We start from the raw sequence: 125,732 nt of genomic DNA on the forward strand, positions 1-125,732 counted from the left end.
TCAAAGTGTTTATTCTTCGCATTACACTTATGCAGAAGATTGGTCGGTTTCGTAGGCATATTTCCAAAGGACCTGAGATTTGAAAATGCTAATAGGATTTCTTTAGCCACTTTCTGCTTTTGTTCAAGATTTGCTCTCTTTATGTTTATATCTTCAAACAACGGTTGCCTGAAATTCCCTAATCATTTATAAGTTGGTGAAAAAACTCTTTGCCATACCTGTTGTAACTTGTCTGAGTTGCAGCCTTAAATGTATAACAGTCCTTTGGGAGAACAGCGGGATTTTTCCAAGTTCTGAAAAGCACTGTGTGAAAACAACACCACTCCAACATCGCGCCTAGCCATGGTGCAATTTCCAGACTACAGGTTGACTCAAGCAGTGCCAAAACCTTGTGTTGTTGTCTCATTCTATCAGAGACTGTCCTGCCATTTCTTTGTCTCGTATGGGTTGCCTCGGCATTTCTCACCACAAACTTTAAAAAGCCTCTACCTATGACAATGGGCGACAAATTTAAAAGACGTTTAATTTCACCAAGACACACATATTTTTTGTTTTCCCTCACTGGAAGGCCAAGATAGCCCAGGGTGAGAAAAAAAAGTGTCTGTCTCTCCCTCTCCTGCTACTCCACAGCCCCCGTTGCTATGGCGACAGTGACGATCGATTAGATGCCATCTGATTCCAACCTCATAAAAAAACAGGCAGCAGATGGCAACCAGGCTGCAAGGTCTCTCTCAGGAGAGAGGAAATGGAGTGAGAGAAAGGAAGATAGCAAGACCAAGAAACAGAAACAAGCAAGCAGGGCTGCATATCGTTAGAAAGAAGCTGCTCTCTTCTGATTGCCCTGAAAAGCTATGAGGTGTTGGGAAAAAAAACTGGACGAGGCCACAATTTACTGCCACGCTCACACATAGAAGCAGTGGGCCGTAGCAGTATTTATACCGTTCATTTCCCAGACAGAGGCCTAGAAAAGTGCTGACCTTCCTGTGCAATTAACAAATGAAATGCCTCAGTAGTAGTTGTAGTTCATAGGTCTTCATTGCATGGATGATTAGGCCTTGATAATTTGTCTGTTTTTTAATATCAGTGGGTTCACTGAAGACTGAACAGAAACATATTTTGCCTAGTTATAGATTAATTATATATGTATACTGTTTAATTGGTTTGTTTGAATAATGTGATGTGTTCTCTTCATTTGACTCTGTATTTGTTCTAAAATTGATTCTTTTAAATCTTGTCCAAGTTGTTATTTAATGGTTGGATTATAACATTATCAATATTTGGTCATAGATCTTTCAAACAAAGTGAAAAAAGCAATTCTGCATATTTTAAATTCAAACAAAAAAAATAAAAAGGAGAGGAATTTTTGTTAAAAAAACCTGTACATTTTTACCTCTTATTGAGTGACACTGGGAGAGGGAGGGAGTCTTTCTGGGCTTCGTTCTGAAATGCCCAGAGGACACAGGCTTTGTAGAATGGGATGTCAGTTATATTTTGTTCACTCGAGCCACAGATGTACATATTCATCTAGTCAAAATTGTAGGTCGACTTTACTCAGTGTCAGTTCAAACATTTAATTTTCTCTACAGAGCCTGAAAAATTATTATTTGTCACTTTAATTGTAGGTTCGTACTAGTTTGTTCTCACAGAGTCAAAAATGATCTGAAGCCGAAATAGTCTCACAGTATGAGATAAATGTGAAGTTTTAGTTTATAACTGGTATTTTAAAATGATGAGCTTTTTTATTCTTTACATTAATTTCATTTATTGCTTAAAATGCTTATGTCCAACAATGTACATCAAAGCTTCGATAGGCATTCAACCCCCCCCCCCAAAAAAAAAACAAATATTGGAAAAGAAAACTTAATTCTCAGCTTCTACATCTTTAAAAGTTCTACATTCATTTTCCAGGACAGCTCCTTTACGGAAAGATCGTTGTAAGATGGGAAGTGGCTTCAACATTGTTTGAACAAATTACCACACTTCCATGTCAAACCCTGGTCAAAGTTCTTTCTCTTCAGTTTTCCTTATTTCACCGTATTTCTAGGAAACAAGAAGATTTTAATGAGAACTGTTATAAAAGATTGTTTTCAAAAATGCTTTGTTACATTGCAATAATATTGTTTTGCAAATGATTTTGCAATACAGAACAAATTCTACCAGCATTGGAATGAATAAAGAAAGGAATATTACAACTGTTTGCCAAATTCACAGAAAAATCGTTTCAGTTATCTGAACAAATAGAGCCGCAATATTTTTAACATGCAGCACACTGGGCAAGGAATTATCTGTAATATGTAGATATCTACTCTCTAACAGTATTCATTCTGGACCAATCACTGTTTAAACTGATTGCTCCAAGAGCAAATCTAGTTTTTGCTTTTTTTCTGAAAAATTGTACAAGCAAAAGGAAGAAGAGAGGAAAAGGGCAAAAAAGCAGAGAAAGAAAGAAAGGGGAAGGAAAGCTGATTACAGAAGCAGATGGCTCTCATGCATACAATCCCTTCGAGAGTCACTGATAGCAGGGACAACTTTCCACACCTTAGGTTATGTGCATTTTGGGGGGGGGGTGAATGATGTTTCGGGGGAAACTGAGGAAGACTGAGATCCAGAGCTTTGAGAGTGCATGTGGAGGAGGGAGGGCGACACGAGGGGTGGGGGGGTGGGGGTGGCAGTGGGACAGAGGGAACAGTCTCAGGGGTGCACAATCACAGACGACGGAGAGACTGGAAATGAAGGATTTAGGGTCCGTCCAGTAAGCATTATGCAGCAGATGGCAACCAGGCAGGCCTGGCCTTCCCAAGAGGATAAGGCAGGTCCACGGTTGTAGTTCTCCCCCCTTCTATTCCTGTATTTCTATATTTATTTATTATTATTTATGGGACAGTGCACCAGGCATCCAGTTGCAGGCAGCGGTCTCCTGTGATTCAGAGGCCTGTGAGGAGAGTGAGGCTCTCACCCCTGCGGTTGTCACCCAGGTGCTCAGTGCTGACTGGGTTCTGCTTGACAGATGACCTCGGAGCTCAGCTGCCTCCACACCTGAGCACAGCCAGAGCAGCCCGCGGTGACAGCCAAGACTGTATGACAGGGCTCACTCACCATGGACAGCAAAGACATCTGCAGGGACAATTACTGCCTTTCAAACAGCCACAGCACCTTGCAAATCTCGTTCTCTATGGTGCAAAATCTGCTACTCTCCCTGCTCAAACTGCAGCTGAATCTGAAAAATAACTGCTTGTACTAGTCAGTTGTTTTAAATCTCCCCTAATGTGCCTTCTTTAGGAAATGCCTTTGGTTTTTCCAAGGCCTCCTTCTGAGTTTTTTACGTGCTTCAAATGCCAAATCAATAGTTATTATACCCTGGAACATTTTGATGTACGCTTCATGCGGAATTCTGGGATATTGTATTTGTATAAATTGGCTCACTGTTAAGGCTGTTACTTTTGGAGTCTGACCTCTGTTACTTATGAGGTGAGAGAGAGATAACAATTAGAACTGAACTAGAGGATCACTAATAGGATACTAAATAAGATCCTAAGGAATAGTCAGTTAATTTAGAAAAGGTAAGTCTTCTTCAATGACAGTAAGTTAGTCACAAGAATAATGAAAACATATAAAGCATACAATATAGTGTATGTAGATTACTCTATGTGTATATATAGAAATGTATGTACTTGTATTGATAATTTGTTAATGGATATAAATATCCATGGATAGAACATTAAGTGTACAGGGGTAAATGTTCAAAGTGGGGGCAATGAAAGTCACAGACTGCCACAGGATCTGTACTAGGACGACTGCTCTTCCTAGATCTACATTCTCTTACAGTTAATAAACTAGTCATGTTTGCAGATGATTACAAAAATTTAAGACAAGAAAACCACCAGCCAGATGACATTTTATGTAGATAAGTGCAGGGTGTTGCATGCAGATATTGCTAGACCTAAGCACCTGGACAGACCTTACTGGGCCAAACAACAGGCCTGCGTCTGTTTGACCTGAACTCGATCAGGCAGCCCAGCCACACTGAGCTCAGCTCTAGCGCTCTAACACTGTCCAACAATTTACGCATCCCACAACATAAGATACATCCATCCATTTTTCTGACTGTTTTATCTAATACAGGACCCCAGGGGAGCCGGAGCATATCCTTGCAAGCAATGGGTACAAGGCCGGATACACCCTTGATGGGATGCCAGTCCATAGCAGGACACACAGACACACTCACACCAGGGCCAATTTCCCAGAAACCAATTTAACTAACAGCATGTTTTTGGACTATGGGAGGAAAACGGAGCGTTCAGAGGAAACCCACATGAACATGGGGAGAACATACAAACTTCATACAGGTAGCACTTCAGGTCTGAAATTAAACACAGAGCCCTGAGTTCTGTGAGGTGGCAATGCTAACCAGTGCTCCACTGTGCCACCCATGATACAAAATCTCATTTAAAAAATAAGATTTATTATTTAACTAGGATTATTTTAACTCATGCAGTATCTACAGTATTATTCCCCTCTCAGCCCAATCTCACTAGTGCTTATGTAACATTTAACATATGGGAGTATGATTTTCTCCTCTGGAGACATAAGCAAGTTTTTAAAGACTGTTTTGGTAGCCGTCATGTTATGAGATGAGAATAATAATCCCTTTGGGATCGACGGCTCAAAACCGCACATGCTTATTTGTTTTTTACCTAGAAGGCTCAAAGAGCCCTTGTGATCAAAGTTACACCTTTGTTCAATAGATGGCTCTCGCTAACGTATAGACCAGTATAGGCCAGATATGTTTGTAAGAGATTGAGTGTCACCTTAAGGGTGCTCCAGCCCTTTCACTTAAGACTTTATTCTGCGCACCTGATTCCTATTCCCAGCCCACCTTAAAAGCCAGGCGCTGATGCTCATCCAGGCTCTGCATCTGATTTCCGTATTGTGCGAGTCCGGGACCTGGAAGCGCCCGGTCCCGGTCCCGGTCCCGGTCCCGGTCCCGTTCCCTGTCCACCGGTTCCGACCCGGCCTCTGGTTTTAATTCCGCGTTTTGATGGATCTCCTGGTTTTGGACTTACCCTTGTGTTTTGGATACTCTCTAAGGATTACTCTTTTGGATTGTTCGCCTCGGCCACACCTCCCCCGTGCACCAGCACACCTTGGACACGCCCCCCTGTCTTCAGCCCCGTATTCCTGCATGACGTTTCCCCAGTGTTTCCCCACTTCTTCTGCTTGTGTCGTCCGCATAGGGTCCGGAAAGAACTGTTCGTTACATTGAGCTCGTGGGACAGTGCATAGTGCATCATGGAAACAGGCTGACACAGACAAATACCTGCACAGGCAGGCTGGGTTTTGCTTCTGTATTCCAGACATAACCTTAAACTAAAACATTTAGCCTGATGCAGCACAAGTAGCAGACAGGGTGTGAGAAATGCATTCATATTGGTTTAATACAGTTCACTGGTACTCCTGGTCAGACAAATTACTCATTACCTTTGGTAATGTTCTGTACCAAAATAAATGAGATACACAGTCTTTACAAAGACTTTTTAAACAATGTGTAGTAGCTTTCATTATAAAGGTCAATTGAAGAGATGGAAAAGAGTTGGAAATCCCACTCATTTGCTGTTTTCAATAACTACTACTATTAATGCTAACATCATATTATAGAAGACATCATCTATTTGTTTTATTTATTTTTTTTATCCTAAATTTGTTTTAGGATATTTACAATACATCTCCAATTTTGTCCATATTTGTATTATGAAAACAGATATTTCATTTTTAACAATCAATAGATTACTTTTCAATCCCTGGTGAGTTGTTCAGTACAGTGAAAAAATGATACAGGAAGTACACTGAATTCAGAGATATGTATTTCGATTGCGTAAAAAGTAAACATAAACAAATTCAAATGCATATAAATAACTTTTAAAATTATACGACCCACCCAACACAGTACATGCCACATTTTAGAAACCTCTTTGTTTCCTGCAAGCACTTCTTTTATTGACAACTGTCAATAAGCAAAAAGCCAAGTTCTTAAGTGGATATATGTGACATGAAAATGTACTGTATACTGATGCAGAAGTATGTAGATTTACTACAAATATTTTTTTTTCTATTGAAAACAACTCAAGTATTGAAACGTGTTTTTGGGGGCATATGGTCTATACTCTAAAACAAATATGAAGAACATGAGCATTTCTTTTACATGATTGTCCTCATTCTTTACAGTCTAGTACATTATGGCAACTGGGAATTTTGTTGTTTTTTAAAAGAGGTACATATCCTCTGCGTTACTGTTTTCTTTTTTGTAATTTGCCATCTCCTTCTGAACTTTCCAAACTACCCATAGACAATTGACAGCTTCCTTCCTCATACTTCCTGCAGAAGAAGGAAAATCCTAAACCCTAATGTTATTCTCAAACAGAGTTAAAATCCTTTCCTAACCTGAACCTTCTCAGCAAGAGGAGGCAAAAGGCAGCTGGCCCTCTTGCTCCCAACAGAATACAGCCACCCATCCATCCATTTTCTATCCAATTTAGCCAATACAGGGTTGTGGGGAAGGTGGAGCCTATTCCGGTAAGGATACACCTTGGATGGGACACCCGTCAGGGGCACACATAGACAAAAACACACACACACTCACACCACAGCCAATTCTCCCACAAGCAAATTAACCGACCAGTATGTGTTTGGCCTGCAGGAGGAAACTGGAGCCCCAGGGGGAGCCCACACAACTTGCAGCAAACAGAGATTCACCCCCTACAGTTGAATTCTTGTGAAGGTGTGCTGTTGTGCGTGTGTGTGCCCTGAAAATGCAAATGCATGCTGCACTCCTGGAGATGTCAAGTTATTAATATCACTAAAAGAGTTGTTGTGACTAAGATTAAATTCAGTGGTACCACTGCGTCCAGCGATCTAAGGATCTCATTCAGCCATTTCTTGATAGATGTCAGGGTATTAACTTCAACAACAAGCCTGCACAGCTTGTTCCAGACTACCCTTTGGGTAGACGAGACATCCTGATCTCACTCGCAAATACACTTATTTGTGCCGTCAGGTTCATGTTTCACTGTTCATGCTGAAGAAGTCTTGTTGACCTGTTGGGTTGACCTCAAAGTGCCCTTCTGGTTTACTAAAGGGATACCGTGAATACTTAGATAGGGTTCCCTTATAGTCTTCTGTGTTTGAGACTAAAGTGACTCAGTTCCATCAGCTTATCAGTGTAGGACATTCCCTGAAGCGCTTAAGTATCTAGTTGCAGACTGGTTACAGAACAACAATATATTTTCTGTAATGTAGTGAAGAGACACTTATACACACACATACAGACACTACAAGATGAATATTTTAATTTTAAAAATAATTTAAATATGTGTGAGTTTGTTCAGAGGTCTATACATTGCTTTTCCCAGGAAACACGGTCTTCTCTGTTACGCAAGACAGTAACTTAACTAATATATAGGAACCACTAGATCTGACCTCAGTCGTCAAGACAGTTAACAAAAGAAGACAAAAAATGGAAGGAAAAGGAAGAGTAGTACTGATGGCATGGCATGGCAAGGAACAGGGTCTGTCTCTGTGTGTGTTGGTTTTTCTGTGGGAGCCCACAGGCATGACTTAACAAAGTCCAGTGTGAATTACATCATTGTGCAGTGCTCTGACAGCCTGTGCCAGCTTGAACGACCCTTAAGGACTCCATTGGGCACTGACTGACTGAGGCACCACATGGACAAAGGGAGCAGATGTCTATTAACACCCTCACGTCTCTGAGCAGTTGCACCAAAGTGTTAGAGCTAATGTCAGTGCCCAATCATCAGCACAAAGGCAACGCGTGGAGAATTCTGCCCCAGGCTCGCTTTTTACATTTTGAATTAAACAAGTCCTCTTTTCCTTTTCCTTTTTTTTTTTTCCCGCAGCTTCATCCAGCCACAGAGTGCTGTGCCAGATGTCATCGGGATTTTGAAAATACATTTTGTGTCTCAGCTGTGTCCGAAACCTATTTTCATCCCAGAGTGGCCGAGGCCAAAGGAAATGAGAGTCAGCGCTTGCCAGCTTCAGCTGCATCACTTGATTTTCCTCTCAGTTCTGGATGTGGAGAAAACAAAGCCAAGAAACATCAACCTAGAAACAAAATGTAGCGCCAAGGAGCAAACTCACCACACAACATCAGACCACCCTTTTGACGGATGAAGTTAACAACGAATCCATCATTATTTAATTCTTCCCATTATTATTATTGTTGTTGTTGTTGTTGTTGTTGTTGTTGTTGTTGTTGTCCTGCCTGTCACTAATACTAACAATCATTCCACGAATGTGGCTCCTGTTACTGCTACACAGGCTTTGACAAACAAAAGTGTCTCCGTTTATGGAAAACGGATTTAGGCACGTTTTGCTTAACTAACTTAGAGTACTCTGAACAAGCTACTGTACAACAATAGAGGAAACACACGCAGCATATGTGTCTAAATACGGTGTGTTTAGATTTTCAGAAGAGTTTCGACAAAATTCCTCAGTAAAGATTCATTCTCATATTACAAGCTCTAGGCATTTGAGAAAATAGGAAATTGGGGAAAGGAAAGTTTACAGTTTAAGAACTGGTAATGAATAGAAAGATATGAGTACAGAAATGCTCAAATTGGGCAATGCAGTGGAATACCACAAATCTTCATATTTTTTATCAATCATCTAGAATCTTGTAAACTTGCCAAATCTATTACAAATATTACAAAGTTCAAGAATAGACAAGCACTTGGCGGATTTTTTTTATGGGTTGTAAGGATATGTAATTAGTGGAATGTTTAGCACTTTATTTGTACTAGATAGTTTCCCAAGAAGTACTGACCAGTACTATAGCATCTATAATTCATATACTGAAAGAATCACAAAGGCAGAACTACTGAAACATCGCTGTATTACCATAATTCTGAAGTGAAGAAAACTTTTTGTTTGAAACCCTGAAGCTAGCGATTTTAAGGATTACAGAGAAAAGCACAAAGAGCAAAAAGTTCTTTCACAAGCAAATCAAAATGTGAATAAGCATCTAGAATTTTAGGAATCACACCTGATTTCTCATTGCTGTTGCATGAGATGAGCCAAGATAGAATCTGTTCCAATGCACGTGGCCACGTATGTAAGAACAATGCCTGCCTCTCATCTCCTTCACTAATCCTGTCCTCCAAGAATGCCTTCCCTCTGCAGTGCGAGACCTGAGAGGCTTGTTAACTTGCACAGGAAGCAGTCCTTTCATTCCCGGAATCCCAGAGGGCTCTTTTTTTTTACCAACTCGCTTGGCCAACAGCGTCTAGCAGACAGGATTTTGAATCGTGTGGTCATCTGTGCTGCTCTCTGGCTCAGATCTGGCTGTTCAGTGTGTTGTACCCCTGGCAAAAGAAGAGGGAGTGCCAGGGGCCCCAATCACTAGCATCACATTGCCAACAAAGACGTGCGTTGGCGCTGTCTGGCTTGAGCATGTAATGAACTCATCAGCCAGATGGAAAAACTCCGCGAGACAGCTTTACAGGAATAGCAGTGGGTGCCATGTAGCACCAAGGGAGATGGTTCCAGATGCAGCTGGCATCTGCACTCATTCAAGTCACTAACTAACTAATCGTGCTGTACCACTATAGGGTATCTCTATGCAAGAGTGCTCTTTGTCATTTGTTTAGTGGTTAATCCAATTCTGGATACAATGCTTCCTCGACCATTGCTCACTCCTACATGCTAAAATTCTTGGTACAGTTTAGAAGTGCTGCTTCTGCCACTGGTTTGCACCAGTGAGTGCTATAGCCGTCATCTACTGCAGCTCGTCAGAAGATTCCCTTATGAAGCGGATATACACTGTTTCTTTGCAGGTGAAACGGACACATGGAGGGCGGATCAAGCTAGCAAACTGCTTAAAAAGAGCATTGCAACTATACACCATTATTAAAGGTCTTCTTAAATTTGGCAGATTTTTATAACATGGAGAGCTATAGCACAGGCTGAATTTGGAGTCCAACCATTATTGAACTTTGATGGCCACAAAAAAATATTTTTCGTATTCCTTTCCAACTGTGGTCGTACTTCTTATGTAAAACACATTGCCAACCAGAAATAGTGGCAGGCGTGCACTTTTTAAATTTGAATGACAAATACTTTGATGTATATTAAAGACTTCTGAATGGTTTGTAGAAGTTAATTTATTAATTCAACACACTCGGTATTAACAGTGTCGCGATTGTAATCCCTCCTTCTGAAGGGCGCTCCGGCTCTTTCACATTTTACCTGATCTCCTGCACCAGCCTCCTGTTCCAGTATCCCCTTTAAGAGCCAGATGCTCCCACTATTCCAGGCACAGCTATGGAACATGGACGTCCAGAAGCCCGCCTACCAGCGAATGCAGGTGAGGCTCAGTGGCATACAGTAGGCATCACAACGGCGTCCTGACCAGCTGGGTCCGGGGCTTGGAGCGCCTGGCCCCATTACCCTTCTTTATTCCCTAACCCTTCGCCGGATCCCGCTCAGGCTTTTAACTCTGTCTAATTGATGTCAAGGATGGACCACCCGGCTCAGCACACTTGCCTCCATAAGGATTTCTTTATGATCACCTTTCGGACATGTTTGCCTGGACCACGCCCCCTCGAGCACAGAGCACCTTCGTCACGCTCCCCTGTTCGTCTACCAGCCCAGATCCACGTCTGTTCACTCCCTTCCGGATTGTGCTGCCCGCATAGGGTCCTGCAAGACGCTTCGTGACAAACAGTTTTCAAGCTATAATGTCAACAGAAATGGAATTTTATTTTGAATGCAAAGAGACCACGTCTCCCACTCTGGACAGCACACAATCCTGGACATCTATGGGTACTGCGAAGGATTTCAGTATCTTTTCTCAGGGCCCCTCCTGTATTTAGACCAAAGGGATAGTGAAAACACATCAAAGCTGAAAACTCCTATAAATGCTGCAATGATAAGATACCTCACAAGGACAAATATATACAAAAATTAATTTATTTGGTTAATTAAATTTAGATTGATGGATAAAGAGATAGATCAATAAAAAGACACACAAACAATATTGGTGAAATAGGAAGATGTTTGAATGGGAAAATATCAAACTATATTTACACTAGGAACTCTACTTACTCTATTCTTGCATAATTCCAAAAAGGAGGGAGAAATTCCATTCCTGTAGTCCTTACTCTATATTCTTCCCACAAAAACATTGTAATATATATTGTTGTGCATAATAGGCTGGGCAATTACAGAGACATTGCAGTTCTATAATTGACAGAGACCACAGTTCATCTGCACATCTTTATGTATGGTATTGTGCCACAGAAGACCCCTGCTGGGGTTCCAGATGGCCACAAGGGTGAGTACAAGCAAATTCTCACATGGGACAATAGACACAGGGACTTCCATCTTCTGTTTAATGCCAGCAGTGTCAAGTCTATACTCATCTCCAAAAGAAAAAGAGAATACAAGAAACCTATACTGTAGTAAACAGGCTTATGTATCATAGAACTAAAATGTTACAAAACACACACTGAATTTGTAATATTAACAATTAAATATCTGCTGTTTTCCTAAATATTAAAACTGACAGCTTAAATTAGAAGTCCCTTTCACAAAGAATTGACATTAAACCTTAAACTCTCTTGACAAAAAGGTAAAAATAGTCTGAGCTATTATGATCTTTGATATGTATTCTATATGTTCAGGCATTTTTGCTGATTTTGCTTTGCGATATGCGTAGTTCCCTGTTTTGTTTTTTATCCATTCTTTTTCTAGCCACTTTATTCAACACAGAGCCATAGCCTATCCTGGCGAGCAGTTGGTGTAAGGCAAGATATACCCAGGACGAGAGGCCAGTCCATCAGAGGGCACACACATGCACACACTCACACCAGGGTCCTTTTTCCCAGAAGCCTATTAACCTACCAGCATATTTTAGGATTGTGGCAGACCACCTGGATATCTAGAGGAAACCCATGTGAACATGGGAAAAAAACATAAACTCAACACAGATAGTATCCAGGTCTAGAATTGAACTCAGGGCCCCAGTGCTACAGAGCAGCCATGCTAACTACTGAGCCACAATAGCACCATGCCTGTACTGTCTATCATTAATAAACATGTTTATATATGTAGCCTGAACAGAATCTGATAAATTAATGGAATTGCTTTTTAGGACATTCTTCATTCCCCAGTGTAACAATACAAACATTCCATTAGCTTCATTTGTTCTGAGGTTACATTTTAAAGCTTTTTTGCTTTATAGCAAAGTTTTCTGCACTTTATTCATTGTCTATTATCTTCTAAGACAAAATAAATCATTCATAAAACTGAATTCATGTATAAAAATGCATTTCCTTTCACTCTAATACCTTCTTACCGATTTGTCAACCTTAAGTTTTGAATTTTAGAAAGTGGAATAGCCTAAAGTAAGTTAGAAGAATTTAAAGTTAAAGAGTTAAAGAAGTTAAACATGCGTCAACCCACTGGGCTGTTTCAACATGTCAAGGTAAATAAATGCTTTTGTTTGAGCTATAAGGGATTTGTTCTGGGTTTCTGAAGTCCAGCATGTCTTTTGACAAGGTGAAAAATATGCCCCATTCCAGCACGTTTCACTAATGTTATATGTGAAAGAGGTCAGTAAATGCTCCAGCAGGTTTTAACTGTGACAAGCTGCTTGGGAGCAGGTAGCACAGAAGCTGAAGTATAAAGAAAAGGTAAGACTTGAAAACCTAAAGTTTAAGAGGAAAAGTTCATCAAAATCAATTATTTTGTCGTAAAAGGCACTGTACTCCTTCAGGTCCATAAGCATCCCATATATAAGGAAAGCTCTTTCATTTGGAAGGGATTAGGATGAAAAAGGACCATTGGAACTGTGGATCTATGCTTTGCTTAGTACAAGATAACAACACATCCACCACTGCAAATTCCCATCATTCATTACAAGCTTTTTCGAAAAAGTAGAAAGAATTGGTTAAGTGAGGAAATTACCAAGATACACAATGAAAGACAAGAGAAATGCCTGGAAGATCATCCAGTAACAATACCCTTATTATAGCTCACCATTGTGTTCCATTGTGCTCTCCTATTCGTTGAGGTAAACAGCATCCATGTTTCCCAGTGTTTGGAACACAGCAGCTTGGAAGAATTGATTGGGATTGATTTTTCATTTGGGAAAGCTAAGCAATACAATAAACCCTCTTTTCTTCCACCTTCACTTGGGGTTTTGTTTATGGGAAAGTGCCAATGCAGGTGTACAATATCAACAACTGCATTTCTTTTATGTGTATGATATGAAGGAAAATAGACATTAAAGTGGATATAATCTGTGAATTTGTGTATCCCATACGACTTTATGTCATTTAATTAAAATGATATTTTGTTAATAGTGAATTATTATAATCATTATTATTGTTACTGCTGCTGCTACTTCAATAACTATCGCCAACATCATTAATCTCTGAATGAAATTAAGCATTTCATTGCACTTGTACCTATGACAAACTGATCTGAATTAATCTCTTCTGTTGTGGAAAACCAATAATCTTCCTGGTTCTGAATAATTCGCCTACAAAAGGGGAAATACCGACATTCAAAGGTAAGGAAGTATTAATATTCTCTTTTTCACACAGCTATAGCAGGTAAGAATTATGTCTGACTCCCAAAGACACCTAGTAAGTAACAGCTATTGTGTAACACTTTCATTCTGCAGCTGTGAATTGTGAAATAGTGACAAGAGAGCATTATAATAGACATTTGTGGATCTTTTAACCCCAAGTAAGTAAGAACCAATGAATAACAATCACAAGTATTTTCTGTACAAATGAAAATACTACTTTCAATCACAATAAACCTGAATAAGGCCAATGAGAAAAGAACATAAAAATAGTTACAAATGTGAAGAAACCATTCTTCTCATCTGACTTGGTTAGTAGTTAGTAGTAAATTTATCCAGCGGTTCTTGGCCAAAGTATTACAGTATGTTCAACAACATGGCTGAGCAGCTCATTCATACTCCCACACTCTTTGGGTAAAGAAATACTTCATTGATCTCAGTCATAAGGCCTTTGGTGATCCATTCTTGGTGAATTTTATTGGAGATTTAGCCTTCAGAAGAGAGCATCTGCTTTTTAAATTTCTTTAGCATACAAATACCGTGGTGATCCTGCCTGAATCCGGTGGCTACATTTCCTGTTACGGCTGAAAGGCTGATTGGAATGAAAGCAGTCAGGGCCAAAAGCAGCTTTGTTTCTAGCACAAGATCGGAGGGTGTGCTGCTGGCCATAAGGCGTGACCTGCAATCATCTCATTGTTTTAATCAGCTCTTCAGTCCGCTCATTCCAGTTTCTGGTCACTGCTTGCAAGCTGGGCTTTACACTATGATGCTACCCTGAAAGAAGCCAGGTTCCAGTCACTGATGCCTACAGGATCACTGATGCATGCAGGACCTCTGGAGCTTCTCCCACCACAGTTGAGAACTCTTATTCCTGCAGCATCTCCTAGGAATTACCAGCTATTCATAGAAACTGGCTGCCTTCAGCCCTCAAGGAATGACTGACGTCATCACCACCTAGAAACACACCCCTGGATCTTTTTGTGTAAAAGAGGATGAGGATCCTTTCAGATAAGAAACCATGGAGCCAGACTTCAGTGTAAGAAACAAAATGACTGACAGGCGAAACACTAACAGGTGTTCATGAATGAAAAACCATAAAACCCTTCTCCTAAAATAGTCTTCAATACATCCATGCTCTGTCCTGAAAACAATGTCTAGCGTGAAATAATATGAAATTTCACCAATTCGTTTATACGTGATAATGTCTGATCATACGCCAGTGAGAGGAATGTTTAGGAAATGTGTAAAAAATGAAAAATGTGAACGTTTCAGCCTGTGATTGTTGCTCCATTGGGAATGGACTTCAATAAGTGATTTCTGTGAGAGGTGTACATACCATGCTAGTATAAACTGACTATGTAAAAAGGATGACTATGTAAAAAAGGAGAAAGAAGTCACAATAGGAGCAACAGAGATAGTGTCTTTATGTATAAAATACAAAGGTCTCTGTGTACATTTCCAGTGTTTGTGAAAGAGCATGATGCAGGACAGGGTTTCCTGGAGGTGGCCCACATGAGCCCAGCTTGAAATCTGCTGCTCTAGCTAAAAATGATTCAACAGCTTTTGTTGAGGGCTCAATTAGGTCAGAGATTTTCCACCAGTTGTCTGTCCAGGGGGTCTGCAGAAACAATGGCAAAGATTGAATTCCAAGTCTAGCAGTGTGCAAAACCAGCACTCTCGTGCTGTGAGTCTGGTCTAACCCAGTTTGGAACCCCAAAATCATTTTAATGTAATTCTGGCCAATCTGGAGTTGACAAATGCTTTTTTATTTCTGGGCTCATAGCGACAACTGTACCAGCAGGGAAGAAGAATCAGGTAGAAGAGCAGACAGGCTCCTCTGTACTGGCCACCCATCTTTTCACGCACTAAAAACTCTATATCACTGATAGAAGAAGAAGTGCCTCCCTCAGACAAGCCCAGGAAATAGTGAAAGGGCAGAGGGAGCAATAACTAATCCCAACTCTTCCCCCACAAGCACTCAGGCAACTGTTCACGTTCACCTAGTGACAACACCTCGATGTCTTGATCGTGGAGACATTCTGTTTCTAATATTGAAACAAAGTGGAAGAATAATTTTTACTCATCACAGGAGTCATATTTATCTGGTTTCCGAATTGCCTTTGTTGAAAGAGATTTCTTGAAAATATGCTCCCAAACTGAGGATATTGCAAACCCCAGACTGAAATGACTTAGAGCTTTGCTTGGACCACACAGACCAGCTGAGGGAATCTGTGATTCAGAGCACACCTTCCTGTAGTTTTCTTCATTACATTTTCTCCTGTGAACCCTGACAGACATAGCTATAGCTAACCTCTACATTTTAAAAAAGACTTGGCCTCAAGGCAGGGGTCTGAAATGCTGGGCCTAGAGAACCACAGCCATCCTGTTTTCATTCCACCTGAACTCTAAATGGCTTCCTTGGACAAATGATTTGGTTAATTGGTCCAAATTTATGCATTACACATCTCAACTCATTGCTTGTTACATAACCTTTCCATTAGAGCCTTCCATCTCCGATCAGATGAGTGCAGACAGAACATCTTTAGATTTCATTTTTAAACTGCTTTTTTGGAATTGATTTTACAGTGGAAAATAGAGGCGTAATGGCACTTCAACGTTCTTTCTATTTTTCAGGAATTAGCTTAATCGTTGTGTTCTCTTAGCACAATGGTCTTTAAAGCATTCACTTGCCTTTCAAAACCCGTATCCCAACTGATCTTCAGAAACATTTGGATTTGTACTTGAGCCGCTCATCAGAGGAAGCAAGAGAGGTAATGCCCCTTAAAACATTTCTCTAAAGGACATACCGTTTAATGCTTCTAAGTAATTAATGTCCTTGCAATTTATTCTGGGCACACAGCACACAAAGCCAGAAGTGGCTCGACATTTAGCAAGAGCTGTCATTCGCTGCTCTCACATACTTTAGCTCTTTAACTAATCAGATTGTTTCATGCTGTAAGTTACTAACAAAGCTAATTACAATTCTAAAAACATTGTAGAAAAAAAAACTCTTAACAATTGGCAGAAGCAGTATTCCCAATCTGGTTATTGTGTCTTGTCTGACACACTTTTGTTAGAAAAATTGGTTAAAAAATGTTGGAGTCTGCCTGCTAACTGCTGCAAGAATGTTCCCAGCTCTACATTGTCAATAAGGTCCAATGGTGGCGACACTCACAGCATAGTGAATTTACCTGTGTCATGGCTGTTCAATAAAATGGCAGTGTACCTGCTACAGAAAACATTTTGTTATTTACCTAATAATGACTTTATGAATATGTTGCAGTTGCAGTTGTGAGTTCCTGGAAAAACAAACTTCAAGAAAAACAAGCAATAAAAGCAAAAGTGGCCTTCTGTTTGTGGTGGAGATCGGCTGGTCAATTTGGGTTACCAGTCACCAGTGAATCTGTAGACTGGCTCAAGGGTGGATATCTCTCTTCAAACAAATGGCCAGTGCTACATAAAAGAAATATTGCAGCTCAAGAGATCTTCCAATGAATTACATGCGTCTTGAAATTGGTTATTCTTCACAGATGAAAAAACAAGCCATTTTGTTTCATTTTTATGAGTCATAATTCCAATCCAGTATGGTTTAATAGCTTTTAGACACATGACTCAACGGCATTCAGAAATTGTGCGTTTTTCTTTAAAATACATTTTGAACTTCTGAAACCAAAAGAAAGTCGATTCACATAGTGCGTACAATTATAGAATTTGGAGGCTTCTTAAATGAAAACAAAGTGAATCATGAAAGTACAGGCACATTGTTAGGTATATTGCTACCTTTCAAATTAAAACAAATCATAGCACAAAGTGAAATACAAATGACATTAAATGCCTTGGTCTGACATTGATTATGTTTTGTTGTGTACCAAAGGACATTAAACTACAGAAACAGTCTGTTCAATTGTTTTCCTGTTCTATATCACAGTCTTAAACACTACTTTCAGATTTTTATGCTTTTCCCAAACAAGCAGTATGAGGATTTTTATCTCTGAATGGTTTTTGAGTTTTAGAAATCTAAACGTTGTTCCTCAGGAAAACAAATGTCACACTGGATCGAGAGTTTAGTACATTTGGAGCAGATTCATCACATAAACATTTATCAAACTGCTGTTGCAGTCCATCAGCACAGTGCATCTGCCTGCTCGTTTGCATCCTTCCCCTTTGCCAGGCTTTGTAAGGCCCTCCTGCTGTATGGGCCAGCTGGCCATCATACACGGTGTACAGCTCGCCATTGTGCTCAATTCCGATAGTACACCCATTGACCCCCAGGTTCGAATATTCTCAGGACAAACAATATCCAGTCAGACTCACAGGGGATTTCTTTATGTTGCCATATGCTATTTTATTTTTATTTACTTTGAATTTTGTGGAGAGCAGGAGATTAATTTAAAATTCAGAAGCGAGAAGAACAAAAAAGATGGATGGGTGGATTTATATCAGAATTATTCAGTGGAAGATAAAAAAGATTGATATTAAATTGTCATATGAGAATTAAATGGACTCACTAAATGTGAGCCATAATGAATTATAGTTCTCTCGAATACAGAGAAATGTACATCCAAAACTATGACGATGTCTCTGGATGATACAATTTCCAATGAGGATATCATTGCACTTCTGTTGTTGAGGTTGAAAAGCTGACTGGTTTGAGGTTTGGGAAAAGTGCTTATATCTTCTCGGGAGTCTCTAAACCAGGAGTCCACTCCTCAAAGTCCTTCTGTCATCTCAAGTCATAATTTCACCTAACCTGATAATAGCAATATTGAACTCATTATGAGGATGTTTCAATAAAGAAAGTCTCATGACCTCTCATAGCTGAAAATGAGCTAAGAGTTTGAATATGAAAGAGTTCTGTAATAATTCATTACAAGCACACAGGAGCATGCAATAGCATCCTCACAAGGCAATCATTTAAATAGAAATGTATTTCAAACTAACAGAAGGCACCTCAGAAGTAGCACTCATTTGCAGACCTTCTCCTATTCTGGAGTGAGGTGGCTGGCACTGTGCAAACGTGAACAAACCCTGAAGCATGCGATTTGATTTTCGATATGATGGACAGAGGTGTACAGACTTTATGTCATGTCCCAGAAACAGTTCTTGGCCACGGTAGATTGACACAAATTTCTGTTATGCTGGAATTGTGCATTGGTGTCACAGTCAGATACATGCCTAAACATGTTTGCAGACTATGAGGAGAAGAGCTGTGCACCTTAGATTTATTACTGCTTACGCCTGTAGCTGTGTATGAATGAAGGCATTACCATGGGAGCTCGTTATCTTATTAATTAAAACTCCCATGTACTTACTTAATTAAACCAATATAACCCTATGCTCAGATTTGAACTTGCTGATACTTAAAGAGACATGTATAGGCTGACAGCCTGGAGCTGTGCATCTCTGATACGAAGGATATCAGGATGCTTTTGTAGGAGACAAGAGTGTTTCACATCTGTAGACAGCCAAGGAAGGTAACAGATATAGCAGAGATATAGCAGAGATGTCACTGTTCTCTGTGATGTGTCTGTTCTACTGGGTGCAGTGTTCCCCCCAGAAAAGCCACACACAACTCCTTTGCCTGTTGTGAACTCTGTGAGCCACACATGTGCGATGGTCTGGAAGGGTTGAGACACAGATTCCCTGCAGGTTTCACCTTTACATCAGCTCGACTGGTTTATGAGTCCCTTCACTGTGCGAGTCAGGTAGGAACAAACATCACTTGGGTGCTTCATTTGTCCGCAGTCCAATGTATTGTAGGGTCAAGATTTGTGAGGCTTGTGTTTGAAGAGTGGTGTTACAAGAATAAAACAAGGATTCAATTGTGTGCGAGTGACAGTTGGAGAGAATAGAAAGAGTGACTAAGAGTGAAAGAAGATCCATACTTTAAACTCCCCATTTATAATTGGGATTAAATATGTTTTCCCAGTTGAAAAGAAATAAAGCCTGTTACAAGAAAGCAGTTTTAAGGGATTTAAATGTCACAATATTTTACTCAGTGTGAAAAGAAGGGATTGAGTGAACTCTGGGAATCTCGCTTTTTGGGACTGAAACAGATGATGAAGTACAGACTGTAAGCCAGTGTGCAATAAAGTAACACTTCAATTCAGCAAGTACAGTACCTAATTTTTCCCCCTGACATAATGATAGTTTCCCTGCAAACTTCCTCACATCACCAGTATTTATTAAACACTAGTAAAGAAATCTGCATGAGAGTGCACATCTCGTCCCTGAAAACTGACAGGGCTGTAACACACATTACTTTTGCAGACTCACACGAAAAAGGAAACATTTGAATCCTAGTTGCGAAATAAAGCATATGTCACAATATTAAAATATGCAAATCCACTGAAATAGATTTTTCTCATTTTCTAATATTCCGGCATGCACTGCCAAATCGATAAAAAGGCATCTACTCACTAATGCATATCCTGCAAAGCTTACTCTACCATCTCCCGGGCTTTGGAGTAGAACATATTTCAGTATAAATATGGATTTATTTTCTAATTTGCAGAGATAGGAGAGCAATACAGGTGCACTACAGGTGAATTTGTGCACTACGGATAATATAAGGGGGGCCACAGCCATAGACTACAGGAAACACGGCATTATCTGGTTTATTAATTAAGCAACTGCCTATTTCTATGGCATTGTCAGTACAGAAGGCACATTTAGAATAAGCCCATGTGCAATTAACATGTTTGTACCAACATTTTAAGCCTGCTCTGCCTACGTCTTGTCACAAATAACAGAAGGACAGTCTGGCACGTGCGGGACACCCTGCCAATAAAGACGTTCTGTTAGGACTCCCCAGGTAAGCATCTCAGGTCTGTTGCACATGGCCTTTAAATTGATTTTGGATCACTGTGTGCACAGTCACTGAAAGCTAGCTCCAGATTGGATCCCCTCCAAAATGACAATGTTGTGCTGGGAATAGCTTGATGCAGAAAGCCAGATATAGTGTGATTTAGTTAGGTGGGACTTAGAGAATAAGTGCAATTGGACCTACTGTACTATAAATTATGGATTATTTTAATTTGCATATGTTCCATTTTCAAATTCCTTATTGGATGTCTGCAAAGAGGCATCAGAAGTGATAATACATCTCTCTTGCTCATCTAGACAAGGTTAAATGTGCAGATGCTTCATGCTTTTGAAGGTTTATAATGCCAAAGCTATAACGCATATGCTAGCAGATTTAACCAGGCATACTAAAAGGATCATGTGAAGCACGTTCCCAGATTTAAGAGTTTTTGCCCTATGGGAGGCCCTTCTCATGCAATTAGTATTGCAGTTTTTATTGTAACCTTACAGAGCTGTCAGGTGTGTCAGTTTGCCTGCAGACGTGCCTACAAACAGAACATTTCTCTTCAGCATTTCACAACATTTGTGAAGCCGATTTATAGTAGTGAATAAAATGGTTTCCCGTCCCCCTAGTGGTAACATTTATGAACATCCGCAGACTCCTTTCACAGTGGCACGTTAAGCAAATGAAAAAACATGGATATTTTTTAAGATAAATGGATATGTACAAATAGACAAAGGTATGGATAGATATAGCGAGAAAATTCTGAAAACGCCATAAAAACATGCAATAATTTGAAAGAACACCTGTTTATGAATCTCATATGTGACAAAAGATCTCATAAACTCTGTAACTCTACTGTACATACCACCTCAGTCAAAGCAGGAATGCACTTATTTATTGTGTGTACGAAATCAGCAATCTCAGTTCATGGAATTACAGCCCATTCTGGCACATATTCTGCACAAGGGAGTCCCAGTAACCAGACACTGTTGCTCACATTAGTTCATAACATAACTCACACATGCTCCAAGACGTCAGTGTCCATTGAGTGGCCAGATCCCAGCAGAGCTGATGCCCTCTTTCTGGCACAGGGCAGCTGAAGGATCACAGCTGGTGACTGAGTATGTGCAGATTGCATCCTCAGCCAACAGACATATTTGCATCTTTGTGTTATTTAAGCTCTAGAACTCCGAACGCATCATATCAGAGAGTAGATTTCTTAATGTTTCCTTATTTTTGTTTTTCCATACAATAGAAATCTGTCACTTTTCCTGTTAACCATCTGCTTGCCAAGCTGTCAATGAGTTAGCATATCCAGCCTATTAAAACAGACTGATGACATGCAGCTCAGTGGGCTTGTGCCAAACAAGGTGAAAAAGCCCTTACCCTTGAACAGTTGGATCTTGTTTCCCCTCATATGCCTTTCTGCAAATGTCTGACATGAAGATCAGTCAGCTTTATTACCAACTGATCCTTTACCTGAAAAAGTACATTGATGCCTGTTTCTGAACTGTTTTTTTTTTCTGTAATAATAGGAACTAAGACTTCAAGTTATGACTGCTGATGCTTAAGTACAGTATGTGTCACACAGAAATTGGAATTCAAGCAGTTAGGATTTTTTTATTTGAAAAGTAATCCATTTAGAATATAATTTATAAGAATTACCAATCATTTATTTGTATTTAGTTGGGCAGCACAGTGGTGCAGTGAATTTGCTGGTCTCCTTGGAGGGTTAACTGTATGGAGTTTGCATGTTCTCCCTAGGTTTTCTCCATAGTCCTAAGACATACTAGTAGGTTATTTGGCTATTGGCAAAACTGGCACAGTGGTTTGCGTGTGTGCATGTATTTGTGTGCTCTCTGATGGACTAGGGTCCTGTTTATCCCATCTGTATTGGATAAAGCAGTTAGAAAATTGATAAATTGTTTATTGCATTGACTTCTTTTTCTCTATATGTGTCCATAATGTTAACCACTCTCCAGGTGACCAGCTACCTTATACAGACAAGCACTCAAACCATTGCAATGACAGACCAGTTTTGGTTGAGTTGGAACTCACTGGGCCAATATAAACACTATGCTTTAAATGACCGTACCTTAATTGTTGTGTTTGTATATAATAAGGTGAGTTAATGTGTGTATATATGTAGGCCTACATTTACACATACAGTACCCTTCAACAATGGTGTGACAGTAAAGTAAAAGCTTATATTTTTCCATTACTGTAAAGCAATTTGTACTTGTCAACATGATGTTAATACAAAATATACAGTAAGTACAATACATTATACATTTAATTTTAGGCTAATTTCATGCATAAATTTCATTATATTAAAACAAAACAAATTTTTTGTTCAACCCAGTGGTTTGGCGTAACTGTAAGTATCGGGACAAATTCACTTAAAATGGAATTCTGATTGTTAAAGTCAGTATTTGGTTAGATATCCCTTTGAGGCAATCATTACATGGAATCTGTGATGTAATCACCTCACCAAAGTCTTTGTGCCATCATTCTGAAATCTTTACGTGAACTTTGCTGTGTGAGATTTCTTCGATAGTTGGGAGTGTTCTGATTTCAAGTTTTTCTTCAGCGTGTAAAATGCTGCTCATTTGGATTTTAAATCAGAGACTAACGTGGACAGTCTTAAGATTTTTCTCCTTTCTTCCCCTGATGAAATCCTTGATGGCTTTGGTTGTGTTTTGAGCAGTTGTCATGCTGCAAGATGAAGCGACATCTATTAGGTACTATTAAACATTTTCTTTTACATAAGCAGACAGGATGTTGCTGTAAACGTCAGAACTCACTATGCTGAGATCAATAGTTACCTCATCCATAGAAATGAGGGAGCCAGCTCCGGCGGTGGCCATGTATCGTTGGCGTTCTTCCGTTTTCAGGGTCTGTTAAAAGACCATCACCAGGCTTTGAATGTACCCTATGACGAATCCGTTTCTGTTGGTACTAACATCTCTTAAAAATGAAACCCTGACAATTGTTAAATACACTAAGCCGCCTTTAGCGGAACATCAAAGCTGCTGAGTGTGCTGCATCATCAATCCCTCAAGCGTAGCTCACAGTTGAAGCTGATCATTAATCCAAGAGCCTGTTTAACTCGCATTGTAGTTTCTCAATTTGGCCCAGAGTGGATTTCTCTGTGGTTAATTCGCGCTAGACAAATGTTGTGTACAAAAATCCGAAATATTATATTTGAAATTAAAATAAGAAAAAAAAACCCAGGCAGTGGAGAAACTTTGACTAGTGAGCTAGCGTCATATGTTTGACCGTTATTTACTGGAGGAAGGATAGTTGAAATGATACAAATAATACGACGCATTTTAGCTCATACGTAGATACAGATGTGGAGACCTATAGTAAAATTATGTAATGCACAGCAGACTTTGAAAATTCATTTTTGGAAAAGAAAACGGACAATCTATGAGACTTCATTAGGCTACAACTAATATTTTATCAGTTCTCCCGCTGTGAAACTTAATGACTTTGACTCCTTCTTGAATATTATTAGCGTTGTTGCATCCTTTCCATTCTACTTTTTAAACTTTTGCACGAGTTCAGATTCGAAAGAAATTGTCATCTCAAACGAAATTGTTTAATGTAAACATCATTGATTTTTGTGGCTTTCAGTTGAGTCGCTAGTTAATGACACGCAAGGGTCTCGCAAGGCTTTTTTTAACCCTGCTGATTTACCTGTTTGCGGTTCTATTCCTCTATTATTTTCTAAATTTGATATCAGTTCCTTCTGTTTTCTTTCTTAGGCGTGTTGAGATTGCGCTCTCCAAAAAGAGGTGCTCGTAAAAATGGAGAAGAAAGTAGGATTTTCTCAGTGCGCAGTAGGAGATCTGCGGCTGAGCTTTAGCCTTGTTTCAATCCCTTGTTACTCTCCTGACGCCACATAGAGGAAGAGCGGATCGGTGTCAATAAATTGCTGCAATTAAGAAACGATTATATATTATTTTTCTTATTTCCACACTCCTGAACCGTGAAATTATGAATGCGGCTTTTGAAGTGTTTTTCCTATGTTGCGTCATAAATTCTCTGCTTTCGACATGCTGTAAAATAAAAAAAAAACGTTGAACTTGAAAATCGTCGTAATTTCAGATAAATCGCACTTTCTGAATCGGATATTTATATTTTATAACATAACTAAGGGAAGGTTCATATAAACAAGAGAAGGCAATTCGGTACACCTAGCAATTGGTTGCCAGTTGAAGCAAGATGTTCATTGTGTCCAGCACTAATGATGATGAGTACTGCCCATTTGATTGATATTATTCTGAGAAGAAAACTGGAAAATAAACTGCACTTACGTGTTTCTGTTCCTGCTTTTGACTCTGCAATGTCTCGACATAAGCCTTTACTCATGAAGGACTTGATGCAAGGTCGCTGTTATCCACACTTTTTAAAAGAATATCGATTAACATAAAAAGATATATTTCGAATTGATGAGCGTCGGAGAGTTTAAGGGTTATATGTGTGCTGTGCATGTCTAGACCATTCTTTCTTAACTTCAGGGTTTCAAGAAAATGATGGTGATCCCATCTTGGCGAGATACTGGTTCAGCTTGTTCCGTGGACTACTGCAATAAGCAATAAGCGGACTCTCAAGGCACTCTTCAACTCTGCGGCCAGTCCGAATCCCCACCTATTGCTGCGCCGCAGGAGGTATCTTACACTGGGCACAGGTGAGACCGGGCTGAGCTGAGTGGTCCTTTCGCACCACTCTCTAAATCTTGGGCTTTCACATGTAGTCTCAAGCCTTGATCCCAACCACCAGCTCCCACTCAACAACTTTCCCTTTTTTAATTCTCACGGCCTCGCAGTTCCGCTTTTCAGCTGCTCTGTGTTTTGCGTACCAACCAGAGGTTTAACCTTTTTCTCGCCTTTCGCTTCTTAATTCCCCCGCCTTCACAGCTTAGGCGGCTACCAATTGTAACACTCCAGAATGGTGGTCTTTTAAAAGAAAGGCGATGTGAGAAAGTTACTTCCTGCTGTAGTCCTAAGAGTAACGTTAGCAAATTGGGCACAGAATTCAATGATGTTTTCTTCGCGGCGACAATGAAACAATGGAGTTTAATGTTTGAAGTTTAAAATGTATATTGTAGCTGTATATGAAGCGTAATAGTGGTATCCTAGGCCTAAGTCAATTAAGGTTTTACTCAATTAAACAGTGCCCTCACTGATCAGTCGGGCAGCGTCGAAACGATAATATTGGTGTTATTCGTATTATTATCATGAACATGTCCGTGTTTTCTATGGGAAGTGGGAATACGATGAAATGTTCTGGATTGAGGAAAGTCTCACACTGTGACAGATGTCAGACCCAATTAAGAGACTATCTGTGTCCAGCCCTTTCTACCCAATAGGATTTCTCATTAAATACCAATTTATTAAAAAAATCCATCCCCTTCACAGTCCTTATCAGTTACACCATCTCTGGGCTCACTCCATTGGTGCCGAGAGGGAGGGGTGGGGGAAACAAGGGTGGAAGAGAGAGAGACAATACGATTCCACAAAATTATTCCGGTGCACCGTCACTCCAGCATCGCTTAATAAGGAGCATCATTTTAATCTCCTGTCTCATACCTTCTACAAACCGAGCTCGACAGCACAGGAGGGATTTTTTTTCCGTTTCTACTGCAGAGGTGCCTTTGGTTCCGCGTCGTTGATGACTATTTTTCGCCAGAAGACGGGAAGAAATCTCGGCACTTTCCCCAGACCTTATCAGCACAGCCATCTCTATTGTTTGGGGTCACAAGACAAGAGCCACCACTTGGGCAAGATTGTTATCTTCAAACACAGAGTCAGTTGCAGCTTTCAGATTAGAGGAGACCCCCTTTGTTACATGTCAAAAATATTTAGGAACACATACGTGCATTCAGAATAAAATCAACAGTTCGGGTTTAAGATAAAGCAATATTACCGTTTTAGGCCTTAAATTGTAGTTTTAATTTTGCAGCGATTGACGAAAGGCGATGCCCAGGATGGGAGATGATGTTTTATTGTAACAGAAACCAAAGCAAGTCCTTCTGCTGATTTTCAACCCTGTTGTGGGAATACCCTTACAGAGAAACATCAAGGACCTACAATTTTAAAAGTTGTTCAAAAGTGTAAGAAGGTAAGTTCAATGTATTCAGCAATTGCAGCAGAATGTAATGTCTTTAATGACGAAATTTGTTGGAGATTTCTTTTAAGTTATATATTGTCTTTATGTCAGTGACAAACTGCTAAATAATTGCGTAAAATATATCCTGAAAAAGTTAAACAAAATAGAATGTTTGATGACGCCCTCAGATGTAATTCCTTTGGCATTAAACTTTGATTTATAATTTTAGAATCCAGATATATAATCGGGTGTAATTGTTAGCTACATCGCCTTAAGTCGTGATAGCCAGGTTTCTTTGTTTTCGCACTATTGCTCAGTGCAACAGATTGATCTCGGGCATGTCTTTTGTATTTTCTAGTCGCATATTTTCGTGATGAGAGCTGTGGTGTCAGACTGGGAGCCTGCTAGATTTGTTCATCTCACGTGTGACAGATGGTGGCATTATCAGTATGCATTCATTATTTAGTATTTTATGGGTTTCTGAAAATAATAAAAGCCACTATTCCATAGGGGTATTTATAGTGACATATCACTACGTCTAAATTTAGTTGGATTCCATAAAACACTTTTTGCAGTGCAAAAGTAAATATCCTTAGCCTATCGCTTTATCTACGCATTCGGTTATTTTGCTTCTTTTGACTTGTTTGGCGTGAAAAACCCGAGAGTTTTTAAAGCTATTTTTTTTTTCGTTTTCTGTATAAACTGAGAGGTCGGTTGCTGTGTTCGCAAAGTACATTTTCGCATTTGAAACATCCCTCTCACGTCGCTCTCCCTCGTATTTTTCATTTGCTAAATTACATTAAAGTAGTGATGTTGACATTTCTATTCAAACCTGTTCTAGCATGATGTTAGTAAATATTGGCTTTACCAATAGCTGTTGTGTTGCCGAAAGGAGTATGGGTATAAAATGCTTAATTGAAAAATGCATTACATGTTATGTCATCCAATAATAATCTAAAACACATTTTTCATAATTTGTTAATCTAAATATCAATTTTCTTAAATAAAAGAAATACGTGTAGCTTGTTATCAACGCGAGTATTAACAGTTGCAAATCTAAATTTACGTAGCCTTTGTGTGATATTATGATATCATATGATTGCATTGATCTGGGCCCTGAGTTCGAGAACACTTCCACTGTCTTATTGAACGAATTTGACGCTATGTTTCAGTCTCTGGGCTGATATTGCCTATCCGCATCAGTTTATAAGATAGGCCTATATGAAACAGACATCTGCTATTCCAGTTGTTTCACAATAAAGGAAGCACGTCATAAATTGCAATATGAGCTGCCAGGCGCATGTGAGCCTTGGGCTGTATTCAATAAAATGTTTTTTTTTTCCTTTCAGTTATTCTTTCTCACTATAAAGCAAAAGAAAACTGAAGATGATGCTGAGCCCTGACCAACCCGACTCCGACCATCCGTGGGCTCAGTCCGATGCTGAATCGGTACTAAACGATATGAAAGTCGGGTGCGTTTCCGACGAGCCCGGAGAAGGGGACGGAAAGACTAGAGCGCTGGCCCCCCAAACCTTAAGCCGGGAGGAGAAGCGCAGGAGGCGGCGAGCGACAGCAAAGTACCGCTCGGCACACGCCACAAGAGAGAGGATCCGGGTCGAAGCTTTTAACGTGGCTTTTGCTGAACTGAGAAAGTTACTCCCCACACTGCCCCCGGATAAGAAGCTGTCCAAGATTGAAATTCTAAGGTTAGCAATTTGCTACATCTCTTATCTGAACCATGTACTGGACGTTTAGTGACTTTATGAATTTTACTTTTGAAAAAGCGGAATACGAAGAAGAAAGAAAAATCAAAGTACATTTGGCTCCCGCGGGATGGAAATGTGGAAGAAAAGAACAACTTCACCGGTATTGTAACTTCAGTATTTTCGTTTAAGAAACAGCGGCAGTGTTTACAGAGAAATTAGAAAGGAAGGCGCGCTGCTGTTGTCGACTCCAAGCCCAAATTCTCCGGCAAAGCAAAAGCAGAATTTCCCAGTATATGAAAAAGAACCGATACCTGTAAACACAATCTGTTGTTAAACTAGCGAAACAAGAATGCAATAATTTAGGGGATACGAAAGATCTCTAGACAGGGTCTTGGATACATTCTTTCACAAATTCATCTAGAACTTGTCCCAGATATTTGTAACGTTTTTGACTTTAGTTACGAAAAGTCCATTCGGAGTGGTAAATTTCAAAAGATGGACACGATTTAGACGAAAGAGGGGAAATAGCTGCTTAATAATATGTAGTTACGATTTCCTAAAAGAGGAAAAATAAATGAAAATATTTAAGTGCCACTTCTTCTTAAAATACATCAGAATTGTGACCTTAATATTTATTTATTATCTTTGCTTCTAGATTTATATTATTTATTTATATTGCTGTTTTTATTTTATTTTTTTACAGTCCGTGTCTTTTGTATGACCCGTTGTTTACATTTAAATGTGTATGTATAATTATCTATATTTTAGTCTGTGTTTTTGGAGTATAAAAGTGATATTTTTGCTCTCCTATTGCACTTGTCAGTGGTTATTTTTATGTTGAAAGTATGTTGTAAATTGAATCGTATGTCAATGTTTTTTTGGGGTTTTCATCTGTCCATGGCAACGATAAGCACTTCTATCTGGGTAGAACCCTTAGATAACTTGTTGATATCAACATTGTTTAAACGTAGCTTTTTTTCTGAAAAACGTCTTAAGGGGATGGCTGCTTGGAATTTAATATTACACAAAACTCATTGGTCCCAAAAGGCAATAAAAATGAAGTCTTTCTCCATTCACAATTGTCATGCACAAGACTGAGATTTGGATCTTATGAGTCCGACAAACACGGCTGGAGCTTTCAGTTCAGTTTTGAAAGTCTTGGGATATAGCTCCCTCGACCAAGGTTAAATTCCAGGTTGCCTTTCCTTTGCTGCGACCAAAAATAGGAATTTTCGATTAAGTCTGTGGGTTGTTTTTTTAGTTTGTTTTTAATTACGTGTGAGTGTCTCTGCTGTGAACCTCTTTAATACAATAACTGATTTTATAGTGAGGAAAAACGACATATCTGCTATCCAAAGATTTTTGTCTTTCAGGGTTTTTATCGTGTCTTCGTTGCTTTATAGCACATATTTTGTAGTGAAGTAGCTATAATAAGCTGGTTTCTAACGAACACAGTTTTTCATATCTTAATGGTGAGCTGTTTTGAAAATAAATATCTAAAAAAGTAATTGTCTGTTTTTTGTATTAATTTCTGTATCTTAATAAGCTATCGTCCTTTTACAGTTACTACAGAGAGATGGTCTAATCCACACATGGCATGCAGGGAAGACAAAATATACAATTCGCTCTTCAGTCAATCTGACAGTTTTAAGAGGTTACAGCCTCATTCATTCGTTTTAGAAATACAGGCAAAATCTTAATTCACTTATGACAGTTTAATTAAAACAAATTATTTGTGATTCAGTGCTTAGAGTATCCTTTCTCTGATTCCTTTTCCTTATTGTTGTTGTTGTTGTTGTTGTTGTTGTTGTTGTTGTCAATTGTATCATATACTGTAGTTTTGAGACAACTATGAAACACGTGCTTTCAGATACTTTTAGATTTATATTTTAAACAAGCTGTACTGCAATACCAATCTCGCAGATTAAAGAGTTAAATCGAGTCCAGGGCTGCGTCCTATAGCCAGATCTGTGGAACTACTTTAATTCAATTTTGTAACTTTAGTTTACTGGATTTACAGTCGTTAAAAATACTAAATTCAAATACTGTATAACTGAATTTTTTTCCTATGATAGGTGTCTTACACGGCAATGGATTTATGAAAAAAGATATAGGTTTTCCGGTTATTGACGGCTGTTTTTTTAAATGGGATGCGTTTCATCTCGTTTAAATAATTACAAAGGGTGTGAAAATCAAGTACTCAGAAGTTATTCCGGCGCGTACGGGTGAATATCTTTTTGTCGAAAGGCATGGAAATGATGGTCACTGTGAATGAGTGATTTCGGTATGCGTGTGTCTGCTACTCTTCCCCTTTGGATGAAACGTGCTCTCCCCAGAGAGGGGGCAGGTGTTACTCCAGACGAGCCAAGACAACCACATTACTGGCCGTCTGTCACCTCCCGTGGGAAAAAAAAAAGAGAAGGAAATTTATAAGCAAGAATGGCAGTCGTGCAATATTACCGAGTATAACAGGGAAAAGGCTGGACCTGAAGTAACACGTCCCTGTGACCATTTAAAATATAAAATTAATTTACCGAAGCTGGAACTCTCTGGTTGCCTGCGCAATTACTGTACGTATTCGAAAGCCAACGAAGGTCCCTTATGTTTCCAGTGCACAACAAAGAGGAATGATTAAAGTTTAAATCACAATAAACCGTCCTTAAATAAACGTCCTTAGCCCATAAATATGTTTCTATCGCAAACAAGTCGTCGTTTGTTTACCCTGAAGCGACAGTAACACATTTTGGAAAGAGATGTTTGACAGCCATGTATGTAGAAAATTAAGATTGTGTTAAAACAAGTTCTGCTGACCTGTTACTATCCGTGAGATGAAAGGGAGAAGTTCCATACAGAACCACTACACCAAAAACCCTACTACTAAATCTCCAGAATGTTGAGGCCTCTGTCATAATAATTTGCAATAATAATGGTTACTCTTAATCGGGCTGTATGCTAATAATAATGGACGACCTCTCTTATTTGGTTGTAAATAGATGATTTGTTCGAGTGTCTCACCCAAGCGTTTTTTTTTTGTTTGTTTTCAGGTTTCCAGGAAATCAACTTCAAAATCGTTGCTTGACAGTTTGTCCCAGATATGCGACAGTCTTGTAGCTTCCTGTTGTGTCCTTGCATAACATAACAACAACAGTAAAGATGATGATGACGACGTTTTTATTTAGGAATACTTTCTAATCAATTTAAAGTGCGTATGTATTGTTTCTGTTGAATATAAAGAAGGCTATTGAGTTAATTTTCTCAAGACCCTTCACGATTTTACTCAAGTCTCTCTTTTACTGCCTCTGCTAGAAACAGAAGATAGCCAGTTCCTTTAACCTGTGTGTGACACTGAGAATGTTTTTCTTGTTTGTATTGCAACCGCGTTCCATTCACGGCGAGAACCAAATCAAGTACGTTTTAACTACTGCATTGAATAAACGTCAGATTGCATCTCCCGGTTCGCACTCCTCAGTCTTCGTCGTACAGTATCTAGTAACTAATCTAATGTCAACTAATCACTTTCCCAAACTGTCTAGTTCTGGACAGAGGATGTGTCAACATAAACTCTTATGTTTCTTACGGAAGTTTCCTCCTCAAGTTTAACACCCTAAATGTACAGAAGAGATTTTTTTTCTATTGTTCTTGTTTTCATTTCATTTCATCGTTGGCGTTTATTTCTTTTACGATTATTCATGCTCCTTTTCACTATATGTTCGGTTTTTATTTTTAAATGAGCCACGTGCAGTGCGAACACATGACTTCTACAGAAAGTTAAACATTGTCCTCAAAACCGTCTATCTTGATTAAGAGGATTCAGACTAGTGTGGTAATATGGACAGGATTTCAAATCAATGACAAGAGCTACCTCCAGTTTACGGTATCTGTGATGTTCGTGTTGGATTGTGACGGTTTTTGTATAACACTTGCGTTGGAATAGCTGGAAAATATTTTACTTGTGGTGGTTTGAGGGGCTGAAGAGAGATACCGTTCTTTTAATTAAGACATTGTTAATTAATAACGTCTACTTTATATATGATGTAAAATAGCAACACAGGGCCGTCTGTTCAACATTCCTCATTCAGTGCTATGCCATTTTTCAGTTTTGTACTCCACATGACCTAAATCCATACATACTCCTACTGATTTTCCAAAACATGCCATCAGAGTTCTCTCTTGGTAGATTTATATCTAACCCATGGTTCATACAACGCTGACAAAAGTTTACTCTGGAACAAAAATCTTCAAATGGCATACCTAATTTGTTTTTAAATGTAAATAATCTGTATGTAAATCTCCTCTCATATCAACATACTTTAAAACAGATTTTCCTTTCATTTAAGTGTGGTCTTGCCCCCTGTCATATAAATGACAAAATACGTGTCGGCCTATTTGACTCTCGGAGTAACAAGCATATATAAGTTGAGGTCAAACTCACCCTTCGTGTGAAACGAAGGAGGCACTGCGCCCACTGCCCGATGCTGCACATATGTACCCGTTCAAAGCACTCTAGCAATGCTTATGTTGGGAATCTCCCAGAGAAAACCGGAGTGGCACAACGTTGGTGATACAGTACACGCATTGTGACTTCGCTTTCCTATAGACAGTGGGAAGAAGATAGCCTACGTAAAAAAATCAATAAATCAATCCATTTGCCAGTGGTAAATTTAACACACCGCCCTCTTCAAGAGTAACGCCCATTAATTTTGCAGATACACCACTTAAATATTTTAAGAAGAGTAATTAATCCAACGCCACAATCCTCAAGAAAAAATTACGTGTTCGTTGCAGTTTCAGTTTAGAAAAATAATCTCAGAATGAATCATAAAAATAAGATGCACTTATTGTAAATATTAAACCTTCGGGTTAGGCATTTATATTACTGACCGCTGGTTAGTTTTGGACTCCTAATAATTGGAATGAGTGTTTCCCTACTAATTCATCTCAGCAGCGAAAAGGTAACATACCCATCTGGTCCCGTTTCATGATTGAAGTGATTTGAAAAACATTTAATCATTCGAGGTCTCGGGTATCCAATTGCCATTACTTAATTATTCTTTTGCTGTTATGCATCACATTATTTTTTGCAAAATCAACTTGACATTTCGGAGCTAATTTGAATGTATTTTATTAAGCAGAAACTGCGTTTTCTCGCTTGGGTATGGGGCTGCTTTCTCCAATGCGAAGACAAAACGTGCACAGAAACACTCCGTTTAACGCTCCTATCTGGGTCTGTTGTCCCCGAATAAAACTAATGATGCCCTTATGAAAGATTCATGAGAAAATAGGAATCAAGTCACGATGACATCTTCAGAAACAGTTCGCTCAGGTACACCACACAGCCTAGACGAGTTTTGAACTGATTGTTTTTGGTTTCCCTCTGCGGTGTGGTCCGCTGAACTGTAGTTTAAATTTTTGACTCCTCTGAATCTTCCAATTAAATCTGCCCCATTCTCGCCTAGATTTAATCTGAATGTATGTGTGAGGCTAAAATGCAGCAATGATTCGCTCCGAAACTGTCTTCGGTGGTAGGTGGTATCACTTTTGGTCTGATCTCTTGTTTGCTTCGTTTTTATCTAGGTCTTTTTCTATATAAAAGAACGTTTTTGTATAAATGCTAGAAAAAAAATACAAGTAGGATATACAATATAAACATGCACTGAGCCAAAACACACAGACATATCAGTAATTGACTTGTTATTATTAAATACTGATTTAGATTTAAGTGGAATTTCTGGTCCTAAACTGCAGAAAATATACATATTATTAAACTTTTTCCTCCAGTATAATTACAGGGGTAACACAACTCAATTATGATAAAAAAAATTATACAGTGTATACATAATAAATTAATCTTTGTCTATTAGCAGTGCTGGAGACGAATAAGGTTTTCTTGAAAGCAGAATAATTACATGCTTAAAAAACACAATAACTCTTTTATTAGGGTTTAATTTAGTGTACAGCACTATCTTGCGCTAAGACAGCAGGGCAGGCGAACTACCAGCTTGTTAGGCTTCTCTGATATTTAAAAATTGAGAATGAAAAGCAATATCGCGAAAGACATTCTTTGCGTGTGCATTGGTTAAGAATACATGATTCAGCACAGCATTTCATAGAGTTTTTCAAATACTGATAATGTAAAATGGCGGTATCTTTTGAAATATTTAAAAGTAGTTGATATACTTGTACGTCAGCTGTGATGTTTTAATTCTAAATATGTAAACATCCAGAAGTTAATTCCACGCTGAAATTAGAGAGAAAGGAAAGGAACACAATGTTTCGGGTTTTTAAGATTTCGTTAGGTGGTTGTCTTCATATTACGAATGAGCCGAAAAGTTATTTCTTGTTTCTTTCTACACTGCGGAGTGTAATTAACTTCGGATTGTTGCTTTGCAGCTCATATGCTGACGCAGCTCTCCACTCTCGAACCCATTCTAAATATTGTTTTTAATGCCACCAAAAACAAGCCATAAACACGTGCTATTCTGAATTTACAGCAAAGTATTCGGGAATCCGTGCCACAGGGACAGTACGGTATAAAAGGAAGGCAAGTAACTTTGAGAATAAATGAGTCTTTACTCATTTACACATTTAGTGATGTGACATAAATTTAATATCCATGTAATTTTATGCACATGCATGACTGTGTTTCAAATGCAATTTCCATCTGATTTATTAGAAACGACTTCTGTTACTAAACTTATTTGACCTTTTTAAAGAGACAGCCAATGGCAGGAGTACTTGCAGGTGCACACGCGCAGCACACCACGGGTTCTCCGCTTATCGGTGAGATGTGCGTGCTGTATCGTCTGAGATTCCGCGTCAAGAAAACAGAATGAAGTGTTACTTTGAAATCCTCACATTTTGCAATTACATTTGCCTGTAAACCAATCTCATTTATCACGTTTAGTAATATATCGTTCTAAAATTGTGAGGTGTAGTTCTAAGTGTATAACTGCAGTTTTGTGACCGTATTGTTGCTTCATTTCAAGAAGTACAGTATGTGAGTAGTTTACATTGGCCGCATATTTCTAAGCAAGCTTGAAGTGTTCTTTTTTGTTTGAATCATTCTGTTGACCATGTGTTCCCAGTGTTCGCAATTCCTTTCGTTTTCGTTTTTTAAAAAGTTTAAAACACAAAAATTGTGAGATTAAACAATAAATATACTATTAGGTCCAGACCTCTTAGCTGAAATTCTTGTTGAAATGGCTGCAATGTCATATTGCCCAAGTGGAAAAAGCAATAGAAAATCTTGCAGGAGAGAGACATACAATGTTATCTGTAACAAGGTCAACATTGTATTTAGGAGAGAAATATGAATGGCACGAACCCCTTTAATTAGAAGAGTGCATCAAAGAGCAATTATTTATGGAGAAGAAAAAATGTAATGTTAAAATGTTTATCAATACACACCTTGGCATGGCACTGAACCCAGAAGTAGACCTGTTTTGAGATGGGTTGTTAAAAATGAAAGTATGTATTCATTCGATTCTGAAAGTTGTTGTATGTCCACTGCCCTGATTCTCAAAGTGCCATTTTCTAGCACACTGGAGAAAGGGGTTCGGTGGAAGGGGTTTCTCTAGAAGCACTGACTGTTTCCCTCAGTCCCCTTCATCAACAGCCTCTCTCCTCTCCTTTGATGGCTTTGGGTGCCACACCCCCACTTGGGCCAGGCCCCACTCCCATTACATGGAACTGCGCAAGGGAGGAAGGGTCCCACTGACTCCTGAGAAGGCAACGCAGAGGCTCCAAAATTTGAACTCCAAAATTCTCATTCTTGGCAACCATTAAAAACCCTTCACTATCGCTATAAGCGTAATCTCAGCACAATACTAGAATAGACAGACCTAATGAATTAGGGTTTATCTCAAGCAGAGTCCTTTACTGACCCTCCATAGCTCTTTTCCCTCAGGACCAGAATGTCCAAACCACTGCCCCATCCAGGATCACCATGCAGCAGGATATCACTTAATAAACATTTGAGTGCTTGACCAATGAGGATCCCATTGTGCTGTTCAGGAGAGTAGGGGTCCTGGCTAAATTTCACTCTAGGTTTATACAGTCTGGTCTTCCTCAAGTTTCCTGTTACTTCAATTACCTCATTCAAATCCTCCTGATCTGCTGATGCAGAATAGTCATTATGTGTCACCCAAGGTATTTATTGCACCGAATCCTCCACTGATTTCATTTCTCGGGGTCCCTTGGTGTGAAACATAGCCTACCCTCCCTGACACTCTGTGCCTGTGGCTGAAAGGTTGCTGGTTCAAATCCTACGGCTGGCAGAGGAATCCTACTCCAGTGGGCCCTTGAGCAAGGCCCTTAACCCCAGCTGCTCTAGGGGTGTTGTATAAATGGCTGATCCTGTGCTATGACCTTAAGCTTCTCTCTCCCCATCTGTGTGTCTCATAGAGAGCAAGCTGGGGTACTTGAAAAGACAAATTCCTAATGCAAGAAGTCTTATCTTATATCTCACTTTAGACAGCAGTCCTGCCAATAACACCTCATCAGTTGGCTCTGTTAGATCATGTGTTGAGAAGCAACTTCAGCCTGCTTTTCTCTCCCATCACCTCAACCTTGTTCACTGCAGTCATGGTTCCGGTTTGTCCACTTTCCCAAAGAGCTCTCAACCCCCTTATTCCGTCTTATCTCTGCCATCTATTATTGCCTTTGTGATGTCACTGCTCCTGTTGATTGTGTATTGATTTTATAGTAATCATCCTTGCTTTGGCACTCTCCTTGTCCACCATTGTTATCCCTCACTGATGAATGCTCAGTGCTCAGAAGGTTTTTCATGGTTGGATTTCCCTTCAGAGAATGAAAGATTACAGGTTCACCCGATAAAAAGCTTCAAGCAAAGTTTGAGACTCACGAATCTGGGGCCTTCTGGCTTGAATTGTCCTGTAACTGCTGGGATTTCTTTTTCAAAATGGTAGACAGAGTAAGTCTTTGGGGTTAATGAATATAAGTGGGCCTTATGCAGGACAAGGTTTGGATCAGGTATTGTACGGCCTTGTTCATGTAAAAAGTGCCATACAGTCAGTGAGAATACATAACATACAGATACACACATACTGTAGGAGATAAAAATCCACCCCTTGAGGCTGCCACTGTTCCTACTTCCCATGCCCGGACAATCAGCTGTCCACCTCATTGGCCACACTGCTGTTGTTCTGCTCAACAGAGAAGTTGTAAATAGCTGCAAACAGCAAACTGTAGGCCTTAGAAAAGGTAATATTTCAAATGACTGAATTCAATCTCCATAATTATAATAGCAGACCAAGGGAAAAGCAAAGGAAAATGCTATAAACATTCTATGTAGTGTGGTAAGATTCATAAGGATTTTAGAAGAAGCATTCTGTCACGGACGTCCAAAGGGACAAACCGTGGGGAGCAGGAGAGCGGAAAAAGACCCATATTCGTAGCGGCGAGACGGGAAAAAGGCCCGGGCTCATAGTGCAAAGAGTTCAGGAATGCCGTATAGAAACCTATGCCCTCAGGGAGCGGACGTGGGGCGCCCTGGTGCTAGGCGGGTCTCAGGACATCCGAACTTCAATGCTGAGCGAGGACAGAGTGCAAGACCCGGAAATATATAGCCCAAGGGAAAGAGAGGGACAGGAAGGACAGCAGACCGGAAACTAGGGACAGGACAGAGAAGGAGCGCCCTCTGGCTGCAGAGGGCGAGACACATTTTACTTGACATTTTGGACAACTGTTTTCATTTTAAAATTATGGAGCTTAAACTATAGTTTTAAGTAGTGCACTGATTTTTATCATTCACTGCTACAAAGACATTTTGTGCACTACATGTTCACTAGTTGTTAAAATGCTGAGATATTTGTTTTGGCTTAAACATCAAATAAATCTCCAATCCCCACTGCCAATGCATAGCATTTAACTTGATATTCCCAGATTTCCACAAGGAAATATATACACCTCATACCTCATATGGTTGCAAGTCATGGTTACTCTGAGTGGGTGGAATTTTTGACAGCTGATGAATTACGACCATTCATTTTCAACAGCAACTTTACAATTTGCACCTCTTCAGTAGGTTCTAGTGGGAAGGAGACAGCTCCATTGACGTCCTTTAATCTCGTTTGTTTCAAAAGATACTTCTTTTTCTTAGACGTGACCTCCTCAAGGTCTCTTTGGTGACAGGTTGTCTTCAGTCTTCATTAGTCTTTATCTTTACATCTGGGAAAACTGTTTGTTTCTGGTTCTGCACTGGCTTGGTGGGGGAACCTTCATTAGAAAGATTCCAGATGATGCCATGAATGTACGTGAGAAGGAATGACATCACAATCTGTCACCGTCATTTTGCGATCTCCTCCATATTTTCTTTGCTCATACTACGCATTTTCTGTTGTGTTTGTTTTTCCTTCACTGCTTTTGTTAAAATAAAATTCCTTTAAACAATTAGTTAAATCCTGGAATACGTGGTTCTAAAGTTCTTTGTCATTATTTTTACGTCTTTTAATCATATCCCTGTTTTTCAGTCACCTGTGAAAAATCAAATAAATCTAATAGTTATAGTAATGATTCCTGTAATTACATTTCCGTAGCACTTTCAGGGCAATTACAACACAGGCAAATGACAAGCATCCATTATAATATTTATTGAACGTTTTCCTCGAAGCCCTGAAATGCGCACCGTGGGACACTCATGCAGTGCAGACTCCAGCGTATTAAATTGAGCAGCTGTAATATGGTGCTAAGATGTCTGTGACACCATGCCAAACACAACAGGAAGCAGACACAAATGCAGTCGTGTGCGGTAGCTTGACCTTCTGCATCATGCAGGGCCTGATGCACATGCTCCTGTAGGAGCACATACATTGCATGTATATACTGTATGGGGGGCTCATGTTTCCACAAAACCCTCAGAAGCATGAGAGGGAAGCTGGGTAATTCCACTGTCAGTACCACACAAGGTCAATGGGCTGATGGCCTCTTCTCATTTGTAACTTTTTTGATGTTCTCTCAGGATGTTCTCTTTTCTGGATGCAGGATGGTTCTGTACACACCAGCTCCAGTCCTGAGGATGTATTGGAACAGCTGGCTGCTTTTCTGACAATCATGGAAGACCTGCTAGACTGTGATCTGTTTGGCTACTTTTGGTACAGTATATATCAATAAGAACGGGATGTTTTCAACAGAAAACAAAGGCGTTGAGGCTGTGGAGCAAACTATAATACAACCAATATAGTATTAATCTAATTACTGAGTTTAAAGCTGAGGGACTGTATAAAGTCATAATATTCCCAGAGTTGTAACTGAAAGACAGCTATGCTCCAAAGCTCTGGTATTCTATTCCTAAGGATATCAGCAAGTCACTTTACCTGAGCTCTTTCAAATCTCGACTTGAAACCTTCTTCTTTAGAAGGGCCTTTATTTAACTGGTTCTGAGTCTGCCCCTTTGCTTTTCCTTTTGTATTCCAAACCCTCACTGTAACTGTTTAAATCTGCTACCTCCTCTTATTGTGTATCTGTTTTTTATATTTTTATATTTTTTCTGTAAAGAGCTTTTAAGAGCAATATAACAAGTTTTGTATCATTATTATTATTATTATTAGGACACTTTACTGTTTGTTCTTATGAAAATCTTTGTAAGCCATCATAGCATCCTGCAAATATAAATGACATTTCCTAAAGGCATTTTCCTGGCCTGGCTGCTACACTCCTGGTCTGCACTGCTAGTGACCCTGCCTCTGTGACAAGAGGGTGATAAAGCTCTTATTGACTGAGGATACTTTATCGCCTTCTTCTACATGCTGTGTTAAAAATACACAAAAAAGGCATACAGACATCATTTAGACCATGGAAAATGCCATATACTGTACACCAAATACAGTAATCCCTCAATTTATGAATTTGCTCATTTGTTAAAAATTGCTCATAAAGTGAAAATGTGTAAATAAAAAACACAATTCACATGTTCAATGCTCTAGTGTGTACAGTATATGGACCCTGCAAGCACCCCAAACACTATCCATACATTAGAATAGGACACAGCTGTACTGTAAATACCCAGCGTTGTTTTAGCCTCAAAACAATTTTTTTAAATATCAATAAACCTAACCACATATACAAAGCAGTAAACAAGCACTGTATACATATAACTAGTCAGTTCTATTATAACCAGTGGACAACCAACCCCCCATTGACTTTGTTTATGATTTATAAAAGAAAGAACAATTATCTCATCTTTCAAACTTCGATCACTTGAAGTAATAATCCATTTAATTAAAATTTTTCTACTTTCTGGTACATGGTTATTGCTTTTAATGCTTTCTCTACATTACCCTGAGAGTTTTCCACATCTTTTGGACCAATGATGGATATTGATTGCATACACAATGAAGAGAGCACAAGCACACTGCAACACAATGAGCACAATGTAAACAAGTCTAAACTGGGACAAAGTCCTACAAAGCTGGGCGCCTCTTCCGAGAGTCACTGCCTCAGCACGTATTCCTCCATGTAATTCACTGCCTATGAAGAGGTTTGAATTCATTGTAGTGAAAAATGTTGATCATAGGGTGAAAAATAAGTATGTATTACTGGCTCAGTTGTAGTGAAATTTCGTAAACCGGGAGTTTGTGAGTCGAGGGATGACTGTAGAAGCTTAATTTTTCTCTTATGTGTTTGTGGTATTTCTCTTTATTTTCTGAAGTACTGTATGTTTTAACATGCCTGCTCTCAGTATTGCTTAGGAGACAGTATGGCTCAGCATGAGTGAAAAGGGCCATATTGCTTCGTCTTTCACCAAGGATTATGTAACAGCAAACAAGTGACCATATGCCATGATGCATACAAAGGGGGCTGGATTATTATTTGACTACGTTCTCTTTATGATTGTGGAAAAGGGCGAGCTGGATATAAGTCAAACTCTTGTTGTTTTTTATTCGAAGTCCTTTTTGTTTCTTTTGTAAAACAGCCATATGTTTACTTGATTGCAATATAAATTAGTGCTGATATGTTTTTTATTATTATTTCTGTTCTACAGAGTTCTCTTCTGTCTCTCTGTTCAGTTCGCTCTGAGTCTTGAAGGGCTTGTGTGCTTTAAAAGCAGATCCATGTGTTGTAATGTAGCCCCAGGATGGCTTGTATTATTCCTGGCCACTTCACCAGCAGGGACCCAGCTTTCTCTGGCTCACAGTCCTTTGTCTGGAACAGATGGAAATGGGCAGAAAAGGAAAAAAGGAGTCAGTCTGCTCTCATTAACTCTCAAACTGAACCGACACAAACCTCACAATACCGCAGCACAGGATACTGTCATCCATTCAAACTGAGACCATCTGCACCCATGGCAGAGTAGACAAGAAATTATAGGCATGTATGTATACATATATAATATAGACAGTGCGCTAATGCAATCTCCCTCTTAGCTTTGTCTTTATTTGTCTACATTAAATTACTGGAAGTCAACATTGTTGGAAACAGTTAATTTTATATGAAGGGTTTAATTTAACCTGTATTAAATTATAATTGCAAAAGAAAAGGAAAAAAACACTCACCTATGATAAAATGCAATGGACTTTTGAACAGACAGAACACTGCTTAAAAGCCCGTAATGCTTTTCATTACCTGGGCAGGAAGCTTAGAAGAATAATTCCATATTTAGGCAAAAATACCTTTCCAAGCAAAGAGGGTCTGTGGTTTTAGTTTTGATTCAAACCAATATGTTTTGTGTACAACTTTCATCACATTGAGGTTTTTTTGTTTTAAATGAGCCACAATATTGAGATATATATATATATTTCCTGATTTTCCATTGGGAGAGATTCATCAATCTCTGGACACAAAAATTCAATGATTTCACAAACCACCCAGCAGATTCAATGGGGACCATCTGCACAGAGACTGCATTAAATAAATTTGAGAGCTGATAAACAGGGCGAGATGGAGCTTGTTGCTGATGCACGTGTGCGTGTTCTTAGCACCTTTGCTGCACTATAATTGGGTTTGATTTTTTTATTACTTTACAGTGATTTATTCAGTGCCCTATTCCAAAGCAGTTTTATGATGTAGGTTCAATGCATTCTTAGAGAACACATCCTTGTAATGAAATTAAAGACAATGTTTTCCCCTCAATATTGCTATGAAAGTGTTAGCAAGAGTAATGTCATGTCAAACTGTTAGACTATTAAGATTAACATTAAATTTTTTGTCCCTATTACTCTAATTATTATTTTAGCAGCAGGTGTAGTAATTCTTGAACTGATATGCATACTTTAGACGGATAGATATTTGCTTGTATAAAAAGTAAATAAAAAAAATGTATCTGCAAATACAAAAGTCAGAAAAGCAGACCTGGTATTCTATGAAACATTTGTCATTTGGAATCTGCTACCCTATCTGCTTTCAGACACCAATCAAGATGTCACAATTAGTTCCATTGTTTTTATAGTTTGTGGCTCCAGTGCTTAATATGAAACATGCAAAATATGGCAAAATATCAGAGTGTACAGCATTGAACATGTGGACCATTCTCAGGATTAAAAGGATAATGTGGTTTTACACACAATTCTGCAGGCTTACAAGCCAGAAACAGAACAGTTTCCAAGTGAATGAAAAGTTCATAATGCCGGCTGTTAAATATCTTGGTTCTGTCATTGAACTGGCCTTGCTTCACTTCTTCTCTGATTGAAAAACATTTAACAAGCCAATAACTAAGACTAACCTGATTGTGTTTTAACCAGCACATCTCATGTCAACACGACAACGTCCTGAAGCACACAGCCCAGTTGAAAACGGACTTTTTGAGGAGAAAAAGGATTCTGACAGCAGACTGGCCATCACAATCACAGGCTCATCACAACCATCTGACATGAACCTCACTGAGATCCTGCGGCTGGATCTGATGGGAGACTCAGCTGTCAGGACTTGTCATCTTGTTTGCATTAAAGAACTGGGGTTTTTTTTTTTTTTACTGCATCAAAGGCCGACAGCTCATTTAAAGTGTAAAACCTCTTTGTCCAGGAATGGCATCAATTTTGCCATATAGTTCTATTAGAAAATTATTCCATACAAATGTAGGAGGGAGAAGACTGCAGTCTTTGCAGGTGAGGGAGTGTAGAATATGTAGCTTGTCATGGAAACAATTAGAAAAAATCAGAATAAGACATTTTGATATCCATGTGTGTTGCCGGATTGCATTCTACTTCAAAATCAATCAAAGATGCCCTGTCAGGTTCAAATTTATCAACAATCCAAAGTGGAATCCTAGGCCTTTCTATACAGAAAAACTGATTTAATGGCTACTTAAACTCAATTTTGAGAACTTTATTTTAAGAGCTTCAGTGAACCAGCAGTCTGATTTTTTGTGCTTGATTTATATTCTGTATAGATGTGTATCGCTAATCCTAAGCAGTACAAAAATGTGTGCTGTACTTGCTCTGTTCACACCATTCTTAAGGAATGTAACAGCAGGTACAAGGCTCACGATCTCTTTGGCTTACATAGTATGCAAACAGGTGAAGTGAGGACAAGGTGTTTCTGAGTGATGTGTAATATTCCAAACACATTGATTATAGGATGAATGACACTCTGAGAGGATAAAGAAACAAAAGCACAAACAAATTCAAACATGTGAAGTTGTGGAGCTACACGAAATGGAAGACTGAGGAGCAGCGCTAACCTGGAGGACAAGTTTCCCTTTCATTTTAAGACACAGACAGAAACGTTCTCTGTTTTAAATTAGTTCATGGGTTTCGGCACACAGACAGGCCAAATGGCCTGCTTTTGGTTTGTAACCTGACCCTAATAGCAGTTCTATTGTTAAATACTTGCATTAGGAGTAAGTAAGTTTATAAGTATGAAGAATAATGGAATAATGAGGTGAATAATGGAAGCTCTGTCCTCAGTCTAAAACTCCCCAGGCTTAAAATATGGACATACTGTAGAAGAAAGGGTTTGAATATCAATGGTGATGAAATGATACAATATATCAATAGAATGGCATGTTGCCTTGGCCTTATATCAGCAACACTTCTATCTATTGTAGAATTTAGATCCAGACACACCAGCCCTCTGGGACCATTAGTGGACCCTGGTCTATGGAAAACTGCATCTTCAAAATGCCTTGTGATTTTGTTCTGCACTCCGGCCACTCTGAGAGTAAGTGGATCCTGTACTGGGTATGAATGTTCTTCAGTTTACTTTCTATGCCTATCACTCCTTTTCATTTAAAACTGTTTCCAACACCTGGTCTGAGGAATAAAAAGACACCACACCACTGATCACCTGAACAAGGCTCTGTGCTCAGCACGCCGTTTCACATCGTGTTCAGGGAAACAAGTGTTTTCCCAGTATAACATTCATCTGGTCTTGCAAGCCCCCTGCTCAGAGCTTTACAGTCAGGACGGTTTGCCCCGGCAATGCAATGAAGCGCTTACAATCAGCTGCCGGGTGAATTAAATCCCACCCCAATGTCAAAAGGCCACAATGAACCAAAACAGCAAACACTCCAGTAAAATGTGGCATTTAAAAGCAGCTTCTTATCTTCCCAGTTGTCTCTTGTGGCAGGCAGTTCCGTTTAAGAAACCTGTTATACATGTAAGCCTACCACCTTCTTAATGTCAGTCTTGGAATACAGGCACAGATATATTTTTACATTTTTGTCTGATCAGAATACCACATTAGACGGAACACGCAGCTCATCGAGCTGCAGACATTATAGGCCCAAATCGTGTCCACTTATTGCTTTATTTCTGTTGTTGTTTTTGGCAAAAGTTTGAATTATAGAGGATTTATTCTATGCTCTCGAAAAGTAAGTAAGCATGTAAGTAATTTGCGATTTGTGCATTAGAGTCATTAATGTTCAATTTACGGGCAGCGGTGGAAGAGGTCGTTTTGAGTTTTAAAATGTCTCCAATGATGTGCTAAGGTACTAAGAGGAATGCGCAAATTAGAACACCAAAATGTTTAAATGAATTATTTATTTATGAACAAGTTTACTTTTCATGGGGGAACTAGATACAGCTATATTGAGGAAGCAGCTCTTTACACAGAAAGGAATCTTGATTAGGGATCCTGGTCAAGCACAGAAGTTTGTGGTACGATATCCTTTCATTTTCGGAGCACTATCATCTACCTCGATAAACTCTTTCGCTGGACGGGAATAACGTGGGATAGATGCAGACCCAGATTTCTGTTTGCTTTATCAACAAAACCAGCACACTCTTTTCCAAAAACGTCTCCGTATTTTGCCGCAGCTTGTTATACTGAGTATTTTTGAATATTTTGAATTGATTGCGTGTCATATTGACGTTAATAATGAAATGAGATAGACCTTTAACCTTTTCTGCCTGTTTCCATGAATTTGCAGTTATTGTGACACTTCACGTGCATAAAAAGTGAAAGCGCATTTCATTTTATACTCGCATTTTGTTTTGTGCTTTATGTTACAATAAACCCAAGACATACAATATTTAAATATATTTTTTACAATATTTTCACACCTACTGTAAATAAAAATTAAATCAAATTATTTCATGAATTTCATATGTGTATAGTGGTGCCAAGAATCTACGAAATGAAAGCGTAATCTTTCTTAGTCTGAACTGAGAAACATCTTAATTTTACCCTTGAGGGAAACTCACGCAACTCGGTGAGCGCCATGGTGTATTGTCGCCCTCTGCTGACTATCTTAAGTAAATAAACGTACAGAACATTCCGTTTTAATTAACTTTTATACGATATTCACACTACAGTGGGGTTTTATAACTTTTCACTGAAGCGCTGTTCAGATTCTCACTTGGGAAATCGGTACGTTCCACAGTTTAACGGTGTTACCTGAGAATAAAGTGAGAGAAGCTTCAAATTTTTCAAGACACTGGAGCTTAGGTATGCAATATCCATTCCTTTTTCTACAAGTAAATTATTTTAATTTAAATAAGAAAAGCATACATTATATATTTATTTAAATTGAGCTAGTCTTCTGTGTTATGTGCCTTTATTGCAAGGTTACCGCGAACATTGACAAAATCTCTAAGACTAAAATCTATATCGTGTCATCTCCGTCTACGTGAAAGACGTTGAAATATTTTTGGGGCAAACGTTTTACAAATCCTCAAAAGATCCTGCGGGACTAATTTCCCGGAAACTAACAGGGCAGGGAAATTAAGGGAGTCTCTCAAGAAGTAAATGAGCTACGAGCAAAAGTACTTAAACCCCCATATCCTGCTGTTGTGTAGGCTGTTTAATAATAATAATAATAATAATAATAATAATAATAATAATAATAATAATAATTGCTTACACTTATATAGCGCTTTTCTGGACACTCCACTCAAAGCGCTTTACAGGTAATGGGGACTCCCCTCTACCACCACCAATGTGCAGCATCCACCTGGATGATGCGACGGCAACCTGTCAGGATCATGCTACTGTCAGTGGGGGAATGAGATACTCTTGACAAACAGACGTTCTCTAAATAAAGTTATTTAAAATAAATCCAGTGTCATCTTTTAAAGCTAGTGTGACAAATACTTCTATATTACATTTTTTCTTATGTCGTGCCAATTTTGGTACTGTACAAACAGAATGAGTTCTTGAGAAGCAAGTCAATTGTTTGGTGGTTGATAAGAAATGGCAGACTGTGACCTCAAGGTGGCGCAAGAGCGTACATAAATTGATGGTAGTGTTGCAACACAGCAGCTCTATCACAGTGGCATGCCTCTGCAAGCTTTGTGAAAGCAGAGACTGAACTATGGAACGTAATTCATGGTCAACATTGTTAAGATGTACTGGTGGTCCCCTTTAAGAGAGGCCTGCACAGTCCAATGCTCAGATTTTCCATAGCAACGTCAGTATTATTCCTCCCTCTTCGATTAACTCCTCAAGCATACAGTAGGAAGTCTGGAAAGGGTGAACTCCTTTCAACTGCTCCATGTCTCTCCATTACAATAATCACAGCCCTGTCCCTTTTACACAGAGATCTTGTGAGCATAATCATTCACTGCCTGCTACCCAATTTCAATTAGGACTGATCACCTTCCATAATGCGACACTGGGACCTTATAAATTGGATACCAAAATATTCTACCCAAGTGATTTTGTGCTGCAAATCACCTGGTATTTTTTTTACAAATCACATTTTCTTAATCGTCAGCCTGATTAATAGAGGAGCCCTTAGGACCTGCAATGTCTAGATTCTCTACAATCCCCTTTTTACATTCAGTTATCTTGAAGTCAAAAGTATAATTTATCAAATGCAGATGTTTGTATCTTCCAGCAGTGCTCCTTAAATATCACACACTTCAAAACTATAGCTAAAAAGGGTGTGCACATTCAGATAAATAAGCCTAACAAGAGCAACTTCTTTCTGTAAACAGAGAACAAGAGTGGCCAATGTATTGCTGCCACTCTGATGTCTCTGTGTTGTCTGAGGATGTCTCATTCAGCACTTTAAATACACAAGGCTAGATTCTCATGGTGAGTGTGCACAGACGTGTTTGCTGAAGACTCCTCAGTATGGTGTTATTCTGAGAGCAACAGACAGACATCTTGCTTTGAAAGCACCAGACAGGCACGTGGGATTAAGATAAATGCGTATTTACATTCCAGTTAAAGTGTCTCTTGCAGGGTCCAGTGAATCATTTGTTATTTATAACCATCTAAATCAAAGCAATCTGCTATGTCTCTATAAAGCTTACCTGGCTGCCTGAAATTAAACATAATTTTAGTTTTCATTCTCAATGAAAGAAAAAAAAAATGTGGCAAATTATCTTTCCTAACTACAGGCCCCTTCAGTCCTCTTTATGAAAAAGCGAGACAGGAGTTTTGTTTTCTGAGGTTTCTGTGACGATGTTTCATTAATTCTCCGTGGCAGCCAAAAAACAGATTTTTTGAAAAAAAAAATCTGAAATGCTTTTTAGTGACGGTCAGACTGGAGAAGATTAAAAGAGGGGTTCTGAAAACAAACAGCACACCTGCGTTTGAACTGAAACCCCAGTGTGACCACGGTGTAGCTGAGCACGAATGAAGCCCGCTGAAGTTTTGTCTGCTCCAGATACATATGAAGGTGGTTTGAAAACCTCTGAGAGTTTCATTTTCTGGTCTGGAAGGCCTGCATGTGCATCGACATGCAGCTGTCCCAAACAAACATTACAGATCCCCGTGTAGCTGGCTGGGAAACGGTGCCAGAGCAGACCTGTTCACAGGTTTTGCACTGGGAAAAATCATGGGCCTTCAATCACAAGGGCACAAGGGCAGCAGAGGTAGACATAGACAGCAATGTACTGTAACAATGAAAGACTGAGGTTCCTTTGGATTTGATAACTGGACAGTTAGTGTGATGCAGAATACTTCGAACTACCAACATTGAACTAATGGTAGAAATATTTTTAAAGGGGCAGCTGTGCTATGAGATCATATATAAAGAAACTAAAAAAAAAAACAGAAACTCAAGGTTGTGGAAGTATAGAAAAACAAGTATTATCCTTGAAATAAGGATAGTTAAATTACTCCCAGGAGAAAATATTCTGTGGCTTTGATACACTCCTTCTTATGGAAAACGGGCTTCCATACCTTCTTAACCAACCCCAGAACAAATTGTCCTGTTTGGGAAGATGTGAAAGCAGATTTGGGGGGTAGGGGGCACGTAGGTTCTATTTATTTCCCACGCAGACTTGGTTGATAATGTCACAGATTTTCTTAATCAGTTAAAAGGGAGCGCCTGTCTTAGTGGATTCATGTGCTACCAGCGGAGGAGCTGAGCAAGCACGTGAAGACAGCACACAAGATTCCTGAAGTGGCAGGCAGAAAATAAACACATTTCTATGTCTGGAGATACTTCAGGCCCCATGAAAAAGCACCCACTCTACTTGAAATGAAGAACTTTGTATGCTTGGCAGGACTTGTGTTCGTCAGAGCTCTGTTTGTTCTGTGTGCTGTATATGGTAGGGCTCTTTGTGTTCAGAAGGTCTCTGTCTGTTTAAAAGGGACTTGTACGAACAGTTTCTGAAACACGTGTTTCATGTTCTGTAGGTTAGTTTTAATATCAGTGCTCTAGTTCCTCTAGCTCTAGGCATGCAATATGGCTTATATTGGACAAGTGTTCCCACTCTGTCAGCAACTAGGGTTCACGTGGGTGGTGCCCTGCACACTTTGGAATGAGAGCTGTAAATGAGTCTCACTGAATGGGCAAAAGAATCTGTCACACAAGAGCAAGGACATAGACCTTCCAATTCTGGCTGTGTCTCCCATGAGAGGTTTCCCTTCAACGCCCCAGTGTTACGCACCCCAGGGTCTGGCAGGACATAACCGTCAAGCTGAAAGGTGTCTTAAAAACTGAGTAGCATGCATTTGTGGCACAATCAGCATCTCGATAACCTTACAGTTCACCCCCTGAAGCTGTGTCACAGCCTCCATGAATTTGCTCTTCTAATCAGTAAGCTTGGAGTGTTCAACAAAAAAATGGTTTTATAAACAAGGGCCTATGCAAAAAAATCTAATTATCTGTGGCGACAGTATGTGTTTTTAAGTTATTTATAGTCTACTATCTTATAATGAAGCAGTGGTCGGGGTTCTGATCTTATAACTGGAAGGCTGTGAGTTCAAATCCCAGGTGAGACAGTGCATTGCTGTACCCCTGGGCAATGTAATGTACCTGACTGTTGCGGTAAAAAACACCACTGTATTAATGAGTGGAAATATAAGTCACTTTGGATAGACACATGAGGCAACTAAAATTGTAGTCTATCTTACATGGATAGAAATGTATTACAGGCATGAGATACTAAAGATGCAGGGAACAGTAGTTCTCCAGTTGCCTTTCTTAGATAATATTTACAAAGAGGATAAATTGCAAATGAGATTATTCAGTAGTTAAGTGAAGAAAAGGGGTGGAATTCAAATATTCCTGCTCATTTCTTCCTGAAGTTTCAAACTAACTTGCCTTGTGTAGGAGCGACCTGCCAGTGGGTGGGATTAAGGAGTCTGGTGACAACCGAAGGTGTGTCTAAGTTTGGGAAACTCTGCGCTTCAGAAGAGATCCTGCATGGCCCGGAAAGGAGGAAGGAACAGATTAATTTGGGGTTGCAGTACTGTTTTATAACAAGCTGCCAGTGTACATACTGATCATCCAAATCCGTGCAATCTGACAAGTATTTTTTCCCTCTTTGCTTTAGACTGTTCACTGGCTGCTCTCATCCAGATTCAAGGTTCTATGTAACCCCCTCTACTACCCTATCCTTACCAGTGTTCTACACTCTGCACAACCCTGTACAACCCTGTACTTACCCTGCTCTTACCAGTACCATCCTACACTTACCCCTACCTAAGCTTACCCGTGCTCTATCGCCTCCACTACCCTGTTCTCTACACCCTGACCACTCCACCACTCTACTTTCACAGGTGCTGTAACGAAAGCATTCTTTCAGAACCCTATGCAGACGACACGATCCGGGGTAGATTGAGGAAAATCACTGGGGAAAAGCATGCGCGAGTCGGGAATGAAAACAGGGGGCGTGTCCATGGTGCACTGGTGTTCAGGGGAGGTGTGGCCGAGGCAAGCAATCCAGAAGTAAATCCAAGGGAGAATTCAAGAGGAGGCAAAAGTCCAAAGCTGGGCGGTCCAGCCAAGACAAACGGGGTTAAAAACAGGAACCGGGTCGGGACCGGCACGGGAACGGGATCAGGAACAGGAACAGGAACTAAAAACTTGACGGGACCAGGTGCTTCCAGGTCCTGGACTCGCCTGGTATGGAAACCAATGCAGAGCCCAGAATAGAGTGAGCGCCTGGCTTTTAAGGAGAACTGAAAAGAGGGTTGGAACAGGGAGCAGGTGTAGAGAACAAGGAAGGGCTGGAGCATCCTTAAGAGGAGGGGTTAACGAACGTGACATGTGCCCTGCTCTCTCCACTACTCTCAACTGCCTCCATATGGTATTTTTTTCTGCTGACAAAGTGGCCCTACCTGCCTTTCATTCTCCTGGTACTCCTGTGTCTGCTCATTCACCTCCTCTGTCCTAGGCAGTGGGGCCAGATTCCTGTAAGTGTCAGGACAGCAAAGTCGGCACCAACTCTCACCAGCAACCAAAACCATCAACAGAAACAGCACGACACTCCAACACCAGCTCTAAAAGTCAAGTGGATCAGAATAACATTTTATTGAATTCTTTAAGATGTTGCATCAGAAACAGTCAAGCTTATTTTATTTGTATTATTCATTTTAATATGATAATAATTTGTATTACGAATATTAATAAAAGAAAGGAGAAGAATTTTACATTGTAAAGGTGAAATAAAATTATTATCCTTCACACAAAGCAACCAAAGTGCCCCACACTTCAGTTGCACAAAAACAGAAACAACATCATGGTGTATTTCATGCATTAGCAGAAGTGCAGGAGAAAAACAGCAGATCTGCAAGGTGCTCAGTGTCAACAGAGACTGGATATTTAACAAAGAGGTGCTGAACAACAAGCGGGAAGAAACAAGGAGACAGAAAAGAATAAGATAGAGGGCAGACTGCAAATAACATGCAAGTTTGTCATGCTTCAATTAACAGAGTGTGTTTCTTGTGAGGCAAGTTTAAGAAACTTTCAAAAGTCCGAGAGATGTTTCTTGCTGCCCAGTTCATGAGTTGAGTCTCTCCTTAGAAAAATCCTGGCAGTGATTTAGGATTTCGTCTTACAAAGGTTAAATGAAGATTTCCCAGAAGACATCCATCTTGGCAATTCTGACTGAATTATGTTTAGCATCGTTGTTGGTGCAAAAAAGTCATTTGGAGTAACTTCATAAAAATCTTCATTCCTAGTGCTGTGCACTGTTCCGCGGAGGGCCCTGTGGGTTTTATCTACTTTTTCAATCTTCACAAGGCTAAAAACGTTAAAGTCTGACACAGCGGCTTATTACTGTGTCTCGTTCTCAGCAGTCCAGACTTCTTCCCCTGATACACTCAGCAGCTGTGACTCTATTTCAGCATGAAATCAAACCTTCTTCCCTGGCTTCTCTTTCCTTATCTCTCAAACTACTGGTAACTGGGAAACTTTCCAGCAGCTACGAGATACTTGGCATCCTTGAGCCACTTCAGTTCTCAGTCTTTGAGGTTTTTGTGCTAAATCAGTCACGTGCAAGGCCTTGTGTGGATGGTTTTCTTTCATGATTCTACTTTTTGTCTTGCGGTCTACAGCTTTGCTCTCATTGAAGAGTCGTTCATTTCTCACGACACCAAAAGGCTCCAATCATTTTATGCGATTTGTTTGTATTCCTGTTTGGTTTTCATAGTCGTGATCGTTCATTAATGGGAAACCACAAAATCTCTAGCTGGTGTGTTCTTATTCGTTTCCTGACAGATTGTGTGCTTCAATGAATATAACAATATACTTAGTTCTGCTATGGTAAAATCGGATTATGAAGTGGTGAAGTATAAAGCATGGACAATATCAAAACTATCTTGTAAGTATACTCTATATCATTGTTTATAATTTGTATAATACACAAATGTAATTTCTGAGACATGTATAAGCAACTGCTGCTGGGAAAGTGATAATAAATTAGTTTTAGAGTGGCTTGCAATTTTAAATAATTACATGGCACACAAATTAAGCCTTTCTCTGTTTTATATCACTGCACTCCTAGCAAACACAAGATACTATAATCCAAACAGACACTGTTATTAAAAAAAAACTACTGGAGAACTTTGAGTACTTACAGTACGTTATCAAAATGGAAGATCCAGTTAAGTCTGAGGCCTGTGTAAAATATGACCCATCACAGGCAGCCTCATCTATCAAAAACTGTCTGAAAAAGGTAAAATGTTTCCTATAAAGCAGGAACCGTATTGGACAGATTGAAAGACCTGCATGCTTTATTCACTCTGTCAGTTTGCTAAGCGAGTAGTCTGTCACCCAGCCCTTTTCTTTGTAATTCTTTGGCTATCAGTTTTATTGGAGAGATGGACTCCTTCTAGATAAGAGCTGTTTTCAGCCAAGGTCAATGAAAGGCCGGTCTATTCATCACAATTTAATAATGTTGCTGGAAACAACTGGGGCAGTTTATAACTAACTGAAGAAGATTATGTATATAAATGACATATAAAACAAATACTTTTCCTCTATCACATCACCTTGAAATGTAATTACCATGCAACATTTATATTGTATGAGCCCCCCTCCTGACAGGAATGTTCTCGGTTTGCATTCCACACTAGTGCTGATGGCCCTTCAAAGTGCTGGCATATCGCTCTGCTGCTCAGAGGAAATTGCTGCTGAACTTGATGGCATTGGTGCTTCAAAACTACAGACAGGCTACAACTACTGATGTCTTAAAGAGATGAGGCTTATTTACCCAAAATGGAAACTCTTCAGCTGAAAATCATACTTTACTAGATTTAAAACCTTATTGGGACCCCTGAGTGCTATCTGAGCCCTGTGATTGTGGGATCCAGCCTGGGTCACGTCCGCGATTGGAATTTCATGAGTGCTGTTATAACACAATAAGTGACTATTCTAAAAAAAAGATATATTTAAAGTAGTTTGAATAGATCAGCTCTGCCTCGATGTTGTGCTTGCTTTGCTAATGAAACGGGTCATGCAGATAATGACAGAATCTTTTGTCAGGGTACCAACTCACTTACAAATCCTACAGAATGCACTTAATATTACTTGTGACTTAATTCATATTAAATTAGGAGCCAAATTTCTAAATTTTTCAGTATGTATAGATACATTACTAAAACTTTTTGGAAGCACAATGCATATTACTAGACATACAGTAAAGAAATTTAAAAACTAATAATTTAGGTACTAGCATACACTATGTAACAGAATAAACATAAAGGAAAAAAATGCAAATACACAATAAATTTAACGACATATCCAGCATATATATAATATTTCTAAAAATGTAATTGCAGAAACTGGTATTTTGCACAGATAGAAGAATTTACATTTTCACAGTTTATTCAATTAGATTTAGCCAGCAGCCATATCACCCTGCAACTCACAACTAGCAGCCCACTGAAACTAAGCAGGTGTGAGCCTGGTCAGTACCTGGATGAGAGACCTCATGGGAAAAACTAAGGTTGCTGCTGGAAGAGGTGTTAGTGGGGCCAGCAGGGGGTGCTCACCCTACAGTCCATGTGGGTCCTAATATATAGTGATTGGGACACAATACTGTAAACAGGTGCCGTCCTTCAGATGAGACGTAAAACCGAGGTCCTGACTCTCTGTGATCATTAAAAATCCCGGGGTGTTTCTTGAAAAGAGTAGGGGTGTAACCCTGGTGTCTTGGCCAAATTTCCCATTGGCCCTTACCATGACCTCCTAATTATCCCCATCTATGAATTGGCTTCATTACCCTGCTTTGACACTGACTGTTGTCGATTCTACGATGATTCAGCAAGTCACCATAGCATCACATACATATGTTTAATACTTCACATGACATTTATATCTGTAAGCTAAAGTAATTGCATGACTGACATGAAGTGTGACGATATCTTTTTTCCTACGGCTTATCAGAATTTAAAAAATATATATGTTTTCAATTGTATTTCAGATTTTCAAAAGTATTGAAGGGTTTTAACATATCATAACATTTTGTATTATAAAGACAATAAGAGTAAAATATGTATTGTCGCGAGGTGCAATGCATTGGACTTTCGTAGTAGCAGTATTTAGTGAACGTGTAGAAGCACTAATTGCTACTGTCCTTCATTCCAGTAGCATCATCCCAAGTGTATCGCATCCACCACAGAAGCGCATCTCCTCCTCACCTTGATGGTTTTGTAAGTGGTTAATCTGTCTCGTCTAAATCGCCAGCAAGCTTCTATCTACTACAATTTCCGTAATTGAACAGACGTCTAACTGTGTGGATTGAGAAGTATCGGATCAGAAGAACGATAGCTATTTAGATAAAACGTGTAAAAGTTGGTAGTATTTGAATGTGTGGAGCGATTAAAGACGTGTGCACAACCTGTCTCCCCCTAGCGCCCAGACGGCACACTGTAGCGCTTTTCCCTTGCAGTGCTGCCCCCTACTATTCCCGGCGAAAACCCATCGCCTCGGTTTCTATCCGGGTTAGTCTGTGTCCTGTACGCTCAGCTGCTTTATAGATTTTACAACGGGTACAACCGTGGGAATGATATCCTTTTAACCAAGGTGAGTTTCTTTTTCTTGTCATTAACTCGACTGCTCACAGGTGCATTTGTGGGGAGCAGTCCGGAAAGTGAGGGGGGGTATTTCCACTCCTTCTGCGGTCCAGCGTGAGGTACAGAGTAAAGTTGCATAGCTCTGGTTGATTTTTTCTCTCCCACCAAGATGGGCTAGTCCGTTGGGTTTCTACTGGTTTCGCTATAACAGGAAAAACCTACTCGTGTAAGGTGGTGATAGTGTGAGGCTTAATATCTTTTCTCCCTGTGTTCGTGGGTCTGCAAGTCTTCACGGCACGACCGTACAGCAGTGCCGTACGTTAGTGTAGGGACATCCCTAGTGTAAGGTCCATTATTATTAAAAAAGGGGAGCAACATTTTCTCTCCGCGTTGGATACCTTAATTTTTACTGGCTCTGTTGTTCTCCTGCTGTCTTGCTGTTGATTGTGGATTTTAGCGACATATACGTCCTCGGGTTGTGGCAGCAGGTTACGGCATGCATTGCTCTAGTCCAGCACTGCCCAGCCTGCGCAAACGTTTCCAGTCAGACGCACCAGATATCAGCGTGCGGTCGAGTCCAGTGCGATACCGACAGGTCGGCTGTTGTCGACAGTTTGGTTTTAAGTCCTTTTTCGGTTTGCACTGGCTGTTTCCCCTGTCGCCCGGACCTACAGAGGCTGGCTTCCCAGCCAAGGCCCGGCAGAGCCAGGGAGTTTCCTGTTCGACTGCGCCATTTGGGATGTGGTACAGGTAGGAAATCATTAAAAAAAAAAAATTAAATATCTGTGATTGGACAGTGAGCTGAAGGCAATCCAGCTATTCTTGTGAAGCTTCCTAAATTCTGGATCTTAACTATTATCCCTAGGTGTATTTCTCAACTAAGGACGGAACAAAAAGTTTCATTATTTTTATTACATTAACTTACTGCAAAACTTTCCAGCCCACTTTTTTTTGTAACACTGAACGCCTGAAGCGTGTCCTTAGTTATCTAATAGTGCGTTACTGTTGAAGAAGTTTTCATTGAACAGTTACGGCTCGGGCGGAAGTGCCGTGATATCACCGGGCGTCAGTCTCCCAAGTCTTATTCCCGAGTGTCCCGGTGTGGGATTTGAACATTGCTGAGTACGAGGGGTTCGGGCTGTGCGAGTCTTCTGCGTGCCGTCAGCCCCGGGCAGCCGGGCACACTACGCTCCCTCTCTCGCTTTGTCGCTGCGCACCGGAGGGCTGGTGGCGATTTCCAAAACGCATCGGACTGAACACGCTGGGCAGCGGCCCCAGTGGACAACTCGCAAGTAGTAAGACAGCTGGAGACCCGTTTCTTTCTCTCCTCCGTTCTGTCAGTTGAATGAGATGGGAGTGTTTTTGCCCATTCCTACTGAAGCATTTAGGGATGAAAGTCATTTCATGGGTTATTGATTATTGCTGTCATTACTTTTGTGTGCTCTGTATACGTAGTTATGTTGGTTTTCGTTTTGGCAGAATTGAAGCAAGGGAACTGTACGGTGTTTCAGTTGAGGCGATTTTATTTGCAAGTTGAGTTTTGAATATTTAAATATGTTTGGCACGTTGCAATTATCATTCACTCGTATTCGACTCAGGTTCGTCTCCAGCAGAGCGGTTTTAACTGATGCTGACCCTGTTTTACACTTCTACTCACTGCTGTTATACAGTAGGACGTCTGCATCCGATTAAGGTCCATACCAATGAACTGACTCCTGGATGAGTCCTTAAATGTTTAACGAGGTGCAGAAAATCGCTTTGATAATGACTGGCTGCAGAAAGACTTGAAAGAGGTGCAGTGGAGGTGGGAGTGTGACTCCCCTAGTCTGAAATACCCCATCGAAGAGTTCTGAGCATTGAACACTCCTGGACTCTAGTGCACCCTGGTCCAGGCGATCCCTAGTCCATTAATACAGGACTCCTGTTTCCAAAGACTAGCAGCTCCTGTACATTAATAGATTCACTAGGCAAGTGGTCTGTTTGGTTACCAGGACTCTATTTTGGGATCTGAAGGATGCTCAAATTTGGATCCCAGATTATCTCGGATTTATGTAATTTCACATCCTCTCCTGAATTAGTCACAGGGAATTTGTCCCTGATCTGGAACTGTTGCTTCAGTGCTGACATCTCCATTTGTTAGACAGGGGCTCTTCCAGACCAGGGTTGGACACCCCTGCTCTACTGTTGTATTTGCAGAATTGTCTTCATGGCAAGTGTATTTACTCCTGGAACAGTGAATAAATAGGGATTTGCAAATCATAAAGTTTGATTTTTCCCCTATATATATGTGTGTGTGTGAATGATTGTGCTTTTCCAGCCCCAGTTTTCAAGCAGTGTTGCAGTAAAGAGAATGCAGTTGCACCAAGAGTCCACTGTAAAACTAATTTCACACACATGCAGTTTTTCACATCAGATCATTGTATCTTATTCATTAGAGGAGATTCAGGATTGTACATTGTAGCTTCCTAATAACATGGTGTGATATAGAGGTATATCACATCATGTAGGTTGTCACATTTAATCTAAATATAATTTGCAAAGCCTATTTCCCTACACACCATAAAGGCAACATTTGCAAATCTGTTTAAAAATAGTTAAGGCCCAGAGTTGGTTCCAGGACCTGGGATACGGAAAAGCTTTTAAACACCAGTCTCTGGACGTCTGCCTTGTATGTACCTAATAATTGTGCATCCAATATATTGTATTATGAACATCTGAAGGTACCCTGAGGTCCTCGCTACCTCTGCCTGTGAATCTTTGCTTTTATAAATCCTGTCGGGCTCAGAAAGAATAAAGCACAGCATAAGCTTCACTCTGCAAGGCCTGGATCTGACCGTCACTCCAGCTCGCAGGCAGCAGCTGGAATGCTGAAGTTCACAAGGCCTTTCGGGCACCTTTTGACCTTAATTGCCGTGTTGAAATGAACTCATAAACCTGTCGTTTTTAAACCCCAGTTTGACAAGCTTTAGTGATATTAAGCAACTGAGCTGTGAAGTGTTGAGATTTGCAAAGCAAATGTATTGTTGACCCAAAAAACACTGTTAAATGCAAAATAAGCATTTAACAGTGTTAAACGCTTTTAAGGGGGATACAGTAGAGGGAAGGGGTTCTTTTAACTTTGTGTTTTATTTTATTACGTTTAAAAGAAAAAAAATAAGTTGTGGTAATTCGAGCAGTTTGCTGTCAGGACAGTTTGAAACTGATTTGGAAAGAGATTAAAGAAACACAACTCTTTAAAAGCACCACTGAGTTTGCACTGTGTTACAACGACTCTCAGTAGGTCTTTATTTCTCCCCTTTGCTGAAGCAGAGGGCAAAAATGTTTTTGTAACAACACTCACATGCTGTCATGGAACGAGACATTCATTTGCACGAAAACATTGTCTGCATCCTGTCCTAATAAATAATTCAACACTGTCATTTCTTTTCCTTTTATCTTGATCAGGCAGCTCGGTTTACCATATTAGAAACTGCGATATCGTAGGTAATATCCTCCCGGGGGTTGTAACATTTTCCCTCTTTCCTAAGTGCTCAGTAGTGTTTTCTCACATCTCGCAGTGCAGCGAAGCAGGTGTGGAAGACGTGAAAAGTGCTCCTGCTCACTTCTTGAGCACGTCCAGGCCATTGGAGGCAGCAGTGTGAGTCAGTTCCCTGAATAATTCTGAATAAATCCACCAAACAACAAAACAAAGTTTAATCACATCCCTGATTCCAAGTCTTTTCCACATGGGCTTTGCATGGAGTTTCTGTTTATCCCCTTTTTGGGGGGGTAATAACTATTTGAGGGATGCAGACTTGAGCCCAAATTAGTTTGAAAAGGTCTTTGTAATTAGAAGAATGCAAACCCATCAGAACCTTCAGTGGCATAATTTCACATAATCTAAAATCGTTCTTCTGAGCTTTTCAACAGCTGGCCCCTGAAGCCCGAGTCAGAGACCTGTTTCTTGTGAACAGTAGGGCACTGCATAGCCCAGCTGCTGGGAAATTTTTCTGTTTCAGGGACGCTGTCAGGCACAGATTCTTCAATTACCTCCGCATGCATGCCAAAACCCTCGTCTGTCTCTTGAGACCCTTCTCTAAGTACGTGACAAAACATCGTGCTTTTTAATACTCATGCTGGCTGGATCGTCGGTGTGCCAGTGGAATTCCTGCCTCTCGTGATGTGAAACTTTATAGGGTGCTGACTTTGCAGAAAATGTACCAAACCTGGACAAAACTGAATTTTCTGAACACAAAAAAAGTTTTTATCTTTGGAGCTTGTTTAGTTATGGCTCTAATTTATTTTGCACTGCTATATATAAAAATGCTACAATTTTTGGAGATGCTTGTTGAGCTTTGTCTGTGATCAAAAGCTGCTGGTTTTGAATTTATCCCTACATTGCACGTGTCTGTTTTTGTCGCAGTGGGAATAACTGCATGGGTGATGCGTTGATTTAGCCAGCTGAATGTCAAGCTTGGTCAAAATCAAGAAAGACAGATGCAGAAAGGAATCTATATGCCCCACTTATCAAGAGAGCAATGCCTTCTTGTCATTGGTATGTTGGAGCAACATGTCAGGTGGACTCAACAGCAGTGGAGCCAGAGGTTTGTGTCGACCTCTCTGATGGATATCAGCGAGTGGGGTGCAGGCTTGCAGAATGATACGCTAATTATCGGGGACCAACTGATGTGAAGGTCTGAAGGCGATGGTCTGGCAAGAGTATCTAGTTGCTACAGGGCTGCAGTTGTATTGATTGATGGCAGCCTGGCTGCACAGCACTACATTGATCATGTCCTGGTATCTCACCTGCTGCTCTTCTTGTGGACAAACTCCTGATGCGGCAGCATTCTAGCAGGAAAATGCATGTCTTCTTTCCACTCGTGTGACAACACCAAGATGAAAAAGTGCTAGAAAAACACTGAGCATGTGTATGAGTGGGAACAACATGTGTCCACTGGGGCTCAGAGACCAGAGAACAGGCACGTACTTGTCCAGGCTGACCAAGAGTAATAAGACAGAATCCCACAAGATAGCATCGGTATCCTGGTACAAAGCATTCCTCACAGATGTACTACTTGTTTTGCTTCCAGCGGTGACCACATGTGACTTTTCACTCTAATAACAAATGGTAATGAGCATAATGAGTGCATGCCTGTTCAATAAAATGTCGGTGCTTCTGCTGGAGAAAAGATGTTCCTGATAAAGCTTGTAAATTTATCTTTTGTAAATTTTCCTTATACAGGTTGAAAACACTAGTAGACAGGTATTGTTAACTCCTGATTGTGTCCAACATGCCTGAGACATTGGCAGTTTGCAGAGAGTGCTGCCTACACCACCACGTTCTGTAGTGCATAAAATTAACCTTTAAAAAACTGAGAGATTTAGCAGATTTTGTGCTGCTCTGTTTGAAAGGCTGTTTTAAAAACGGAGAAGCACAGGTTAAAAATATGGTGTTGTTTTCCAAGGTCAGACATTTGGTGTTGAACGAGTATGTTTCAGAATTTTTTGGAGATGCTGAAAAAGCTTTCATAACAGAGAAAGGCACAGATTTATTTCTTTATTTTATTTTAGTAAATGTAGTACTAAATAACATGTTTATAACAGGTGTGAGGGTGTGCTGAAGAAGGCTCCACGGCCGAAACGTGTTTTCTTTCTTCTCTTTTCAGCATGGAATAAACCTATTGCTTGTTCCTTTACAGCTACCCACCTGAATGTTAAGGTTAGCGTAATTTAAGCTTTTTCACTTAATTGAAACCTAATTAAACCTCTTAATTAAGTCTGTGAAGACCAGTGGCCCAAACCCACAGGCATCTTGGTAGTGAACGAATTTTAGGCTGCATTGATCCATAGATTTGTTCAAAAGAAACCAAAACGTCTTGCTAGTTGTGGAGTTGTAGGAGTACTTACATCTTAAGATAATTAGCATTAATTGCTATCCTTCATGCCAGATGAAAGGGAATTGAGCAGTTGTGTGATGACCTCCTGAGGTATTGTTTTTGGGTGGTCCCTCTGGGACAGAGATTACACTGCTAATAAAGGGTATCTGGACTGAGGGTTAATGACTCATCTACCCACTCTTAACAGAAGAGACTGCTGTGTTTGACAAACTGGTTAAAAGAAATAATGGGTATAGCAGAGCCAGGCTCAGCTTGGTAACCCATTGCCAGCTAAGAGCTTAAACCCTTCTTTCTGCCTGGCATGAACCTGCCTAAATTTGTAGATGATTTCCTCCCTGGAGTCTCAAATGAGTTGAAAATAGAGAAGCTCTGGAGAGAGATAGGATGAGGAGAATTTCTAGATTTTTGCTAGAGGGGTACCACTTTTTTGCCAGATTTTCTCAACAACAGATTTTAAGTGTGAGTACAGCCTTATGTTTAGCGTAAACAAGGGTCTTCCACAAAATAGTGTGTCAGAATGGGAATTGAAGACCCTCTGCCAAATGCATCAGATCTCCAGTTCACCTGGCCAGCCCAGGTCTAGGCCCAGACAAGAGGCTCATTAACGGAGTAGTTGCTCTGAATGCTGCAGGGGCTGGGATTGATCATCCTGTCATTCCTGCTGCATTGCCTCAGTTTTCCCGAGGTGGCCAGGAAGCAGGAGCACACTGTCTCTTTCTGGCTCGGGCAGTGGAAAATGAACGGTGAAATGGTGAACGCCCATTGGTGCTTTTATGGCCGTGCCCAGCTATGAGAAAAGGGCATATCAAGTAGGTTTGCTCTCCTGGGCATCAGCTTATCTGAAGGAATTTGCCTAGCACTGTTGTTATCACCCTTAACAGTTCATGCCTTCCCAACATCACCAGTGCCAGCCCTGTCCCTGAATCGGACCCTGCGCCAGCAGAGTTGTGTGATGGCCTGGGAAGAGTTTCTGCTGGCTGTGGTATTATTTTGTCATGCTTTTGCGTCTTATTTGCAAATTACGTCCCCGGTTTTAACAAGGGGCATTTCCTTCTTTCCAGTGCTCTGAGGCTCCTTCCACGGTTTCAGTACCCTCTCACCACCAGTTTTATAGGGCACTTAATTGGATAATTTTCTCCTTTTTTGAAAGAATTTTTTTTCTAGGTTATACTATATCTGTATCTGCTCTGTTTCCAGTACGGTTGTGCTGACTTAAGCAGCTTAAAATAAACATAAAATATCACAGGTCTACCTTTTTTCACATCCCGTGCTAGTTTTTACTGCGACTAGAAAGCCCTGATTAATATTAGATGGTATACTTAAATAAAATTGAAGGTGGAGAAAGCTCGTGAGAAGGAAAGTTGAGCCCAACGCTGGCGTTTGTTGCCAGGCGTGTGCTTCAAGTTGCTTTGCATAACTTGTTAGAGCTTCTTACTTTACTCCAGCAGACTTCTCTGGTGTTCTGTGTCTGGGCCACAAAGCACTCCTCAATGACATGCCATGAATTTAAAGCAAAGTACATTTCAGTTGGTTTCTAACTGGGTGAAGTGCGGGTTATTACAGTGGCTTGGTTGATACTTCATCAACAAAACCTTAAAGAAGTGACACAGCAGATAATTCGTCCACGAGGTGATTCCTCATTGCATATCCAATTGCACGGGGTACCCTTCCTGAATGCCCATGAACCAATGTGGGAAATTGACAAAAATGATAGTCCATGCATTCCATGATATGTAACATCACTATTCCAGAAGGAGACTTAGAGCGTAGAATGATCCTCAAACAGTGTTTTCTGCTTAGACAGAAATGAAATTAAACCGCTTCTCTTTGAAGGAAACTTTGTTAAAGACGGTAGTAGCCCTATTCCTTGGGGAAACGTATTGCTGCTTCAGTAGATATACTGCAGAGATTTCACTTTTCCCATTAATAATTCCTTACCTTTCACTTTTTGAAGTTTAATGCTTTGGGTTTTGTTGAGGGGGGGTGGAAAGAGTCCTTAATCTTGGTTAATTAAGCTTTAAAAGAGTAATTTAAAATTATGATTTGGATAATATTAGAAGCAAACGTGACTAAGGTAATTGCAGATGAGATAGGTCAGCCTGAATCCGCTAGCGCTTGTGAATAAGGTTTCCATGTCTTCCTTGTTGAAACTAGGAACTTCAATAACAGCAACAGAAGGATTGGTTGCCAAGAAACTGCAGCAGTGTGTACACTTTTCAAGTTTAGTCATTGTCCCTTTCAGTCTGCATATTTTCTATTGCAGAAACCTGCTGGTGGTTACAAGTGAAACATTATTCATGTTTTTTTTTAATTTATTTTGCATATTTAACAGTTAGGGAGTAGTGTTTCACAGGGGCCCTGTCCCTGTTACTCTTGGGTCTTGCTTTCTGCTCATTCACGCAGTATATATAAGGGAGTACTGGGAATTCAAAGATGAAATGGGTTTAGAGATGTAGGCCTGAAAATTTTGTTTGGGTGATTCTCTCAAGAAGGCCTTGCTGCCGGCTAAGGAGATTTGTATATGCATTCACATTGAGTAGCATATATCCTGTTTCGGGGGTTACCTTGGCAACGCATACATGTAAAACCCAGAGATAAAACTCCCTCTATGCCTACTACTAAAAAATGTAATGGGAAACTTTTAGCTCAGGCTTTAGGCATAACCAAATGCATCTTCCAGGACTGTACACTGAGCTGTTATAAGTTGATTTTCTTTTGTGTTTGAATTGAGTGTTATTCTTACTTTAGAAGACTCAGCCGGGCTGTGTTTTGAAAAGAAAAACAGATCGATTTGGCCTGTGAGCCTCCAGTGGTTTTCTGTGGTTGAAGAACTGAGGTTCTTGTCTGTAGACAAACGACCCACTGCAGAAATGAACTTTCCTTATACAAACCAGAGGTGTAGTTGGGAGAAGGGAGGATCATAAGGTTGTCCGAAGAAATTCAACCCCTCACTCCCAAATCCTTATGGAAAATGCAATGAAGGTTTTTGTGGAGGCGGGCAGTAAGGACTAAAACTACTACCCACAACCAGCAAGTGTACTACAGCAAATAGGCACCCAGTGGGGAGAGGGGGCTGTTGGCACTTCAGAACCTGTACTATAATGGTAATAGACAGATCTCTAACTCCTCGCTTGTTTTAGCTATTACAGCAATCTGGTGTACATTAAACAAGTAATCGTCCACCTGTGTGCTGGTGCCATTGTTAGGGGCACGTCTCTGCATGCCCCTAGTGAAAGGGCTTCAGACACCATTCCTCTAGCTGCAATGCTCAGGTGCCCTGCTCTGACTCTGAAAGAACTCGCAATCTGTGAGAGTTTGTGGGTTTCTTTCCCTTATCTGTATCTGTAGTGATTTCAAACTTAAATGCTTGTATTATATACAGTTTTGATCATCACACTGCAGAAAGTATATTGGTGCTCCTTTATTAGTCCAGAAAAGAGCAGCCAGGTACATTTTTGGACTCAAGGGATTGTCCTACACTGACAGGCTGAAGGAACCAAACCTTTTCAGACTTGAGAAGAGTGTGAGGAAGCCTGATCCAAGAAATCAGAACTCTCAGCAGGCTTGACTGAGTTAATCCAGAGGACTCCTTTAGAATCAACAGAGAAGCATGATTGAGAGGAACAAATGGAAGCTGTGTGGAAGTACATTTAAAACCAAGAACAGGAGGCACTTCTGTACACAGAGAGTTGTGGAAGGATGTAATAGGTTACCCAGCCATACTGTTGAAGCCGGTAATCTCGACTTTTTCAAGTAACAGCTAGATGAGATCCTTGCATCAATTAACTACCAGATACCAAACGGGTTTTGTGAGCTGACTGGGTTTGTCTCGTTTCTAACCATTCTCATGCATCTCCTCAGTGCCTTATCAGCAGCGTACAGTAGTTGTTCATTTCACGGTCACCTTGAAGTGCCTTAGGGCAGTTTAAAAAAACGGGGAAGTATCATTTTGGCATAACATTGTTTTAGCAGGACCTAAGTCTCACTTTAGATCTAGCCGGTGAAAAGCCTTTTTTCCCTGGAGCTTTCAGTGGACGTATGCTGAGCTTCAGGACATCTAAATATAACCGCTACAGTTGGAAGCCTGCACACCATTTTCAATTGAATTTCAACTTGGAGAAGTAGCCCCAGTGTCTGGATTAAAACTGATACCAACAGGCAACAGCAAACACTTCCCTTCCTTCATCAATACAGTTGACAACTAGATAAAGACAAAATGATTTTCCCCGAATGTCTTATTTTTGTTGAAAAGTATTATGAATATTATTTTCATGATCCATATGAGTGACTCTTGTTACCCAGAAATGTGCACAGAATGAACAAGCAAACGCCTAAAAGATCTAACTACATGTTTGTGTTAAAGGGGTGCAGTTTAATTAGAAGGGAGAGTGAAGACAAAGTGTTAAATGACCCAGTCACTGGTCTCGGACAGTGGGAACATAGGCTGAAGTCTTTCAGAGCACCAGTACTTGCTCTCCAAACTGTGGCAGTTCAAGAGAGAACTTGATCTTACTGCTTCTTTCTTACTGCCCAACCTCAACTTCACACACTGTTTGGAGCTTGGGCTGAAACTGTGAGGGGTCTACTCTGTTCACAGTGGTTAGCTTCAATGAGAGCACACAGTAATTATCCGCTATAACTGGGCTCTTCAGTCTTCTATTTCAAGTGATTTGTGCGACAAAATTGTTTTTTCACATTAACCAGAAGTAATTAATTTGACTCTTGTGGTAGCACAGGTGCACACAGTGGTCACAGATTGAACAGAGCTGTAATCTCCTAGCAGGTTCTGTGGAATCTGTGACTGTGGTTTAACACATTTGCAGGAACAAGACACGGGCGTTTGTGGCACTTTCCCGTTGACTTATATCGCTGAAGGATCACTTGCTTGTTCTGCTGGCTTGTCCAGCTCTTTTTATGTGAAATTTCAGTTGTCCTTGGGCACACATCCCGCACAATGCGATGAAACCACAGCCTTTACCAAAGCAGAGGGTGCATTTCTGCTGGCGTTTCGCTGCCAGATAAAGGTTACCACTGAGCAGAGGCCATATCATGTAGGTGCCTGACAAACTAATAATCCCTGACTACCATGTCAGCTTCAGTTGCACTCAAAGTTCCCTGTCTGTGTGAGGAGTATGAATATTTCAGATGATAACTAGGCCTTGCTTTTCAACCCCTACCCACGATTTTCGCTGTATAGGACTGCATGAGAAGTAGTTGACCCCCATGGGCTGCTTAGCAGCTGATGCAATCCTGGTCTGTTCCCGTTCTCTGAATCTGCAGCAGGCTTGTCAGACATACTGTAGATGCTCCTCTTCTGTTAGCAGCAGTTCTGTGCCTGTTTTGCTCTCTTTAGATTTAGGTCTTTATTAAAAGAGTCCCATTAAGATTGGCATCTGGTAACAGGTCTCTGCTTAATTCCTTGTTTGCTTTTCCTGCCGAAAGAAGGAAGGGGTGCTACAATTTAGCATTGGGAGTTTACTTTGCTTCTTACTCTATCTAGAGACACTAGTAGAAAACTGGGACACAGTGGGCACTTGGCAGTTGTGCCTGAAGTTACAGGACACCGCTTCAGCTCCGGCTGCAGTCTTCAGACTTGCGTGGTTTTCCAATCCCATTGGAAATTGGTCATGCCATTTGTCCTCTCTGAAGCACTGTATGTTACAATGTTTAAAGGTCATGGTAGAAGTGTAACTCGGGCATGCTGCCCATGTTGTGTACACATTGCAGATATTGTTGCTATAAAACAGCAACAAACACTCTTGAATTTGGAGGTTCAAAAATCCAGTTTGAGGCACTTCAATCTCTAAACAATATTTAAGCATCTGTTGCTCTCTGCACATTGTTTACTGGTCGTTTACATAAATTGATCTTTAATGTGGCACTGATACATTCACTCCTAAAATTCTTTTTTTTGTGTGATTGAAATGATTAAAAGTGCATTTCCTTAAGCCTATGTTAATATTTAAGGTAGAACACAATGCAGAAAGAATAGTAGTTTTAAGCTTTTACTATTACAAATTCTGTAAAAGTTGTGGTTCAGTTTATTTTGTTTAATGTCATTCAGTGGGTCACACCTCAAGACAAGAAAATGGACCTGTTTTCATATAAAGCAAAATGTGCTGAGAGAGGAATGCATGCAAGAGCAAAACACAAGTGCATAAAATCAGAAGCAGAAAAGAAGGATTTGAGCCACTGGATTAACATAATTCTGCTCAGGCTTCTGTCATCTTTTAATTCCAGTGGCTGGAATTATTATTAAACAGCATTATGATATTTGCATAATCTCTTAATGTTGTAAAAGCAGGAGACTCATTGATGTCCTTGTACACTGAACAGTGCAGTGACTGCACACAAGATCTAGCTTGAATACCTACAACAAAAAATAGGTTGCATTTTTGGGACACCTTGGTAAAGTGTTTTGATTACTTTTTCAGCAAATAATTATAGTGGTGCCAAGCAATCACTGCTTAGCACCTGACATTTCTTTTAATAAACTAATTATTTTTTAAGCTTTGACAGAATACTGCATTGAACAAATACAGAACAAAATGATATGAAAACTCAGAAAATCAGGTTTTGTATATTAAGAAAATGCCTCTTTCCGGGCTGACGGAGGTAAACTTCACTGTGCTACGGCAAAAACTATGTCTTCTAGTAATCCCAGTTTCTATACTGTAAATTAGTGTATCCTTGTGTGAATCGGAGGGGTCTCTGTTCCCATCCAGCTCCATAAGATAGACTTTTTGGCTGCAGTATCTCCTACTAAGAAAGGATGTTATATGTGATAGGATTGACCGAAGTCTAGGGATCGTTACAGAGCAGCACCAGTCTGTGGCTCATTGGTATGGTCACATACATGGGTCACAGGCTGATGCAGTAATACACTGCTTCTATCAGGGCTCTTCAGCCTGCAGCCCTTCCAGTCCATTACATTGCAGTATTATGCTACAACCAGCTTTTCCATTCTTTAACTCGGATTAAGCATGATGATAGTAACGAGTCGCTGGTTACTGAATGTCCCTAAGTATAGCAGTGCAGTGGATGAGAAGGTCCGCAGATTGAGTAACCGTGGCGTGAACCTGAAAGAACATTTCCATACACAGTATACCCTATTAGCACATGTTAATCGGTGCTGATCACACTCTGAGCCCATCTGGGACAGAGACGGTCAGAAACAATCCCACCAGAAACCATCTAGTCACAGTCTGTATCCAAGTGGTGTGAGTATGTTTCCGTTTAGCTGGATAATCATTTGCAGACACACAATCACAATTTAACAATACAAGCAGTCGATAGCTAGTGCATTCTAGTGCCCTTTTTCCGGATGCATTAAAGCTGATTTGTGATCTCTGTGAAAAGAACAAAATTTAAAATGGGATTTTTAGGTGTTTTTAACTTCGTTTTTACAACAGTTATAGGTTTTAGCCGTCTCCTCTTGAAAGATACACGATTTCTTTTTCGAGATCTGTTCAAATGAGAAGCGAAATCAGTCAAAGAGCATTTAGTTAGCTCCCACAGAGAACGAGGGTTCATTTCACGAGTGCTGTTTGTCTCCAAGGAGTCTTCTAAGCTCTCGGTCTTATATTTTAGGACCTTCCCATTTTTGAGGAGAAAAGGCTTTGATTCCATTCAGCATTTAGGAAAAGTAATTTCTTTGACTGAGTTGAAGGCATTTAATTCTGTGAAAGAATTTGACTGACGTGCTTTAAATCCGGGAATTTCGTGCATTCGAGGCTAGGCTAAATACAGTAATGCAGTCTGTCCTCTTCAGGAATGAAAGTGTATCTCTATTATTCTTTCCCTCTCATCCTGCCAAGACCCATCTTAATTTCATAGACTGTTCCGAGATCATGGGCATCCCTCTCAGCCAGCCAGAGTTGAGGAATGCGTCTTGTTTTGGCTCAGGTATCTGGAGATGAACAGAAGACTACAGATGGGAAAGGAAGCCCCTGTAAGAGGTGTCCCTGACAGTGTACCTTGTTATCTGCACTTTTAGGCCTTTTTGGTGCCTCCGAGTCTGTATTACACATCTGCTGTCGATCGTGCTGTTGCTACCTCGCTGTGCCCTCGATCTCGGCTTGCCTGTGTTGAGCCACCACTTTCAGGTCCAGTCAGCTATTATTATGCAGCCGCGCGCTCAGGAAACTTTGAAGGATTCTAGCTTCAAGGCGAAACAGCAGCACGAGACAACAGAGGTTGCATGGAAGGTGCCGCCTTCACTTGCACAGAAGGTTCAAAAGCTGATGCTTCCCGGGGGGTTTGGATCCTGCTGTGAATGAGAAAGCACAGTCATGCTGTTTTTCGTCATGCAAAACATGTCACTACACTTCCCGAGTGCTGGTTCTTTATCAGCTCTTACCGACTGAGCTAAAGACAAAGGATAATGTCATTGTTGCGTTCCTCATAGTGTCTGCTGAGAAAGTTCCCTGTGTCTGTTATTTTGGTGGCTATTCAGCGTCAATCAAGTATTCTCCCAGTGGTCTGAAGGACCTCAGCTTGCAGTGAAAGGAATGACAATGGAAAGGAAATGAACCTGAAAATGAGCTCTCAATTCTTTATTTAGCCTAAATCTGATTTATTTGGTAACGTCACGTGAAACATGACATTCAGCGTTATGGATTAAGTTGCTCAATGTTGTGATCTCGCATTTCATGGGAGAAACAGAGCTGGCTCTGACCATGTCAGGAATTCTTTTGAAGTTAACTTCTGAAATCCTCATCAGTAGGATTAATAAGAGGGAATAGCCTATTAACTAAAAGAAAAGAAATAGATTTTGTAGGTTGCCTTTCGATTGGTTAAAATGTTTTGAAGTTTTTTTTTTAATGCACTGGGACATGTTTTGTTGTATCCCTGTACTAATGTATTGCATCTTTCCGCAGGTTGATGTTTAATTTTAAGGAGCCCCCAGGCTGTTTTCAAGATAGACCCCCGACAGTACGCAGCCTCGAACCTTCTGACTGAGCGCGACTGTGTGGACAAGATCGCTCACAAGCTCCCGCTGTGTCTGCCCAGCGCCAAGATCAGCAACCTGCAGAAGTCCCTCAGCCAGTCTGTGGGGCAGGATTCTGTCGCCATGGATACCGAGTCCACCTACTCTGGGTATTCCTACTACTCGGGCCGGTCCAGGGGTTCCCACCGACACGGGTAAGGAGTCTTCTGCCCCACGGCTCCAGGGACACAAAAATGGCTTCCATTCCTTTTCTGTGGTGCTGTTTGTAATTTGTCTGTCATTAGCAGCATTTAGACTGGGTGACGGGCAGAGGAAAAATGGGGCAGGTGGTGAAGTATTAGCCTGACTTTTCATTTCTTCCCCTGAGCGGTTTTGAGGTACAAACATACGGAATGCTTTCAGACGTTTCTTACAGAAGATCTTGTTTCCATCCTCCCCACGAGTCACCCTAGGGCAGAGCTCTGAACCAGCTTATTTGAAACCCTACCTAGCTCTCCGCGGCCACAAATCTTCAGTGTGTTTCCTCTAATCCATGTGGTCGCATTCTGTACTCCGACCGCGCCATGTACTCTGAGGCCTGACCTGGTGAAAAGCAACAGTTGCTGTCGTTCGTTTATCTGCTCTGACCTCGTCCCCTCTTGTCACCGGGACAGAACTAAAGGGAGGGAGGGGGGAGCAGGGGGCTTGGGTGTACCAGCACTTCCATTTCCCTGAGCTTCTACCCCACTTGTCATTTTTATAGGAAGGAATGTGCCCTACTAAGCTAGTCTGAACTGTTCTGTGAAGACGCCGTGCTTCAAATTACACGACGAGCCCTGGCAGGGGTTTAAAGTCATAACCGACCTAACAAAACGGACAAAAGGGGTCCTCTCATTTGGAACTGTTCGTAGCCGTTGTCTGCCAAAGTATTTGCATTGCAAAGGCAGACTAAGGGCACAATGCAAAGAATAATGGAGTGGTATTAAAACGAGGAAAGTGATTGGTTTAATGCACAAGAACACAGGGCTCACTCTGGATGCTCTGACACTACTCGTATGGAATTGGAGTGGGAATTGCTACTAAATGCCGAGTTTGTGGTGGGTGCTAACCAGGAAAGGCCCTTTGCCTTGCAGTGTGATTCCAGCAAAGCACTCCCATCCATCCAGAATACGAGATCTTCTAGACGCACGGATAGTACGTGGAACCTTTGGAAGGCTGTAAGGAAGGCAATCATAGTAAACTATTCCCCCACATACTTCTGTGCTCTGTCTGGAGAAGTAGCTACTAAGTTGGTAAGATGTTATAATCAAGCTGGGAACCTGTGTTTGAAGCATATGTGCCCAGTTTCAATTTAAGATGAGTCTGTAATGCCGTTGCTAATGGGGGACAGGCCTAGCCCAGTCACCACCTGCTTAAGACCTGGAGGTCAAGTTTAATCTGTACCAGTCAGCAAATGGTTGGCTTGGTGCGGCATCTGGGAGTTTGGTTGGATTGAAAATTGCTATTAACTGCTGCACAGCAGATGAAAGTGTGAAGCTCTTGTGTTCATGCTTATCTCTCCCAGTAGAAGTAATTTCATGGACGCCGGAGGTTGCGTCAGTCCTGTTATCGTGGTTTCTTTGCTTATTTTGTTTCTTGAGAATATCCGCCTGGTAGATTACTTCCTCACCTAATGTGGATCCTCTCTGATGCTTAAAATCTACATTTCTCCTTCTGTTTTTGGAACAATGTGGTTCTTCCATCCTGGTTTTAAAAGCATCCTTGATCAGGAGAAATATTAGGTATTAGGTATTAGGAAGTATTAGGAGAAATTGCACTGCCCAATTTGAAAAGTAAAAGCAGTAGGCTGATCCCACCTGTGTGGCCAAGAAGGGCTTCAGTAAACTCCAGGTGTGAGGTTTTTAGTTCTTTAGCGACAGACTTCCATGTGCAAACATAGTTTGTGAATGTAAAACACCCACATTATATCAGAAACATTTTTCCCAACACCTGCTGTTTTGTTTCTTTGTAGCCGTTCAGACTTTACAGCAGGGCATGGTGACTTGTGCAATCACAGTGGGCACATTTCTCCCCTCTGATTAATCATAGCATTCTGATTGTAGGTGCAATTATAGGATTTATTCTGAGCAAACAGTTAGGGTAGATTCTGCTCAGAGGATGTTGGCAGTGACATGTCTCTCTAAGCTTATGTCAATATCTGTCAAGCTCCATCTCCCCACACTCCACAAGCATAGAAAGAAAATATTTCTGTTCCCGGGTTTGACTTCTCATCTGGTCTTTCCTTGAAGTCAGCGTTGTTAGTCCTTGTGGAGATCACTAGTAAGTTCTTTAATGTTGTTTCTCACCAGTCACTACATGACTACATTTTTTAGTTTTCGTGCCAAATTGGGCTCCCTGGCTGCTATTCTAATTACCTTGTAGGATAAAAAATAGCACAAAAGATTTCTTAGTGTGAAAAAAAATCTGCTTTACCTAAATCTGCTTTACTTGAATAATCTCTTAACTAAATAATCTCTTAAATTGGATCCTTTGAAGATGTTTATTGAAAATGATGTTCGGTTGTTTCACCAATGAAGAGGATATGTCAATGTGGGTTTTAAAGCAGTCTTAAACCCCTTTATTCTAATTGATTTCTTAAATACTTCTAATCGCATCTCTGCAAGATGGTTTGTGTCATTTGGGTTGTCTGCTTTTTGGTCTGTGTTTTTCTTTTATATAGGCTTTTTAATTGATGACATAAGCGATTTATAAACCTAATGCGAAATAAGGCGTATTTCTGGTGTACTAAGGGGTTTCATGTAGGGGATGTTAAAGTCAGTATTCTACTCGGTAGCTAAAAGTACATGCGTGTACCCCAGGTACACAGCCCCTGTTCTGTTTCAGAAGTGTCTGAGTGCTGTCAAGATGGCTAGCTTGGAGGTCCTCTGCGGTTTAATGCCTGTCTGCTCTCCAGTGACGCTCTGTGCAGTTATTACTGAGACCTGCATTAGTCCTTTACTCAGTGCCACAGCATTGCTGTTTGCACTGTGGACCTGGCCTGCAGTATAAAACCCACATGTCCTGACCTCTGATGTTTCAGAGGGCAGCTGTTTGTAACACTACTACAAGGATCACAGGAGATTTCTATTGACTAGCAGTCAGCAATTCCAGAATTGTTCTTTACAAATAATAATCACGGCTTTTTTTTCGTTAAATGTTTAATTTGTCCAAACCAATTATCCGACAGCAGTGTGAAAGACTGCCTTCACCCCTGTCCCCGTCCCCGTCCCAGAATAATAATAATATCCAGATTATGCACAGGAAAGCACATGTGTAATTTAATTTTCATCTACTGCCCCAGTTCTGTTCTGTGTGCAGCTCTGCCAGGTCTGTGATTGTAAGGAATTAAGGCATGGGCCTTGTGATCAGGATTCAGGCGACAGCCGGGCACCTCGGAGCTCTCCCCTTGAAGGTTTCAGTAAACAGGTGCGAGAAATGTCTGCTGTCAGTGCCTGCGGACTCAGGTGGGACTAACTGCTGCTGTCACAGTGGGGAGAATGTCAACCCTTTGATCAAACACAACAGGGTGATTTGAAATTTAAAAGCTGTGGCACTCTTGAGAATACGAAGTCTGCCTGTCTTGCTTTGCAGGGCTGAAAAATTAAATTTCTCTTAACTTTGCACTTTTATCATCTGTACACTCAGCTCAATTTAAATTCAATTTGAGTAGGTTTTTGGACCAAAAGCGTGTTTCTTGACAAGACGAGAACCGCTTCCACTGAATAGGGAATTATTTTGTGGTTTGAAAACAGGTCATGGCTTTAATGGAAACGGCAATACAACTGTGGATTTGCCTTTTTTTTAAAGTTGAATATAGATTTCGTCTTGCAGTGGGGGCTATCATGAAAGAAGGTTACTGAACAGAGCTCACTTACATGGCAGTAAAAAAACAACAACAATTGGATAGTTCTGGAATTTGTGTAGCTGTGGAAAAAAGTGAAGAAATGAGGGAGATTTGCAGTGTTTCCCTTCCACAGAGCACATACATAGGCCGGGCAATGCAAATAAAATCTGTTATCCTGCAGTTAACACCCTGTGAAATCCATGGGTGAAGTGGAAGACCCTGACTAAAGTGATTTTCAGTGTGTAACCTTGAGATGTCAGTAAGGCACTGAGACTGATCCTAAACGATTAATTCAGTAATCAAAGTACCAACTGCTGACTGTTTATAAAGCACCCCCTAATTATGTGGGATTGTTATGACCAATTAGGAGTACTTGCTTATAGTATGTTATAGATGTTCAGGCACATAGTGAAAATACAGGGTTTAAGCTAAAGGAAGTTAGGTTAATATTGTCTACAATCTGTCTACATGATGCAGGGCAGCTTAGGATTGGATCAAAGAAAAGCAACAAGGTAAATACACAGACTTTAGCCCAGCCATCTGGAGGAACTTTAGCCTCGAAAAGAGGGCACTATAATTGGACTAGCGGTATTTTCACCTATTTTATGTTCCTACTCATGCGCAAACACAGCCTGAAATCTGATTAAACAAATGGACCCTGTTCTCCAGATGCTACCTTTGTTTTAATCAATTCAGACTGAATGCTGCTCCATTTTGCACACTTCAATCAACCTTATAATATTGCTTCATCCTTTGCTCACAAGACTCATTTAATTGGAAATGTAATTTTAATACAACTGTTGGGCAAAGCCTGTTGCTTTGTGCACAGCAGCACACATTTTTAGTGTGCAGCTTGGCAGGAGGGTCTGACAAAGAGAAACCACAGACCTGGAAACACCTAGACTCCCGTGCACTGCTGTCTGTGCCAACTGGCAATGAGAAAGTGAGGTGGGATTTAATAAAAACAGTTTTTCACTTCATTTATCACTATGTGGCACAAAATCCTTTGCTTACATTTTAGGACCTATTAATCCATGGTGGAGCCTGCCAGGTAGAACTGCATTTACCCCTCAGTATGTTGTTAACCGGTCTGTAACGGCACGGACTCTTTGTTTAGGTGGAGACCGAAAATAAATAAACAAGTGAATGAAGTTGTAGCACATTCATATTACCTTATAGATTTTTTGTAATAAAACACATTACTGAATGGTAAATAGTAGGGATATCTTCCTTTTGCAAAAATGGGTCTATTTTTCTAGGGGAGAGAGTAATAATCATCAATATTCTCCAAACTAGGTAATCTGTTTTTGTTCAACCACACTGTTCATTATAACAAACCTTATTGAAACAAAAATAAAAACACAGATTTATGTTTATGTGGGTGGAAGAATCTGAGAAAAATGCAGAACTTGACTCTGGCCCTTGGTAGTCTGCTTGTGTTCTCATCATCTAGACGTGCTTTGTGCGGTTTTCGTTCTTCAAAGAATGCAGTTACCTACACCAGCCCTGGCAAAAACAGAATTTAAATTCCACCAAAGGCACCTGGAGGAGATGTTCACATGTAAAGGATCACAAATACTCCTGCAGGTCAGAAAAACAGTGCCTTGAGCTGTCTGCTTCAGATTGTAGTCAGTCATGAGATCATAAGAAAGGTAATTAATGAGAGGAAGCTAGCAGCCCGTTTGGCTCAGTAGGCTGAGTAGATAATTGATAATTGAGAAAGGATCTCATTCAGCTGTTTCTTGGAAAAAACCCAGGATATCAGCTTCAACACATGACTGGGTCACTTCTTCAATACTTCCACAACTCACTTATGTTAAGAAGTGCCTCTTGTTCTCAGTTTTAAATGCGCTTCCACATAAAGTAGTTTCTACTTGTGTCCTCTGGTTGGTGTTTATGTATTACTTCTTAAGAACTGAGCTTAATTTTGTCAATTCCTCTATGGACTTTGAATCCTTAAATCAGGTCCCCTTGTAGTCTTCTCTGTTCAAGGCTGAAAAGGTTCAGTTCCTTCAGCCTATCAGTGTAGGAAATACAGTTCAGAAAATGTTTTGGTAATTAAGTCTACAAATTATCAAGGCTGCACATATAAAGAGGTACTGCAGACCCTGCTTGTAAGGGACTAGGTCTCGGACATTTGTGTTGTCATCTTAAGCTTGTCAGGGAGATTTTTTAGTGAGAGCCCAGAGCAGGTCCACTCGCCACCTTCAAAGAGGGGAGTAAGAGATTTAAATCCTGTTCGAGGGTGGTGACCAAAACCACAAGCCACAAGCTGGCAGCTGTGCCCCCCCCAGCACATTTGCTTTCCTCGCAAGACCTTCACTCCACAGAAAGTAGTAATTGAGATTTGCCAGCTGACCTTGGTGGCGTAATGCCCTGTGGTGCCCACTGTCGGCTGGTGGCATTACTCTGATTGGAGCAAGGGAGCTCCAACCAGCAGCGTTCCTCCTGTTTTCTCAATGGCGACTCTTAATAAATGAGAATGCTATACTATGGCCCACTAGAAAGCAAAGGGCGACGGGTTTCTGACACTGAATGCTGTAACCTGTCTTTTCCAACAGCATTTCTGGACTGTGTGATTTAAAAAATGGTGACACCTGAAAAATCGACAAGAAACGTCCCCAAGGCTGTCGATCCCATTTGAATCGGTGAACTGCTCATCTGTGCAGAAGGAAACAGCAGCAACAACATCAACAACAATTTATCCTGTGTCCAGAATAACTCAGTTTTTGAAGCTGAAGGTGAATGAATGTTTCAGTTCAATGTCAGTCTTTCCTGAAGATGTCATTTTGTAACGGTTCAAGTAGGCAGCTGTGTCAGCGTGCATAGGCTGCAAAGGAACAAGTAAAGGTTTATTCCATGCTGAAAAGAAAAGAGACACTTTTTCGTCTGTGGAGCCTTCAAAGGTGGTGTTAAACCTGTGGACGGCTCCACAGTTGTTGTTGTGTTTCTTTTTAGCATGGAATAAACCTTTACTTGTCATTTTATAACACTTATGTTTCCAGGGACTCCGAAAATATTAACAAAGAAATGTTTATACTGAATCCTTAAACAGCTCAATAAAACATGAAAAAGGGTGTGACTGAGACAGATCTTAAGCACATATGGAAGAACCAGCTAATGCATTTTTGTGTCACTTTGATGAATAGTCTTTAAGTATTTTTGTTATTGTTATTATATGTCCAACCCATACAAAATCAAACACTGCTTTGTCTCGCCATTGCAAGTTAAAAGATGAAATATTTTTTGTTTCCTTGTGTCCGATAATGTCCTTGTGCTTTGCGAGATTAAGACATTGGTGGTGTGATGTTGGTCCTTTTATTCACACACCTCATTGCAGAAGTGAGGCTATAGCCTCCTCTTCCCTTCCACACTGATTTACTTGTCCCTGGACTGTGTTGAAACCAGAAATCCGGAGAGGAAAGGATTCGTATTGTGCATGCTTCAACAACATGTTTAGTATTGGGTTTACTGAACACCCAGAATAGGTTTTATAAACCTATGAGATAAAGCTGACAAATGAAAAGCCTTAGTAAGATTTAAAGAGAAAGTGTTCTGTATCTCCTGCAAATTAAGAGTTTGAGTGAAGGTATGCTTGTACTTAAGGAAACAAGATGTTATTTATGGACTCCAAACAAAAAATTATTATATCAAATCAGATGGTTTTGATAATTTGATCAAGCAGTCTTCTGCTATGGGCATTAGGGAACCTGCTTGATACATCTCTAGTCCCAGAAATATAGTGCATAAAGACATTGGTGCATCACAGGCTTCAACCCTTTAAATTTCCTTGGGCAGTATGAAATTGCCATCTCTGATCATTGTGAAAGATAATGTTTATATTTACACTGTATGGCACTGTGTTGAGTAACTGTTTTTGGGTTGTATGACACCAGCTTTTGTGGATACTTTCCCAAACTATTTTCAAATTCAAGAAAATATCTTACAATAGTCAGGTGAATCAAGAATTGGCCTGTAGAAGAAAACAGATTTTTTTTAATTTTATTGCTAAAAATAAAAGGATATGATTATTAAAGGGCAGCACAGTGGCATAGAGGTTCAGTTCTAGACCTGGAGTGCTGTCTGCGTCGAGTTGGTATGTTCTCCCTGTTTTTTGTCATGGGATTCCTCCAGGTATCCAAAAACATACTGGTATATTAATTGTCTTCTGGGAAAATTGGCCCTAGTGTGAGTGTGTCCGTGTCAGTTTGTCGGTGGACTGGTTTCCCGTTCAGGGTGTAGTACTGCCTTGCTCCTCCACCTGAATTGGAAGAAGCAGTTAGAAGATGCATGGATGGAAGATTATTAACAGATGCTAATGACCACATTGTTCCACACCCGTGCTGATTAAGCTTTCAAAAGACTGTAGGAGGCACTGCAGTGAATAGCCTGACAACAGGAGTTTTGGTCATTTGAAACCTTTTTAATATTAATACCAGGGCGTGGAGTTTCAAGAACAGACTTTACGAATACACTGGAAACCCACTTCAGGGGCCTGTGTGAGACAAGAGCCCAAAATGAGGAGAGACTTGGGTAAATTTACCAAACAAGCTGCAAGGGAAGACTGGGCTCCTCCTGTCCCTTCTCATCTTCTCTTAAGGACCGATGGCACATGTTCTGGATGTCTGAACCAAATCCGTGCAGGACTTTTTTCGAATGCGTTTAACTAAAGGGCGTGCTCTTCCTGTGCCGCGACGAATTCTTCATGTCGGTGCTGTGGTACACAGTCCCGCCAATTCAAACTACTGCACCATTCTGACTGGAGCACGATTCCAACCAGCGCACAAGAAGCAGATGTCTTCGGGTAATAAGTCTAGGTGGTGCGTTAGCTAGCAGATCCACGTGTTTCAGACAGAGGTCAACCGTGAAATGTTGCGCTGAGGGACATTTGCATTTACGAATTGCTTAACCATAATTGCATCCAGGCAATATCCAGGGGTTGTTTCCTGAACTGGTGACCCTTCTTCAAGAATGTATTTGTCAGTTACAGAGATGTGGTGGAACGAATAATTAAGGTGAGACTCTGGCATGTGCGGCATGCGAGGTAGAGCAGCTTCATCCGTGGTTCTCCTGATCTTAAAACCAGTTGAACTGTTTGTGGGTTTCAGGAGGTGTTTACTTAAGGGATTCCATGCTATTAACCAGATGGTAGTTTTTCAGGTCGTTTTTTCTCTCTTTCGTGACCCGAGGGCGAATTTGTGTTTTTCAGAGAGAGGAGTCGAGAGCGACACAAATCCCGCAGTAAAGACAGTCGCTCAGAGAAGTCCGTCACCATCAAAGCCCCGCCCGCAGAGCCGCTTCTTGGGGATGAGTCCACACGCGGGGAGGAAGTTCAGGTGAGTCGGACGGCACTTCCCAGTGTTATTGATATCATTATTGTTATTTCACAACAGAACTTTGGAATTTTTCCCCCCAAAATTCAAATGGTTTGCTTGCCCTTTTTGTGAAAAGGGGCACCTAGCAGTATTCACAAATTTAGTTATTCTTTGAAATTCCGTTTACAGTGAGTGTTAATTTGAGTTTATCCTGTAGCGCTGTCTGTGATGTTTCTTGAGTTCAGCATTTTGGGAGGAGGTATTCGTTCTGCACTGGATATTTAAGTTAAAACTTGCTGGACTAGACTGAATGTGGCAGGAACGTATTTTAAACTAAATTGGCTAAAACACCGCTTGGCCCTCTTGACATCCTAGGATTTCATACGTTTAACACCTAGTTTTGGCTTGCTTGCTTGTCAGAAGGGTTGATGGTAGACTGCTTCTTTGTTACACTGCAATCTTTGAAATGGCTTGATCACAGCACCAAAAGTTACGGACTGTTATGGAAAGTTATGGAATATTGCTTCAGCATGTAGAGCAGCAGTTAAGCACCATGCAGAGCACCTAGGAATGGGACGCAGGCATGCGCCCTGCCCACACAGAATTTCCTCTGTACTGGCAGTGAGTAATTTCCATTTTCATATATGCATCAGTAAATTTTCATGGAAATCGGAATCGTTGAATTTATGGTGGTTTTATGTTAATGTAAATTTGCGCGAAAAGTACGGTGTTGAGTAACACAGGGAGAGTCTGTAAATGATGAATAGATATTCTAATGGTCAGCCTTTATTAGTCCACTGCTGGATGAAGCCCTTCAGTTCTCTTCCATGGTCCACATGTTGCTGCAAACTCATTGACCTCCAGTCTGACTTCCAGGCCCTCCTGGTGTTTTCTCCCTTTGAATCCTGTTTACTAGTGCCCTCAGATTAACCCATGCTTATCACTAGGTTTCAAGCCTACTGAACATATTTATATATAACAACAATGAGTGCTTATCGATATTTATTTATACACACGGAACACACTAACTGGCCAAAACATGACATACCCCAAGACAGTAAAAAATGAGCAATCTCTCATTTAGTAACCAGTTTATAGTCGTTTGAAAGTGTGACCGAGACTTCTATCTCTCTTTGCGGCTGGAGTGATCCTCAATCTTGTAGCAAACTGCTGGAACTATTTGATTTTGTGCAGTTCATTCACATACACCGCTACCCACATCGTAAGAGGACACATCAGTCTGCCAGAGGGAATCGAGTGGGCTGCAGATATGCGCCATATCCAGCCCAAGCTGTTCCGGCCGCACTCTCAAAGCCCAGATAGCCACTCTCTGGAAAGTCCCCTGTGTTTTGTCCAGCAAGTGTCTTAGGATCATTAAAGCAATAGACCACCAAACAGCCATGGGACTGTTCACTCAGTACAGAGCTTGACGACTCAGTTCTCAGTTGGAACTCTTGATGTGCTTAGATAGAAATTTTGCAGCTGTAAATAGATTTCTCTGCGCGCGTTTTTCCCCAACCAGGATCCCAAAGCCATGGCAACATTAAAACGGTTACTGGGGTCATGGATTTTTGGATACAAGCAGGCAGCTTTCATGTGGACTGGTCAGCTGCCTGCTGTATGATCATAGCTACTCTCCATGAAATTATATGTGTATGTTTGTCTTGGAATCAGATTAAAAGATATTGAGGGTGATTTAAACTTCCATATGGATTCATTTTAATGGGTGTTGTTTAACAGTAGCAGACTAGGGACTGTGAAGACTGCTGAGTCTGAGCCACATGAGGTCAGGTTTCAAACAGGATCTGCCGCAGCCTGCACTAGCTGGCACCTCTGGGCTGGGTCTTGAAGTCCAGCAACTCTGTTTTACTTGTGCTTACATCCAGAATGGATAACCTGAACTAGGTCAGGTAACTGAGCTCCACTGAGGGCCCTGAAACAACTGCGCATACTGCTAGTTTGGCATTCAGAATGGCATGATGGGCTGTAGAAGAGCACATCACTCAGGGAAACTGCTCGGTTTTACAGGACAAGGGGCAGTGGTCTTATCCTTCAGGAGCAGATTGGATGCCAGAGCAGCTGCTGCGTGGTGCTGACAGGTCTAGATTGATTTGGCTTGATGGCGATGATGCGTTTCCCTTTTCAGGGTAGAGGTCTGGGGAGTTGGGACTAGCTCTGATATTCCCTTAAGGTGTGCTACAGCTAACGTCCATTTTGGAGTCGAATGTGTTTTAAGATGTGATCTGTGGACTGACAGATTCAGATTGTCAGACTAGTGTGGGGGTGAAAGAGTAGACCGACTCTGTTGTGAAGCCTAGAGCAGTACAAATACAGGATTATTTAAAACTTGACACCCAGAAAACTAGTTTTATTTCTGCGGTAGAGTTAGCTGCTCTTCAGTTGGGGAAAAATAATGTCAGTAGTACGATAGTGTTCACCCCAACAAATGTGACAGTGCTGTTTCACCATCATATATTATAGTTTTGTATTGACAGCACATTTGGCTGGGATTTTATTGTATTATTTGGTAGTCTGCAAGGAAAGGAGTCTCTGGGTATCTGAAACTGAATACTCTTTAGTTTTCTGGGACATTCAGAATTCTCTTTCCCTTTGAATACTGGAACACCACCTTGTTCTACATTACAGAGAGTGTTGCATCAGGAGAGGTCACAAATGCCTTTAACAGTAGCAAAAAAATGCAGTTGTTTTTAAATGTTTGCTTAACCAATTAAGTGTCAGGTGAAATAAATAAAATGATCAGTTCCAGTGGGCTTATCCGATTTAACCCTAACTCTCATCTGACATGTCTTCTGGAAGACTAGGCATAAAAAAAAGAGTGCAGTGCCTGATGCTTTCCCCCAACAAAATGTCAAAGTACAAGTAGCTGAAATGCTGAACAGTTGAACGGTGTTGTAAACTGTGCTGAATGGTTTAAATTAAGGGGAAGGATTCTAACCAGTTGGTTAAACTGTGTTATAATTTGCAACACATAGCTTACACTGGACTTCAGGTAATGGGTCTTCATTTCATATAAAAATGTTTTTGAGATAAACTTGATAATCCTGGTGAAGTTTGGCAAGTAGACGTTAACCAACTAGACACATTTCTCAATGCTTTTCATTGCAGCTAAGAGACTCAATTGGCTATCGTCAACGGAAGTGCTTTCCCCTGATTAGCTTCTTCCCTCTCTAATATGCAAACAGTGCATGTCTTCTGCTGGTCCTGAAGAGATTCATCAGTATCTACCAGGTTATTTTAGAGTCATTAGGGTTGGAACTAAAGGGGAACTGTCCCGTCAGTAGTTAAACAGATTGATTGTGATTTTGTGACTCTGCCCAGTGAAAACCTGCTGCCAGGTCTGGAATTTGCCATCAGTGGGTCAGAACCTCGATGTAACGAAGCCCTGGATCAGTAACTGGTTTGGTGAAGTCATTTCCTGCAGAGTCCGGATGAAATACAGGAAGACCCTCTGGCTGTCCGAGTCTAGTTGTGGAAATCGCAGCGCCAGCTTGTCATCATCTCATTAACACCTAGTGTCCTAAGGAAGGTCACTTTTTATCATGACGTTCCCATGACAGAGTGACAGTTAAATAGTGTCAAGAGATCTTTAGACTTCAACCAAAGGAACAGGCCTTTTTTTAACAGTGATCTACTGTAAAAGAAATCATCTTGGTTTGGCATTGCTTTTAGACTTAGTCCTGTGATCTTTAGTTCTACCCTATAGGCCCAACACCAGTGCTTCCTGAGCCCTAAGAACATATCCATGGTACAGAGGTATACATCTCCTGCTCTGATAAATAATGACGTGGCTTCATTAATGCCGCAGTGCACCGGAAATGTCTCAACAGCCTTATGAATAGAGAAAGATTTGACTTACACTTCTAATGGAGTCAGAAGAGTGTCATGTCATAGGAGTGCACCACTGACTAGGCTTGCCCCTGCTCAGGTCCTGATATCTGATGAAAAGTTCCCCATACTTCTGCGGTTTTCAGGCCAAATTCTGGATCATCCCTATTTTAATACTAGGTGGATCTCACAGTGGGGTGGTATTATTCTTTTTGTCATTGGAAGGCCCACCCTTTAGACCTCACTGCAACATTGGGTCTGCAGCTTCGTTAGCAGGGAGGGGACTTCCTTCATATCTGACATGTGGAGACAGTGCCCAGATTTATCATTTCTGTTCGTCTGTATGTTGAAAATGCCCAGTCCTCGTTCCAGCAGACTTCATCTGCACAAATTCAGATAAAGGGGAACTGCATTTCCCATTTCCAGACTGGTTACTTAATCTCGGTAACAAAATAAATTCATTGACGTTGCAGAAAAAATTGACACATTTTGAATTAAGCACGAAATTGTGAACTCTGCGAAGGTACTGTAAGTCGTCATGTTGTCGCAAAACTCACATTTGAGTTCTCACAAATTGCAACATAATTGCCCTTCCTGCTCACTAGCCACCGTAATGACTAATGTAGTGTCATATACAAGTGAACAAGTGCATGTTGTGCAGCAGACGTTTCACTGCAGAAATGTTCCAACGTGATCTGCATGCAGAGTTAACAAGTAGAATTTGTCGGCAAAACCACCTTATAATGGATTGCAATATTTCTATTGGATTAAAAGAGATGCATTCACAAGCCTGCTTCTTTACAATGTAATAAGGCCGCAACACGCCACCGGACATTTTATTGCCTCATTCTGAATCTCAGAATATTCTTGAATCTCAGAATATGGTGTTGCTCATACAGTACCTGGAAATTTCCTCTGTTTCGTGATGTAAATTGGAGGTTTTACAAATTACTGTGTACATTTTACTTTATTGTGGTTTAAAGTGGACTCATCAATGCTGCTTCTTTCTAACCCCAAAATGTTACACAAACAGTATTGCAGTTCGCTTTTAAGGTAAGACACCAATAAAGTAAGAATATAGCATGTGTTTTTTGGTTGTCAAAAGCTGTGAATAGTGTGAGTTTTTTTTTTCTGGTCAATTGGTAGTATTGTATTGTTGGGAAACAGCCTTTGTGGGGCATGAGGCATAAAGAAAGAGTCAGACCACAGCTCTGTGGGAGCCTGAATCTCCACATTGTGCAGGTCTGACAGGGGCACGCAGAGAGCTGGTATGTTACAGAGTGCAGATGGGGGTGAACGTGCTTGGGGGTCTCTTACAAAGTTTACACTAAGTGTTACTGACGAGAGGAAACGATTAGGTTGGCCGAACTGGTTTGGAAATTAGTAGCTGATTGATCCCAGGATCGCGTCCAGCCATTTTTTGAAAGAAGTCAGGGCTTCACCTTTGACAAAATATCAAAACGTCAAAATGTACTACATTTATATAGCACTTTTTATCCCAAAGAACCTCAGAGCTTTACAAACAGGTGGGGACCCACTTCATCCCTCACTGAGGAGCAGCCCCACTGCACAGCACATCCAGCGGAGGAGTGAGAATTCACTTCTCTAATGGAATCGAGGAGGGACATTTTATATATAGAATAACAATAATAAATATTCAAAAAGTGCTTGCCAGGGGTCCAGTTAATTTTCGTTTCACGTTTTGAGAAAATGACTCCCAATTTGATTGAAATATAAATTCCACTTGGTGATCTTAAGTCTTAAGTCATTTAGTGAGCATGATAGCGCTTGTGCAACAGGGACAGAAAGAGGGCAGTTCCCAAGGGTGCACATGGTGAGAAGAGGGCGTTACTGATGTGTATTATGTCGAACTAGGGTGATGGAAATATCTCCATAGCGCTTTTCTAGGTTTTGTTCATTATATCCACTTCAGAGCCGACATACACATCTGTTCTATTAATGGACTGTTGGCCTTGAGACGTGATCTTTCAGGCTTGGAGCAGTTGACATACTGTAGGCCTTTTTACCTGATTTCAGTTTTGGACTGTTTAGTTTTAAAGAAATAAAAACCCGTACACTGAATTACAGCTGTACAAATTGGTCGGCATGCTGTACCTCAGACTTGTCGGTACCAGATGAGCTCCTGTGTAGCTGCCTTGGCTGGCTCTTTGACATTGCATGCTACAGACTGTAGTACTGTGTCCTGCGGAAATTAGCGTCGCTCAAAATGTTTCAGTGTCAGCTGTACACTGTTGTTGTATAATGTATTAAGTTTATATTAGAAGGACATTTTTAAGCAAGTGTCATAACATTTGAATTCTGTGTTCTTAAGAGGTGTGGAAATGGGACAAAGCAATTTGACTCAAAGCACATTTTGTACGTTTTTGAGCGATTCAGACCATTTCCCTTTGATGTAATGTGTTATATCACTCGTCTGCAGTGTTTTTCTGCTGCAAGAAAACAGCTGCAAAGTTTACATTTCCATTTGTATCTTTAAGCCAAACCAAAATGTCACTGCCCTCATCCATCCATTTTCTAGCTATTTTATCTAGTTGAGGGTCGTTAGGGAACCAGAGCCTATCTCAACAAGCAACAGGTGCATGGTAGGACACACCCTGGACGGGATTCCAGTCCACCTCAGGGCACACAATGACAGCGACACACTCACAACGGGGCCAGTTTACCCAGAAGCCAGTTCACCTACCGGTTTGCCTTTGGACTGTCGGAGGAAATCGTAGCCCCTGGAGAAACCCTCTCTAACACGGAGAGAACATACAGACTCCACACAGACAGCACCCCAAGTGCAGAAATGAACCCAGGGCCGTAGCACTGGCTTCATGTTGTATCCCATTTTATTTTTTTAAAATGATCCCCCTTTTCAAGTTTGATTTTTAGTGGACAGTTCCTTTTTCCTCCACAATATCACCATGTGCAAAATAGTGTTGCAGTTCTCTTTTAAGGCAAGACACCAATAATGTAAGAATATAACGTGTTTTTTGGTTGTCAAAAGCTGTGAATAGTGTGAGTTTCTTTTTTTTTCCGGTCAATTGGTAGTATCGTATTGTTAGGAAACAGCCTTTGTGGGGCATGAGGCGTAAAGCAAGATGCAGACCTCTGTGGGAGCCTGAATCTCCACATTGTGCAGGTCTGACAGGGACACGCAGAGAGCTGGTGTATTACAGAGTGCAGATGGGGGTGAACGTGCTTGGGGGTCTCTTAACCTGACAGGGCTCTGTACAAAGCTTACACTAAGTGTTACTGACGAGAGGAAACGATTAGGTTGGCCAAACTGGTTTGGAAATTAGTAGCTGATTGATCCCAGGATCAGGAATCTGGACAAGGCCTTTTCAGCAGTTGTGAACACCTACTGTACCTAACAAGACCTCGGCTTTCTTTCCCTGTCACCTGTGTCTCCTCAGGGAGGGCCTGTGCAGTAGGAAGAGACACTGGCCGGGCTTCCAGCTTTCAGACTCCAGCTCTAAGAGTGCCGTGGTCAAGGGATGGATTTGACAGGCCGTAAAGCAGCTGGTTCCTGCTTAGCCCTCCTTTCTCTGTTAACTTCGTGCTGTGCAGATTTGCTCAACATTAGGCCACTGTGTGAAATACTGGCTTATTGACGAGCCTGCAGCTTGGCAAACCAACAAGAGAGGCGGCAGTTGGCAGAGGCTTAATGATGAGCCCAGTGGCTTGTCGGAGTTGTGCTCTTGTGTTTGATGGAAAACTTTTCAGCTGTATGTTAAGTTTTAATGCCTGGCAAATGGGTGCTCACGCTCCAGTGCAGTGGAGCTACTGTCTAGTGTAGGTGTTAGCAACAACATATACAGTACTGTTTGTGTCACTGGTGAGATACTTTCACTGCGATCGAGGCATGAAAAGCCATGCGTGTGTTTTAGCAATGCTAAAATGGGTGACAGACATTTCATTTCAATCACTCCTGCCTTCGTTAACTGCACTCCGCAGGGTGGAGACCTTTTGTAACTGATACCCAGTGAATCAGTGCTCTTAAAGGCCTAGATCAGATGTGTTAGGTTTGTGCTGTACAGCCCTTTATTGTTGTAATCACTGTTTTTTTTGTCACTTAATCTCTTTGGATTTCACACCATTCCTGAGTGCCAGAAGTATTCTTCCTGTGATATTTGGGCCCGCCCTGCTGCAGGGTGACTCATGGGCTGTGTGTTTGAACTGGCTGACTCCCGCGCATTGTGGTAACTTTAACCCTGCTGTTGAAAGGGGTGTTTGTTACATGACAATTTGGGTGCCTTTTATGGAGGTTTTACAATTGGTTATGCACTCCTTGCCTTTGAGAGAAAGGCCTCTTTCATACAACACTTTGAGAAAATCTCTTATTTTGTTATACTGTATATTTTCAACACCTGTTTGTAATTTGTCTTCATTGTTCCTGTCTCCATATAAGGCCTGTAGCTGATTTTTTACATGGGTAGCGGTCACATCTTTTTTTGCAAAACAAAAGAATAGAGGCAGTTTTTTTTTAAATATGTTGGTTATAAAACCCTCTACTATCTCTCTTATAACATTTTGCAGCAGGAGTGTGGTGCAGTGGTTGGACTCTGGTCATGTAACTAGAATGTGAGTTTGAATCCCAGTTGAGAGACTGCTGTAGTGCCTTGAGCAGGCTTCTTCCCTCAGATATGTAAATGCGTGCAAATGTAAGTCAGTTTTGCTCAAAGCCTCAGCTAAATCCATTCATCACAATAATGAGTGGAATAAATAACCCAGGCTGTACCTCTGCAGACACAGAATTTCAAGGTCTGAATCCCCGAGCACAGTTTTCTGCAAAAGCTGAAATTGTCAGGAGCGATTTCATGAGCACAGTGTTCTGTCCTGTTCTCAAAGAGCAGACATGACAGCTCACCACTGTCGGCAAGAAGATCCGTTTAGCTGTGTGAACAGCCTGTGGTAGCACAGCCCCAAAATGGAACATGAAAGGTTCATTCTGGCATCCAGTCAGCATGTGGCACTGTGTAGAGGTGGCTGGGCCCAAACCCACCAGCTCCGGGTCTTGCTTGCTCTGGCCACACTCTGACATTGGCTTTGGGAATGTGGAAGTCATGCTTTTCGTACTGAGTGGCAGCGCGTTTCTTCACAAGCAGCACCGGGTGAAATGTTATTGAAAGTAGACAAACTACCGATAGCAAATGTTGGATAGTCTATGGAAGTCGAATTTTGATGACAAAAATTAGACCGTGATTCTAGGTTAGGGGTTACTGAAACTGGCACCTTTAGTGTTCAGTGATTAATTTTGGAAAGATTTTATTTATTTCACAGATATCCTATTACTGCGGTGTGGAAACTTGTAAGTTGAAAATGTTTATTGGTGAAGGCTGGAATTAGTGACCTGTACCACAAGTCGTGTAATCTGTGCTTTTATTCACTATCTAGGCTATCATTTACCACCTCTGTACATTCCATTGTACTGAGCTCTGACCCTGTATACGGAGGTTACCTCCAGTTCACTAAATCATTCTCATGCATAGTTTGGTCTCTTTTATCTTTACCAAGTAAAAGACCCTTCTTATAATTTTATATGGAAGTAGTTTTGAGCATCTAGTGGAGGCTGTCAAGGTGTATTTTAGAGAAACCAGTCTAAGGGTTTGCTTATTCTTTTAAAAAAGTTTTGAAAGCAATAATAGTTGCTTGATACACATGATAGTTAAGTCATGTGCAGTTTATGTAAATTATATATTCACAGCGCACTTTTCCGGAATTGTCTGCCATATTCCTGCTTCTGTCTCTTCATGACCTCCCAGCATTCCAGGCAGCAGTGTCCATGACAGAGGCAGACTCGTTAGCTTTATAGCAGTCTCTTATATCTGCAGTGTACAAGACTGGTCAACTTGTTCACCAGTACAAGTTTGCCTAAAAACTGCTTTCCTTCTGCATGTGTTCCACCATGTCCTGTTTTATAGGTGTGCACTGAGACTTCAGCCTCTTTCTGACGTATCCAGTCTGTTTTTCTTCCACAATTCGCAACAGCTGTGGCTTTGTAGGCCTTACGAGGATTAGAACCCAGACTGGGGTCAGCCCAAGCAAAGATGCTGCTCAATCGTGGGAAAATTGCTCAGTTGAACTATACTGTGGCATCTACCTAATTATGGAGATAAACCTTAATTCTTATTTTGATTTGGGATCCCACAAAAGAGCTAATTTCTTTTTCTGCCATAGATTTCAAAGCAGTTAGAAGCACAGCCTGTCATAAAACTACATGCTCAGCTGTTTGTAAAATTTTATTATTGTTCATGCTCTGAAATAATGCTTACATTAAAGGTCCAGTGTACCCAACAACTGTATTGTTTTGGGAGTCATGGAAATGGAGCAAATGCTAATTTCGTATCCCTTTCTCCACTCTTGAGGACAACTGGTGGTATTGAAACCCATTTGATCAGGTATTGATCAAGCTGTAGAAGGGCTACAGCCTGGTCGACTGTCTCCCCTCTATCCCCTGTCGATGGTGTACATTTCTCAAGGCCTGCTTCTTTCTTTGAGTAGAGCTTTTACGGAGCATCATGTTATCTCGCCACAGTGGGTCATTCATAGCAGTCATTAAGCTTGTAGTGCTAATTATGGCTTAATTACCCATACATGCCTTGAGCTGTTGGGAGTAGAAGAAAAGGGTCTCCTTGCTCAGTAGTTCAGTAAGTTGTCAACACTGGCCAGTTTGAGTGCCCTTGAGTCAGTGAGCTTCACCTTAACACACCTAATTGTGTGCCTGTGTCTTACAAAAAGTCCTTAAACTAAAGACAGTCAACTAGCAGCAAGGACTGCTTGCTCACTTAGAATGGAGAGACAAATGGGTTTGAGTGAAATGAATTTTTGGAGCCTCTTTGTGTGCCAAAGAGAAGCATCTATCACTTTTGTTGTAGCTCCTCACCGGCCTTTCATGCTGTAAACTTCACCAGTGTGATTTGTTGAGGCAGTGGTCTACACTCCCCCCCCCTTCAGCAGTTATCTGAAACAGTACAGACTCTCTCAGCTGTTCAGAAGTATTTACTGCAGGCTCCCAGGGAATGCACCCTATTTGGCCACTGGCCAAATTTGCTTGACTAGATATTACTCAGATAACCAAGTTTGTTTTTCTTAAGTGTGCTTCCTGATAAGATCTGGCTGATAAAGGCCACCCTCAAGGGCTCCTGAAAGGGAGACCTGTTTAGAGTCAGGACGAGTGGCACCAAAATATTTGAAAGCTGTTATGGGAAAGTTATAATGCAAAGTTGAAAAAAAACGATGCCCCTGTATACTGTGTACAGAGGAAGATTGAAAAATATGGCCTCAGCCATTCACACTGGGTTTTTATGTAGAAATAGAGGTTGAAGAGAGGATTGAAATGCTGTTAGTTTAGGGTTAAATGCCCTATTCTAATTGGTTGGTTAGGTATTTTCTTTACCGTGTTGTCCAGACTGGCTTTAAAACCCCCTAATTATAAAACAGGTTTTCCATGTATTATTCTTGTAAAACCTTGTTATCTACCAATAGTAATATTTCTACCTGACAGGGTTAATTATAGCTATATGTAGCTAATCAGTATATTGTTCCATGTTCATAAATCAATCACTCGCTTGCTACGATTTATACCCACATTTTTCCTTTCTAACTTTTCTCATCTAAGCTGTAAAGCAGAGCTCTCTAACTCTGCTCCTACAGGGCCTGGTATCTATGGGATTCTAATTCAAATAAGTGGTCACTTAAAATTAACCTAAAGATTTTTTTAAGTTAGTTCTAAAGTTCTTTTACAATCAGTTCCTCATAACATTCACTTCTTTCAAGGTACTGCTACCAATTGAACACCTCAGTGTCAGGTTAGTATTACAAGCATTCAGTTCATTAAACAATTAGACCAACTGGGAAGAGCTGTGGTGAAACAAAGCAGAAGACACCAGGCCCTGCAGGAACTGGAGTTCTGGACTCCTGCTGAGAAACATCACAGTAATCTTTCAGGCTGTTAACTTAAGAGTCTCTACTGGTAGCTTAAACCTTTCCTTTTGTGTCACATCAGAGGTGCTTGGCAGGAGAGAAGTAGGGAGTAGTGCTGTCAGGAAAGGTTCTTAAGATATTACAGTGACCTCTAGTGACACATTTGTTATGATCAGACCCCTCATGGCCCAGCCCTATGGACAAAGTCATCATTCTCTTGTTAAATGCTCCGAAATTCAAATTCAAAGGGCTTGATTGGCATGACTGATGAATTAATATTGCTAAAGCAGATACAATTAACACAACATTTACAGTAAAACATGTTGGACATTGGCTTACATCTCATAAACCATTATTGTGAGACAGGCTCACTGTCTCTTCCTCGGGCTATGACAGGAGTTCACACACTCTAGTTCACAAACTCTACTGAGTTTCTTCCCCTCTGTCATTACTCGTTCTTTAACTGCAGACAGTCAAATTTAGAGGGACTGGAAGAACTGAAATAGGATACAGTTATCGTGCTATTTCAAAGTTATTCCGTGAAAGTGTTTTACACATTGCAGATCATACAGTACTGTATGTGTTGTCTTTATGCTCCTCAGTCATATTGACCTTTGTCATTTGTGTCGCAGAGTAGGTGTTATTTTGTTCTGGTTCATCAAGAGGCTGCACCTTAGAATTATAGTTTTCCTTGTTTAAGTTTTTGGAAACTGAGTACAGATTTCGCCCTGGGTTTTCAAGGGTTGAGCTGAAATAAACTCCAGAGCTGGACAGGAAAAAAAATTCAAACCAGATAGCTCGCTAACGCTAAAGGATTTCATTGTTTTCCTTTTTCTTTTGAGGATCTGCTGACATAACCCAGAGGTATAAACATATAAGATGAATTCACATCTTTTATCTTTTAGTTAAGAGAACCCCTCACCTGGCTTTCATTTCATACACATAAACACCACTGCTGAAGAATGTGCCATGAAGAACATTCTGTCTTTAAATTCTTTAAAATACAGTAGGCTGTGAGTGTTGTGTGTGCTTGCATTAAACGAGTCTGAGATTGGATCCCTTGTGTTTTAGCCAGTGAAAAGGATTTGTTACTGTTTGAAAGGTCTTGCCATTTCTTGGCAAAGCTTTTTCTTAGTTTCCATGACATTTGCACAAATTAAAACTTGCTGAAGACTTTTGGTGGCTTCTGTTAAATATCGATTTATGTTTGTTTTTCTTAATCCATGCACCTGACATTTCTACTAAAAGCTTACCCAAGAGTCAGTTTTCAGTGTGCATTTGTCATACCTTTTCCTACATTGATGTCACTCTTTGTAGTGACTGATTTATAAATTACAAACCCTAGTACCTGTTTGGATTAAATGAGGATCATGAGTTATGTCCTTTTATATAATTATTGATGTTTCTGTAGCCATCAATTACTTAATTGAAACAAGATAGATTGCTTGTTGAGGTAATCTATTAAACACGTTCTTTGCGTTTTCTGTTACGACGAGTCTAGAGAACATTCATGTAGACTGAACCAGTCATTGTTTGTGATGCTTGTTTAACAACATGGTCCTTCATGGGTGTTGCTTTTGTCACCACTTCAGACTAATGTTAGTAGAGAGAGTGTAGAGATTTTCTTTTGTTTAAATCCATTGTGAAACAAAGACTGGCTGGCCAGTTTTGTCTCACAGCAGTACCAATGAAGGTTTTCTTTTCAAACTGATATGGATTGGAGCCCTGATATTCTGCAACGCCAGACACCTGCAGCTCTGAAGACAAGTGCCATAGGTTCTTTAGAGTCCCCAGCATGCTGTGAGGAAGGATGTACAGTTCACTGGTCCTTGTCACCATGTTAGGTGGGCGTGGATATTCAGGAGTTAGAGAGAATTAGGATATGTTTGACCAGTAGACTTCTCAAAAGGTCTGTTGTTCCGGGAGACTTTCATTCATTGTGACTGTGCAACGCAACTGAGGGAACCTCTGAGGTCTAGAGAAGTAGCAGTGAAGATTGGAAGACCAAGTCTGTAGCGTGTGCTCCAGTTGTCATCTTGTGCACTGATGTTTGTGACACTGTGTGGCCACCTCTGAACTGAAACAGTACCCGTTTTTCAAACTGTGGAATGCTTATTTATTTTAACAGAACGCACAGTGTTTAATCTGCCTGTTAGAGTGACTTTGCTCCCCTAGGACGTTGATGGGCTCCAGACCTCTGCAGCAGGCTGTTTAATGTTCCAGTTGTGCAGCTCTGGTGTTATGGCAGGTCCTTGCTGCTGCTTGGTGTTATTACCTATATCCATTCAGTCACGGAAATGCATTTGCAGTGACTGATGGGGGAAAACCGGTTTTTATTGCCAAAAACATTGCGTGTAAAACATTTTAACCCCAGAGGTTAGGGTCACCTCTCAATTTACTGGCCTCCATCATTTTTTTAAAAAAGGCCTTTGTTTTGAAGGAAGTCAGTCAACTTAATTTTTCATTGTCTTGTTTGACTGCTTCCTGTTAGTATGGCTTCTCCGTTTACGAAGTGTCAGTATTTTGGCAGCATAGTTGGTTTAGTGACGCTGTGGAGGAAGTCCATGCTTGAATGCTGCCATTTATATCCTATATATAATAGCGGTTGTTGAAGGCGGTTTTCACCTCTCCATGACATATTTCTTTAGCTTCAACCAACCAGAGCAAAGTTCTTCAACTTTTCCCCTCGGGATGTAGCTTTTAATATCAACAAAGTCAACTTACACAATGGGCATAAGCAAAAGGCTGTTCTGTAAAGCAGAGAGGTTCAAGTCCCTTTTAAACCAAGTATACAGTAGCCTTTTATTTGCGTACCATTTTCGCTGTTTTCAGTGGCTCATTTAAACCTGACAGGTTTGTTTTTTTCGTGACTCAAGAGGTGAAGCACAGGGTGGTGTTAGTGCGTCACTCAAAGTGTCACACACTGTTCTCACCAGCGGGGGAGAAGAAGAAGAAGAAAGAAAGTTTCTGCTTTAGAGGTGTGTCAACTTCAGAAGATGAAAGCTCTGCAGGTCAGTAATAGAAACTGAAGGTGCACATTTCTGCACCTGTGCACATTGTCCTAGCACCTTTGCACATCAATTAAAAAATTTAAAATAAAGACCACAGAGCAGGTGCTTTGACACCAGATACATTTTAAACAGATAAACTTTGACTCAGATAAGCAGATGTTTGGGTCTGTGTACTCAGACTTTTGTTTTACTTTTTGAGGTTTTAAAACTAGTCTTGTCTGTTCTTTTGTATTTGACACATTACTTTTTCCCATTATATTTGTAGTTATACAGACCAATTACAGCCATTGCAGTCACTTACTGCACAGTGTAGTTTTTACACCTACCTAATTGTCACTATATGAGCCAACACTGATTAAGTATTGCTGACTGTTCCACCACAGTGTCATTCCATAAGGGACTAAAAAGATAACATAAAGAGTGCTGCTGAAAGGATGCCATCTGACTCTTCTTTCTCATTGAGTAGTTTAGTACCTAAGATTGAAACATGCAACAGATGTTTTTTTACAAAAAAGATCCCACAATCTGGATTTCTATGACTGGTCTGGCAAACCTGCTACTGACATCTGCTACACTTTGTGTAAAAGCGATTGCTGTCATCTGTCCTAAATGGATTCCCATTTAGTTTTCAATTATGATCCTTGGTCCGTCACACTACCGAGTCTAAAATAGTCCTCCCAGTTGACTTGTAGTTATACCCATTAGGGTTTGATATGTTTTAATTAAATCTATTTTTTTTTTGACTGAAGAGGTTTATCTCCCTTAACGTGTCCCGAGAATTCATCTTATCAATCTTCTTTGAGCTCTTACTGTAACTATAATAATCTTTTTTTTTCTGACAGTGTGACCAAAACTGAAGACAATAGTCTAAATAAAGTCTTACTGGGGCATTGTAAGATACTAGTCAGCAGCCATATCACCCTGCAACTCACAACTGGCAACCCACTGAAGCTAAGCAGGTGTGAGCCTGGTCAGTACCTGGATGGGAGACCTCCTGGGAAAAACTAAGGTTGCTGCTGGAAGAGGTGTTAGTGGGGCCAGCAGGGGGCGCTCACCCTGCAGTCCATGTGTTTCCTAATGCCCCAGTATACACTATACTGTAAAAAGGTGCCGTCTTTCGGATGAGACGTAAAACCGAGGTCCTGACTCTCTGTGGTCATTAAAAATCCCAGGGCGTTTCTCGAAAAGAGTAGGGGTGTAACCCCGATGTCCTGGCCAAATTTCCCATTGGCCCTTACCAATCATGGCCTCCTAATAATCCCCCTCTATGAATTGGCTTCATCACTCTGCTCTCCTCCCCACTGATGGCTGATGTGTGGTGAGCGTTCTGGCGCACTATGGCTGCCGTTGCATCATCCAGGTGGATGCTGCACATTGGTGGTGGTGGAGGGGAGTCCCCATTACCTGTAAAGCGCTTTGAGTGGAGTGTCCAGAAAAGCGCTATATAAGTGTAGGCAATTATTATAATTATTATTATTGTCATTTGTAGGGATAACATTTAATAATCTTTACTATATACCCAAGCTTTTTATCACTTCCACATATGTTTCTATGTCTTTCTGTGGAAATAGGAAAAATTTGCATAAATACCCAAATTTCTTGTTTAAATTCTTGTAGCTCCATATCACCCATGCGATATGCCGTATATAACATATGTTCTTACTACTAGTGTGGATCACTTTGTACATATCAACATTAAATTTCATTTGCCAAGTGTCAGCCTAGTGTGGATTTTGCCTGTGACTTTTTTTTTAATTCCCTTGCTGCTGTGTGTGTTTCCCTACCCTTTAATTTCTGTTGTCTGTAAATGCAACTAATTTGGTAACTAAATCGGAATCTAAATCATGGATATAGATCATGCCACATCACTGCAATATGTTATTCTGCCTGTTAACCAGTTCTCAGTGTGTGTGTGCAGACATTACATTGAATTAACATTTTATAATCAAAATGTTATGATGGACCTTCTGGGTGTCAGAATATATAATGTCTGTGAATTTTAGTGTTCTCGATTGTCTTTGCTGGCTGGGTATTATAATGTCATAGTTCTGTTTGTATTCTCCTGGTATAGCTATAATTGTTTTTTTCTGTAACTTAAGAAGGTTGGTCTATTGTTTCTTGGTTCAGTTTTGTCCATCTATTTATGAATGGAATTGTGTAATCTGTGGGTACTGCTCTCATTCTAAGCAGGAGCTGAGATACCCTAGCTTGGGGCCTGCAAACATTTTCAGCTTGTTTTTGATGCCTTTTGGACCTCAGTGTGCTTTATGATAAATTACCCAGTACTGCTTGAACTCATTCTAGACCACAGGGCATGTTATTGGTGTCTCCAGTTGTAGAAACCTGTATTTAATATTCATTTAGTGGGTTTATTTTGTCTGTATCATCTTCTAATACTAATCATTTGTTATCTCTGGAACTATTTACCCTTGCTTTTATAGTTCCTTTACTGTTACAGCACTAGACTTGAAAGTGTGCTGTGCTTTGAATTTTTGCCTGTTGCAATATTCACTTCTATTTACTTTTCGGTCATTCTAGTGTATTTTTTCAGCTGCACATTTCTCTGATTGCAAATCTAGTACATACACCTTTTCAATAGGTGATTTGGATAAGGTTAAATCCCTGGTGTGATAGGAGGGATAAGGCTGTTAGGAGTTTTTAACTGATCCCCATACTTCATCTTAATGTGAAACAGGGAGGATTAAGACATTTGTTTAAACCTGGATGGTAATCTATGCATAAGAAATGAAAGGAGGCCCACCTATCCTCTTTGCCTGCTGGTAGTTAATTGTTCCAGTTGATTGAGAATCCCATCCAGATGTTTCCTGAAGGAAGTCAGAGTCTCTGCTTGCAATTATTTAAAGGTTATAGATTGCAATTCCATATCCTATAATCCATGCTTTTGCTTTTAACAAGTGAAGAAAGCTTTATTTTATTTTTGATTGCATGCTGCTTAACCAAATCAAATCCCAACAGTGCTGTTGTATCATGAACATCATTGTATGGTCCTCTCCATCACTGCATGTTGATGCATTCTGTATTATTCACTGATGGGGAACACCTTTATTAAATTAAATTACTCGTTAGTAATCATAAATTCCTATTGGTGGGCTTTTCATTCTTTTATTCATTTTCGTTCTATTAACCTAATCTAAAATTAAAAATTTGCGTTCGGTTCTATTACATTTTTAAATAATGTATGCTAGTGTTAAAATATTTTTAAAATTCTTGAAATCTCCCCTTAGGTCCAGGTAGGTCCCATATCATACAACAGAGAAATATCGTCCAGCGGTCATGCCCAGTACATGATCTAGCAAAAAAGTGGAATATTCTTCTATATATAATCTTCTTCACATTTTCTCATGAATAGATTTTTGCCGAATTTGGAAATGTGGGTGAACTCATGGGGTCTCCTGAGTCTGCAAGTGGTAATCTTTTTTTAGATAGAAAAAAGTTATTTTCAGTAATTAAGATGCGTTGTTGATACATCCAGCTGGTAACTGTTGATTCTCAGACTTATTCATTCCTTAGAAATGTATGGGTGAATATAGGTTTTTGATGTAGCAAAGATAACCAGCAAATCATGTGTAAAAACAGGAGGTTGACATTTCTCACACGATCTGATATGCCTTTTAAAACCAGACCTGATTTGGAACCAATAGTGCTACTGTATATTAAAAAAATAACGCACATCTCAATATGTTCTCTAATGAACTAATTCCTGCCACTGCACACTTACATGAAGATCATTTCTTAGGTAGTCTACTGTCACCTATGCCTGATAGTTTGTAGACATTTACAGTCTCGGTTTGAAGACTCAGACCTCAGGCGTTGGGGTGTAAGGATGTAAGTGTTATGACTTTTGCTGTTGTCTTTACAGTGTCTCGCACCATTTGTTTTTCTTCAAGTTCAAGTTCTGGGGTTTCAAGCAAAGCACAAGAGAATAAGAAAGATGATTATTGCTTGGCTGTCTTGTCATTATGCAGATTAATACTTTCGCATTTTTCCCTCACAGTAAATGTCCTTCAGCCTGATAACGTTCTCTCAACTGGGTGAGGTTATGACTTAAGAATGATTATACAGTACAAGAGGCAATCCTGTGAATGCCTGATTTTCTCCAATTGATTTCAGCTGACTGTGCCAGGGGTGGAAGAAGACGGATTTTGAATTTTAAAACGGGAAATGAAACGTCTGTATGTAGAAAAGATAATATAATGTATACAGTAATACAAAAGGTCATTTTAATCTGTCTTTGAGCAGTGTCATTGTCTGCGTATTATGAGACATTTTTCAGGATGATAAGGGCTTTAAAATGCAACCGGATAACCTGTTATGTTCTAATTTACTATAATAGACCTTTGGAATTGGAAAGCTTATTTTTATTCAGATTGCTTTATGTGAGAATACTTTCTGTTACTTGCTGACAAGATTTCCTGAACATCACGATATTGAAAAAGTACCTGGTGCTAGTAAGATTCAGTTCCAAAGGTCAAAGGTAAAAAGGTGAAAGGCATATTGTCCATCCATTTTTTAAATTTGCTTATCCAGTAAGGGGGCAGCCAAAGGCTAACCCAGCAAGCAACAGGTGCAAGGCGGAATACATTCTGGATAAGATGTTAGTACAATGCAGAGGACATATTGTTTGAGCCATAATTCCAGACCCTTTTTTTTCCCCAAGGACAAGTAAACATTTACAAAGAACAGTTATTAGTTAGTAGTTAACTGATCCAAGGATCTCATCCAGTTGTTTCTTGAAAGAAGCCAGGGTACAAATGGCTGGGTTGCTTGTTCCATATTTCCACAAACTTTTGTGTCAAGAAGAGCCTCCTGTGAACTCTTCTTCAGAATGAACAGTGAACAGGTACACTAGATTGACTTTGTTGATGCCTTTGAGGAATTAGAAACTTGTACCCACAAGTAATCCATAAGGATTTAATTAAAGCTATACAGGGTAGCAAGAATCAGTTATGAATTAGGAGTGGGCTTTAGAGATGCCCACTCATATATGGATATCCGTATATAGATTTAATATACATATAAGAATATGAAATCCATATTTTGAAAATGTTTGTATGTTACAGATGTACAGTAATATAACTAAAAGGGAAGACATCTTTATCAAATGTATACTACTAGTAAACTGTCGAATTCTAGTACATAAATCGAATATGCTGAAAGGAAACAAGACCAACCCAGGATCATGGTTTAAATGTAGTCTTTTTGGATTGAGCTAAAAAAAATTACTGTAATTCACATTTTAGTCATTTCCTCATCAAATCACCGGCCGTATGTGACACAGATATTTTGTCAATAACTCAGAAATTTGTAGCAGACGCAGGATATGGAGCTTCTGAAAAATGTATTTTTATGTTGAGGATTTTAAACCACTGTTGTGTTTGTTTGTGAATGCATGAGTGAAGTTGCTGATCAGTTTTATTGGTGCCATATGTTGCACAGACACAAAAGCAAATGGCAAATAAAAGCTATCTGAACTCAATGTGCATGGTGCTGTGTCTCCAACAATGGTTAAAAAAAGCTTTTAACAATTCTTACTGCAGCAGCTCCTCATTAGCATCACTGCCTCTGGGTTTGGTAGAGTTATAGAAAGCAGTGGACAAACTAAAACATATCGATTGCGATGCACAAAGTTTGAAAACGCTTGGCGGTTGTTCCTGACCTGTATTTTTAACCTTGCTGACACACAGGATGACAACTGGGGAGAGACCACGACGGCGGTCACAGGAACGTCCGAGCACAGCATCTCCCAGGAGGACATTGTGCGAATCACAAAGGACATGGAGGACAGCGTGGGGCTGGACTGCCGGCGCTACCTGGGCTTGGCTGTGGTGGCGGTGCTGGGCCTGCTGGTCTTCCTGACACCCATCGCCTTCCTGATCCTGCCCCACGTGCTGTGGCCCGACAAGCTGAAGTCCTGTGGCACGGCCTGCGAGGGCCTCTTCATCTCTGTGGCCTTCAAGCTCCTGATCCTGGTGATCGGGGCCTGGGCCCTCTTCTTCCGCCCCCCGCGGGCCCACATGCCCCGCGTCTTCGTCTTCCGGGCCCTGCTCCTCGTCCTCATTCTCCTCTGCGTGGTCTCCTACTGGCTCTTCTACGGCGTGCGCATCCTGGACTCCCAGGACGAGAACTACCAGGGCATCGTGCAGTACGCCGTCTCCCTGGTGGACGCCCTGCTCTTCATTCACTACCTGGCCATTGTGCTTCTGGAGCTCCGGCAGCTGCAGCCCACCTTCTCCCTCAAGGTGGTCCGCTCCACCGACGGAGAGGCCCGCTTCTACACCCTGGGCCAGCTGAGGTGAGCCACCGTGCAGAAAGCTCAAACAGAGGTCGGGTCTGAGCACTCTTATTGAAGTGTCTCTTTCTCCCATAATCTCACACAAAATAACAGTCAGTTGCTATAGGAAAGATATTAAATAAGTGCTGGCTGTTGTAGTTTAAGGGACAGTGTAGACTCCAGTCGCACTATGGCGTTTTAGGTTTTATGAGCTGATTACCGTACTAATTATACTCATGAGATTGAGGAGCAAACATCGCATTGTTTAGATTTCATTGGGAATTCTTTCACTTTCTGTTGGTATTGTTAGTGTCAAAAACATGATTATCTTTATAATGGATAGGCTGCATTCACTGCAACAAGAAGAAAAAAAACATCCTCATTCAGTGAGGGAGTGAGATCTAAAGCTGATTTATTTAATAAGAGTCATTTTGCATTTTGGCCATGGACTTTGAAGCAGTGCACTAATTTTTTAAGCTACTCAGACTTATTAAAGGTAAGTGAGACAGCACTGTATTGTGAAGAAGACAGAATGAATAAATTAAGTTCTTAAGTATAAATTTCATGCCAGTAGATGATGGGAGAAAGACTGGAACATACTTGATAATGTGCCATATGCGCAGCCATCTAAACTGAAAATAACATACAGAATAGCTAATTTTATCAACCTTGACTACATGGTTCTTTCATTTTTTTAATGTGAAACCTCTCCTCTTCAATTTTGCTACATACAGGGGATCCAAGAATAAGACACTGAAGGGAGATGTACAGAAATCTGAATTTTAAAGATGTGTAGCAGTGGATTCTGAGTACACACTGTTGGAATCAGTTAATGTTTTGTGGTTCTGCATTACAGAACCTTGTGCGCCTCATCTGATACAGCATCCCATCAGACCACTTCCTGAGTTGACCGTGCATAAGAAAACAAATGCCAGATTCTGCAATGGACAGGGGTCATGTTTGGCCATGTGCATTGACAGTATCTTATGTTTATCATGGTACAGCTTTATCTCTATTAGCAGACCTTAAACAATTTGGGGAAAAAAACATCCACATTGCATGCTGAGCCATTGTTATCAGAACCAAGATAAAATTATAGTCTTTGGCTTTAAGGGTGTAGTCTAGTTATCATAATTACAGCAGCTGAAGTCATAGGGCATATTTATCTCCGCTTTGATGCTTAACCGACTGTTTCAAACTTGTAAGAATTCTGAGAAGCTGTTCCAAACCATTAATACTTCAGCTACAATATTTAAAAGACATGTGTTGATAAACGTTTTGGTATTTGTTTAATAGTTGTATGTCTCCACAGCATCTCCTTTGAGGAGCTTTCTATAAAGGCTGTTTTCATTGGGAAATCGATAAAAAGGCAAACAAAATATTAGGATGTAAAGGTTTATTTCATGCTGAAAGGAAAATAAAATAGATACAACATTTCGGCTGTGGAGCCTTCTTTGGGTGTGAGGAGGAGGAGGATTTGGAGCTGTTAGCTGTAAAAACATCTTTACTGATTTAATGTTGCTGTCAGGAAGAATAATTTGTTGTTTGAGGGAAAACATGATAGAATACAATAGTTTCTTGGAAAATAGGTGAAGACTCTGAGTGTTGCTCTGGGTGTTATCTGAATCGAAGGAAAAGGTGTTGAATTTAAGACAAAATCCTTTAGGAATGGTATTATTACAACAACATCTGTAGAGGAATAGGAAGTCTAGTATTCGATCTGTTCCAAGACTAGTAAAACTGGATTTAGAATTTTCTAAACCAATTTGGCTGCTACTGTACATTATAAAACAATTATGGAATCATGGAAAACAAGTCCTGGAATCAGTCCAGGGAAGAGCAACCACATACATACATTCCTGGACTTAAGGGAATGCCCTACACTGACAAGCTGAAGGAACTGAGCAGAGAAGACAATGAGGGGACCTAATGCATAGAATTCAGTCAAGGACTTTGGCCAGAGGACACAAATATGAACCGGCTATGCTGACAACAGGAGGCACGTTATTACCCAAACTATATACCCAGGCTTCTCTCTAACGTTTGAACTAGATCCTCAGATCAATTAACTACAAACTATCTAACAGGCTTGGTGAGCTGTGTGGCCTCCTCTCATTTGTAACCTTTCTACTGTTCTCATGTTTCATCAAAGGAGTGGACTAACGTGGGAAGACTCATACTTACGGTTTCAGTGCTCAAACCTAGTTTACTTCCTTCAGTTGAGAACTCATGAGAAGATCTTTACGATACACAATGAGCTGTAAAATGACACATTGAGTTTTAAATTGAGCATAGGCTGTTATTATATTGCTGCTGAGTGCTGTATAAATGAGGCTTTTTTGCACTGCAATTTCCCTCATGGGATCAATAAAGTATCTATCTATTGGGTGCACTGACGTATAATTTTTAAATGCATGTAGTTCCACAAGTGGTTTCTGTAAGATGATTTGCGTGGCAGGAGATATTGTTCATTTATTCGGGATACATACAGCCACACTGTTCAATACTGTCTCATAATAAGTGATCACTGAGGGATATGATGTCACCCATTTCTGTACTTGATCTGCTGGAATTTGTATATACATCATCACATCATGTATCCACTACAGGGCCTCAAACCTATCCAGGGAAGTGCTGGGTGTAAGGTGAGACACAACCTGGATGGGCTGCCAGTCCATTGCAGGGCACACACAGATTCAACACAGACACACACACTCACACCAGGACCAATTTTCCCAGAAGCCAGTTAACATACCAGTAGGTTTTGGACTGTGGGAGGAAGCTGGAGGACCCTAAGGAAACCCATGTGATCATGGGGAGAACTCCACGCAGATGATGATAATAATAATAATACTTGCTTACACTTATATAGCGCTTTTCTGGACACTCCACTCAAAGCGCTTTACAGGTAATGGGGACTCCCCTCCACCAATGTGCAGCATCCACCATGCGCCAGAACACTCACCACACATCAGCTATCAGTGGGGAGGAGAGCAATGTAGCCAATTCATAGAGGGGGATTATTAGGAGGCCATGATTGGTAAGGGCCAATGGGAAATGTGGCCAGGACACCGGGGTTACGCCCCTACTCTTTTCGAGAACCACCCTGGGATTTTTAATGACCACAGAGAGTCAGGACCTCGGTTTTACGTCTCATCCGAAGGACGGCGCCTGTATAGTGTATAGGACAGTATAGTGTCCCCTTCACTACACTGGGGCATTAGGACCCACATGGACCTCAGGGTGAGCGCCCCCTGCTGGCCCCACTAACACCTCTTCCAGCAGCAACCTTAGTTTTTCCCAGGAGGTCTCTCCATCCAGGTACTGACCAGGCTCACACCTGCTTAGCTTCAGTGGGTTGCCAGTTGTGAGTTGCAGGGTGATATGGCTGCTGCTGCAGATAGAACCCAGGTTCCATAATTGAGCCCAGGGCTCCAGTAATGCAAGGCAGCAATACTAACCAGCAAATACTTAATGCCATCATGCTGCCCCCATATACTTAATACACAAATAAATGTAAATATTGAGCAACTGTGGGGGGTGGGTGGGTAATGTGATTTTCAAATGACTCTCACTCCATTGCTCTGGATGTGTTAAAAAAATATAGAAATACTGTATCGGTAGCCTTACTTCAAAATTATCAGCGGTGAATGATGACCTCTGTTATGGTGTCAATGCCAGGCTTCTAAAGCCATTTACTGAGACCAGTCAGTAGGACTCAAGCTGGTGGAACTTGTGCAGCAGATTGGGCATTCAGGCCACGTGGAAATGATGAATATCTGATTAAATTCCTGTGCACTTAGAACACATTTGTCGTCTGAAGGAAAAGCTAAAGAGCAAAAATGAAAACGCGCACGCAGATATCTGCTGTGGTTTGTAGCCAGTGTGGTAACACATGCCTCCTGGTTAAATTGAGTTTAGAAATTTTTAGATTAGCATACTTTTGCATATCTTTGCATACTTTTAGTTCCAAATTCTGTTCCAACCAAGGAATACAGACTTTTCATGAGGCAACTTCGAGCATAGTAAGGTCATTTGTTTTTCCTATTTGTCTTCCGTAGTACAGGAAAATTGTCCTCTTGAATTTAGACATCCCAACCTACTCGTCAGCCAACGAATCTAATTTTAACAGATATTTCTAGAAAAGAAACGGAATGTGATGTGTGCATTAGTTTAGCATACTTTGGTGGGGATGTCATTCAGTGTAGACAATAGTTCGAAACACATCGACATGGTGGAGTTGGGACAAGCGACTAGTTGTCCCTGCAGATAGGAAGCACATGGTTTGAATAAGGACGTGGTGCCTGCAATTAAGTTGCTTAACGAAATTACCAGACCGACTTGGTGCATGTTTTCAGAAGCTATTCATGGAATGTGTGTTAAGTACAGTGTTGGTGAGGGCTTGGCTTGGGAGAAGCAGAACTGCCTGTTTCACTTGATCTGCGTACTTATCAGTTTTATCCAAATTGCAGGAGCTGTTGGGAGAACTGAGCAGTGCCAGACAGACACGCCCATGCATTTTAATCATTCATTCCCCGCCGCATTTCCAATGGCGACTGTCAAAACGAGCTGGGACCTATTTGCGGGTTTATTGATTGTGAACAATAAGAAAAGGCCCTTAAAGCTGTATGTTGGGAAGAGCTGCAGAAATGTGGTGATATGCGCACTGTTTTTACAACTGTTGTTTGCTCTTTAAGACTCAGTAATGCCAGCGGACCATTGTCGTGATCAGATCGGTTAAAAATACAAGAAGAAAGTAATAATATATGAAAGAGCAGGGGTTCATAATCCTGCTCCTGGAGTCTCACACACCTGCTGGTTTTAATTCGAGTTGAGCTTAATTTAGTTTATTGAAACCTTAATTAAGAAATTGCTTGATTGGAACATTTGCAAGTGCTTCTTTCTACTCCAAAGCTTGGAATTTATGTAACCTAGAAATTGCAGTAGTTAAGAGGCAACGTCCAACATGTTTAAAACCAGTTTCTAATGTGTACTACTTGGAACCAAATTCATTTGTATGTGGGTAATTTAAATCCAATTTCCAATGCTGAGTTCTTAAATGTTTTAAAGGTAGAAAGGAACAGTAAATGTCATGATGAATAAAGACCATAGTCAACGGGTCCTGTCTGACCCTTTACAGACAGAGTACCCATCATTATCGGAAAGCTTGAAGGATCGTGGAATCCTGTGCTGGAGTTATGGAATACAAGGCAGGAATATATCCTGTTAGATGTGCAAGTCCATTCCAGTACACACGCGTACAGACACCGAGAGAGAACCTTCAAATTCCAGCCAGAAGGACCCCCAGCCCAGAATTGTTACCAGAATCCACGTGCATTCGGGCAGAAGGACTAACACCTGCACCCCCTAGTACCGTCCCCTTGTGGAGCACAAAGGGAGAAAATGTTAGAAATGGAGGGGGAAAACAGCCTTGAACTTGATAGGAAAAAAAAAAACGTTTTTGAAGGTTGTGTGCACTGGTTTTGTTTTTTCAGCATCCAGCGTGCAGCTGTCCTGATCCTCGAGAATTACTACAGAGACTTCCCTGTGCACAACCCTGCTCTCCTGACCGCAGCCAAGTCCCGGGCCGCCAAGCACATGGCCGGCCTGAAGGTCTACAACGTGGATGGTGAGTGCAGCTGGCCTCCGCAGGTTCTCAGCAGTTAGTAGACGCAGACGTGATGGTGCTCAGCTGTCACTCGAGGATAAGGGTGGAAGGTAGCGTGGTCTGAGCCCCTGTATACCATGAGCCTGCCGATGCTTTAAGATAGATTCTTGGTTTCCTACATGGTTATAGTTAGGTTTTTTGTTCATGCAGAAGAATAATTTCGGTTTTGTAAATGGTATTATTCTTATTGCGATTACAACTTTATTATGTGTTAAATATATTAAATCGCATTTCAGGGACATGCAAACTGGGCTCTAAGGGCCTTCCCCTTTTATAGATCATATTTCCCCAAAAGTCTTCTTTATCAACTTCTTCAACATTACTTAGTGATGTCCGTAATGCATTTCCACCTCAAATATATCCACGTGCCCCCATTGTCTAACATTTCCATTTAAAAATTAAATGATACCACCCTGGTCATATTATATGCAGTAGGTACAAGAGGATTTACAGCTTCAGTAAAGTACAATATGGCAGTACTTAGGCATCCACCTGAATTGATGTCTAATGTCAGATTCAAATATTTAAAATTGTGTGTGTGGAGGCCTTCATAGAATATGAGGAATGCTAAAAATCCATTTGATTTTGTCATGTAAAACCCATGCTTAAATTTTGTAGCCATCAGGCAGAATGAAAATGTCTCCCAGATTGATCAGTCTTATCATTTAGCTGCATCTCAGTTCTGCCTTATATCACACTGTAAGGAAGAGGCAGCACAAGAAGAGGGAGTTAGATAAGGTAGATAGGGAATGATTAAAAAACCAAGAAGGGGAAAAGAGGGACTAAAGCTCTCAGTGTCATTTTAAAGATGTTGTATGCCACACTTCAGGGCATCACAAGATCAAAAAAACAAGTAAAGGCCGTGTGCTCTGTCCTCCAATGTCACCGACAAGATGAGGAAAGATCAATGTCAGTGCCTAAGAAAGAAGTACTATTGGTGACATTGACATATTAAGAATGCAGGCCAACCCATTGCAGTATTCAGATTGTATAAGGATAAAGGATAATCATTATTGGAACAATATTTTGGCTTGATGGATTTGAATCTCTCTCTTAAAGTCATATTTAATTCTAAAAGAAGTTTGTTTTCTTTGCACCACTTGTCTGGTGTTGGGAGTTTTGTAACTGAACTCGGCACTCAAGACCTGTGTGTGGGAATGTGGCCCGTGCATTCAGTCCTTGGAGATCCACACATCACAGTCGGCTGCCCTTTTAGGCAAATTGTACACACTACAAGCCCTTCACAACAGAGATGGCTGTTATATTGCAGGGAGTTTTGACTCAGGCTGTGCCAGGCTCACAGCCAAGTCACAGTGCCTTCTGTTGGGCATTAGACCCGAGCCACATTTTCCCAGCCCCAGTGCCACCCTAGCTGTCCTACACCTGAACTTGGCTGCTACCTTCATGCAGACTTTCCACCAGCACACATCTCTAGACTCTGAGTGAGCACCTCCAATGGTCAGACCAGCAGGGTCTGGAATTCAGGGACTCTGAATAAGCTCCTCCACTGGTCCGACCAGCAGGGTTGTTACTGCAGGGCCTCTGAATGAGCTCCTCCACTGGTCCAACCAGCAGGGTCTGGACTGCAGGGACTCTGAATGAGCTCCTCCACTGGTCCGACCAGCAGGGTCGTGACTGCAGGGACTCTGAATGAGCTCCTTCACCGGTCCAACCAGCAGGGTCGTGACTGCAGGGACTCTGAATTAGCTCCTCCACTGGTCCAACCAGCAGGGTCGTGACTGCAGGGACACTGAATGAGCTCCTCCACTGGTCCGACCAGCAGGGTCTGGACTGCAGGGACTCTGAATGAGCTCCTCCACTGGCCTTCACACTTAAGATTCCTGCAAAGAGATTATAGATCTGTTATAAATGATGTTTTGTATTCAATGTTCAGTTTCTTAATCATCCATTGCACAGTGTACAGTGTACCACTGTTCTACTGTGATGATAATGCACCAAAATGCTGTGCAGCCAGCAATACACAATTATTCACTGGGAAAAATTGAACGCACAATGATTATGCTGTTTTTTGTGTTCGGTATCCTTGCAGCCTTAGCATAAGTTAAAATTAGCTCTTGAAAAATGGTAATTTTGCACATTAGCATAATACTAATGTGAGTTTTTAATAAACATGGCAGTGAGGCCCCAATGCACAAATGTCACAGATTAGAAGCTGTGAGTCTTTTAAGTGTACAGGTATTATTTGCACTTTTTGGGAAATTCTGAAGGGAAAGTCTTATCTTTTGTCAAATCGTTACATCTGTTTAATAAGAGAAGACAATGAGTTGTACTTACATGTAATTCACATTTTTAATGATTCCATTTGCAGCACTGAGTTCAGTGGTACAGAATGAACATCCTCACCTGGTTTTTGAGCACACCAGCTATAAGCCTAGACTCCTAAAATCCACGTTACTTGAGAAAATGCTTTGAGCACAAATTTTAAATGAAGGTGCGCATTCTCCAGGGTTTAATCACCAAGTAACCCCTGCAATGCTATGTAGTTGCTGTAAGCTCCTTCAGGCAAACCTCTGTGAGGAAACGCAGAGAAGGTTTTTTTTTTGAGAACACAATTAAACCAACAGCAACACCAAGGCTTGTTCGCATTGCTGCTCTCTCTCTTCCAGGAGATGAGTCACTGCATGGTCAAACACATCATCTGCAAGGGTCTGGATTTGTTCTGGATTTTTTTTTCCTGTTAAAAGCCTTTTTTTACACTCCCTCTGTGCCTTGTAGCAGAAGAAAGAGTATGTGCAAGACAAATATCAGACGGTTTCCTATCTGAAGCCTTCCATGTCACTGGCCTGGATAGGATCTACTCCCCCGTGACCCTGAATTGGGTGAAGCATTTAGAAAATGGATAGATGGATGGACATCCATCCCTAATGCCCAGAGGACAAAAAACAGTACCAGTCGCTCACTGGTAAATCCATTATGGAAAAGGGAGCAAAGCAATCGTGATCAAGTATATTTAGAGCATGATTGCAGTACAGTACGCTGCATAAGGTATGTTTTCAGTATACTGAAAAGTAAAAAGAAAGAAGTACAGTATAATAAGCACAGCATTTCTGCTGTGGAGCACTCCCACACCTTCTGCTTTGCAGCGTGGAATTAAGCTCTGCTTGTTCTTTGCAGCCCACAAGCTGATGCAGCTCCCCTCTCTCTCAAGGGTGTGTTTTTATTTTTGTAAAAGCAGGTCATGCGTTTGAACCGATTTGTAGTTTGAGAACGGAGAGCGTGTGCAGTTTGCAGGGAAAGATGTATCGACGACCAGCACCCCACATGAGGCTTTTTTTGCTCAAATACTTTAGGAGATGCTTTAAGAAGAAATTTTAAATGAAGGCACGCATTCCCCAGAGCATAGACCTGGAAACGGAGTGTGTGCAATAAAGTGAAAGGGCATGTCTTATATTAAGTTAATATTTCCAATAAGTCACTTGTGCTTAAAAAAATAAATAGAACTTAAATACAGTACACAGTATGTGCATCCTTTAATATTGAGATATATATGAATAAAAAAGAAGCAATTTCTATCTGAACTGTTGGTTCATTATTGTTAATTGTCAAAAAGAAGGATAATTTTGTACTATATGATATAGTTTATTAAACATTCATGTTTACTCTTCTTATTTAATAGGTTTGACTCTTAAGCCCTGGGCTTAAGGCGTGCGTTCAATTCCAGGTTAAACAATGCTGTTGTCCCTTCACTCACAGTGCTCCAGTAAACCGTGCAGCTATACAGATTTGTACAAACGTTACTTTGGATAAAGACCCTTTCTGAATTAATAATAATATTGGCATTATTGAATAGCATTGCTTATAAATGAAGAGTGTGTGTATTCTTTTTAGATTTTAGTGAAAAATGTATAGGCTAAGCAGTAAGCAAACCAACACATTTTGTACAGAATATGACATTTTACAATGGACTGTACCGAGCTTCCCAGTAAAAAAGACAATTTTAATACAAGCCACTGTGTAGGTGCTTGTTGCATCCATATATTTTCTCACTGCTTCATCCAGTTCATTGTTGTGGGGAGAGCCAGAGCCTATCACAGCAAACAACAGGCACAATGTGCGATACGCACAGGACAGGACACTAGTCCATCACAGGCCACACACAGACATAAACACACTCGCAGCCAGGTCAGTTTTCCCAGAAGCCAGTTACACTACCAGCATGTCTTTGGACTCTGGGATGAAGCTAGACCATCTACTGAAAGTCCACACAAACATGGGGAGCACATACACAAACTATGCAGATAGCGCCCCAGTGCCAGAATTGAGCCCAGGGATGCAGTGGTAATCACTGTGCCACCAAGCTGCCTAGTTTGTTACATGTAGATTCTTAGGCTTTAGATAGTTTCTTTTATAACTGTGAGAAAATCAAAAAACAAGAAAATATCAGTACAGTAAGCACCAAATGACTTGGTTTGTACACTAGCACTATGCCACTGCTGAACTGAACATGTTCTCATACTGACTTCCTTGGCTTTAATGTAAACTGGCACCAGGTGTCTTCTAACTAGGTTCTAATGAGATGTACCCGTTCACCAAAATAAAATCAATTTTTGAAAATGGCTGGCTCACACAGACTGTTTCCTCCCGGAAGCAGGACAACTGTGAAGATTAATCAGAGCTCACGCTGGGGCATCCTTGTGTTCTCAGGTCCAGGGAACAACGCGACAGGACAGTCCCGGGCCATGATCGCAGCCGCTGCCCGCAGGAGAGACTCCAGCCACAACGAGCTTTACTACGAGGAGGCTGATCACGAGAGACGCGTGAAAAAGCGAAAAGCCAGGTGATTCTCTTCCTGTGCACAGAGCAGCACACAGTGTCCCATCGCAAACCAGAGGCTGAACAGGGCTTCTATCAGTCCTGCTGGGATTGTTAACTAACACCTGGCAACCTTGGTGAAGTCAGACCTTTTAGTGACATTTTTTCAGTCTAGCAGGTACATTTTATGCTGAAAATATATTCCATGATTCCTTCTATTGAGTAAATCAATTGTATCCAAATGTTCCTTTTGTGAATTAGAATCCATTTTCTTGTTTTGACTTAAACAGAATTTTAAAGCCTTAGTGTCTCCAGAATGAAATGAAGCCCACTATTCAACACATTCGTTTAAAGTGTTGGGGGAAACGAGAAGCTTATGGGGTTTTTAAACTATTAGGAAAGCCTCCCAGTGCTCAGTGTAGTAGTCTGAGGTCTGATTTAATGTAGTTGGGAAGATGTACTGTCCAAGGGTGAGCAGCTGAAGCCTTTGCAGTTTTGTCTTGGAGTTCAGTCTGCTGACCTTGCACAACGCTGACAGCACAGCAGCTGAAAAGGTGGTTCCCAAGATTTGAAAGCTTACAAACAAGAGGAGGCCATTCTAATTTCTTACTGATCCCAGGACCTTCTCCATGTGTTTCTTAAAAAAGCCAGAATTTCAGTCTCAACCACTTGGCTGTTTAGCTTGATACATATTCCCACAGCCTCCGTTCCTATGTAGTTTCGTATTGTGACAGTTGCAATGTCCACAGTCATGACTCTGCGGGGCTCAGCCTGCATGTTGTAAATGTGATTGTACTGCCCACTCCACTTAGAAGCCCTGAGACATGTTTTTTACAGCAAAACCAGCAAACCTTGAATCTTTTTTTCTTTCTGATTCATTTCTGATAAACACTTCATTCTGTCTCCTTCTGTGTCCTGTCCCACTCCCTCAGTTTTGAACTAAAGGTTTTTTGTTCTGCTTACTTAACTTGCACCCTATAAAATAGTTGTACTTTGTCAATGGTCAAATAACTACACTTACCCCGAATTCACAGTTACTACATCGGACTGTTTTATGTGCAGGAGGGCTATCCGTCCAGGAACGGCACACATTAGATATTGTCTACGTTATTACGATCTTGTTTGCTCAGGTGGACAGATTCCTTGCAGTAGTTTATCGTTCTACTTACAATCGTTATAAAACTAGGTCTGTAATTATAGAAGCTTGTGCTTTCTGTTGTTTTTACAACTATTTTTTCTTCACGATTCAGAACCTCATTGCCGTCAGTGTAGCTGCAAAAATGAACGTATATGGTATTTTGTCGCTCCAGGCATTAATAATCGTGAGAGTGCTGATGAACATGAAGTTGTACTTCATCACTAAATACCAGAATGCTCATCGTTATCTTCTATCATGACGTACTAATCAGTGGCATGGTTGCGAGATTTCTCCTGGGTAGTTGCAACGGCTCCGTTTCAACCAAAATATCACCTCCCCCCTCAGAATTTCAGAAGCCCCCTACAGATTTTTCCCCTGGCGCCAGCCCTGGTCCATTGCCTTTTAGTGTTAAGTCACCCCCATTCTAACTGCCATTACCTTTAAAGCTAGGTTGTCAATAAATTTTTTGTTTACACTTCTGTACTGGTGTTCTTTTTTTAGTCACAGTTCGAATGACTGGTTTGTGTGCATGTCTGTAGATATGTATTAAGCTGATCCTAATGTACAAGACAAGTCAGATTATGCTAAAATACGCCTAAGTTAACTCATTTGAACTTCTGGGAGGCTGAGATAAAACGTTAATGTGACAAGGGACTTCATAGACATACAGTACCTTATGAAGTGAAACATGAATGTTATTATGTTGCTGAACTAGTCTGTTATGCCAACAAACTTTATAGTTCTCCTTTCATTACTAGCCCCACATTCTGTTTAAGCTATGTCATGTAATAATTACTTAATTTTTTATTTTACATTTTATTTCTTATGTTGACAAGGTCCATTGATAATTGATAACCGATTTGATGATTTTCTGTCTTATACTCATATCTAACCACTTCCATAGTAGTAGGAACACTTATACCATGGAGTTGTGCAGCAACCTGTGGGATTTCATCATACCTGGGCTGCAGCCATGCTTAAATGCTAGCCTCCCTGAATACTCGCTAGGCTTTATGACGTTGCTTGAAATTTAAAAACCAGTGTAACTGTAAGGCACTGAGGAGATGTTTCATTTCAGTTTTCAAGAGGACATTGTGGAAGGTTGCCTTTATGACCCTGAACGATGTGAATTTCCGTTGAGCTTTTAAGTGTGGCCTTGCTGAAGGTTGTAGCTTAAATTCATGCCTGGACATTACTGGCTGCGCTGTGCCTTCTTAAGTGTAGGCTTGCTTGCTTCTCCTACCTGCCCTAGCTGTGCACGGTGTGTCGCCCCACTATGAGACGCTCACAAGTAGGTGTGACACTCTTCTACGCTCTCACGGCAGGCTGGTGGTAGCCGTGGAGGAAGCCTTCACCCACATCAAGCGGATGCAGGAGGAGGACCAGAAGAAAGCGCCAGGGGAAGTGATGGACCCCCGCGAGGCTGCACAGGCCATCTTCCCTTCCATGGCCCGGGCACTGCAGAAGTACCTCCGCACCACTAGGCAGCAGCACTGCCACACCATGGAGAGCATTCAGCAGCACCTGGCCTTCTGCATCACCAATAACATGACACCAAAGGTAACTACAGAAATGACTGCAACTCAATTCTCAGTTCCCCGATAATCTGTTTTGCCTGCTTCACGCCAGACTAGCTGAAGATCTTGGTATCCGTTTGCTCATTAAAGCGCATTCGTGCGGTTTTAAGCTTAAAAGATTGTTCTCTGTATTCTCACGTTAGATATCTTTTTAATTTGAAATCACCGATTATTTTTGTTACACTCTCCCAATTTGAAACGGCCAATTTGTGTGTTTTTCGACGTGGGTAGACTTCATCGCCCCCTTTTCCGTATTTGAGACACTTGTCTTTTAGCGTGTCACCAGGAGCACAGCCCCCTAACAAAGGATCAGTCCCAATTGGAAGAGAGGCGTGTCCCTTACCAATAGCACCACGCGCTCGGATGGCCACAAGGGGCGCTGTGTCAATAACAGCCGAGAGAGCCCTAGCTGACCAGTCCCACTCCCTCAGCAGTGCTCAGCTAATTACCGACCCTCCCAAGTGCTCATCATGGATAGTGACATGAGCCCTGCTTGAACCATAGTTCACAGAGTTCATCCTGCACTGGTTCAGCCACTCAGGAGGCATTTGCTTTTTGACAGCTTAAAATAAAAGCAAAATTGAGGATCTCAAAATCATAAACAGTAGAACTGCTAGGTTAGCCTCCTTAGTAGTCACTACATAAACCTTGCCTGGAAAATCACTTTGAAAAGCAATTTGTTTAAGTGGTGCAAAGCAGAGTTGTATCAGACTATTCTCTATGTGTACATAGAAATTTCCAACATAAAAGCTATCAAATGTACTCTGAAACTGGAATAGCAGTAAAATCTATAGCAGTAAAACATACTGATACAGCATTAAAAGCTAAATTAGATGTTAGATATTGCACCCTTAGTTGCATTTTGAATGCCTTCTGGTATATTTACCTTCATTCCCAGCATGTTGTGATGAGTTTATGAACTGTCACATTTTGCAGCCAGTTTCCTTATGGAGAATGGACAATTGTCAATGTTTCATGTGCTGTGAGCTACTATTATTCCGCTGAATACCATCATTATGATTGTAAGTATACAGTATACTGTGAAGACCCCGATATCAGTAGTGCAGAGAAGGTTTTATAGAAGAGTGGTTTACTGATCAAAATGGTATTATTATAAAGATAAGTTGTTACTTACTGTTAACTATCTCATACGCTGTCTGGATACTGCTACTCTGGAGCAAAGGCAGGACCCAGAGTCAATTGGCTACGTAATGTAACGGACTGTAGTTGAAGCTGTTATTGTTTAACGTTTGAAATGGTTATAGCAATGTAATTTTCAGAGACTCTTAATAGCTGTGTGATAATGAAGATTGTTTGTTTGTCTTCTTTATTTTCCCTGTTTGTTTCCACCAGGCTTTCTTAGAGAGTTATCTGAACCCAGGCCCCACACTACAGTACAGCAGAGATCGCTGGCTGGCTCGCCAGTGGGTTCTGGTCAGCGAGGAAGCTGTGACCAGTGGTTTAAAGGATGGAGGTGTCTTCGTCCTCAAGTGTGTAGACTTTAGCCTGATTGTGACTGTCAAGAAGATCCCCTTCATCAAACTCTCAGAGGAGTTCATTGACCCCAAGTCTCACAAGTTTGTGCTCCGGTTACAGTCTGAAACATCAGTTTAATTTCCTTGTTGTCTTATTTTATTTTTTGTCCATTTCAGGATTTTATTTCCATTTTTATATATGCATATATAAATATATTTTCTTTTTTTAAATAAAAAGTTGAAAAACATTAAGAAAAATCTATACGAAAAAGCAGATGATAAACTATGATCCTATACATTGGACAGGAACTGGAACCCGCACATGAATCCTGTTTCTTCCTGGGAGTGGGAGGCTTTTTTAAGATGGAGAGGGGTTCAAAATGCTTGTGGTGAACAGGGAATGGCATTATCAAGAGTTTGATGGGACCACTGAGAAAGGCAAAAACAACCTCCCACCTGCATCGGACCTATCTGGGGAAAACTGATTTTTTTTTTTGCCATCAGCTATAGTAAGCATTACACAAAGCCTTTCCACAATGCACATCCACTTTTGTTGCATGTCAAAAGAGCAAATTACCTGTATATGCATTAGCAGAGACTGCATCTGAATTGCAGCCTGGACATCAGTCAATACCTTTGTTGGAGGCATCTGCATTTAATGTGGATTCTTAATTTTTTTTGTATGATTCCTCTCAGTCCTAAAACTGTATATTTTAGTGTGTATATATGTATACATGTATACCTACACAAAGCTGCTCACTTTATACTGTTTATACAATGTAGGGTCATATATAACTTTTTAAAACATTGTCTGCACATAAATTGTCTCTGTGATACACCAACAGATCTTTGATTATTATTTTCATATTCTATAAGCACATTTTTAATGTGAATTGCAGTACAGATGTTTTTTTACAGGGCTTCTCATCATTCCATTTTTACAATCTTAATTTTTCACTTTTTCAGTCCAGGCAAGATCAGAATCCTTTCATGCTTTTTTATAACACATCTGTTTTGTAGGTAGAAAAACAATGTAACTACTCTTCTTGCTGCACTTAGGCTCTTACGATGCCTCTTTGAGAAGCCAATCTAATCAGGTAGAATTGGTGATGCCCTATTTTCCATATTTTTTAAAATAGTTTTACAGAAGTCCGTTTTTCAGAAGCGGTCTCTTCATATTCCTTGAAAATTCTAATCTTACTTGGCTCACTTTTCTAATCAACAAAATGCATTTAATTGTAAAAAAAAATCCTCATAGGCTGATTTTGGCTCACATAGGCTCATTATGGAAGCTTTCAGATTGTGTATTTGGCCTGGCATATCAAATGTTCAAGAGACATTTTTCATTGTCAATATTTACGTTGTGAGTAAACCCTGAAAACAGTCTAGTCAGAAGATGTGCCAAAATCTGGATCCAGTTTCAACCTCATTATTGGCATTTAAATTTTGTGACACCTGGCTTTCTAGTGTGACAGCAGAAACTTGCCACCCTTCTTGTTCAACAGTCTCATCCCTTGATTAGGATTAAGACCTTTATAATGTGGACAATCCCGAAACAGCACAGTCAGTAATGCCTTAGTGTTGCTGACTGGTGTGCCTGAACTTTTGTAGTGTACAACTGAAAAATAGGAAAACTTTGGATGGTCTGAAATTTTGAGCAGTGCTTCATCATAGAAGTGACTTTAAATGTGTTACATGGCATATCGTGGGGATTCAGATATTCGAACAGTAAAAAAAAAAGACGTGAATTTGCTTTGCTATAGTTATGAATAGCCTGGACAATACACACAGTGGGATGAGGACTCTTTATACATGCAGTGTGAATTTTTCTTCGGCTTTCACATGTTATGGCAATGTCTTGAAGGCTGGAAATGACCTTTGAGTTTTTGCCAGGCAGTTCAAGGCCATGTCCCTCAGCTTGCTCTGACCTTACCGAGCAACAGCACAACCCTCAATGTCCTGACGAAGCCCAGAGTGCAGGATTTGTTTTGTTCCCCAAAAAAGGATGCAGTCCTGATTTTAGACTGACAGACCCACAAGAAAAGAGACGTCTCTTACTCTGTTCCCTGTAGTACCATTTATTAGAATCCTTATCATGATTATTTATTAATAATTTATCACAAAATCTTAAAAAGTGAGGCCTCAGCTGAGTTTGTTCAGTGACTTGTTTGAATTGAGTGGCTTGTTATTCTGGACCATCTGGTGCTTTTATACGCTTTTAAAAGCTCTCACCTTTAAGTTACTTCTTGCTTGAAAACCTAAGTCATAAGAGTGGAAGACTATGATCGTCTGTAAACCTTACATGATAACCCTGCACTGCACTGCTGTTAAGAGCTTGACGGTCTGTTTTGTCATATGACACCTAGATTTAGAGGAATGTCTGGTGCCAATTACAATGTTCAAGGTAGATCAAATCCATGTCCCGGTTATTTGTTGACTGATTACGTTGTTTGTAACCTACCAAGCCGGTTATCAGTCTGTGTTGAAGAGTATGGGTAAAGAGTGTAAGAATTGAGATACTGTATAAATCCTTACCTTCAGTTGTCTGATACTGCCCTGCAGACAATCCTGTATTTCTAGTGTGCTCTGTGCAGTGTTGTGTCCAGAGATGGGAAATTCTCTCCAGATGACACAACAAATGTTTTTTTACACTCCTCCATGCTTTGTAGCACATTAGGAATAACTTCGTTCTTTATTTAGTGAGAAGGCGCTTTCTGCTTGTATCATTTTTGTTCTGATAGTTTCTGATATGTACCACAAAACCATGACATTTTCCGAAACATCTCTTGTAACAGGTTACAGTAACAGGCCTTTAAGGGAAAGAAGCATTGAATCTCAGAGAATCTTGCTTTTAAAAACACAGCTCTTGTTCTTGTTCATCTTCCTGTACATTGTAGCTGTTCTTATCGTGTTGTGTTACAGTACTTGTGATGGACATGCTGTGATGACCTGCACTTTGTTTGCTATGTGGATTCATAGTGCTGTGAACAGTGCTAACAGATTGAATTCTGGTTGTTCTCTTCTGAAAGGCCTGGAATCTGAGTGATAAGGCCTCATAGGCCTAGAACACTCATGTTCTTTTGCTTGGTATCCGCTGGGTTGAATTAAATTATTTAAAGACCCGCAGGTAAGCAAAAAAAACTCTTAACTGAGAATGAGAGTCTTCGTGTTACCATTGCACAGACCGATTCCTGCTCCAAATATAGAGTTTTCCACATGAATTGCTCATAGTCTGGCTGAATACAATGTAGTTTGGAATGTTGGATGATTTTGTTTTAGTTTTTATTTAACTATTGATGTGTCCAGAATAAACACTTAAAGTGAAAGAGGCCTATTTTAGTAGCACAGAATGCTGACCTTTACATTTTTCCAAAAACATGGAACATTTTCCCTAAAACATGGGAACATGTCCTTATTTAGTGAAATTCACTGAGTTATAAGATTTTAATTCTGATGTTAATTATTAAGCTTGTAGTATTCAATAAACATGTCATAACTGCTGTTTGGCCTTTTGACTAACCAAGATGATTTTCTACATTTGTAAATAAAGGTCATCAGGATGTATACTGTGCATTTTATTTTGCTTTCAACATGATAACATGATTAGTGGGGAGGTTAATTGCCACTGTCGATGTGCAGTTGTCTCTACTGAAAATTATAAAAAAAAGCTGAAACAATGAAGTTAATGTGTTTCTGTGAAATTATTGAAAATGGACTCATCTCCTCTATGACCACACCTCCCAGCTTAGGGCAATCGTGCTGATTTTTTGTCACCACTACTTGTTTGATACGGTGTTCATTTTGTGTGTGAAAATGTTTTATATATTTTGTTTTGCAAAATGATTTTCAGTGCAAAAAACATCCAAAGATTTTATGAAGCACAGGAATTGTTTGGAGTTTTAGTAAATAGCTCACAGTGCCACCTAGTGGTTGCATTTGGAGTTGTTCTTTAGTGTGACATGACATCTCCTCAAGTGTTATTGATACAATCTCTGGAGCAATACCAGTCACAAGTTAGTAGGTATACTGGAATATGAAAGTATCAAAGTAAAAAAATAACATTTGAATGTATTGAAGTACATATGTCTTTATCCACAAGACTGATTGTCATGAACTTAAAAACTCTGTAGCAATAGATGAAATGTACATTGTCTATGGAGATTTATTCAGATTTCAGAATTTATTAAAGATAATTTTTTGTACAAGTAACTTGCTTTTTAAAAGTATGATCCCAAAATTATGTAACTAATGTGCTTTGTATGTATCTTACAATGTGAATGTCAATGTGCCTCATTCTCTACTCATAGTGTCTGCCACTCCTAACAAGTGAAATCTCCTTTCCTTGCTCTCAGGTGCTTTACACACATGATTCTGTTGAGTCGTTTAAGGCTTTGTGTCCGTTTTTGTAATGTAATGAATGTTTGAAGTTCACATCACAAACATTTGCGTAAAATAAACATTTATACAATATTTGTAAATTACATAAAACTTCACTACAAAATGATGCTTTTAAAAGTATTTTTGTGTAGAAATTTAAATTTTATCCAAGTGTCAGTAATAATTCACTGCAGCATTTTTCTAAAACTAATCCAAAATCTTATGATTAAAAACAGAAATGTCAGAAAAACAGTTGTTTTTCAAAGAAAAGACGGAAGGGTTTGTGACTTTTTTTTTTATGACCGCACATTAAGAGCCCCCTTTTTTGGAAATTGAAAAACATAAGACAGCCATGCTTACCTGATAACTCAACACATGTTTTTCCAAATCTGATGGTCTTGTCATGGCAAGATCACTCCATTGGTGTAGAATAGGACATGTTATTACTTACAAATTGCTGCCACTGCATTGCTTTTATTATAGAAAACGTGAATATGGTCGCCTGCACATGAGGAGCTCTTAGCTCATTTCCGATGTGGTTGTGGTGTGTTTCGTGTTTGAACGGTAACATATTTCATCTGCGTTAGATCTCAATCTAGGTCCTAAGGAATGGTTGTCCGGTTCACCACAAGTCTGTTCTTGCAGTCAGTTGTTGGTAAGGGCGGGATCCAATGGTTCACAGATAAAAACGACTCCCATTTCCATGCCAGTGCTTTAGCAATTGGCTCAGTGCTGTTCGCTGTTAGGAGCTCATCTCTTAAGTGGATTTACACACCCCTGAGGAGGATCCCTAAGATGCAAAAGATGCAAACAGGCTAGAATTTCTAAAGGATTTTTATCTGTCCAGGTCTGAGCACGGTCATTTGGCTTGGTTCTCGCCGGACGCTTCCAGGACATTGCAGTCTGCTGTCCAGCTAGTGCAGCTCTTGGCTTGATGCTTGCGTTGCTTTCAAACCGCGGTGGAGCTCGGAGAGGCAGTCGGCTCCTGTCAGACTGTTACTCCGGCTCGAGGATGCTTTAGTTAGCCGTTTAGTAATTATGACCCGGTTTGTCCTCCCCTTGTCTGCCTCTGCGGCCCATGATCTTGCACAGTAAAGATCTGAAGCGGTCTCCATTACCGGAAAGACTTCTTTTGTGGACAGATACGCATTTTAATTTCTTTTACTGTGAAGGTGCTACAGACACGTTTTAAATGACATGTAAGCCTGTTCTGCCTTACACACCAGATTGACTTTTGTAGAACTTTTCTAAGGCCTTGTTATGAACAATGTAATCATTGCATAAATGGACAAGAGGAAGCAGAAACGTTATAAGTAAGCCTGTTATAGCCCTTTGTTAAAGATTGTCCCATTATAAATAACATTTTTTTCTTATAATTTTTTAAGCTTTTTTTTACAGTTTATTACAGTAATTGTACTGAAATGCTGATACTGTATGTAACATCTAATGTTACCACAGTCACGGATCACTTTTGGCGACTATGTTCATCTTGACCTTTGAGTCTTCAGGGTTCTAACATGTTACTCTAAAGCTGTCAGAGGAGTAATCCTTGTGCTGTTATTGCTAGGAAAGGGATTTCACTGTGTTTTTGTGTTGTGCTGTCCACCATTTATGGTCATGGCTTATTCTGTCGTACTGCTTGGCTGAAAGACCTGAGCTAGTTGGGCAAACTGCAACCCAGCTGGTCCTTTTTTCTGCACATATCACTTTTTCAGAGTTGTATTCCTTTTCTATGACATTAAAAAAAGGACTGGTATTAGGCTAATAGTGGTTAATTATTCTCCTTGGAAATGTTCATTTGAACTTGACATCTCTCTTTTGTATTTGACTCTATTTTACACATTGCAGATTTTGTACATGAACCTCCAACAAATAAATCAGTAACCATATTTGAAAGTTTTGTGTTGTGTTTTTTGAAAACATGACTACATATCCAGCAGTGGTTTGAAAAGGCATTTTTGACCATTTGATATACTAGTGTTATGGAGGTTTACTGTTAGCTGTGTGTTTGTATTGGAAAATGTAAGCTTGATTTGACTCACCAGTTCAGATGTCTTAGTTACACATTTAAATCTACTGAAGTAAAAATTCCTATCCCTGGATCAGTCTGAGGTCGACACATCCGGTCTCAATTTGTTGGAAATTTCTTTGGCAGTTCTGAAACTGGCAAATACACCACACCGCGTCTAATTGAGGACAAGTGAGTTGCTTCTAGAACCCCTGTATGTCTTCAGTCTAGAACCAAGGCGATTAAGAAGACATCTGGTCCAATCATGCAAAATCCTAAAGGAGTATACTGTAGATAGGGATATCTAAGTGACTACTTCCCATTCAGCACCAAAACTAATTTAGTTTTAGAATAAAAACATTTAGGACAGAAAATAAGAAACACTTCTTTACACAAAGAGTTGCGGGCATGTGGAACTGGCTTCCCACCATGGTGGAAAAGGCCCATACATTGATGAAATAGCTGGAGAAAAGTTTGTATTTACTTACCTATTGAACTACCATGGACATGCGTCATCTCATTTGAATGTTTTTTTTTTTTTATGGTCTCGGCGATTATGAAGACATTATGGCAGGATTGCTGTGGTATCCAGTACGAGTTCTTGGCCATTACATGTCTCTGCTAAACTGAGCTTCAGACATCCATGTGGTCAGTTTGCCAACATCTCGCTTCCCAGAGATGTCACCCCCAAATGTCACCATTCTGAGTGAGAATCTAGTACGTGCAATGATAGATGTTTAGTAGTTGCCTGTTCAAATCCACTCATCTGGGTTTTTGTGGGCCTTCCGGTTCTCCACATCTAGGTCTGTTGTTTCTTTTCCCCTCACAGAGTTTCACATATTTTGTGGCTTTACAGCTGGGGTGCACAGAAGCATTTCCAGAAGGGTGTTTCATATCTGTGCTCCAGCTCCATCTGGCACACATGCAGCTCTCATGCTCCTGCATTAGTCTGTTTGATCACGGCAGTGTAACACGATCACTTCTGCTGCAAGCGCTGTAGATTAGAGGGTTTTAGGTCAGCCGGCATTGTTCACTGAAGGTGTCATGAGCCAAGATTCATCTGTTTTATCCCTCGGCCAGCTCTTCTATGGAAAACCAGCCGAATGTTTTCCACCACAACTTATTATTGGAGGTGTCATCTACAACAGAAAAACGTAGTCCTCACAAAATGGAAATCAATCTTTTTTTTCCCTAAAGCTCCATTAGCAAAAAAAAGATAACATTTCATAATCACATTAGGCAATTTTGCTTTAGTAGTATCCATATTTCTAAGCTCTCTAGGCCAGATATTATAAATCCATTTGCTGGTTAAATTAATAATTAATGTTTTTAGTGGTGAATGAGCGTAATTAACTTTGCTCTTTGCCAACAAATATTATCACTTTAGCCCTGTGTGACTCATAGTTGTTGACTATGCCAAGCAAGGTTTTTTCAATAAAAACCAAGCCAAGCAAGGTTCTGCCAAGCAAGGTTTTTTCAATAATAAATGAATTCTGACTGGTTGTCAAAAAGGCTGAAAGAATGAGATAAGAGGGGAAATTGTCTTGCTCCCTGAAGGGCACACTTCAGTCCTGCTCATAGTGAAGTGATGTAGAGAGTGCTTGCCTTCTACAAGTGCTGGGTCTCCGAATATCTGTGTTCATTGAGTTTCTCGAAGGGCAGCAGGGCTCTGTTTCCTCTGTGAGCTAGTGTCAAACACAGTACCGCCTGCTGGTACTGCTCCTGTTACCCCCTCTAGTGGAGGAAGGGATTCACTACATGGGTGCGCTCCTTGAACAGGGTTCACAGCTCTCATACTGGAGGGCCAGGAGGTTGCTGGTCTTTCTTCCATCTGAGCCATTAACTGCCTAATTGAACTCAGTATTTTCTTAACTGAAGCAATTGCAGCCTTTTAATGTTTTTGAGAAGCTGGTGATTTAAAAAGACCTACAAAACCTGTGTGAGGAGACATCAGCGTAAGAGATCTGCAGTTCCAGCTGAAGTCAGCAGAGGATCTCAGAAAACCCTTGTTGAGTAGAGGGGACTCTTCTACTGGACTTTCCAATATGGGCAGACTTGGGAACTGGAGATCTGTATGGGGATCCCAATAAACAGTAGTGCTCTGATTCTGGTAGAACAGCATTTAAGTGTAACTCCTAGAAAGATGAAACAGTCTGCTTATGGCCTCAATGGTGAGAAGCCGCTGGCAAATAATTCATTTTGGTGGTGGCTAAAGACTACACTGTGATTATAAAGAATTTTTTATTTAAGAAGATATACAATGGTGTGCATGGCGTTTCAGATGTATAGTCTTCTTCATGATTCCTGCTTTGGTAACATAAAACAGTCTGACCTGGGTGAGGTAGGAAAGTCCCCACACTTCAGAGGATGACAGTATACCTACTGTACCTCACAGTGAGCTTGAGGGTGGCCAGAGCCTGCAGGACAAGTCAAGGTCACTGCAAGCTGAAACATGCCGACCACTCTTTCAGAACTGGCTATTTCGGTTCCTATTTAGAGATCAAAAGGGGGCAACCACTTTGACAGAGAGCCCCAGGGCCCAAGAGGGCAAAAGGGAAGAATTTTCAGGAGTCTCGCTATTATTTCTGAAGCTGAGGCACATACTTTAAAGCATTTAAACCTCAGTCAATTCCATTATTCCCTTGGTGCATGTTCAAGAGTGAAGAAGAAAGGGTCTAAGTGTCATATCCCCACCGCAGTATCTCCCATTCATTATACAGCATGTGATTATGCCAACATTGCAGTGGCTCAGCTCTTCAACAAGGTGAAGGATTAGTGAGCTCTGGAAAAACCGAACTGAGCACCTTGTTTCCCAGAATCAGAATCCGCTCCCCCACATGTCCTGTTGGCTCATTCCAGTGATATCCAACATGACTGGGAAAGAGTACTCAAACAGGAGCTGCAAGGGTGAAAATGATAGAGCGATCCAGGTTTTCGTCATGGCGATCTATGGCCACAGCAGTTATTAGGAACGTCAGTTATTACTTTGGAGAATTGCCTGGGCTGACAACACATTAACGATTAGAGATGCCTTTTAATTTAACCAGGAATTCTAAGAAGCAGAGGAAACCATCTGTCATCTGTCAGATTAACAGAGCCCCTCCAGCACTTTTCAGATTTGAAACTTGCATATTAGTGTAATACGGTTTCTTTAAATTCTTACCAAAGATTATAAAATAAATTTACTTAAGGAAAGAAGAGATGTTATTCATTACCTTTTGACACAACTGTTTAAACAATCACTCATGATTGTTGTTAGATTGGTAGCAAGTATTTAAGTGATCTGAGGATCTTGTCTGTTTACGGTTGGGCCGCTTATTCCAGATTCTTCTTTAGCTATGTTTTAGCTCTTGAAACATAGTGCCTCTTGTTCTCAGTTTAAAACACACTTCCATGTAGCTTCCACTTGTATCCCCTGGTTTGTGTTTCATCGTTCATTCTGAAGAAACCTGCTGGGTTTACTTTGTTAATATCTTTGAGGACTTTGAATATGTGTTTCAGTTCTCTTGTAATCTCTTCTGTTCAAGACCAGAAAAGTTTGGTTCCTTCAGCTTGTCAGTGTAGAAAAAGCCCTTAAGCACCAGAATGTGTCTGGTGGCTCCTGCCTGGACTAATTCCAAAGGGGAAATATAATTTCTATGACATGATGATCAAAATTGTACACAATGTTCTAAATAAGGTACTGCAGTCTGACAGATTCATAACTTCAGCTACTGGAAAGAGAAATCCATCAACAGAGTAGTGTTAGCCACTACTGACTTGGTTGCTTTTAGATCCTGTGTAGGATGATCTTCTATTCGCTGTCCCAGCTGTCTGGAATTAAAATGCCTCCAAGGAGAGACAGTGCTAAACAGCTGGTACAACACAGCTCTTTGGTAAACACAGCCTGCTTTTCAATTTTAGACAGTTTTTGTTGTAGACATGCTGAGGACAAAAACAGCACGAGGGAACACATACTGTACGTTCCAATTCAAGCAACAGAGCTTTTGAATCACTATGAGCATGATTTGACAAGAGAAATGTGGCACCTATGGTGTCTATAATTGTGTTGTTTACTGCTGCACTTTGGGCTCCCTGTCTTCTGCTTTTTGAGAATTTCTTCTGTGTAACAGAGAGATAAAATGATCATCTCAGCCCTTTCTGCTGTAGGGTATACCTAGTGAATTAACTGTAACGGTTTCAAGAGAAATCAAAACTGACAGGAGCAAACTGAACACACTTCCACAAATCTAGAATCGGATTAATGCAAATTCCCTGTGTGAAGGCTGAGTTTCATACAATGTTGTCGGCTCAAATCAGCGTACAGAC

At 40.6% G+C, this 125,732-nt stretch overlaps 1 protein-coding gene, 1 long non-coding RNA gene and 1 other non-coding gene across 8 annotated transcripts; 2 read left to right on the forward strand and 1 right to left on the reverse strand.

Annotated features, from left to right (window-relative positions):
* Nucleotides 1-22,781: 22,781 nt before the first annotated feature.
* LOC107079458 (uncharacterized) lies at nucleotides 22,782-32,750 on the reverse strand. Its single transcript, XR_001480406.2, has 3 exons — nucleotides 32,667-32,750; nucleotides 23,237-23,308; nucleotides 22,782-23,126 (listed from the first exon to the last, which is right to left on the reverse strand). It is a non-coding gene; the product is annotated as an uncharacterized lncRNA (long non-coding RNA).
* On the forward strand, nucleotides 25,880-27,969 carry LOC102690092 (nescient helix loop helix 2). The gene is made up of 3 exons (XR_011181620.1): nucleotides 25,880-26,540; nucleotides 26,887-26,975; nucleotides 27,878-27,969. It is a non-coding gene; the product is annotated as a nescient helix loop helix 2 (transcript).
* Nucleotides 28,143-121,305, forward strand: vangl1 (VANGL planar cell polarity protein 1). 6 transcript variants are annotated; one of them, XM_015363863.2, is made up of 10 exons: nucleotides 28,143-28,234; nucleotides 28,313-28,394; nucleotides 39,236-39,345; nucleotides 70,083-70,347; nucleotides 79,225-79,351; nucleotides 99,822-100,429; nucleotides 105,904-106,037; nucleotides 110,742-110,874; nucleotides 113,313-113,547; nucleotides 114,918-121,305. In XM_015363863.2, exons 4-10 carry the CDS (start codon nucleotides 70,277-70,279, stop codon nucleotides 115,176-115,178), a joined length of 1,569 nt encoding a protein of 522 aa, XP_015219349.1. In that variant the 5' UTR covers nucleotides 28,143-28,234; nucleotides 28,313-28,394; nucleotides 39,236-39,345; nucleotides 70,083-70,276; the 3' UTR covers nucleotides 115,179-121,305. The 6 variants fall into 6 exon arrangements, with proteins under 6 accessions (XP_015219349.1, XP_015219348.1, XP_069034907.1 ...); XM_015363862.2 differs by lacking the exon at nucleotides 28,313-28,394 and having other exon boundaries at nucleotides 28,147-28,234; XM_069178806.1 differs by lacking the exon at nucleotides 28,143-28,234 and having other exon boundaries at nucleotides 28,279-28,394.
* Nucleotides 121,306-125,732: the final 4,427 nt, after the last annotated feature.

This window comes from Lepisosteus oculatus, chromosome 15, assembly GCF_040954835.1.
Source record: "Lepisosteus oculatus isolate fLepOcu1 chromosome 15, fLepOcu1.hap2, whole genome shotgun sequence".
NCBI classification, from domain to species: domain Eukaryota; kingdom Metazoa; phylum Chordata; class Actinopteri; order Semionotiformes; family Lepisosteidae; genus Lepisosteus; species Lepisosteus oculatus.

Coding starts and splice junctions, on each gene's coding strand:
- vangl1 (XM_015363863.2), top strand. CDS start 70,277: ATGGATACCGAGTCCACCTACTCTGGGTATTCCTACTACTCGGGCCGG. Junction 79,352..99,821: donor CACGCGGGGAGGAAGTTCAG/GTGAGTCGGACG, acceptor GCTGACACACAG/GATGACAACTGGGGAGAGAC. Junction 110,875..113,312: donor GTGAAAAAGCGAAAAGCCAG/GTGATTCTCTTC, acceptor CTCTCACGGCAG/GCTGGTGGTAGCCGTGGAGG.